General features: G+C 39.6%; 1 protein-coding gene across 5 annotated transcripts; it reads left to right on the top strand.

The window, feature by feature from the left end:
- The first annotated feature begins 32,350 nt into the window (after positions 1-32,350).
- Positions 32,351-79,266, top strand: esrrga (estrogen-related receptor gamma a). Of its 5 annotated transcripts, none has more exons than XM_026293802.1 (7): positions 32,351-32,775; positions 38,018-38,146; positions 49,163-49,273; positions 52,324-52,506; positions 73,928-74,034; positions 74,111-74,273; positions 79,022-79,266. In XM_026293802.1, exons 1-7 carry the CDS (start codon positions 32,364-32,366, stop codon positions 79,264-79,266), a joined length of 1,350 nt encoding a protein of 449 aa, XP_026149587.1. In that variant the 5' UTR covers positions 32,351-32,363. The 5 variants fall into 5 exon arrangements, with proteins under 5 accessions (XP_026149587.1, XP_026149591.1, XP_026149590.1 ...); XM_026293806.1 differs by having other exon boundaries at positions 32,358-32,775; positions 38,018-38,134; positions 52,345-52,506; XM_026293805.1 differs by having other exon boundaries at positions 32,358-32,775; positions 38,018-38,134.
- Positions 79,267-144,179: the final 64,913 nt, after the last annotated feature.

The following is a 144,179-nucleotide window of genomic DNA, read 5'->3' as shown; positions in this document are numbered from 1 at the left end:
AGACTTGGCAGGGAGTTTTCAATTATAAACATTATTAGTTTTTTTTTTTTTTTTTTTTGTACAGCACAGGTTTGTATCATTCGAAAATGTTACTTTTATGGCAGAATTTATAATCTCTCCTACAAAAATCAATAAGAATCACAATAAATGGTCATTTCTGTAGGTGGGGGCTATTTTCTTCTATAAATTGAAAAATGTCAGGAATAACACTAATTAATTCAATTGCCCAAAGTATTAATTAAAAGTCACTGAGGGACAGCAGCCAGAAAAACCTTAATATTTTCTGTTTTGCTGTCTGTTATTATAAAGCTGGGCTTTTGGTTTGTATTGTGAATAAACAGAGAACTCCCATAAAATGTACTTTGTATACATCTTGTAATTTGCTACAATAATCGTTGCCCCAGTCATTGAAGTGGTGTTCAGTGTCATAGCACTGTAGCGATTACTCATATATTAATTATAAGAAGAAATTTTTCTTTCTCGCTCGTGTGTGCTCACTTGATCATTTGCGCTTACATGCTTGCTTTCTCTGTGTGATTGGTGAGTGACTAATACATGCTGCTGCTCTATCTTCTAATTTGGGCTATGATTATAAGTTCAGCTTTTTTAAAATGTATTTATTTTGTATGTGTGCGCGCAGCGGCCACACTTCTTGGTTGTCCATTCTGTAGTCATAGCTCTTCATAAGTTGTTGATGAGAAGAAGGTCATAAAAGACTAATCTCTTTTTCACATATGTAGCACCCCCACACACTCATCCAAGCATCCATCTATTTTCTGCCACTCATCCAGCTCCAGGTCTGAGTGATGACAGGCTAAGCTAACTCTTCTGAGAAAACATCCATTTTATCCATTTTTTTATGACACAACACTGTACTCATGAAAGTAAGGGCTAAAGATCTGGGAGCACAGTAACATCACTGTTAAATTGTTTGCCACCTCTCTGATCACCCAGTCACTCATATTTATTGCAGGGTCCTCAGAGACCTCAGCTACTCACCATTGTTTTGAATGATTATGACAAATTTTAATAAGCCATAGTTTTCATTTAAGGATTGGCATCTATGATTATATCATTTAAGTGTTTTTAATGAAGTCCCAATATGTCACTGTTTCTCTAAAATCAACATAATAATTACATTATATTAGAAGTACCTGAACTTTTTAGACAAACTAAAATAGAAAGGTCTTTTGTTAAAAGTACTGTAGGTGTCTATCTACAGATACTGTATGTGTTTTTCTGTGTGCGTGTGTGTGTGTTTGTGTCCCAGTGTGTCCTCTATGTCCCTGCATTGTTCCCCTCATTGTTTTTCTTCACAAAAAGTCATGGCCTGACAAGGTGCTGTGCGCTGTAAAAATTATGCCTTGTTTATACGTATTTATTTCCCCTTGACAGTTTAATTATTTCTGGCCCCATTGGAGGAAACCACATAAAAAACTCCCCATGTTCATACAGATTCTAATTAGGAATGCTAGGAAATTAAAACAGAGTTGTTTCGAAATGCTGTCATTTTTCCAGGACCTCGTCTTGAAATTATGTCTCAATCAGCACAAGCGGAAATAATTACTTGTATACCTTCTAACTGCCAGCATTTACCAAATGGCAAAGCAATTTACAGCCATCATGGTCTGAGAAGCAATCATTGCACCAACTATAAATTCACAGGTCTACAGTTCGGAGAGCAACAGTGGAAGGAAGGGTTATCGTGGAGAATTACACAGAGCGATAACGAGTAGAGATCTGTGTTTCTGCCTGTGTGATCCCTTGTTTTTCTCTTCACTCCCACTTTAGTCCCTCTCGTTCCCTTCTCTCACCAGTCATTCGCATTATTTTAACTCTCTTTCTGCTTTCGGACCTTCCCACTTATGCTTGCCTCTTTCAGCTAATTTTACAGTATCACCAAAACACATACACACACTGGATGCAAATGAATGCATGATGACGATTAAGTGATTATTTATGCACACACCATTAAACACACTTATTGCAGGCCCAGAAATAGACAAAAGCCGAGATAAAAACATACATGAGCACACTTAACCACCCGCACACATTGGCTTCAAAGTAATTACTCACACACGTCATTAGACACAGACACAGATTAAGTGGAGTGTGTTTATGTTCTGTGTATCTTGCAGTGTGCGCTGTTGTAGCCCTCTTTACTCTCTGGATCCAATAACATTATCCATCTAGTATAACAAATTAACTAAATACAGACAGTGGGACCTGAAACAATGTTGCTTCCACTTCAGAAAAAATACTATAGAGCACATAATTCTACAAAAGCAGCATATAAATTATGAATATATATACATCAGTACAAAAGCTCTTTAATCTTTTCAACTTCCTCTTCAATAATAATGACAATAACTGTTTCTTCACTTTAACTTGTGTTACTTTATGAACTGATTCAAAAAATCACAATTTTATTTTAATTAGTTGAAAGTTGAATATTTGTTATATGCTTTTGTCATACCGTATGTTTCTTCCACTGACCACAGTTTCACATCTCAAAACTGACTAATCCGCCCCTCCATTCCCATTCCTGATCTAAGAAACTAAGGAACAAGTATTTTTAGAAAGATCCTTTTAATTTAAACTGTTAACAGAAATATGTCAATACTAACACCCGAAGTTCTGTGACAACACAAGAACAGTGACTACCGCACTTTGTGTTGAGATTGTACTGAAATCCTGTTGTCAGTTGACATACAGTATAAATTAGTGCAGGGTTTGTTGAAACTTTGACCTACCCTTAAAGTTTAATTTTTTTAACATACAAAGAGAAGAGGTACAAATAAAATATCCATGCTCACAAATTAGAAACTGGCAACTGATGCTAGGGTTAGATTTCGTATTTTATTACCATGAAAATCTTTAATTTTTCTGTAGACTTAACTTTCACCTCAACTTTTTACTCTCTCCTCTTTTATCATTGCTATTTTATCCTTTTTCCTTCTTCATTTCCTCTCTCTTTAGAATCTGTTACCATCTTTATTAGTAGTGGAATTATTCATTTGGCTTGTTTCTTACTTTGAATAAATTGAGTGTTGAACTATTGAAGAAAGGGGCTTTTCTGGCAGGCATACATTTGTGTCTGAGTATGCGTGTGTGTTATGCATATGTTGCGATAACAAAGAGACAGCATTGAGAGACAACTAATCCCAGTGGAATGGCCCACTCATGTTCTGTTTGAGAGCAGTGTAATTAAAGATGCACACCTCTCCGAAGTCACCTATTTCAATACAAAACACTGATTTATACAGACACATACAGACACTCAATGCTTTCTTACCCAAACTCACTCTGTATATAATTACATCCCACTTCTAATTTATCCCTGGGAATATATCAAAACCTGAAGATGAGAGGTAGGGAGGGAGAAAAAGAAAGCGTGGTGCTAGCAGCGAGCAGTTAAAGTTCATAAGGTTGAGAAAATGAGGCTGTGATTGTAAAATGACTGATATTTGTGTTTTATTGTTACCAAGACAAACAAGCTATATTGCCTTTACTTACATTTTTGTTCCATCAAAGTTTATCCTGTATTTCTGTCTGTCCATCTGACCTGTAATTCATGCCCCTCTTTATCAGTACAGCAGTTTCCCACTTTCTGTAATGGTCACAGACTGGTGACCTGTTCATGGTGTATCCCTGCCTTTCACCCGAAGAGAGCTGGGATAGGCTCCAACAGATCAATCCATCCATTATCTGTACCTTCTTCTTTCTATTTTAGGGTCACAGGGATCTGCTGGAGCCTATCCCAGCTCTCTTCAGGTGAAAGGCAGGGGTACACCCTGGATAGGTCACCAGTCCATCACAGGGCCACATAGAGATGAAAAACTCCACACATTTACACACTTATGGGCAATTAAGAATCACCAGTCAACCTGACATATATGCTTTTGGACTGTGGGAGGAAAGGGACTTGCATGGGTTATCTAGAGAAAACCCATGCAAGCACAGGAAGAACAGGCAAACTCTACACAGAAAGGCTCCTGCCAGGTTTTGAACCAGAAACTTTCTTGCTGTGAGCCAAAAGTGCTGCCTTCCAGCAGATTCCCATGACCCTAAATAGGAATAAGTGGATATGGATAATGGATTGATGGATGTATGCTCACACAGTATTTGGAAAAAACATTGACTGAATGGAAATTATGTGCACACACACACACACACACACACACACACACACACACACACACACACACACACACACACACACTAATACACACCTTCAATGTTGACATCTAGCATGTCTGCCCTGTCTGTCCCAGTTTGATGAGGTTACACCTCAGTCCAGCCCAAAGCCTGTTCCTTTTTCCTAGCCCTGTGTGATGAGGTCACTCCTTTCACTTTCCAATGAAGTGTGGTCCAGCCAACCTTCAATCTGACCACTGACAGGATGATGACCACAACTGACCTAGTGTGTGTGAGGAGTGAGAGCTGTGTATATTTTGTGAAAAAAAAGAATCCTTTTAATTCTTTCTTATCCACTGGACCTGATGTAAACATCTTATTATTAACATATATACAACAGAAAACACATTTATCTGTGTGAGGAAGGTGTAATCCTATATACTATCACAAAGACAAATTAAAGTTCTTTCCTCTGTGCTTTTGTGCATGTCTAAATGCATTTATGTGTACTACAGAAATAGTGAAAGTTTGGGGGAGGTTAATGATCTCTTTTTATAAACGCTAAGGTCACCTTCTCCATCTGACTTTCTGTTTCCTTCACCTTGTCACCTAATTATATACCTATTTTCTCTCTCTCTCCACCCACCCTGTATCTGTATATACAGTATATACCTCTTTGTCATTTACACACACACACACACACACACACACACACACACACACACCTGCCTTTCTTTCTATGGCTCCTGCCTGACCTTTGCATGGAATAGCAGGGCTGACACATCTGTTCTAAAGAAAACACATCATATATCCACTGAGATTAAAAGCATTTGTATATGAGTGTCATTTCTTTTTTAGGTCTATTTTTATATTTTTAGATATATTTTTATACACACATTATTACAGCGATTGTATAAAGTCTGCATATGCAGCATGTTTTTGGAATGCTCTGTATTATTGTACATCTGTGATTGTACAAGCTTAATTGTGTTCTGCATGTATAACTCTGCTTGTGTGTATAACTCCCATGTACCCTCCTCCAAAGGTTACCCAGGCAAAGTTTTGGTGACATGCTCCAGAAAGCCCTCTAAACCCAGTAGATTTTCCCAGCAGCTGGTGTTCTCTCCTTGGCCTTGATGACCATAGCTACCTCTTCCCTCACTGGAAGTGACTGTGTGGACACGCAAACATGCATGTGTCCACACACATGTGAAAATAAAGTGTAGTAACCAAAGCCATGACATCACAAAACTTTATCCAAATTGTCTCTGATTCTTCTATCAATGATTTAAGATCTGGGTGATGATGTAAGACTAAAAATTGTTGTTGAAAACTTTAATTCAGCTACAAAAGCTGCCAAGTGTGTGTGTGTGACCCTGCTTAGCTTGCTTTGTGTGTGTGTGCATTATGCAGCATACAGTACCTTTGCATACGGAGTGTGTACCTTCTTTTGATGTGTCTGTGTGCTTGTGTAGGTATGTGTACACTAATGCTTGCTGGGACTGAATGTTCTCAGAGTGAATGTAGGGCAAGGGACAATCTTCAGTTAGTATTTCTGTGGTTATTTCTGAACTGGTTTACAGTCACAATTAATGCTCTCACTAAGTCGAGGTGAAGTATTAAGACAAAGCAGGAGAGTTAAGTCAAAATTCATGATTGCTTAAACCTAAATAATATATTCTAATAATAACTGACAGTATTAGTTCATGAGATCACTTGTGTTTTTACTGCATATACTGTATGATTTCTTTATTGTGAAATCATGCCACTGTGAAATCATGTTGAGTTCTGCTGATGCAACAACTTGATTTTTCTGTTCTGATCTATAAATCTTGGGAACATAGTCCTAACAAAGCAACATATGTGGAAACATGGATAAACATACTCACTTACTCACAAACAGCTCGAAATCAACTGGAGCTAAAGTGCAGTATCTATCATCTTTTGACTGCAAAACCCCTTACTGCAATTACAGAAATTGGACACTCTGGAGACAATAATGTGTTTTCCAGTCTCACTTTTTCCTTCATTTTGATATTCCTGCTATGTCTTGGTCTGTATTTATTTTTATTTTTCCTCTCTGGCTTGAATGGATATAGCTGGGTAGAAGGCCAGGCAGGAGGTCTATGGTCAAATTAGCCATTTCCACACTGTTTTCTGCAGTACCTGCTGACAGCACTATCAAATAACTTTTATATATCCATTTCTGCTGTGTGTGTATGTGTATGCTTGTGTCTGAGGATTTTAGGGTTATTTATGTACAGTGTAGCTGGATGTTATATATGGACTTTTATTGTTGGTATGATTTTTGAATTCATGATTGAATCTTGTATGCTTTATACACACACAGAGACTCATACATCCACACACACACACACACACACATAACTGTTAAGTGTTTCTGCTGTAGTTGGCTGTAAATTGACCAGAGTCCATAGCCCCCTCTGTTGGCTTGCAGTGAACTACAATCTGAGTGTCTCCCTCTCTCTATCTACCTCTGCTACCTAGTAACAGCTCTCTTTTTGCAAAGCTCAGCATTGTATGTTTTAAACTTTTCAAATTGTTTTTTTTTTTAAAATCCAGATTAGAACAGTAAAACATTACATGTTACATGACACTAGTAGTAAAGGAATTTAGTCTATCAGTTAAAAAAACAGTTTTATTTGTTCATCAGTACAACAGCCTTATTTGCACTTGTAGGCTGCTCTATGTGTGGGGCACATGTGTCAATGGGTGGACTGAGGTCAGCTGCTTAAGCTTAACTGTTTTGACCAGCACACACACACAATTATATATATATATATATATATATATATATATATACAGAGAGAGAGAGAGAGAGAGGGTCCTGAATGGACTGGCTGTGGCCTGTTGAGTGGTGTGATTGATGCCAGTGAGAGTTGCTAAAGATAATTCTTCTACAGATGTCAACAGGCTGCCACTACAGGGTCCCTCTCTCTCTCTGTATCTCTCTCTCTCTAACACACACACACACACACACACACACACACACACACACACACACACACACACATACACACTGGCGAGACCAGCAGAGTACAGTAGCCTTCTCATACTGTAAACTGAACCACAGGGACAGATTGGGCTAGTTCGATCACATGTACATATAATGATGGCATTCTACATTTCCAGTGATTTATTTATTTTATTATTTATTTTTTCATTTTTTTAGCACATGGTTTAGATTACAAATAATGGAAATGTGAGTTCAGGCATCTAACAAACTTATCTACACATAAGTGCACAAGGTACTTCTCTAGTTTTTACTGTAATACGTTTGTGTTTTAGAGGTGTGCAAATCAGCCAGCAAAATTGAAAAGTGGCCTAAAGGGGTCACTGTCAACATACACACTGACCAAGAAGCAATCAATATTCTGTGGGGTGGGCTGGGTGAGTGTGGATTGGGGTCAAGCAGTAAAGCAGAAAGACAGAAGCAGTTTTAGGATTCATGTGAAATCACAAAAATTCAGCTATAGTATTTCAAATAGAACACAGAGAAACTTCCAAGCTGTGTTTATGGGTTTGTGTGTATTGTTTTAGTGTTTCCCATAACAGCTCTTCCCTATTTACATAATAGACAAAGTTTTTAATAGCAAATACATACAGTGAAAACTTTCATTCTTATACTTTATTTATCCAACACGTTTGTAGTAACTATCCTAAACACCCCTTCAAAACACAAACCGCATAAATCATAATTCAGAAAAATGTTTTCAAAAGCACACTGCCACAAAGTACTGTGCCTCTGTAAACATAACCACAAACGGGCTGTTTTTTTTTTCACATTTTTATAAGGTGAATCACAAATTCTCAAATGATTGTCTGTCTCAATCGGCCCTCAAAAACGTTTTTATCTTTTCCAAAAAGTAAACATATTTTTCACTTGTTTTCTTTATGCTATTACTGTTTGTATACATTAAAGTATACATTAAAAAAATGTAGAATAGAGGGTATGTAGACAAAGAAGAAAATGGTTATATTTTATAGAAACCAATTTCATATTTTTCAATACATATTATGTTGCACAAAACATTCAATCTGTGTTACTACATCTTAATCTCTCCACCCAGATAAAGTGATAACAGATGTGTGTGTGCATATGTTTGTGTATGTGTGTGTGTGTGTGTGTGTGTGTTTATGTATGTGTGCGCGCGCATGTGTGTGTTTGTGTGTGTGTGTGTGTGTGTGTGTGTGTGTGTGTGGTTTTGGTAAAGGATTTGTTTGCCCAGTAGTGATGGCAGCATTGATTCACACTCATCTTTGTCGATGCTTATAACCCCCTGGATACATCATAACTGTGTGTGTGTGTGTGTGTGTGTGTGTATGAACCTCATGGCATCTGTGTATGCTGTACATGAATACATGCCCCTCTGTGTGGTGTTGACTCATTTTTACTGTCTTCCACATTTCTCCTTAAAACGATACTTTATCATTTTAAACGACACATTGCTCTTAAAAACATCCTGGTTCTGCACATATATAGACAGCTAAAGCAGCCTTCAGTGGGATTATCCTCATATCCCTATCTGTAATGTTTATCCTATTTTTATTAGAATCAGAGATTTATTAGAATCACTTGCCTTGATTATATTGTTGTGGATACATATTGATCTCTGTAAATTCTTTGGGTTGTATGATATTAATAATCACCATGTTCTCGTATTGGCTAAATCTCACCATGGGTCACAGGGGTTATTCTGAGGTCTTGATGTAGCTGTGTACAGACGCTCTATCAGCATCCACAGTCAATACGCACAGTTTACGGTAAGAAGCATGTTGTGCAGTGACTTCAAGAGGGGAACAAGGAATTTTACTGACATGATAAACATATGAACAATATTCTGTAAACCTGCGAAACTGAGCTGTTTAACATTTGACTCTGCGTCTAACCACGTCTGTGAAAGAAAGAAAGAGAAAAAGCGCTTGTAGTTAGTGTTTCACACACACCCATACATGCCTCTGTAGCCTACATCAAAGCAAAGATTGGTTTCAGGAAATGTTTTATTATCTGTTCTCTTCCAAAGCTGCTAATCGCAACCACTCTCTTTCATCTTTGCACTCCTCCAATGTTTTTCTCCCTGTCTCCCTCTCTCCTCCACACTTCTTTCTTCCTCCTCCATCCTGTGTGCAGGGGTTTTAGATTGTTAGAAAAGTCAGATGAAAAATGTGTCAGAGGAAAAATGTGAAAAGAAAGGAAAAGAGACTGTGTGCATCACTGCAGAAGAGCAACTCACAGTCTTCCGGCAGGTTTCCCATTTTCTATAGCCTCTCTCCTCACTTTTTCTATTCTCATTCCTCTGTCCCCTCCTCTGTCTGAGACCAAGTGGTGGAGTGGTGAGCTAGTACTTAAGGATTCCCACATCCCAAAGTGTTTGAATTATTAGCAATACTGTGAATGCGCAGCCTGCTGCTGCCGAGATGGCAGGGAGACTGACAAAACAGCAAGCAGCAGGGAAAACCTTTTCCCAGTCATTCCACAACAAAGGACAAGGGCCCTGGAATTGCCATAATCCCGTATTTTACTGCTGAGTTGTGATGGGCTCTGCTGTGCTGTGCCTCTATATATGTGTGTGTGTGTGTGTGCAATGTGACACATTATTTAGGGTTAGGGTTTAGGGTCAACCTTATACTTTCTCCTTTGATCTCGCAAATCTCTGGATTTAATTAGGTCAATTTTGTGTTTTGCACCTGATCTGACACAAATCCAATGTGTAACTCAAAATTTGAGTTTTTTGTTTTTTTTACTTACTTGTTATTGAGTATATATATATATACTATATATATATAGATTTTCTTTATTTATTTATTACTGGAGTGCAATGTCCAGCGCACATAGTCTATAGTCTACATGATGAAAGAAATAGAGTAGACCAATGGACAGAGATTTGGTCTGAGAGACAGAAATGGAAAGACTGTCTAATAAGGACACAAATGAGAGAAAGAAAGAAAAATGAGAGCGGGTAGTCTTACTCTAAAGCTTTCCCTCACCTGTCTCTTTCTCCTCTCTGCTCCCTCCCTCTAACTTCCCCTCTGTCGCTCTTTGTGTGATCCCTCCTTTTCCACCTGCTCTTCTCCCTCTCTCTTGCTCCCCCTTCCCTATCCCCACCCCTTACTCCGCCCCGTCTCCGCAGCTATTGGTCAGGTATCTACCAATCACAGCAGAAACTGGGCCTAAGGGACTGCATATGCAAAATAATGCTTAATATTCATGAGCTGCTATCGGGGCTTTAAGTCGTTGATTAGGGCAGCAGCACAGCTTTTCGTCCCAACTGCCTGGCTGGCTGGCTGTGTATGTCTGTGTCCTTCCTGTCCCTGCCGCTCACTCACACACACCGCGCGCACACGCTCACGCTCCCTCACACGCAGAGCCGATCAGTGCAGGCAGCGCAGAGCCCAGTAATTGTATTGCTCCCTCCAAGCGGAAGGCAGGACCGAGAGAGAGAGAGAGGAGGGCCAGAGAAAGAAGAGGAGGAGAGGAAGAAGAGATATAAAAACTTTATTTGATTTTCTTCTTTTTAATTTTCTTGTTTTTTTTTTCCTCTGGAGGAGGCTGACACATGACAATGACCCGATATCGCGGATGGATTCGGTAGGACACCCGTTATCCGAGTGTTTTTTAATACACTCTGAACAAGAGTAGGTAAATTTTACCTTTTAATCTTACCCTTTTATTCATCACACAACTTGTCTTTGCCTTTTATTGTGAGTATGTGTGTGTAGCGTATGTGCTGGTATGCAGCTGAGGTGGCCGGAAACACCGGCACCGTGTCAAGGTTGTTTTCTGCTGTCAGGTAGGCTACCATGCGTCCAGTGTTTGTTTGTTTGTGTGTGCGCGCGCGTGCGTCTCTGTGTGTGTGTGTGTGTGTGTGTGTGTGTGTGTGTGTGTGCGTGGCTCCAAATCTGGACAGAAGCTTTCACTCAGTAGGCAGAGGAGTGGAATTTCTGGTCCCTCTACCTGTGAACAACAAACACACCTGCGCGCGCGCGCACACACACACACACACACACATACACACTCAATTACGCAGTAAGACTTTCTTATTCACTTTCTGTGTTTGTAAGTCTTTGTTTTACTTTGAGTCAAGTTATACTCAGGACAAAACACCAACTCAGTCAGGGTGCAACTACATGTGCCCGTCCGTGTTTTTAAGCTCGTGCACGCGTGCTTTAAGTGCGTGTTAGCTGAAGCAGACAATCGGCGAGGTGGCAGGGCACAGAGGTTACAGGAATAACACGGAGGAAACGGGCCATAAGAGAAGGGGGAGGAGGACAAGGGCATTGCTGCGCTTTTAAATGCCAGAGGAGGTAAAATTTCAGACGGGGAACTCAGCGTGTGGCCCCGCACAGGAATTAGAGACAGTTACACACACGCAGACACACACATACAAGTGAGTATCGTTGAGCTGCTCCTTTCGCCAGCGTTTTGCTCTTTCGAAGTCGCTGTTCAAAATGCAGATTAAGAAATTGGCGAACCGTAGTGTGTGTGTGTGCAAACAAACAAACAGTCTTTATTGATGAGTAAATATACTCATATAGCCCAAACATAGTTTTCTTAAACATTACAAAGTATAACAGTCTAGGCCTATCTGGAGTGATGACTTCAGTTCAGTAAGTGTAAGTATGCATCAATGAATGAATGGGGGGATTTTACAGTAAATATGCATAAAAACAAAAATAAATGTGCAGGTCAATTTTGTTCTAAGTGGTCACGGCGTTACAGTAAATAGATCACAGCCATAGTGATCAAGGTGTCAAGGTGTCTGCAGCTACAGAGAAAACCGGAGGTAGAGAAGTGAAAGGACCAAGTCAAAGCAGAAACTGGTGCAGAAAAACTGATTTTTTTATATATATATATTTTTTTGCGCTTTGAAGCTGCTCACCTTTGCATACCTGCGTGTCTTTTACATGCAGAGACCCTCTCGCCTTCACAGCATGTGCAGTAGAGAGGCATTGATTTCGGGGAAAAAAGGCAGATAAAGTAATAACACCAATTATTTACCTCTTCTCTTTCGTCATATTTACAAACTCGATTTTACTAGTCTGTTTTACATATTATCAGACTTGCAAAAAATATCTTAAGAGTCATATTGCATGATTTAATGTTTATTCAAACATTAATGATTAAATGAAATATGTAAAGGGATTTTGATGATTATGAGCACCAGCAGTGCCATGTAGCAAATCACGTTTTTACTGAATTTTATCTGGATGGGTTTTTATCTGAATGAAACTCTTTAGAACAACATTTGTAGCCTACTAAATCTGCAGATTTTTTGTTAATCTAATAACTATATTTAGAGACGTATTTAGATAAAAGTGTTAATTCATTATGTTTTCAGTTGTAAGGACTCAACCATTTACACTGTCTGATCAGTCTGTCTGTGCGTTGGTCTTTCAGCAGTGAACAACGTGGTGTATTTTCACAACTACCAACAGTTCAGGTTTAAAACTCCAAGGTATGGTTTCTTATAGTGAAGCAGGCAAAAAGAAGTATTTTGAGAAGGGTTTGGTGTACAGAGTGACATCTGTGTTTGGAAATTGAGCACAGATATAGTTAGTGAAAAACGCACTTGCATGTCAGACACTTAGCAGCAGAATGCTCCTGTTTTACCTTGTGTGTGCTTCTGAGTCTATGTGAACTCGGACTCCTCTAACATTTTTTAGAAAACCTTCAAGCCCATTCTTTCATCGGTTCACCTGTCTGTTTCTTCCTTTATCCATCCAGCCATCATTTCTCTTTTCCCTTTTCAAGCTTCCTCTCCTTTGCTCACAGGCACTGCTTTCCTACACTAATTAAAATATTAGGGATAATGATGATCATACGATAATAATAATAACAACAACAAGTACTGCTTAAGCTGTTAACATAATTGCATTCCCCTCATGCCAACATATACATACCATTTGCATATGATTAAGATGTATTTTCTCCAGTGACTTTAGTGAATTTGGGGGTTTTTGTCAGTGGGTGTGGAGGGGATGTGTGGTGAAAATAGCGGCTGTGCACATCATACAGGAAAACATTTGCAGTGTGAGAGGCGAACAGAAACAAAAGGCAGCTGAAGTGATCTGTGATATGTGATGCAAACAAACTTGTGATTTTTAAGGAAAAAGTCAAATTTCTGTTCAGTCAATAGTCTTAATGGCAGAGATTGGTGCAAGTTGTGCCCTGTGTCAAATTGTGCCCTTTAAGAAAATTTCAAATTCATCATACAAAATCTAAAAAGAAAAATACATATAGAATCATTGACATATAGTGATATTTATGTGCTGTTTAAACAGATGTGATGATTAATCTGGTGCATTAAAGTGATCAGTTTCCACCCTACAAGTCTTCGAGTGTTGCATCCTATTGTGTTAAGTCAAATTCTGTTGTATCAGTAACATTTCACAATTTGATCACCTGTTTGTTTTTGATATTTCTAGTAACATAATTTGATTTAGGGGAATTAACTGAAGAAAATTGTATTCTTAAAATGTGAAGGCCGATCATCCTGTTACACTCTGCTAGGTCAAACTGTCAGCAAGTGCTGAGCCTGTTTTTTTTTTACATAATGCAGAAATAAACTAGAAGCATTGTAATAAGATAGTCATGTTAAAAAGAAAATATTGTCTATACTGTTCTTTAAAACTATGGGGAAGGAATAAATAAACATCTGGAATTAATGGCAATGGAAAGAAAATATTGCTTATCTTGCTCCTTTTAAGAAAATGAAGATAAACATATTTCATATTTCTTTTCTTTTCTTTGCTTTCTTTTCTTTTTTTGTCAGTCTCCTTTACAGTTATATTTTTTTCTCAGGCCATGAGAAAGAAATCAGTAGAGAGGGAGAGGTAAAGCTGACTGCAGGGAGGGACGGGGTGGGGGAACCAGAGTGAGATTGCGTAAATTAAAATCCTTTTAATCTCCTTATAAAATCGTTTACTTAATTCATCTGTCAAAGCATGTCAATATGTCCTGCGCTGATTTGTTGGCTGTGTGCATGTGTCTGTGAGTGTGTGCATTTACATCTGTTCAATGTTCTTCAGTTTTTGCATTGTTTAAGCTTACACACAAACACAGAAACACACACACACTCATGCATGCGCTGGCCTCTCTCATGCGAAAGGTCCGGGCATTCCAGTGGTAGTTGAAGCCCGTAAAAAGAGTACGATGCAATGAGAGAGACAAGGCAGAGAGTGAGGTGGGAAGGAGGAGGGGGTTTGCTTTTGTCTGACACCAGCACTTAGGGGTCCGCTGGACACACATGTACGCATGAATGCACACATACTTGCACACACACTTGCACAGAAACACACCCTCTCACACATTTATCAAACATTCACAGTTAAAAAGTAGCCAAATTGTGTCAAAAATGCATTGACACATTCACGCATGGACTTGCATTTACACACATATCCAGATACTGACTCATCATCGCACACACAAATATATATTTGGACACAAAGTGACAGAGACATTATAGAACAAAATGAGATGAGTCTTGATGATTTGAATTTCTCTGATTTATGCTCAGTCCATGAGTGCCAGGCGCATGTGTGTGTGTGACTGTGTCATGGGTCAGTGACAGCCTTTATGTGTTGAAAGAGCAGTAAGAGAGACTGTACCAGCTGTGACACACACACACACACTCACTGTCATCAGCCATTACACCATTACTCCACAATGGCAGTGAAGCTAAATGTATGTGTGTGTGTGTGATTGAATGCTAAAGAGCTGATTGAAAGAAGAGAGTGATATATAGTGTAGGGCAAAGCCGCTCTTCTCTTCTCATCTCTTACACCCTCCTTCCTCATATTTGTCTTCCATCTCCATCAACCAGAAATATGCCTTCATTTATTATTACTGTTATCCAAATCTATCAGGTCATTAAATTGCTCTTCTTGTTGTTGCACACTGTCTCACGCAGGCCTGTTTTATGGTGTTTCTTCTGTTTTTTTTTTAGCTGTATGGCCTAGAGAGCTGCAGAGAAGAAGAGTTTCTTTGGCACAGTACAAACGTGAGCTTTCCAAGTTGAAAGCATGTGGTAGTATCCCACTTGTGTGAACATTTAACAATTGTTGTAATGGATGTGTCTTGTTGGGACTATTGACTTTTCCTAATTTTTGTCTTATGTAGAACTGCAATTGTGACTGTTGTGGTTCCGACTGTTTATAGCAAAGGACTCATTAAAACGTGATTTCAGGCATTCACTGCATACCGTGCATTAGATCTGTGTGTGTGTGCGTGTGTGTGTGTGTGTGTGTGTGTGAGGGTGTGTGTGTGTGTGTGTGTGTGGGTGTGTGCCCACTGAGTCGTGTTCAGGGCTTCTAATGCTGCTTCTCACTTCTAATGGGAGGAGACAGCAGAGACTGGACCACAATAGAACAGATTTAGATGGAGATGTACCATGTGTGTCAGTGTGGAAGAGTGCATGTGCATGAGTTAAAGAGGATCGAGAGAATGATGCAGGTTCAAACGTCTTGTCTGTCTTTTGCACTTTTCCTGTTCCGTCTCCTCCTGTGTCCATGGGGAGAGTCCAGATTGGCTTGGTTTTCTCCATTGACCCACCCAATCCTATAGCATGATCATATTGTCATTGTTTCAACAGTGTGTAAGGGGGGAAATCAAAAAACAAAAAAGGAAAGGTGCAGTAGAAGGGAAAAGGGAACAGAGAGAGAAATGACCATGCTGCTTTCCGACTGACAGTGAAATATTCCTCTTCTCATCCTCCCATCATGCTTCATGTGTGTGCCTGATGGGGAGAGAATGACAGGCCAGCCCACCACCCCCCCCTCTCGCTTTAGTTTTTTTTTTAGCCTACCTTTCTCTGCTTTTACTTTTTCTGTCTCTACACTGGGTATTTGAAATGTCCATTAATACATTCTAACAACTTTACCAAAGCACCAAGCAAATAAACCAAATAACAGAAGTTATACATCCTAAATTTGATGGACATACAGCAACATAGATGCTAATACTAAACAAAAGCACATTCTCTTTGCGTGATTAAAAAACACCTGAAAAGGATTTTTATTGTTACAGCCTTTATACACCAATGAGTGAAGAACCCCTCTGCATGTTTCCTATGAAACAGGAAAGGAAGAAAATTCTCAGAAAGGTTTTAAAATTTTCCTTTCTTTATCTTACTATTGCTCCAAAATTTTAATGTTTTGAGGTATTTTTGTTATGCACTGCATATTTTATAGAAAACATCTGATTGAATACAACTTTGGTTTATATCATTTCATCTCTTTAGTTCCTTTTGTTTGCATGCTCTGTCATTTTCACTGGTAATAAATGCTGACAAATTGCAAAACTTGGTGCACAATATGTGTCTGCATAAAATGATTACAAACTGTATATGCATACATGTATTGTGTACTTTCTGTACTTTTTTGTGGAAAGTAAAATGTTTGACATTTCTACAGAGGATACAGAACAGGAGGTTTTTGTCCTTTGGTCTCATGTTCATGTTAACACATATTCTTGTGCACATGTGCAACACTGTGACCATATAAGAGAAAAGTATCTGCAGATAGCCCCTTGTATCTGTGTGTTTATTGTACTTACTGACTCCATGTCTACGCAGGTGTGCACTCAAATGACTTGAGCTGTACTTGTGTCATTGTAAGAACAAGCAGCACTTCACATTTTCATAAAGGTGATGAATTTTAAATGTAAACATTATTGTTAGCATTCCACAGAAGCTTTAGATAGAAAATATTAGTCTGATGTCACAATTGTCCTTTATCATTATGAAAGAACATAGTGAAATAATGCTGTATCATTCAGAGAAATATTTAAAAATAATAACACTCAGCTTTATGTGGAAAGGACCAGATAAAAACAGGTTGTTTGTCAAAAAGTATATATATACATATATATATATATATATATATATATGCATACACATGTATATATTGCATAAATTAAAGACTACAAACATGTTATGCCTTCAGGGGTCATTTCTCTACCCAGCTGATACATACTTTTTTTACCTCTGCAAATAATTCATTCCTTTATCCCCATCTTCCTTCATCACCACCCTCCCCCCCCCCCCACCGCCACCCGCCCGCGCACCCCGCGCCCTCCAAACCCTCACTCTTCCTCTTGCTTCCCACATGCCCGTCCCTCATGGAGCTGTCACCTTTCTGCACCCGCTCAGTCCCTATTAAGGCCGACAGCCCATCTGCCGCCTGCCCCGCTAACAGCTCCCGTCGCTAGCGCTAACGCGCACACACATCCACATCCGCTCAGACACACACAGGGCTGGGTCAAACCCCACCTGCGCTAAAGTGCACAGAGAAAACATGGGCACACACATGTGCACGTAAGACGGGTATGATAACGTTAACATATCTGTGCCAGGCTCTATTTTGTGAGTTTTACATATATTATTGCAATTTCACAAATTCAGAAATTACATTCACTTTTCATACATTTAGTGACATTGTTATCAGTAATAGCAAATAATGTGTATCTTCTGTCCATATATGTAAACAACAGATTCAGTCAGCAGTCATGTCTCATCAGGGTGTGTGTGATGACAAAATGAGCAAAATTTTCTCCTAAAAGCAAAAAAGAAAGTAGAATAAAAGGAATGTAGAATTGGTTCTATTTCACTTGACTACTTTTGCTGATGTTCACATAAAGAACTGGATCTGCTCCTTCCTTTTTACCATAATTGTGTAAATACATTTGCCTTTGTAGTTCTCTTTGAGCCTTTATCAGCACGCATATGTGGACATGTGTATAAACTATGTGTATCCATATTTATGGGTGTTTATCGCATATGTGACTGGAAGCCTTCACCCTGCCCTGACTAGTGGGGTAATTAGGTAGGGCAGTTGCAGCCCTGTGTGTGTTTGTGTGTGTGTGTTGTGGCATTTGCTCCCTTCAGGGATAGGTGCATTTTGCATTAGCAAGAATGGCAATTGTCTCATCAATCACTGCATCACCATGTCACACACACACACACACACACACACACACACACACAGAATCACACACATTCGGTCTTATGGTCATTCTGTTCACAGATGGGCCAGCAACACATGAGCGAGTCACTGAGCATCAGAAAGACACATACAATCCCCCTCTTTTTACACACACACTGCCACACATCCACAGTGTTTGTATGGTGCTTTCTTATACTGTCTCCTTCCACTTCGTGCACATATAAATGTTGCAGAGCTGAACTATTTGTTTTTAATAGCTAAAAAAAGGTTCCTTAAACTAACTTACATTTATTCATGCAGTAAATCTTTAATTTGTTCAATTTTAATTTCCATTTTTGGGGAATTTAGAACTATACCAATACCATGTTTGTATTGTAATTTTTCACTTGTATGATTTTCATGTATAGAATAACAAACAGTTGTTAATACCTGTTTCCAGTGATTGTCTATTAATTTTAAGATGTCTTTTAGCCTAAATGTACTCTCTTGAAATGAATAAAGAAGATTACCAATTATTTCACCATAAGGTAAAATATAATAAAACAGAATCTCTTTAGTGTCTGGGTTACAGCAAGTGGCAGACAAAAGGCTTTCGCTATAATATTGTAATTGTGATTTTGAATTTTCTCAGAACCTGGTAAGGCATAAGATGATTCAAACTTTTCTTTCCAATACTGCATCTATTCATTCTTTTTCACTATGTTAATTTCTACTTTATCTTTGTTTTTAATGTTTTTTGGCCTGTGGAAGAAAATGCAATTCATTTAACAGGCTGTGTACAAACAGAAGGGCAGGGAAGTAGATTGAATCTAGCAACATCACATGCACATGGTACTGGATATACCTTAGCCTAGTGTTACACCAGGAGTCTCCTCAATAAAAAAGCAGTATTAAGTGTTACCTGTCTTTATAGCATTGTGACACTGCAACCAAAGCCAATAAGTGTCTGAAGCAGAAGCAGCAGTAAGATATCGATTCCTCCTATTCACCAGAGTGGAACTAAAACCTACATATAACACAGCCTGGCCCTCCACCTCTCACTGAGCCAGCCCATCTCTGTGGATGGATGGAGGGATGACTGTCAGACAAGTGATTGGTCTTTCTACCTGTCAGTCTACCTGGCCCCCACCTAAACAGGAACCCACAGAGGGACAACACACACACACACTTACATTTATGTGGTGGTTGTTTGTGTGTTAAACATGTGTCTATCATCATCCTGCTCTGTTTACTGATACACTGTCAGAGAAAACACACAGCAAATTGATAATGAGAGGAAACGTATAACGACAATAATGGAAAAAAAATATTTTATTTATTAGCTCCTCAGATGCATTGCCTGGCCCGTTGTTAATCAGCATAAAACTAGTTTCATTTATTTTCTCGTTTTAATACACAGACTTCTCAGCAGTTTCAACATCAAATATGAATAAAAAATGACTTTTCCTTTGTGACACCCATTTCAGAATAGTCAAGTATCATGATTTTGACGGTCAAACTGATAACACAAAGCACAGGATGCCTCAAGTATCTTCAGCATTTTACATTATTTTAGAGGGATCACTTTATTGCCATTTGTGTTCTGACATCTGTTTCCCCAGTTTGAATTGGTTTCTGTATTTTCTGTATTTTGTCTTTCAACCAACCTTGCTCCATTCTCCTGATAGTTTTGTTTAAATGTAGGCCACAGAGACAGTTTTTTTTTCTCCAACCCATTGTCAATATCATTTTCTCTCACTCCGTGTCTTTTACAAATGTATTTATTTGAAGTAAATTATCTTGATTCTGTTGCCCACTGTGACCTTACCCCAGTGACAGTTCTTCTCCTGACGAAAGCTGGGTTTGATTGATTCATAGCAGTTCCTGGTGCTTTTGCTTTTATACTTCCTCTGTTTGAAAGCTTTTCTAAAGGTAAAACTGCAAAAACTGGCAGCCACAGCCACAGTGTGCTTGAATTAGCTGCTTGACAAGTCCATCTGTGCATGTACACACTGCTAGATGCATTTACCAGAAATTTGTTAGCAGATTCCAGGACAAAAGTCTCAGGACTAAAGTCATAACCTGTCCTATGTGTATCTGTCTGTCTAACAGACAGCTGTCTGTTTTCCTGCTGCCAGTATTCTCAGTATGTTGACCTTCATGTTGGTCTGTCTTTCTTCTCAGTATTTGACTATTCTAAACAGTTGCATATAAGTTTCTGTGGAACTGTCTTGATATTCTGTATTTGTTATGTGGTGTGAGCCTACAGATAAGCCAAATGGCTATGTATGAATGTCAGTGTATGTGTGTGTGTGTGTGTGTGTATTCATTGACTACATTTATAAAATTTTTTTCTTAACATTTGTCTCGTACTCCATTTACAGTACAATATTTTTTTATATATTGAGCTTTTGCTTGTATTTGTCATGTTCTACACATTTCTTTTTTATAAGTGTCTTTACATTAACATGTTAATTTTTTAAAAATTCAATATTAAAGAAAATGTAATTCTGCATATTTTAGACGTGTATAAAAGAATTATATTTTTTCAAGTTTTATTCTATAATTTTGTGTTATTTTAATTTCACAATGAAGTGCATTTCATTTTCAATTTAAATGCATTTCATTTTCATTTGATGAAAAAGGTGTCTCACCTACTGTTTCTCTACTGTTTTCTGTTTCAGTGACTACATATTCACAGCTCTCCTTCCTTCTTTCACTTTGAACTTGCCTGCAGAATGAACTTATCGAAGGGGCCATTGGTGAACAGCAGCAGTGAAGATAACTCCAAGTCAACCTATGGTAAATGCAGTGCTGGCGCCTGGAGGATGCACCAGAGCTACGATCCACTGGAGGCCAACCACATGAGAGACGCACATGCCCTCTACAACCCCCGGTAGGGCAAAATTATGATGATGATGATAGGATCAAAGACATACGGCAATAGAGGAAGATTTTAATTGTAGATTTTACACAAAAGTCACACTTGACTTCTACAAACCTTAGACAAAAGAGAAAGAAAAGGCATTCACTTTATGACATCAAAAGATGGTGTTTTCATGGTTAGTATGTGTGTGTGTTTAAGACAAAGTGCTGAGAAATCTCTGTGATCGAGTCAAATGTCAGAGGAGGGGATTTGTGTGTGTGCGTGTGTGTGTATCTTTACATTTCTTTCTTTTATTATTTATCCATTAATTAAAATTATAACATTCTATTTCCTCAGCTATATTTTCACACCTGCTGGAGTAATTTTAAGGCATGCATGTCTGATCTCCTCACCTTGTAAAATATAAACTATAAATGTAATGTAAAATGTATTTTAAAAGTCAGCCACTGCAGGCTTTTACAGTGACTGCTGAGATCCCCCATTATTATACATTATTATTACGCTCATCAGTTATGGCTGATCATCCATGATACCTGGCATGTAGTGGGAGATGTCTATGGAGTAGACCAGTTTAAACTTTATGTTCCAGTATTCGTTTTGCTTTGAGAAACACTTGCTAAGAAATTATTTAATATTTGTTAAATGGTTTTGTATATGTTTGTGTGTATGTGAGCTTCCTAATTTTTACTTATTGTCTAAAGGCAAAAACTTCACCTTTTTAAAAAATGCATATACAGCCTACTAATACACAACTCTTGTGGCCACCGCTACATGTTTTTCACCTTAGCACTATTTTTGTTTTGTTATATTTTTACAGTGTGTGCAGAGTATCACAGGAAAGCAGGATTCAACTTCCTGCTCAAGGACACTTCAGTAGTGCAAATGCGCTGCAGCACTGAAGCTTTAGGTTCTATCATTTGGTTGAAGGACAGTCACTTTTACCATTAGGTACCATGCTATTTGCATGTGTAATAAAACTCAAAACATGAAAAGCTTCAACCAAAATGAAATGTCACTGTAAAGCTTACCAGTGGAATTCAGGTTTAGGTTTATGTAGCTGGAGGCAAGGAAGACATACACTGCTTGTGTCATGTTAAAACACTGCCAATGTGTGATGCATGAAACACTTTTCATAGTCCTTCCTGTCTCCTTTTCTGGCATTTTCTCCCTCTCTCATTTTTTTTAATCATTCAGTGTTTTTCTTGCTAAGAAATGAGACACACGCCCACATAGAAAAAATGAACTTGTGTGTGTTTTGTTTATAATTAGCATAATGCAGTGTTATTGCACTATTATATGTAAATGAGTGTGAGGAACTGATGGGTGTGCCTATTTCTCTGTTTTCATCTCACCTGATCCTATTGTGGCCAAGTACTGCTAATGACAATGAGGTGACAGCATAACAAAGAGTATTCAGACCAACTTTATCCATTCATATTGATAAACTTTTATTCCAAATATTAGTTTTTATGACAAAACAACATTATGCTGCATGATCCCAGTGGCTAATGTGATCATTTTATTATTTCTATATTTCATTTATTATGTTATTGTAATAAAAATCAAGAACAGTGCCTATTAGAAAACTAGTGATTAGTGTATTCAACGCATTACTTTAGCAAAGTCCTTTAATTCCCTATAGTTTATGTATGTGTGTGTGTGTGTGTGCACTGTAGACTGGGAAGTCCAATAGGATTTCAGGGTCAGTCTGGGTCAAGCCAATTAGAGGTCTGGCAAGCCATTCTCAGAGACTCACAGCCAATCACCAACAGGAGTGTTACCAGCACAATGAGAGACTGTGTGTATATATGTTGGCAAATAGTAAAGTCTAGTGATGAGAGACGTAAAGGTTTGCCAGGGGCTAGGGAGTCACGCCATGGCTTGAAGTCGCACACAGATAAATGCACATACTACAATCAGCCTTACATCCCCAGCGGGAGTTCATGTTTTTGTTCAACAATTTAAAACAACAAATTCAGCTTCCAAAATTTTGCTAAATGTCTAGTGTAACAATGTTCCACAATAATAACTATCTGTTATTATGTCACAATTTATCTCAAGACTTCTACTTAAATATTGCAATACATTTATACATATATATATATATATATATATATATATATATATATGTATGTGTGTGTGTGTGTGTGTGTGTGTGTGGAGCTTTTTCTCAAGTGAAAACTTGAAATTCTTTTTTTTTTTTTTGTTTGGAGATCCACAGCTTTCAATGGACAACGAGAATATTAGTCCCTTTTTTATTTAGGCCATCAAACCATGGGAATGTGATTAATGTAAGGCAGCCTGGGTGTGCTTGAACACACACACACACACACACACACACACACACACACACACATACAGTTTGCTGTATACTGAGCCCAATGTAATCATAATGATAAAGCAGATTGCCTTAACACACAGATGGGCCCTGTAACAGTTCTGTGTGTGCATGTGTGTGTGTGTGTGTGGACAACGCTGATTGGATTGCAGATTTATAGAAGAGGATTACTGCGGGAGCAGAGAGAGAGTAACTGAGCGAGAGAGAGAGAGGATTTCAGACACTCACCTCTCATTAACTTCCACCGCCTTTACCTCAGCTTGCCTTATTCTCCATCATGGACAAACATACACATACACACAAAAATAATCACACAGCTATGATGATTCTGTGTGTTGTGTCCTAGCACCAAATTCTGTACATGTTTCATGTTTCTTAGAATTAGAAATGTTGAAGCAGTATTTAAATAGATGTAACTTTAATTTATGGTAAAGGTGAAGGTGAGGTATATATATATATATATATACATATATTTATTTTTATTATTATAATATTTACAACCCACAATCTCACACAATTATAAGAGCAGATGGATTGGATATTATTTAATTGGAGTAAGCTGACAGAGGGAATAAAGTTGGGACATAAAGAGGTATATGCAGATTTCATCATCATAGTGGCATCATAGTTCAAATACACAAAACTGACCTCAGACAGGCTGACACAGGTTTTACAATAAGAAAACAATCAAAAAATAAATAAATAAAAGATGAAGCAATGCTAGACAAAGACAGAATGTGAAGTAGAAGATGCAGGCAGGCCAGAAAGATACAGAAACAGGCAGAGACAGTGGGCACTCACGCAAACCTGATTATGACTGGATGTCAATTAGATTCCTTAACAGATGGTCCAGGGAGGAGGCTGTAGGGTGCATCAGCCAGCAGTGAAGGGAGGGAGAGGAGGAGCAATGAGGACAGGGGGAATGAAATGAAGATCAGGTGAGGAGGCAAAAGGGACACATGTCAACAGCAGCTGGTGACAGTACAGATCAATTCAGTTCAAAGCCAGCAGTGGTAAAATGTTGATGTGGGGAGTGGTCATAGTTTCAAATGATTATTTAAAGTGTTTGGGAGGAAATGTTAGATTTTAAAAGATAATCTGTGACATTCAGTTTCTTCTTTCAACCTGCAACACCTATCACCTAATGTAATCATGTAGTGAATGCACTGGTTTAATCTCTACTAATCATTCTCTTTCACTATTTGCCTCAGTAATAGTCACAGAAGGTTAAATACATTTTTTTTTTCTAAATGTGTTGTTTATACAATACTGCAGGTTGAATTCAAAAGTAAGCTGCGAACTGAGCCCGTTTAGGACAGATTTTCTCTATTTGTTGCAGATGCTGTGCATTATTACTTCTCTCACTCTCCCAGTGATGGATAGGTGTAAATCATCGCAATCCTGTAGTGACAGCCCAATTTCCCCAAATCTGATCTGCTTAAAGAATGCAGTTTTGACATGCTACTCACATGTGTCTCCTCTCCCTGCTTCTCCTCATCTTCTCTTCCCTCCCACATTTTTTTCTTTATTCTTTTTTTCCTCTCATTCTCTCAGATCCAGAGTACCAGTTTCTGTCTTTATTTCTAACTCTCATCTCCTTTGCAATGTTGCCCTTTCTTTTTCTATTCCCTTTTCGCCTGTTTCCCTCTTCATCCCCTCTCATCTCCTGGTCACCCCTTCCATGTCACATTTGAAAGCCCTGTCATATTTACCAGAGTGGAAATCCTCTTTCACCATCTGCTTAATAAAATGTGTTTTTAATCTGATGGGGGATATTTAGTTTTTTTTTAAAACACTTTTTTTTTTTTCATTATTTGTCTGTGCAATTCATTTGATACAGCACCATGTCCAGGTCTCTGTTTGAGAATGAGAGAGGGAGTAGGAGAACTGCATATATCAGAGTAAAAGCCCGAACGTGCATGTGCGTGTGTGTGTGTGTGTGTGTGTGTTTCAAAGTGTATGGAAGGGCTATTGCAAACATAATGTTTAGCGATAACGCTGCTAATCCACACACACACACACACACACACACACATACAGAGAGAGAGAGAGAGAGAGAGAAAGATAAACAAACATTAACCTTGATCAATGACCTTTCTTATAAAGCACCCAGCCTCCAAATTATATACCTTATACCCCTGCAAACAGTTCACACCAATATCATGTGAATAAGCACATAATGTGATCAGTCATATCATATTTTCTGTGCACATCATTTAAACAGATTTAGTGTTCACATATATGTTCATTATATATTCAATGCATATTTTTATAACCAGAGTAGTAATTGTGTTGTTTGCCACATTCAGTAACCTCTACAAAAGGTTTGCAAAGGATGATGCATTCAGTAATTTTATTGATTTCCACTCTTCAACCTTCCCAGTAAATTTCTGGAGGTCACTACAAGTACATGGTATGCAATTTAGTCTACCAAATCACAAAATAAAGCTGAATTAGGCATCCAGCGATGCAGTAATTTATACTGTACATTTGTCTATCTTGCAACTAAATACTTTAATCTAGTTAACAGACAGTCTGTGTTACCTGTGCTCTGTGTGCGCAGTGCAGTGGATAGGGTTGAGCTGTTTCAGAGGTTTGAAGCACTATTCTTACAGTAAACAACCACCCTTACAAATACAATGGCACACGGCAGATAAAGGAGACAGAAGGAGAGAGAGTGGTGGTAAAGAGAGAGAGAGCCATAGACAGAGGTAAAGAGAGAGAGAGACATGGTGACAAAGATAGTGCCTGGCAGCAACACACTTATCAGCTACTGCTCTGCAAGAAAATGACCTAAATCATCAAGATTCCCATCTGACACACACACACACACACACACACACACACACACACAACACACACACATACATGTCTCAATAGATGTGAGGACACTCATGGACATAATGCATTCCCTAGACCCTAACCTTAACCCTGATTTGACTCCAATACACACACACCAGCTTTAAACATACCATATAGGAGTTTGAGAGCAAGAGGGATTCCCTTAAAATTTTGGAATTAAAGAAAGCACAAAAAACTAAGAGGAAAAAAAAGCATGTGAAATAATAACATGAAATTAGCCTGATATTACCAGACTTAACATTCCTGAGTAGTTTAAGGGCACATAATACTTAATCAGCTTGTTTGGCCAAGGCTGGTCTGTGTGTGCTGTCTCCCACTGTTTATCCATTTCACATCTAGGCAGAAAGTGAGAGAGTTTGTGTGTGTAAACTTTATAAACCCTGGGATGCATCATAACAGCTTTAGCCCCACTAGTGTGCCTCTGAAAGTTTCACCCAGTTCATTTCACACCTGTGTGTGTTTGTGAATTATTGTATGTGGATATCTGTACACAGCAAAGTGTGTCTAGGCCTGTTTGTCACATTAAGAGTCATGCCTACTTCAGAATAAGTCACTGTCTATAATCACACACACGTGAACACAGACACATACACTTAAGAATATAGACACACATACTTACATTTCGTCTCCTCTTTACAGCCCGACAGCCCATTGGGCAGAATGTGTTTTAGCCATTATCACATTGATTGTACGTAATCAGGGGTTTATTCTGCAGCCAATGAAGTGAATTACAGGTTTCCTGCCCCACTAACACTGTAACAATTGATCTGCTCCCTGGTGTGTGTGTATTTGAGTCGAGTGTAAGGTGCTGAGTGTGTTTGCGTGTGGATATACAAGAAAGACAAACAATGACTGTGTTTGTGAGTGAGAAATAAAAATAGCGGAGAGTGAGACCCAAAGAGAGCAGAATATAGAGGGCAAGGGAGGGAACTTGGTAGGAGGGAAAGTGCTTTAGATTGACTGTCGCTGCATGAGCTTTTTTTTATTTTTTTATTTTATTCATTTTTGTCCCTGAAAACAACTATAATCATCTACACACTGAGAGTCTATGGAGCTATAATCACACTCAGACAAACATGCAACAACACTACACAGCAGCACACAGATAATCTTTTTCAATACTGTATTTGTCAGCCTTTAAACCTTATACACAGACACCTTACTCAATGCACATTAAAATAAGAGTTGCCATAGCACAAAGAATGTCATACAGAAAATAATTCAGCCAGAGTGTTCTCCCTGTAATCCTTTAGCAGTGGTAACCTGCTCCATTTGACTGGATGTGTGCAGATAACAAGTCAAGTTTCTGTGGGGGGGGGGTTGTGCATATGTGCGCACACTCACCAGTTCATGTGCTGGACTAACGAGCTGACAAGCAGTTCAACAACTTAGATAGGAAAATGTTAGAAAAGGGGTAAAACAGAGCAAAAAAAATAAACAGAGGGCGCTGAAAAAGCAATTCAGTCTGTTGATGAAATCATGCTATTCATTTAACTATGGAAATGTAAATCTTTTTTTTTTGCTCCTATTACCCTCCATCCTTCATTCTTTATTTCAATTTTCCTTTCTGTCTGCCATCCTTCCTTCACTTCCCTTCCTTCTAAAGCATTGCTGGTGTCATCTAGATAGAATTCTGTAAGGTTTTCTCTCTCTCCCTCTCTCTTTTTTCTTTTTGCTTATTGGACTGTGTTCTTATCAGCATTGAGAGCACAATGCTTGGTGTGATGGAAAGGTATTAGCCAACCAGTGGTAGCTACATTGTCAGCATTTCTCTCTCTTCTGTCTCTATTGCCTCCACTTCTCTTTCCTCTCTGTTTTTTTCTCTCTCTCCTCTTATTCTTCTATGCTCTTTTTTTACGAGGATCTGATTTTTAAAATATAATCAGGGCAGTGAGCTGTTTCATTCCTTTATACCTACATGTATTGACGTTTGTCATGGTGCTTTCTGTTCTTAACAATTATAACATATAAAAAGGAAATTTTCCTGCTAGAATTAATAACATTAGTTACTTATCCCAAATTTCAGCACTTTTTGGTTGCCTGGCCATCATTTATATTTGGTGTGTTAACATTTTGACTCACTGGTGTGGTTGCTCAGATGTGTGACATGGCAAAAAGGACAGAAGAGTCCAGTAGGCAACATGAGCGGTCCAACAGTCACACAGGCTATAAATACACCAAGTGTCATTTAAACCTCTGATTTGGTAGCAAAAGGTGAATGCTAAAGTGAGACCTCGACTGTTTATTTTACACCTCTATTCAGCTCCATGTTACTTACAGTCCTGTTCTTTTCTAACCTAGAGGAGGGACAAAAACTGGTAGGAGTTGTTTGAGGATCAGTTTGTGATTAGGACTGCTATCTAGCAAGATAGTTGCACAAAGATTGCAAGCTTGTGTGCAAAGTACACACAGACACAGAGTGAAGCAGCAAAGAGCATAGAGACACAGAGTGAGGCAGAGAGTAGTTGCTCTAATACGATGATTGTATGTTGTCAGCCCCTGGCAGTTGTCAGCCCATGGCATCAACCTGCCGCTCTAATGACAGCTTGTCATACTAAAGTGGCCCACCTTCCTTCAAAACACACCTAAAACATCTATTTTTCTTTCTTTCTGACTCTTTCTTCATTCTTTCTTACACATCATTGTAGTTACTCTGCTGCCCTCTCTTCCTCCATATATTTATTTATTTTTCCTGCGTCACTGTGATTTCCTTCAAAATCTGAGAAATGAAAAAGGAAATAGGAATGAAAAGAAAGAGAAAATGACTGGAATTGAGCTGGAAATGGAGACAAGAGAAAGTGGTAATCTCTGGTGTGCATGTGTGTGTGTGTGTGTGTGTGTGTGTCCTCCCACAGTAAGAGACAGGTAAATCAGCCTGCTGAATATTTGATGTCTGCAGAAAGGCACAACTGGCACTTCTGCCTCCTTGCTTTTGTTGTTTGTGAAACAGTGTCATCTGTAGTTGGTGCCATCAAGACTATATGGCCAACTTTGTAACTAGTAAAACAAAATTAACTGTCTTTCCTCACTGTAAGAAAAATTAACGTGTTTATCACTCCAGAAAAATTATATTGTGGATGAAGGTGGCCACCTGCTGTCTTTTTTGTATTTGTTGAAATGTGTATCAAACCAAAACTATATCCACTTTTTATCTACTATGGTAAGTAAATAAGTTTCTGTCTGAGTTTATTATACAAAACATCTGAGAATTAAGCAAAAAAGGTTCCCTGTAATGAAATCTAGACAAAGTTTGGCTGGTGTAGTGTTAAGATTAAACACAATCTGAGGACAAAGAAGTTCTTTTCTTATACTTAATTCATGCAATATATAAAAAGCAAAAATCTTATTTACTATTTGTTTGAGTTTTTATGACAATGTCATAAATTGGTTCTCTTTATCTGAATGCATGAAAATGCAGAAAATGTCAGGAAGAAAATGAAATTCAAATCCCCTTTGCTGTAACAAATTCTAGCAAAACTGCTAATACTAAAATCTGATTACTGCTCTTTGTGTTTTACTGTAATCATGTCATGAAACACTCTTCATGTCTTTGAGCCTCGTGTGAAAATACAAGAGGAAACAAATTCCTTTTCCTCTTTATAAAAATTTATATAAACACCTAAAAACATAAAGAATTGATCAGAAAAATGAGACTCACCCCCATCCCTTTCTTTCCGTACTCATTTGAAAAGCAGACAGGCACAATAAGACTGCTCTTTCAGCACTGAGCGGTCGCTACATAGCACCATAATTATACTGATAACATACATACATAAATGCATTCAACCTCTCGCTCAGCACAGCGCACTGGCTGTGATTTCTTAATCTTCTTTCCTCTACTCCTCTCTCTCCACGCATGTCTTCTTTTTATTCTTTTTATTCCTCCCCCTTTGACTGCTATTATTTTTCATTTATAAGCAGAGTGAGAGAGAGAGAACACAGAAAAAAGAATGTGAGTGAGAGAGAAAATGAGACGATAGAAGAAAAGAGAGAGAGGTGGAGCAAAGAGGCGGAATGGAAAGGAGGAGGGAAAGAGAGATAGATGAGAATTTGAGAGAGAGAAGAAAAAAAGCGCCTGAGATCTTTTGGCACTTAAACTCTTTCACTTAATGGCACTCAGAGGGATTGACGGTCAAAGGGAGGGGGCACAAAAGAGCATAAAGAATGAAAAAGGAGAGATTAAATCATCACCATCACATCATCTACTTAAATGGGTCTACTCTTTTTTTTCTGTCACCACTGTTTTCTCTCTTTACCAGAACACAGACATCCATGTGAAATCTCTCCCCATCCTCTCCCCACATTTACATTTATGACCTCTCTTTTTCTAACACCTTTTATGTTTTTCTGTCTGTCCTGTATTCCACCACACACTCTCTTTATCCTTTTTCCTCTCTCTTGATTTGTGTTCACAGTTTTCTCACAGTGTCTCTCTTGCTCCAAACTAAAGGCCCACCTTAGCATCAGATAAATGGATTTATAGACATTGGTGGATACCACAAAGTTGATTAATGGAGTCACTGAATTAGAGGAGGTTGCAGGGAGGAGAGAGGAGCAGAGGTGGAGGGAATAAAATAAAGAATGAAAAGGAAGGGAAAGGCCAAAGTATTGTGCATCATAAAAATCACAATTGATGAAAAAGAAGGCACTGTATTTTTGGAAAAATGTAGCACTGTTTCCATGTAGTATGCGTGTAGGTTTGGCAAAAGCGAACAGCTTGCTCTTATCTTTCTGCATGCGATTAAAGTTCTGCTGTACATTAAAAATTAAACAGCCAGATCTGGAACTGATGTCTGTTATTTGACTACCATCAGTCATTGCAGCCTCATAGCCCCACAATCTCTCGTTCTTCCCCCTTTCTGTTTCTCACATAAGCTTTCTGTCTACCTACCTGTTTTCAAGTCTACAGCCATTCCCTGTATCCCCACCCTTTCTTCACCCATTCTCAGTCAAGGCACCGTCTGTGCTTTATGGGTCCCTGCAGGACAGGGATCTTTTATAGGCTGACTGGACTTTAGAAGGCCCTTGTTTAGCAGCATCCTGCCTTAATTAAAAAGCCCTTTTGTGCATTCTGCCTTAACAATGGACAGAGAGAGACAGGAGGGAGGGCATAGTGAGAGGGATAGACAGAGGTAAAGTTGAGCGGGAGAGAAAGAGAGTGGGCAGAGATAGAGGGTAGAGAGATGGAAATGAATATGAAGTGATAGGGACACAGACAGATAAAGAGATCGGTAGACAAAGGGAGGGATGGAGAGATGTGGACAGAGAAAAGATAGCTGTTAATTACAACTGCCATTAAGAAGACCAGTCAGCCTCCTGAGGGAGAAGAAGAAGGGAAAGCAGGAGAAGAGAGAGGGAGAAAGCAGGAGAAGCAGGATAGAGGAAGAGAAAAACAGATGATAAGGAAGAGGGTACAGTAATAGTTGAGTAGAGTAGTAGTAGAGAATAGTAATAGTAATAGTAGAGATGTTTTTTCTTAGCACACTTTTGTTTTGTATGGCTGCTGCTAACTTGTCTGTTTCAATAGAAGCTTGAGTATGACCATGTATGAATACAGTATGTGTGTTTATGTGTGTGTGTGTGTGTGTGTGTGTGTGTGTGTGTGTTGTGGGGCGTATGTGTGAGCATCATGCATGTGTGGGGCTGCCTTTGGGATGATTGAGCAGCAGTCAGGCTGCTTACTGATTACCTTCATGTAGAACAAGCTGCTATTGACTGGAGACTGACAGATGATCATTGGCCATGTGTTTGTGAGGCTCTGTGATACTGTAGATGCCTCACTTCAACTCATTTACACGTGATTTCCCTAATGAAACATACTTTCTATGTATTTAAGTTTCCTACCCTCCTTTATTACTGCTTCCCTCCTTTCTCTTCATTTCTCTTAAAAGAACAATTAAAGTGATGGATTGCATGTAGAGTATATAGAACTTGCTGAGAAAGACAGAAATCCATCATAAAATGTGATAGCGAGGAAATATGACAGCATTAAAACAAATGATTGCCTTAATTTGAGTTTCAAAAAATGAATTTATTCTGTTGAAAACTGTATTACTGTGTTCTGTTTTCTCTAACTTTGCCTTTCATCTTCTCCCTGTCTTCATTTATAAATATTCATAATTTTTACATTTTCTTATAATGCTTTTCTTCCTCTCCTTCTGTTTGTTCCTGTCTCACTCCCTCAGGCTTCTCTGCAGAATGTCCAGTAAGGAGCGCCACCTTGAGTCTAACTGTCCGTCCTCTTATATAAAGACTGAGCCGTCTAGTCCTGCCTCCCTGACTGACAGTCTAAACCATCACTCCCCTGGTGGCTCCAGTGACGCCTCAGGTTCATATTCATCCACAATGAATGGCCATCCCAATGGGCTAGACTCCCCAAGTCTCTATGGCTCCAATGCAGGGCCTCTGGGTCCTGCCAATGGCCCTGGATCAAAGCGCTATGAGGACTGTTCATCAACTATTGGGGAAGACTCACAGATTAAGTGCGAGTACATGCTGAATTCGATGCCCAAGAGGTTGTGTCTGGTCTGTGGAGACATTGCGTCAGGGTACCACTATGGAGTGGCATCCTGTGAGGCCTGTAAAGCCTTTTTTAAACGCACCATCCAAGGTTGGCTTCCATTTTAACTTTTTGTCTGTCTACATGCTTGTCCCTTGCTGAATCTACTGTAGTATCAAATTTTTGTCGTTTTCTCTGTTTGTTTGTTTATCTTTTGCTTCTGTTTACTGTTTTCATCTATCTCACATATTTGTGAAATACTGTAGACATTACAGTGAGATTTGAACTATTTGGTGTTACACTGACTAGATGTGAAGCCTTGAAATGTCAACAACATTTTGAGTTGTTATTTTTTTAAATTGACTTTATCCAGATGCACAAAAGCTTATAAACACATCACAACAAAGTACACATAACATATTTGGCTTTGGGAACAAGCAAAATCAGCTTAAAGGTGAAGATAAAGTGTTCTTTATATTGAACTAAACAGGCTCTTCAAAAAGCCATTTGTTTTGAATGAAATGCACAAACACACAAAATTCACTCACACATCTACATGCACATAAATGTGAGCCACGTTTTGGTCCAGGACATATATAAAAGCCCCAGGGTAGATGTAAACCCAAATTGTTATATGGTACTACAGTCTATTTCTCCTCATCATTGATGCACATACATCATTGATGCCTTGAGATGGTTTTAATGTGATTTGGTGCTATACAAATAAATTGAATTGATAATTCAGTGGTTCCTGTATGCACTTCCAGGCATGTGCCATTTTCACCCTCAAACGTTACCCTTTCTTCTTCAACAGCAATGAGTAATTTTGTTTGCATTCCTGGATTTAACCGCTTAAGCTTCACAGAAAGAGAGTTAGTTATAAGCCTATTGTCTGAAAGATAATGTAGTAGTGTCAGAGGAAATTCAGAGGCCATGTCTGTGGGTCAGTGGTTCAGCTTAAGGCTAGAGGAGAAAAGGGATAAAACAGTGGTCCACATGGTGAAGAGAATACTAGGAATTAAGTACAGTAATCTTGTGCTGGGCTCTTGTTAGGGTTAGGAGCAATCTAGGAGGTTCCTCCAGGAGGTTCACAGGTGTTTTGACTATGCAGATATTGTACATATTCAATTAATGCTTGACCTGCAGTTTGATCAGCAATGTAGCCTATCATTCATTTACCCTTGTAGACACTGTATAGATCAGTCTAACAGCAAACCAATTAGCTATAAAGTAGGCCACGTATTGAGCCATTAGTTCACCAATCCACCCTATCCAACACGAAATCTACCACCCATGTTTTAGATAACGTGGAATATCTTTTACATTTAACGTGTGTTATTTACAAATGTAGCACTTTCACAAAATGTACAACATAATTGATGAATACTTGTGTGTTTTAGTGTTTTAACTGGTTTCCTTCTGCAACAAAAGCAGCTAAAGCACTTTCTAGGCTGTTTGCTCTCAATAAAAAAACAAAGGGTTAGACCTTTGCTAATACCATTTCTATTAGAGAAACAAAACCAACAGTATTTAAATAGTTACTGCAGTGAGGGTTTGAACAAACATTACCACAATGGGTCTACAGTTTAAAAAAAGACTGTCTCTTTTGTGTGTAATTAGTAATATTTATAATTCACATTTACATTTTTAACATGGCCAATAGGCACCATCAGGTCGCAGGACAACCCTTGTGTCAATCTGTCTGCCACTGCAATAACCAAGCTACCAGTCAGCCAGCCATCATTGATCCAGAGTCAGGCTGTCAGTCAGACAGACAGGATTCATCTCTCTGCCATTCCATCCGACCACCTATCTGTCGCTGCTTTCCTTTGCTTTTGATAAGCAGCTTTCCTAGGAAAGCCCCAGAGAAGAGCGGGAGAGGGAGATATGGGGGTGGAATTCTTACATCTACTAGATGATCACCACTACCAGCAGATGACCTGTATGTGTTTATTGTGGGATGAGATCAGGACATGGCGAAATCCTGACAAAGAGATTGGAGAGCACACATACACAGATAAAGGCAGAGAAATGTACACACACAAACACAAATTCACAGAATCGGAATCATGCCAACACACACTCTTGGCCTTGTAATCATTCTGTGTATAAATGCCAATTTTTAATAGTTGACTGATTTCTCATGTCACATTTTGTTTAAATGGCTTCGTAAAGGTTACATGAGTTAAAACATGGTTACAGATAGAACACAATAGCTCAGAAAAAAGTTTATTTGTACTATGACCTTGAATAGATTTAAAGCAATATATTGTCCCACTCTCTCTCTCACTCTCTCATTTTCACTCATTTTGTAATCTTCCCTTCTGCTGTAGTGGACATGTTGATGGAAGGCCTAGGTTAGAGGTTTATAGGTCAAAGCTGGTCACAGGGCTAGTCATAGGACTGTTGTTATTAACGGTTATGATGAAATACTGCAGTTTGGTGAGGCACGACACTGAAAATCACATTATAATTGGATATAGAATGAGCTGAAATGTAAAGAATACCAAAACTCAGACATCCTCCTTTATGTTGTAGTAGTTTAGTTGAGTAAATCCCTCTCATTACATTACAGTTTTGGTCAAAATTAGATTTAAAAATCAAATTTTGCTAAATGTTACTAGCCAAATTACTATTAATTTACACTTGCAATTTTCCATAGTCAAGTGAACACAATTTTATGCGCTAAGATGAATATAATAATATGAGTTTTGTTCAAAAATCTACTGCAAATAAAAAATCCATCTTTTTGGGGTGGGTTGGGGCAGCGACAATATACTACTGTTAATTTTTGTTTGGAAGTAGATTGGTTCCACTGGAACAAATGGGTCATGACATTGTCTTTGGCCACCACACCAGCTAAACTAATCCACCATGTGGGTGTGTGTGGGCTTGAGCTCATCCAAATGTAAATGAGTGCAGGTTCATGTGGAAGTCCATGCGCATACACACGCTTATGCCCAGTTGTGTGTTAGTGTGTGTATCTTGGCTGGAAAGCAGGGCCAGCCTCAGATGGGCAGTGGCAGACATATTGGTATGTTTCAACCCATTAGCCAATAAAACTGCAGGTAATCACCAAAAAACACCTCCAGCTGGACAGGGAGGAGAGCATGGGGTGGGAGGGGAGAGGAAAGGAGGAATGGTTACACTCGTGGATAAACAATAAGTTGAGACAAGAAATGGGTGATAGGAGAAAGAGAAGGGTGGACTGGACACATGGATGTAGGAAGGAATTAGTGATATATGTGGGTGTTGGCATGTGTGTGCATATGTGTGTCATAGCATGGAGGAAGTGGCTCTGGCAGCTGCTGTTTCTGTGGCGTCAGTCCAGCAACACCTGACAACCTGCATCTATCACTCCCTTATTGAGAGAGGGATAAAGGGGAGTGTGGAGGAGGGCAAAGTGTGGGAGAGGGAGGGACAGGGAGGAACAGGACAATGAAAGCAGCAAAAGTGGAGGAGAGCAGGAAAGGAGATGGGAGTAGTGATAGTGAGGTGATAGTGTGGTGCAGTGAAAAAGCAAATTCCTCAATAGTTAAACCATTCTAAGTATACACCTACATATTTGTAAGGTTACATACAAATATGTATAGTTACTGCAATGTGCTAGATTCAGATTCAGAAACCTTGTCACCGTCTGACCTATTTCACTGTCTACAGAGGTCTGCGGTTTCTCTCCTTATAAAAAAGCCCAGCTACCAAGAAAGAAAAGCAAATAGGAGGGAGAGGCTGAAACTGTTGAACTATAACTTCAGGAGAGGCAAAAATGTGCTATGGCACAAAATGGAGAAACAGGGCACAACACACACTAAGATTCATATTACATAGCCTGTACAATGGTGGTCAATTGTCATGCAGCAGGTGGACATACACACATCTCAAAGGAGATTGCTGGGGATTTGGGGCCCTCATATATCCCCCTCACTTATACCAGCACACACATACAAACTCACACATTACACATAACACCCCTCTAGTCTAAGCCTACCCCAGTGCACAAGACAGATATAGAGACGTAAGCGCAGTGCTATTGTATTCTGACATAGACACTTTTTATCTTTCCTTGTGTCATTAGCAGATATATCAGTGTTGCTAGATAACTGTCTGTCTTAACTGCTGAATTAATCTGCTCTTCCATATCATCAACATGTTAAGGTTGGATGTAAGCTAACTAGTCCAATTAGTTGTGTCAATTAGACTCTAAGGGCTCCCCCAGCATTTACATGTTTAGCTCTTCGTTTAACTAACAAGCCCGATTAATGAGAGTCTTGTTACCCATTAAGAAGTGTTTGTGCATTTAGCCTTTTCCCAAGCTAACTCGCCCCTTAATCAGCCCAGTAATGAGAAAACATCCTCTCTACAGCAGCAGTCAATAGTAATCACTGTTTGCTCTGTTTCGGTGGGAAATGCTGAAGTACTGTAGTTTTCAGGTGTGCACACATCTCAACAGTTCATGCTATACCAATGATAATAAACCCTTTTTTGAGCCATTCTTCTGTCATAACTAAATCAAACTGGGTAAAAATAAGCATCAAATTATTTTCAGAGGGTCAACATACAGCAAAGACAAAGGATATGACAATAAAACCCTAAAAAGAGATGGTTAATGGTATCAGAAACAAAATAAAAGAACGATGTTAGTAAATCTTTAATATATAAATAGGAAGTAAGTTACCCATGAGGAAAAATTAAAAGTGGCATTAGCCATGACTACACTTGTTTTTTGTTTTCACTGGCTAGGTCTTATCTTAGCCTCAGCTCTGCAGCAGAGAGTTACCATGACATACTGCTGCTAGCCATACTGCTCAAACTCACATGTACACGAAAGCAGATGTCTGCATCTACTGAGTTTTATTGGTTGCTCTATAACAGGGGTCTCCATCTCCAGTCCTCAAGGTCCACTGTCCTGCTTGTTTACCAACTATCCCTGCCCTTGCAGTTTCTGATTGGCTAAACACACATGATCCAGGTAATCAGCAGTGGGTAGGGCAGGGATAGTTGGAAAACAAGCAGGACAGTGGACCTCGAGGACTGGAATAGGAAATCCCTGCTCTATACTGTACAGAGTCACTATTCGAACAAAGAGCCAACTTCAGTCAATGGTCAAGCTGAAGCTAACTTAGTGTTTATGAATGTATTTGTTTGTCTGTGTATATCTGCAATTATATTTTTTCTCTGTTCTCTCATTTATCTAAATTAAGACATATATCTTAATGTTTTTCTCAATACATCTTCATAAAACAGAATGTATATATTGCTGTCTAACAGGTTGTCTGCCGACCTGTTTGTTGCTGTATATATCTGAAATGAAACCTCTCTTCCTGTCTTCCTCCAACATGTCTACATGCCACAGGCAACATTGAATACAGCTGTCCAGCCACCAATGAATGTGAGATCACCAAGAGAAGACGCAAGTCGTGCCAGGCCTGCCGTTTTATGAAGTGTCTAACTGTGGGCATGCTGAGGGAGGGTAAGGGAAAAGGTCTCTTACTTATGTTTCTCTGTTAGCTGTGGTACATGTAGCATTTAAAACCTTATGTAATATGTTTATTTATCTAATAATATCTAATAACAGTGCATAGTCTTATTCACTTCTAATAATAGACGTGCATAAGACTTTGCAAGTGATCTGCTAGATTGATTAATAGAGCAAAGCAATATTGTTTTAGAGTAATTGCTGCAGATTCTCTTCTTTACAGCACATGGTGATGTAAATGTAAAAGTTGTGGGAACCATGTTAAACCTGTCCATTCTATCTAAATTTACACAGAGGGATGCTATTCGATTTGGGACAGGATATGGGGTTTATGGGAAATGTGGTTAATGTCATAACAATAACATAGATATAGGCCATGTTCACACAAGATATCATACTGAACCATTCATTTAAACAATGCTACATGTATGATTTATAAGAAATTGTTATTGCACCTACATAGAGTTCTGTATAGATACAGTATATTATATTATTATTATATAATAATCTCTACGAGTGCTTTTTTCACTTTCTTTTTTGTCCTAATACAGTATGTGTTCACAGCTTTGTGTTTTCTTTTAACATCACTGTCACTTTCCCCTCCTTTACATTCCTTTAGATTCCTCTCTTCCTTTGCACACTCACTTTTCACCTCCACATACACAGGTTGCATACGGTTTCTGAGGGCATGTGCAAATTCATAAACCCACTTCCACACATTATGTCCCTGGTGTGCTTTACCTAAATAAGATAAAACAAAAATGACTAGATAACTATGAGACAGATCAGCTGTTCAGTGGTGAAGAACAGAGAAAAAAAGAAAAAAAAAACAAACGAGATATTATCTGCCTCTGCGCCACTTTGATTAAATACACTCTCTCATTTTCCCACTAACTCATTGCCTTTGCCTCTTTCTCTCCCTCTTGTCTGCACACCTCTGACCTTTCTACTCCTATAGTACTTGCAGGTATGAAGGAGGGAGAGGAATGGTGCGGGATGGAGAGGAAGCAGAGAAGTGAGAGAAGAAGTGAGAGAGGCAAAGTCAGAGGGGCAGGTGGGAGGAAGCTAGGGGGAGGGAAGGAGAAGAGATTGATTTATAGGAGCAGAGGAGAGGGAGCAGGGGAGGTTGAGAGGCATGGGGAGGATGGTTGAATGGACCAGAAAGTGTGTGAAAGAGAAAAGAGAAGAGGGTCAAGGTTGTAATTGATGGGAGACCTGGCCTACGCCCTTTTTCTTACAGTGGTCAGGGAGCGTGCCTCTGCCGCTGCCTGCCAGCCCTCCCTCCATCCATTCCTCTCCAGTTCTCCCACTCCCACAGTATTATTTTACTGTTTCTGTTGCATCTCTTACACACTTCATCCATCCATTCTCACTGCTCTGCCCATCTGTCAGCACCATGACACTCATTCATACCCTCAGCTTTTCACTACATCTCACATCATTATGGAACAACTTAGCAGTTTGTAGATAACACACCCTGTGAAAACACTTTTAAAGGAAATAAAACAAAAAAATATATATATATCATGACCCATTTGTTCCAATGGAACCAATCTACTCCCATCTTCTGTGCCAGAAATTTATACCTGCCAAACTTTTAGCTTATCTGGAGCTTATCCCTCTCTCAAAAATACTCTTTTTATCATATTTTCAAGCAACAAAATGATGCAAAATGGAATATAATGCTAAAAATCGTTGCACTATGAGCCTCAGACACATACACACTGACACAACATACATAAGTGAATATCTAGGAGCCCAATCACTGCCTCAAACAACTTCACTGCAAAAGCATGCTCTGTTTTTCTCCCTCTATCTGACATGCTCACACATGTACTAACACATTCCCAACAAGCTGCTGTCGTAGCAGTTGTGCTCCCTGTTGGTCTGACGTAGGCAAAACCTGTCTCATCTCCTGTTTTGTCTCATGGATAAGTGTGTAGCCACAAACACACACTTGTATTATTGGCAGCTCCAGCAGTCTCACAGTTCACACAGCTCACACTGTATCCTCCTACTCGACACAGAAACCACAACACCCCTGTCCATGAACTCCAAAGCTACTTTTTCAAGATAATCGTTTTTTTATTGGTTATTTTGTTTTGCGGTGACTGATGAGAAGTCTTGGAAAGGCTGGTGTAGAAGGATGTAGCTGAGGGTTATGTGTTTGCATGTTTTTGCTACTGCTTCCCTGCTCCACACATCTACTGCATATACACATACACACTATGTACAATTTATATATATATATATATATATCAACCTGACAAACCACAGCCACCATGGGGTCCCTCTCTACATGTACATATGAATAATGGTCATTTGGAAAATTGATGTGTCTAATTTCTTATATTTTCTATTCTCACTCTTTGTGAACCTATGTGGAATTTGAAAAAGATCAACAACTATATAAAAGAGCTAAACATATTTCTTCATCTTTGCTGTATTCCACTAAATCTATTAGTCTATAATATATAATAAATTGTAATAAAAAACTGAATGCATGCATCCCATGGACATATTAAATATGTAACACAACTCATACTGATAATATTTCCTCAGTGTTACTGAAGAGGACTAGAAGATCTATTATTTACTAGTTTTTAACTCATCATATATTTGTTTCTTTCAAAATATTCTCAACCTTGCATGGATTGCTTTAATTTGATCAATTTCTTCTTTAAAGAAAATTATGTCTTATCAGCAAAGAAAGTATGTTTCTTAAGAGGTGTATTTTTCAACAATCTTTGGGTACCAAGTGCATGTGTAATTGTTTCACTGGACTAACAATCCTTGCCACACAAAATATTTAGGAACATTGCTTATTGCGTTTCATGCTACCCTTCTGAGTGTAAGCATCACTGCAAGAGAAATGCATAGATTATAATGGTAAGTGGTCAGATCAGTTAGCGTCAGAACTAACTGTGGTTGTCAGGGGCTAGCTCACAGGAGAAAGGTGAAGATAAAGTGGCAAGAGTGAAAAGGGAGTGGGGTGGAGGACACAGAGTACAGAGTGAGTGAGTGTGTGTGTGTGTGTGTGTGTGTGTTTGGATGCTGTAGTTTACCCCTTAGGGCAAGATCTGCCTCAAATTAGCTTTGTCGCTCTGGGAGACAGAGAGGGTGAGATGAAGAGCAAGTGAGGCAGCAAGAAGTGAGTGTGTGTGTGTGTGTATGTGAGCGTGATGGTGAGAGAGAGAAGATCAAGAGACCAGAGGGTCAGTAAACCAACTCAAAGTGGAGCTGTTTCTTTACATGTTGTTTTAAATGCCTGATTTAGGGAATACACACATGCATCTTGTCTAAAATTGTGTGGAATAATAGATTTTCTCACACACTACTGAGAGGAGGAGAAAAAGAGAGGAAACAAACAGAGGGTAAACTGCAAAAACGAACGAACACGAGGCACCCACCCACCAATATGTGGCAACTAATTTCTGGAGCAATGCAATTAAAAGGCCTGACTATATTATGAGAACTTCCCCTCTGGCAATGGCTGTCTGTCCATTTTTAATGAGGTCATAATGATGCGTCAGCTGAAGACTGAAAGGTTACAGGGGCGGAGCTTAAATCTTCCTAGAGAGAGTGGAGGGGGGAGTGAGAACAAGTATAATTGCAGGTAAGAAATGTATAAAAGTAAAACAAGCCAAGGCTTGGTGTGATTTTTATTAGATTTTCTATTTACCAAGTTAAAACAAAAACTGTAAACAAGCAAAGTGTAATAACAATGTAGCTGTCACTGTTATTTTCATTTATACACAATTGGCCAGGCAAGATATATTAACATCAGCAGTAAAGACTGGAATTGTCATGAACAGAATACAAAACACAGATCAGACATTTGAACATGAAAGGCTTTGGCAGAGGCACACCACCCAGCAGCCAGAAATATTCAGCATACATGCATACTGTGCATATGGTCATATTGACAGATTTGCTCTCCTACAACATAGCAGCTTTGATGACGGTGTGTCTGATGAATTATGGTTAAACAGACTGTGTTTGGATACAAAACCAGAGCTTTCATAAACAGCCAGTTGATTTCAGATGGTCGTCTAGTAGAGTAAGAAGTCCAAGGACAGCAAATATAAACCTTGGCTCACTGCCCCACACATGCACGCACACACAAACTGCTTGTGCCAGCTTTAGCTGTGCTCTCCATGGCATCTAAGACCTAATGGGTGAGATCGGGTGGAAGGCCCCAGCCTGTGTATGTGTGTCAGTGCTTATGTGTATGTAAATGTGTTTGGCATGCTGGTGGTGTGTGTCACAACTCTCCTCATAGCAATCCTGAATGCTGCTATATAACCTCATATACAGTGACACACTCTTGAATAAAAAGATTTTTAAAAAGATTAAATAACATGGAATACAGTTTTGAGGGACAACAAATAATAGTTAAATGATTAATAAAGGAGGAAACACAAGAAGAATGGAAGGATGACTGTAGAAGAAAAGTGAGAAATGGGGATAGGGGATGTGAAGCGAGGAGAGGATGGGGAAACAGAGGAGGGGAGCGCCAGACAACTGGTGGCGTCTGGTGTTCCTCCATGGGATTCTTGTAGCTAAATCTGGCCCTGTAGCATCTGTCCTGAGTTAGTGTGTGAGAGTGCTTGTGTGCATCTAGTTGCAGCCCAGCTAGAAAGGAGTGATAATGGAAATACTGCGATGAGAGATCTGCCTAAGTGGTCTGCTGTTTTTCACATACGCTTTCTATCTGTCTAGAGAAGGGATAAGAGGATTGGAGTGGAAGAAACTGGATGCAGACAAATTTAAGTGCCATAGATGAGAAGGGAAAATGGCTAAAGTGATCAGATGGATTGAGGTTGTATGCTTCTATGTCTGCTCTAATTAAGCTGTCAAGGAACTGTCATTTATTTGACAGAGGACTTGTAAATATAGTTGTTGTTTTCAGCTGTATTTATCTGCTCACAATGGCAATGCTGTCATCAAACTCTCAAATTCTGCAGAAAACATGCCAGAAATGTGATAAGAGCTCTGTATTGCTGTTTAGTTAATAACATCTCTGCACAAATACATTTTTAACTACATTGTTGAAATACCTTCATCTCAGAAATGTTGGGTGTATGGTAGTTAGTTAAATGTATCAATATATTGCATGAGGATGACTATAAAAGAAAAAAGGCCATTAATGTAGAAAAGGAAACATTTTTAGAGACCTCACACATTCTCCCACACATGCTCACATTCAGAAAAACACACACACCAATTCACACACCAGTGACAGCCACCTGCCCGCTGCCTCAGGCAGTGCTGTTCTGATCTGTTCTGGTCTAAACAAACATCACCACATGACACTACACACTCTGAACCTCCCTCATGCTCTCTTCATATTTCTTTCTCACTACAGTATACATTTTTTTGTGTATTTCTTTTATTTAAGCATAAATGTTTACCAATATAAAGCATCAAGAATCTTTTTTTTCACAATCTTCCAACCACTTTTTCAGTTTTTTTTCTTTAGCTTTATTGGCAATAAATACTTTATAACCTATGTTTCTTTTTCTCTCTCACTTGTTTCTTAGTCTTTTTTACATGCAGTACAGTAGATACACACACATTCACACATTTGATGTAAATGTGTCTGCTTTCTTACCCAATTTATACACCCATCAGTTCTTAAACCCACATAGGAAATCCTTTCATGTTATTACATTGACACTTAAGTTAAACACACACACTGATCCACACAGAGAAACATAAGGTGATAACCTGGGGGAAGAGAGACTTCAACCCTGTTACAACTTCAATTATCATAAAACCACCCCTTTTGCTTCTTTTTCCTCCCTCTCAGCCCCAAATGTTTCCTTCTGCTGCTTTTTTTCCTCTTTGCTGTGATCAGATTTTGTCTTCTTCTTTCCACTCTAACCCACAAACCTCACCTGCTTTCATTCTCTCATTCTCTTATCATGTCATTGACCATCTGAAATCAATCCATTCCTCTTTTCCTCTCTCTGTTCCCATGCTTGCTGGGTCTCTCTTCAAAACCACTTAGGTGTCACAGGCATTTCACTCGCAATCTTTCAACTGTTCAAGAAGTCACACACACACATACACATGCGCGCATGCACACACACAAATATATACGCTGACACAGTAACACCAGTGCAGTGTAAAATCTATGCTGATGTGATCAGTGTAGATCATGTTATTGACATACAGCAATATTCCCACAATAGAAATGATTCGCGTTCATCACTGTCATATCGTGTGTGTGTGTGTGTGTGTGTGTGTGTGTTTTTGAGAGAGAGAGAGAGAGACAGAGAGAGGAGTCAGAATTTCATACTTTGTTGTTTTTTTTACAAAAATATTCAGGCCCTTTACATAGTTGGTAGAAGCTACTTTGAAAGCAGTTATGGTTTTGAGTCTTTTTGAGGAAGTCTCTTCAAGTTTCACTATAGTTTTGGAGTTCTGCCCTAAGAGTTCAATTCCTGTCTCATCAGAGCAGAGAATCTTTTCCTCGTACTCTCGTAGTCACTTCAATGGATGAATTGTGGGACCTTATTTACACAGACATGTCTTTCTAAACTTTGTCCCATTAGTTCAATTTGCCACAGTTGCACTCATTAAGTCCTATACACTTGTCAGTGATAATTAAACAGGATGCACCTGACCACAGTTTGGAATGCCACTGCAAACAGTCTTAATATTTAAAAAAGAGATATTCATTTCTTTGAAATATCTCAAAAGCATATGTTTGCTTTGTCATGTTTTGCTGAACATGGATTGATGGTCATTTAGTTAGGTCACTGAATACAGTTTATAAAACAATCTATGTAGTAGGAGAAATAAGTTTGTTCTGTTTCTGTGTGCATTTGTAGAAGTAGTAGAATGAGTGAGTGCATGCTGTTAGTTGATATAATGACTGAAGCATTTAATTAAGATATGTAGTTTCTTTGGAGTTCAACTTCTCTTCTTTCATAGATTTTGCTGTTTCTCTCATTATTCTATCCATACCTCATTATCTTTTGTTGGCCCTCACTTCATCCCTCCTTTATCTGTCATTTCATGTTTTTCTCATTCTCCTTTGTTCTTTTGTTTATTAGCCAATTCATTATTTTCTCACATTCTTCTCCATATCAGAACCTATGCACATAGATGTTCTATATTTCACCTTTCTTTTACCATAATCTTCCAATAAACATCTTTTTTTATGTAAGATTTCTTTCTTTTCTGTTGCTTTATTATTTTGTTTCATACACCTTAAGTTCTGTTCAGCTGTTGCCTATTCTTTTCTTTTTTACCTTAATTTTTGTCTGACTTTTACATCTTTTCTCTTTTCTGTCCTCTCCTTTTCCCTTTTCTCCTATCCTAATTCCTTCTCTCCTCTCCCCTCTTGCTCATTCTTTATGATTTGAAGGCTCATTTGTTAAGCAGAGGTAGAGCACCCTCACTCTCCCCTTAGCCTCTCCCTGTCTCTTTTTTGTGGGCTTTGGAAATATAATTTTCAATTTTTAATTTGATTCATTTATATTTGATCATTAATCAGTACTGAGTGAGAGTTAATTTGGTGGAAAATAGATGAGGTAGTTAGAAAGGGCTCTTTATGAAGTGAGCTTAGCACAGCACTTGGTCTTTTAGGTAGCCTATAGGAAAAAGAGACAAAGAAAAATTGAGTCTCTATGTAAGAGTTGGTGTGTCATAGAGAAAAGGCCACCATTTAAGAGATTGTGTATGGTGTGTTCGTGCATGCGTGCATGTGTATGTGTGTGTGCATGTGTGTGTGTGTTTGAAAGGAGTTCTGTGTATATTTGTTTTGTGCACGACAGAGACACAAAATAAAATAATTATTGTTATATACAGCCTGCTTCTTTATGTGTTAAATGGTTTAACATCCATCAACCATTCAACATACCCATTTAAACAAGCAAACAACAACTGTAAGAAACTGTTTCTGAGAAGACTGACATCTTCTCCCAGACCCTAATGTTTTTTTCCATTGAAAATCAGTTTATTTACTTCATGGCATATACGTAGGCACAAATCAGGAAGGGTATCAGGTAGCTGCCACAGGAAATGTAGAATGAATCATGTCTACATGTGGAGTATTTGCTGAGAAAAATAAGACTGATTACAGCATCAAGAATTCAAAGAACTTTAATTGACATTGTTTAGGTTCAAATAGTTGAAGGAAACAAATTGATACAAAGTAACATGGAAAACTTTAATCACTGTACAAAAAGTCAGATTAATATTTGAAGATAAAAGGACTAACAGAGACACTTCATGGCTGGTGGCAAGGCTGGTGGTACTTCTGATAAAATTAATGGTACCATAAGAGGACTTATTACAAAGTATATAGACATAAGAAACAGAAAAGGTTCTCCAAAATTGCTTTTTGACTCAAACTGTTTGTTTCATTGTCTTTTTTTATCATGCTTCCCAATCAACCTCTACTTTACCCTTGCATCTTCAGTCCTTTTCTAACTCTGTTTCTACTTTTTTGTGGTCTCCATCTCCTCTCTTGACCAATCATGACCCGGGTAGCAACTGAAGTAAGCTGCTTGTTGGAGCTTAACCAACCACAACATGGGTGTGTGTGTTAAAGAAACATCAACAGTGTGTGAATGTGACAGAGAAAGAGGAGTGTGGATGTGTAAGTGGGTTTTTACCCCCTGGTGTTAAGAGTTTTTTGGCCGTTTGCTGACACTTGCCCCCCCACTGTACCTGGACCGTCAGCCCTTCTGTCTACCTGTCTTCATCTCAGGCACACACACACACACACACACATACACAGATTCATGTCATGTTCAGTTCACTGCTTTGACTGCAGCCTAAGCTAGTTAGAGGTAATAGTAAATGTCCATAGAAAACATTTATACTCACATCGCTGCAAGATTTGTTGAATAAAAGCATTCACTAAAATCTACACATGTACAAATAAAACAAGGAAATTACACATGGCAACAACTGCACAAACACTCTCTGTGACATTGTTTTTTCCTGCCAATAAAAAGTCTTGGACATGGTCAGCATATTTTTCAGAGGGTTTAAATCTGTGTGCACAAATCTTTCTCTTTCTCTCTCACTCTCTTTGCACTCCTCTCAGTCTTTTTGTCTCTTTACTGTTTTAAATGGATTTTTTTGTCAGAAAACATTTCAGATTAGTGCTGCAGTTGGAGTATAAGACTATATAGTCACATTATTATACTGTTTTGGTGTCATATGTAGTTCATATCTGACTTATTTTCAGTAACTGAGCTAAGTGTCAAAAATTATTAAAAAATAACACCTTGCTTTGCTCTAATATTGACTTATACTGAGTTATTGGTATACCAGCCAAATTGTATCCTTTTTCAATTACATTAGCTTTAAATCTTAAATATTAGAAAACATACAATCCAGGAATCAGAATAACCCTCCTCTTACTCAAAATAATGTGATCAATATTAGTATTTTTTTTCCATTGGCTGCCTCTTGACAACAATGTAGGTGTGGTTCCGATGTTTGTTGAGTCCTAGTGACTTTTACTGTTCGTGTTAATGTCCCATTTTTTCTGGTATTTATGTCAATGAAACTACTGAAGCTGCTTCCAGAAATGTAGAATGAATCCTGTTCTGCATATGAATAAGACTGATCCCAGTATCAGCAATTCAAAGAACTTTAATTAACATCATTTAGGTTCAAATAGTTGACAAATTAACACCAAGTAACATGGAAAATTTTACTCATTGTACAAAAAGCCAGATTAATAATTTCAATTTATTTTATTTGTATAGTATAAATCACAATACAATCACCTCAAGGCACTGTACAAAAAAAAAAAAAAAACAAAACAAAATCAAAACCCCACAAATCCCTTATGTGCAAGCACTTGGCAACAGTGGAGAGGAAAAACTCCCTTTAACAGAAGAAACCTCCAGCAGAACCAGGCTCAGTTTGGGTGGCCACCCGCCTCAAAGGGTTGGGGTGAGTGGATAGAGGAGAGAGAAAAGAACAGCAACAATAAACAACTAATAAACACTGTGCAGGTTGGTGGGGCCAGTAACTGCACATCAGCAATATACAGCTCCAGGGCCAGGGACACCTGCAGAAGGTACAGAGAGAGAGAGGGAGAGAAGCAAACTATGGGAGAGAGAAGGCACAAAGTTAGTGACATTCAATAGTGGAATATACATGTGAGGGAGAGGAGAAGAGAAGAGAATAGAACAGCAAGGAATGGTTCAGGGTCACCCGAACCAGCCCTAACTATAAGCTTTGTCAAAAAGGAAAGTTTGAAGTCTAACCTTAAAAGTAGAGAGGGTGTCTGCCTCCTGAACCCAGACAGGGAGCTGGTTCCACAGGAGAGGAGCTTGATAGCTAAAGGCTCTGCCTCCCATGCTACTTTTGGAAATAATACCTTAAGATAAAAGGAGGAAGCGAGACACTTCACCTTGCTGCCACACTGCAAAAGCCATTTTACATCTCTTCCACAAATGAGTCAGCTTACTTCTAAATACTATACACAAAAATAGCTTATGGTTCATTTTCAAACATTTGACAGTCCTCTCCTCTCCTCGTCCAGGGCACATGACACCTCTGTCTTCCTTATCCATCTTTAAGTGGTAACCACGGTAACATCCAGGCCCCTGAGAGATAGGCCTAATTAAATTAGGACTCCTTTGTGTCAATTAATTAACGAGACAGAGAGAGAGGGAGCAATAAAGTGACAGAGATTGGGCAAGAGACAGGAAAGTAAGAGAAACCTTTTTTCTCAGATGGTGTCTCCATAAATTTGTCTTGTAGAATAAAAGAGGCAAGTAAGTTTAGCAAGCATGAGAATAACATAAAGTGACTGCATGTAAAGCAGATGCAGACATACATGCATGTATGAACTGCTATTCACACTAATATATCATCCACCATGTTTCATCTCTTTCCACTCATTTCTGGTCTCTGTTTTCATCATTGAAATGTATTTATTTTGTCTTGTTAAGTAGCCAAAAAGGTCAAAGTCTTTCTGTGTACTCATGTGTCATGTACAGTGTGTTGACACCTAATTCTTTTCCCTGTTATTTATCTTAGGTGTTCGTCTAGACAGGGTTCGCGGTGGGAGACAGAAGTATAAACGCCGGATAGATGCGGACAACAGTCCATACCTGAATCCACAGCTGGCCCTGCCCCCCAAGAAGCCATGTAAGAGCACACACACAAACAAAATGACTGTTAACAGCATGTGTTATAGTCTTTCTCTGTTTGAGTGACTCTCAAGGACAGGCATAGTGTCCTCATTGCACTGTAAGAAACGGTCAAAAGTGCTACATTTGTGTGAACAGGGTCTGACTTTTGCAGAGGAAATGACAAAGAACATACAATGGACAGCACAGAGAAAACAGGATTCCTCTCTAGAAATAAAGAGACAATTTTCAAATTCACACATACTGAATTACTGTGTGTAGGCAGGGGTTTAGAAACCAGAAGTACAAAGAGCTACATTACCCTCCGTTTCTGCCCTAATGGACACAGTTGGACAGTAAAAACATTTAAACACACTTAGAGATACACACACACACACACACATACACATAAATAGACACAGGGTAGTGAGAAGCCCATCTGTTTGGGACCAAGTTTATCTCTGCGCCTCTACTGCTAACAGTTTGGGGTCATAACATTTTATATGTGTAATATTTCACTATAAAGGTATTCATTCACTTCTGGCTGGATTGGCTGTCTTTCTTTAAAGAATAAAACAATTGCCAAAACCTGATGATTGAAAAATTAACAAGGGTGAGTGACTGAGAGGGACACAGACAGGTGGAGAGAGAGAGGGGGAGACTGGACCTAAATTAGAAGGTTTCTAAGAGAGAGAGAGAGAGAGAGAGAAAGAAGAGAGGAGCAGGGGGGATCAACCAGAACCCTAATCCGGATTAAATCCAATCTGGCAACCATATCAAAACGAGAGTTAGCTCTCTAGCTAACTGTCTGCTTACACACATATATCACACACACACATGTGCGGCAGATTGAGCAGTGTTTAGCAGCTTGGTCCCTAAAGTCCATTTTGTTTAAAGCTGGACCATATTCTGCTTTAGTCCAATATGCTCAATGGCTACTCAACATCTTACCAGGACTTCTAATCACTAAAATTATAGGATAATGTGACTCACTGTATGTGAGTCTGTTGCCTACCCAGAGCCTATATGTGCACTCCTGCTAACTGAATATGTTTACAAATGGGGATATTATTAGTTTTATTAAGCATTTGTCACATCTGAAGGAGAGTTTGACCATGAGTCATTTACTAGACCACTCCAAAGAGTTATTCAGGCTTTAATGCCTGCTTTAAATGTTGTCCTTGTCTCTAACAAAAAATACACTTTAAAACAAAAATATAGGGCTGATATAGACTTCCTACATCTCTTTTTTTCCTTCTCTCTCTCTAACGCAGTCAATACACACACAAAATCTTTCTGTTCCTCTGTCTCTCTCAGATACACGCAACATTGCCTATCTATCTGCAGCCCAATCCTGAGCCTCAGTGTCCTCATTGATTCTGTGAGAACAGAACAATAGCCCAGGGTTTGGAAATGGGTTTCCATTGATTCTAATTAGGGAAACATTAAATAAGATTTACCCACAGATACTGCAGTGTGACTAGGATTGGTTGGGCTCAAACAACCCTGGAGCTGGAGCTGCAGGGAAGGGGATGGAAACAATATATATATAGGTACAAATGTGGTGTGTGTGTGTGTGTGTGTGTGTGTGTGCGTGTGTCCAATAGAATTGGGGTTGCTGAGTGTTAGATCAATACACAACTCATCCCCCCAACTCTCTTTCACTCTCTCTTGCTGTTTATCTCTATCTAGCTGTCGCTCTTTCTACTCTCCCTGTCTGTCTTTTACAATCTGTCCATGGCTCTATTTCTACCTGTCTGTCTTCTCCAATTTTTTCCTTGCTTATCTCTCTCTCTCTCTCTCCCTCTCTCTCTCTCATTCACTCACTCTCTTTTTCTCTATCCCCTGCTCCTCTTTGCTCCTCTATCCTCTGTTATTATTCCCATGCTTGATTAGTCAGTGGATTAATTTGGAAGCAGGGTATCAGTCTGTTACTAATGGGCCATAGAGATCTCATCACCACATGTCACTGTTAACAGCTGAGCTGTTTGGAGTTCAGTATTATCTTTCCCTTCTGAATGTATCAGCGAAGCTTCTTAAGGTTCTGATACAAAAGACAGCATTTTGGGCAATCTGAATCACCAGCACTAATCACTCTTAATCACACCTTGGAGCATCTCCAAATCTGGAATTTTTTTCAATCATTTTTTGGATCTTTTGTCAAGTGCATCCTCATGTTTAGCCCTGCCAAGCAACTTAAATCAAATCAAATTATCTCATGCTTGATTACTGAAAAATCCAAAGGACATTAAAAGACCCTGCACTAAAGAATCTTAGATCCTGTCCCTATTGCATATTTCTATTAAATGGCATTAAAATTGTACATCAACAATGCACTCCAAAAAACTCTATTACTATCTATAAAATTGACTTTCCAGGTAATATCATTTTGAATAATGATGAATAACCCATGGGACCATTTGTCCTTAGTAGTCTTTAGGTGTGCTTTACACAGTACTGGACTGTAAGTCTCCTGATTCTATTCATTCTAAATGGTAGAAAGCTTGTTTTCAGTGCAGTCAAAAATAATTTGTGTTTTCAAACAAAAGCTACTACTGTGTTTTTTTTTATTATGCCAAAAAACAACAGATGAAGCAAAACCACTATGGTAACCTTATCTCTTTAACTCATACATTTTTTTTTTACTTTTTTTGTAAAGATTAAAAGGTACCTTTTGGTTGTACACAAAATCAGGTGGCATATGGGCAGGGGTTTACACTAGTTAGTTGTTTCTTCAAGTTTGTGTTTATTGAGTATTGTCATTTACTGATATTATATATAACATCTAACAGTATGACTGGTGTGCTAAATAACTCAGTGAGATGGAGGGTGTGCTTTTTTATGCAATGTATCTGTTTCTTTCCTTTAGCCTATGTCAGCTGCTCTTTGCTGAGACAAAAAAGCCTCTAGAGATTTGTATTAGTTTCCAGGCCATATTGTCAGGGATTTTGCATATGACTTTTCACATTTTCTCACCGGATTGGTATGGACCAGCTTGTAGCCAAATATGGCAAAAATTCACCATCTCTCTGTCTCTGTGTCTTTCTCCTTGTCTGGTGGTCATGTCAGTTGCCTTTGGCTGCCTTGCAGATAACAAAATCGTCTCTCACCTGCTGGTGGCCGAGCCAGAGAAGATTTATGCCATGCCTGATCCAACAGTACCAGACAGCGACATCAAGGCCCTGACTACACTTTGTGACCTGGCAGACAGAGAGCTGGTGGTGAACATTGGCTGGGCCAAACATATCCCAGGTAGTAAAAAGCACTGAACTATGACCACACATATGTACAGTTTCTACATACCTGATTCCTTTTTTCTCAATTCCAGAGTAAAAAAGATTTTTGTTCATACACACAACCACACACACATACAATACAGATACAAAGGTATACTGTTCATGTTGTGTGTGGCAGAGTGTATAAGGTTAAAATCGGACTCTCCAGATACAGTTCAGGTGCACACAAATGCACTTGATGCTAAGGTGTGACCTTTCACCCGAATCCTTGCACTCAGACAGATTGAACTATTGACTCCAACTAACCAATCAAATACCTTCACTGGCAATACACACACAGAAATTCTGACCTTTTGACCCAAACAATCTGATCCCCTTATGTTTGTCATGTGGGTGTTTGGGTTTGTGTGTGTGTGTGTGGCTTGTCAAATGCAGTAAGCACTCACAGCCCTGTACCAGTAGCTTTGAAATGTAATGTAATGTAAATCACATAGAAAAAGTTGTAAACGAGGATAAACCAGTTTAAATAAAGTGAAATGTCTGTTTTAGTCTGCAGCGCGTCTGTGTCCCTTTACAAGTCTTCACTAAAAAGAATCCGATCTAATCTTCTTAAACTAACTACTTTCTCTTACTTTGTTCAAAATTGAATCTGGAAACAATCTAAGAATAATACATTATTGTATTAAAACAGAAAATATAACAAATTATTTTGAGTGCATGCAGCTGTGGAAGAATAAAGAAGAAGATAGGAACAAGCCATAAGGGAGGAGGAGCTGAAAGGTATATTCTATAAGGTTTTGGTCTTAGTGATGGGCCCGCTGTGACAGCAGAGAGGAGGGAAGAGCGGTTTCTTAGATTAACACAGATTAGCACAAAGATTAGTCCCATTGTCAACTGGCAAATATGGTTATAGAATAGAATAGAATAGAATAGAATTACTGCTCGGGTTGTAAACTTAGAGGTTGAAAACCCAGATTAAAGAGAGACTCAGTTTTGCTCTATAAATCTATATATCTATTGGAAATGCTGTTTCTATTATTTGTAATATAGCAATAAATGTGAAAATAACAGAAAGACATAGAGGGATGAAGAGAGCAAGGGACAGAGAGATGACAATGTGCGTTGCTTCTTGTTAGTGTATTGATCTGCAGTACATGCTGCTGTATGGACAATAATCAGACATATATTGATCCATAGACCAAATATAGCTCTTTGAATATGTTTTTTTTCCTCCTTCAAAACAATATATACCATCATTCCAATACCTAATATCTAATTTCTTCTAATCATTCTACTTTCTTTTTTAATCCCTTACCATTCTCCCCTGCTCGAACTCGTTATCTCTGAGATGCACCTACCATATAAAATATACATACACAATCTCACAGACGTGTGCAAATATACACATACAACAATATTTAATGTATTGTTTTGCATTCATCCACCTTTTTTTTTGACCACTACTTTTACAAGCGAGTAGACTGAGTTATCCATGTTATTTTCTGGGCTGAGTGGTTGCGTTTTGTGTGTGTGTTTGTGAGTGTGTTCGTGCACGTGTGTGCATTTTTTGTGTGGAGGGAGTGAAGCACAACAATTGCTTGGCGGAGGAGAGAAGATGGCGTGATTAGATGAACGAGAAAGGCAATCCACTGTTCACAGAGAAAGATAGAACTCTTCATCTTCCAAGTATGTGTGTGTGTGTATGATGTGAACACCTTATGAAATCCTCACTGTTTACAGCACTGAACGCTGATCTAATACTTACACATAAACACACACATACACACCTAGACATACACGCACAAAGTGATCTACTGTTCACTCAGGGTGGAAAGGATTGTCAGAAAGAAAAACGCCTCCTCAACATCCTTTATCAGCCTCTTACACAAACACACACTCACACACACACTTACATGCACACACACAAACTCACAAAAAGCAAACAATAAAGAGTCTACAATGACTTTAGTCTTGAATAGAATTGAGTAGAATAGACCTGTTTAACCTTTTTGCAGCCGTGTTGTTTCACATCTTGACAAATGTGTCTGTTACTATGTGCAGGCTGCACATGTGAACACACATGCATGTCTTTGCTCACCATGGTACAGTAATTTTTTTAATCAAATTGATAGAGAGAGACAGAGAAAAAAGACAGAGGCAGAGAGAGGAGAGGTGAAGCCAATTTATGCTTCATGATATGGCTGCGCAGAGCTGCATACATGCACGCCCATACACGCACACTCAGGCTGCTAACAGTGGTAACAACGTGTCAAGGCAAGCACCAGGCAGCTAATTTGAAGTCATTAGATGTCTGCCGTACTGGCAACAATTTGTTACGCTCACACACGCACAAACACCCACACAGAGAAACACATCACATACACACACTGAGTTAAGAGCCGTCTGCGGATAGCGAGGAGGCTAAATTGTAAACTAATTTAAACATCACTCAGCGTTAGAGAGGCTGCCTGCAAGACAGGCCCCCGGATAACAAGGCTACGGTACGTGTGTGTGTCTGTGTGTGTATGTCTGTGCATGTCTGTGTGTATGTGTTGCTAGTCATGTTTGACACACGGTCAGCCAACCTTAGAGACTTCTGACAACACACACACACATATCTCTTTGATTGGTTCTTTTATTCTAAACCTCGGTGTTTGTATGTCTGTGTGCGCGCTCATTTCCATACTGATATGGCCTATATGCAAACATTTGATATGTCATTAGGAGGGGAAAATGAGGTTTCAGACACAGTGTGTGTCTTTTGTTATCCCAGAAGAAATGGGACATGCACATGCACCTCATATATACATGTGTGTTTGAAAGAGATGAAGTAGATTGAAACACTTAATAATATAATATAATATATATAATAACATACATAATATACGTAAAAATTAGCAGCCTTTTTGCTGGTGTAAACTGTGGGTAGCAAAAATGAGTGAACATAAGTGTACATATCCATATGATCAATAAACCATAATGTTCAGGAAACTTTAAGTATGTGGAAATATCATAGGAGTTATTATGCAGAGGATGTGAAAGGCGTTAGCATCCAATAATACAGATTAGTGAGAAAAAGATCTCATTTTAATAGCTCTCAAAGAGACAACTCGTTGCATATTAGGGATGTCATAGTCAAGTGTGTGTGTGTGTTTGAAGGAGGAGCAGACAGGTGAGAGGAAGAGGAGAACGGCAAATATTTTTAAACAGAAGCAAATGAGAGTGAATTAAAAGTAAGAAAGGCTATTCATATGAGCCATTTATCTGTGTATAGAATTAGTCTTTTCATCCTCTTTCCTCTTCTCTTACTTGCTCATCCTCTCTTTGTCTTTCCATCTCTCAATCCCTCTCTCTCTCCTCCATAATAACTAAAAGACCACTGGGTAGTCATGCTAGCAGCGCTTATCTAGACTTACAGTTACAAAAATGAAAGACAGGCGAGCATTTGACGAAAGAGCAGGGAATGAACAAATGAATGAATCAACAAACGAGAGCCAGAACCTATAAAAGTCTATTTTACTAGAACCAGGGCATTGCCATTAGTGCTTTTTCTTGCTCCCTCCACCCAGTCTTTCTTTATTCAAGAAAGAAATTGCTCTTGGGCCACCCCCACTTCCTCTCCACTATTCTCTTGCTTCCCTATCTCCTCTTAGTTGCTGTTTCTTTTCTTATAGTCTTTCTTCCAATCTTTCTTTCATTCCCCTTTCAATTTTGACACTCAGGATAAGCGGTTTATGTGTCTGCAGCAACACAGTGTGATTGAGCTGTTAAAAAGGGGGGAAGCAGGGGGTTGCTGTTGGTCCATTCATTTAATTGGCCTTTATGGAGATGCGGGAGAAGGGGTTTGAGTAATGGTGGTGGTGATGTGATAATAGGAGAATAGGGAAGTCCTCTTGCTTTATGTTCAGTATGCTTCTCATGATTGTCTGTCTCATTCACTTATAATTATTAGTTTGTCTTGTCATAATTTCTTCCTTGTCTTTTCTAAAGTTTCTGTCTTGCCAGTAATAAACCCTTGAAAACTATCATGGGAAACTCATGATTTCACTACTGTACCACATATAAGCTGTGGAGTTCCTCAAGGCTCAGTCTGAAGTCTCATTATCATTTTTATACTGATAATAAGGGGCATCCAAAGTTATACAAGTACACAGTAGTAATTTTGCATCCCATGCTGTATTAGTATCGTTCAAAGTGATCATAATGAACTTGGTCCTTTTCAGTGGTCAACAAAAGAAAGGCTATTGCCCAGAATTGTGACTGTTTTATCAAATTTCTTACAAATTCTTTTGATTCATATGCATATTGAAGGGTGTGATTTAAATTAACCATCATTTTATATCCCTTATTCTGTGTGCAATTGAAAGGAAGAGGAGATGAAAGAGTGCTCAAAGATGAGGTTTAGAAAAGCATGTAGCCTACTACAGTGAAAGTAGAGGAAAGAAAATGAAAATGAAAATGGAAAGCAAAGATGTCACATACTTTACCTGAGTACAACCTTCTCCCAAAGAGCCTTTAATGCAATGCCATTCTGACCCAAATGCTAAATATCCCCTGCCACTTCAGCCTCTCTTGTGACCTCAGTTTCTCCTTCTCTACTGCTCTAGCTTTCTCGTTTTCTCCCTCTGTCTGACCTGACCTCCCACTCTCTCTCTCCATGGTATCCTTAACCTCTTCATTATCAAGTCAGCCTCATCTCTCAACCCCTACCACCTCCCACGCCCCCCATGTCCCCTCTTCTCTTGTTCCCTCTAGCTAGCCATCATCACTGCCTTTCTCGTTACCTCTCTCTACCGCCTACAGATATCATAGTCAAGGTTTATTTAGTTCAAATTTAGCTCTGATATATATATTTATATGATTCAATACGCTCATCAATGAAATTGCTCATTCAAATATTCTTTAACATTGGTATTTCACAGCATACTCAGTGAGGCAGTTGGTCATGTTAGAAATGTTTTTCACATAGAACTTTGGACAACAATTGCAGTTAGCAATTCAGACTGCAAGATAATCAGTTAGTAAGTCAGTCAGTCAGTCAGTCACTCAAAGTCACTACAGAGCCAATCAGCCAGAAAGACAGCCAGTCAGTCTGAAAATATTGATTAACAGATATGTCCCGCTCCTTTTAGTAAATCAAATGTTGAGTTGCAGTAACCAAGGGGAACCTCTACACATACACACACACACACACACGCACACACACACACACACACACACACACACATATATATATATATATATATATATACTCTGAAAGTGCAGCACACTAAATTAACACTGACACACATTATAACACTTCACAATGGGCTCCAAGAGATGCAAAGCAGCACTGTGTGTGTGTGTGTGCATGTGTGTGTTTACAGAGTAACAGAGGAATGTAAAAGCTCAGACTGGTGATGATGTCACTCTACAGTCTTCCACATTAAGTCTGGTGATGTCATCAATCAGCAAAAAGGTTGCTGGGCTTGGCAGCAGACAGTAATAAATCAGAAGAGAAACATCTCTCTACCACCTGTCACACAAACACACATGCACTTATTCCCTTTCCAATTGTTGCATCAATTAACTTTAATGGCATGAAACTTCTGAAACAATATTCCCTCTTTCATGTCCTAGTTTTTTTTTTCCATCTGTGGTCACTCTCCTACACCAACTTCATATTTTAGTGTGTCTCCCTCTCAAACTTATTCTCTGCAATAAAAATGCCTGGTCTAGATACAGGTAAACACATGAAAAAGCACATGAGGAAATACATATGCACAAACAGATTTGTTCACATTATGTCTGCTACAACTAGTTCACCTTGACAGCCACACCATGCTCTGTGTCTTTTTAACACATAAATAAACACAACATGCAGTTATGATGCAATGCAATGCAGTCTCACACATTTACTGACAAGAGTATAGGTATTAAAACATACTGTGTGCATAATGGTGTCCAAGCAAACACTTAAACACAGATAAGCTGGCATTGCCATTACTCAAACAGTAAAACTGAATGAATTAGATTGTTTTTAATTTGTAAAGGTTAAAACAAGGTTACCACTTGTCTTGAACATCATGGAAATAATTTTTAGAACCAGTTCTCCAGTGTTTATAAACATATTAAAAATGAGAAAAAATGTACAATGTCCTGAAAACATTGTTTTGTCCTGGAAAATAATAAACACAAAACCATGGGCTCTTGAATGTACCATGAATCACAAAAGGTGGGTGGAGACAGAACACTTATGTAGTTAATGTTCCAAATTATTCTTTATAATAATAACTATTACTATTGTTATTATTATAGTATATTATAGTATATTATACTATAATTATTATATTACTATTATTGTTATTCCAATTATGAGGAATGGTGACTCAGATTTTCTAGTAGTCTGGTTGGTCAACAGTGGGGTGTTGCCAGGTTCTGATGCGCTCCTCTGAAGTTAACCTGCATGTTAGCATAGGATAGATACCATGGGAAACTCCTAAGAAATTAGCTTCATGCTATCAGAAAACATGAGTTAAGCCTGAGAATAGTTGACAACCAGTAATCTTATGTATGGTCACTGTAATTAAAATGAGCTTTTATATTCAAAGGTTGTATAACAGTTGTTGTTTCCCTCAGATTACACAGAGAAAGACTAACAGATATATCCTGACAGAGCCTTTTACAGAGAGGAATTTATTAGTCTAGGTCATAATCCCATATGATGTACCAGATTTATATCATTTGCAATGTCCTGCAAGATATTCACAACTATATTTGCTACTTGATGACATGATAAAATTAAATTTGCTTTGAGTTGCCTTGTGCTAACCATTAAATCTTAATCATTCTTGGTCAGGAACATACAAATCTTATGCTTTTTTATTTTGTTGTTTGTTTCTTTGATCTTTTGTTCTGTTTTTATTCATCTGATGATGTTTAAAAGACAAAATTCAGAACACTGACTCTTTTAATCATTTCAGGGACAAATAAAGAAAGTAAGAAGTATCTGACAGCATATAGTCTTCTTTGATGTAATATTACTGATGCCACATATAATAAGAATGAAATAAATGAATAACTTCATTCAGATCCAATTTTGATTTAGAATCAGATTTTATTTAGTCCGTTTTGTTTTTTTTTTTTCTAAAAATTTAATGCATTTCCACATGTATGTTTTCAGCCACTGTTGACTTTCTCTGCGCTCTATTGGCTGTGTTTGATTTCCATTTCTTCTCATTCCTGAGACATATAACACATTTAGAGGTTGATGTCTCCATTTCAAGTATGTGTGTTTGCCTGTGTGTGTGTGTTTGCCTGTGTCACTGCCCACTTTTGTGTATTAGAGTATTTTATTTTGCGGTGCACCACCAAGGTTTCGTCTTGCAGCCCACACAAACAAACACACAACTGTTTGCAGATGAAAACAAATATTTATGAAATCAGATTAGGAAAAGAATATTTGATATCTGAGCTTAATGTCTGGATTAGGTTTGGGCATTCTTTATTGGATTAAGCCTGTGGGTATTGGTAGTATGTCATCAATACAAGAAAATAGAGGAGGGAAACCATTTTCCTTTCACTCTGCATTGCTTTTCATTTTCTCAAGTTTAATGTTTTTCCTTTGTAATACTGTAATATAGTACCACCTGTTTACTGGTTTTAATCGGTGTGGGGATCTGTTTTGCTCATTTAGCAAACAAGCAGCAATGTTTTCAGCATAAAAACCATTAAAAAAAACAAAAAACTGCAATATGTGTTAATTTAATGTAACAGAACTTGTGTTACCATTACTAGTGCTATGTTTGATGTTTTCCTGAATAGACACACACACACCTACATATTCAGCCTCTGAAGACAGGTTCAGTCTGCGTTTATTCCCCTCTGTCCAATGCCATGTTTATTTTGTCATCACTATGTTTCCATGATGATGTACCTGTGATGACACTTCTAAAACACACATTGTCTTGCATGCACATACATACACATGAGTTACCTTTATCAGGTCACACCTTAGTGGTGACACACACCTTATGTTTTGAGAATACAGTAACCTAACCTAACCATAATAGAGATACATATATGCACACACAACTTGCTTTACACATTGTACCAGCTGAGGTCACTATATCCATGTGTGTCAAACTATATCAGACCTAAATCCAAAATTTTGTGCAGTGCACAAAGCAACAGTATCACCAACACTAATATTACTGTACAGATTTTAAAAATGATGTCAGATGTAAATCCACTTTTTGAACAACCTCAGATTACAGCCTCTCATTAAGAGTTATTTTAATAATTTTTATTTTAATTTCAAAAAATTGCCATGAAAGGCATGTAGTGGATAGTTGTGTTTCAGGTCAAGTAAAAGTGAGAAAAAAAACACAAATATTGAAGTCGTGAGATTTGTGCACAGCAGCCCATTGCTGTTTCCTTATTAGTTTGATTACATTAGCAAATCAAATTCATTTGTCTATCAGCCTCTGAGACACAACCTGCAATCTGAGTACACTGACTAATCTGCATCAAATAATGACTGTCAGACAAACACAACACTCACCAGAGAGAAGCCGCATACATAGGCAAGCACACACAAGCCTGCATACACAAATACAGAATATGCCACAAACACATCTGTCAATACACATATGTATACTTCTAAACTCATGCTACTAAACATATACTAACACACAGTGTATCTGCACAAAGGCACACATACGTGGACATGTAGTTTTATAATATGTGACATCAGATGAACAGTAACACATAAATCAGCACACCATCTGAGCCCATCATCATCTAAGTCATCACTGGGAAACAGTCAGCTTTTACTACTTTCAATTTGCTTTTGTGTTTATGTGTGTGTGAGTGTGTGTGTGCGTAAATGTGTCTGAAAAAGAGAGAGAGAGAGATGATGTGAAGTGATATGTAATGCTGGCGGGGCATAAAGATAGATGATGATAATTACGCACAGGCCAAACTCCATTTCAAATCATCATCATCCTATTCTATCTGTTGGACCACACATATCCGCACAGAGACACACAGCACACACCTATGCATACAGCAAATCTAGTGGAAGAGAGACAGGCTTGTCATGGCATCACATTATTTCTGTCGGTTCATGCAAAGTTCACAGACAGGCATGAAATAGTTATTCTCTCTACATTATCTTTCCCTTTTTCCATATATCTCTTCACATGTCCTCATTGTTTCTGAGTCTTCTTTTTCTCCATTTATCTATTTTCTCATTTTCCTATTCAGTTCCCTTCCTACCCTTCCCTTCTTTCCTCTCCTTCTCTCACCCATCAAAGTTCTTTACCCCGTCTCTCTCCCTCTCTCTCTCTCTTCTCTTCCTTGCTTTTTTTATTCTTCGCACCTTTTTGCTTTATTCTTCTGATTTCCCCATGCTCCTGGACATCTCCTCCAGCTTTCCTGTTTCCTCTATGTCTCCCATCCTCCATCCATCGTTCTTAAATAACAGTCCGAAGGATTCATCCCATCCATCAGGAAATAAGCAGGTGGGAAAATAGGATTGGGGTGTGCTTGTCACCAGATGGGGACAACTTATGACCTGTGTACGCAACAAGCACACACCATCTTACAATAACTGCATTATTTCATTATTTTTAAGTTGAAGTGAGATGTATTTAATCATATGTGTAATTTAAAACAAAAAGGTTAAACTACATTGAAAATCCAAATGCCTAATTTTAGTGCAACAAAAGTGAATCCACCATTGATTTGAAATAAAGGGTTATCGCATGAACAAGGATCACATCTCTCAGGCAAAATAAAGCAGACCTAAAATATAGATATAAAAAAGAAGTAAATCTTATTAATGATTATTGACTTCTTACAGATGGAACTTTCTTTGTAGTTTTATTCATCAAACATATGTGTTTTTTCAATTTAATTAGCTTTGTTCTTCCTGGGCTTTGACTAAAAACAAATAAAATAAAATAATGTTAAAATTTTTAACTGCTGTTATTTCATTTCACTTGCCCGTCTCCAAATTTTAATTTAGTTTTTTTTTTTTTAATATATCCAGTCCAAGGTGGTTTCCCCCCCCCCCCACACACACACATCCCTTAAAAAAGCACACACTAATGTGTGTATTTTGTGTCTATTTAATCTTGCTGGGATGTTTCATCTGCTGGCTGCTATCACAGCCGGCTGCCTTATTGTCTGGGTCAGACTGATGGTTATGTGTGCGAGTGTGTGGTCTTGCCTGTATACACTTTCTTCACTTTGCGTCCCCCTAGAGTCTGAATGCACACAGGGTGCAGACAACTGCATCTTTGTTTGCCGAAAACAAGAGCAGATACATTTCTTTCATATATTGGAAACACTATATACCTTCATTAAAATATGCACATATGTGAGTGTGTGTATTGCATGCGCGCGCGCGTGTGTGTGTGTGTGTGTGTGCGAGTGCGCTGTCCATCAAGCCACACACACAGCCGTACCAAACCATTGGCTTGGTTGCTGATGATGACATATGAGTTCCTGGCCTTGGTAATGGCTGTTAAATCTCATAATTACACGCTTCTTTATTGCAATGCATAATGACCCCGCAGCACTATTGGACAATTAATTAAGATTTTCAGCCCAGGCTTTTTCAGACACAGATGAAGAGGTGGAATGAGGTCTAATGTTCTTGTCTTCAAGCTAGGACATTAAGTCATGGTGCTATATGAGAGAAGACTGTCTCTGTGTGTCTGTGTGTTTGTCTCTTTTATTTCCCATGTTCTGTCTTTCCTCATTGCTTAAATCCTTGAGCCCTACCTCTTGATGCTTGTCCTGGATGATGATATTGGAGACCACATGTCTAATCTGTGAATGGTAAATTAATCCCTGTGGAGTTTCTGCAGTTCTCTCTCCATGGAAAGCTGTGGAGGATTAGGAAGATAGAATGAACACAGCTTTATAATCTCATATACAGACACCAGGCCTGGAAAGGGCCCATTGGGTTTTGTTTAAAGCCACAATCAGCTAATTTCTATTCATACATGAGTAGAGCTTTACAAAAGAAAAGAAGCTGTTTTATGTCTGTTCCACAGTTTACCACTTTTTAACTTGAGCACTGACAAAAAAAAAAAACAGTTTCCTGTCCAGTGGTTTAGATAGCAGCACAGCCCATTTGCAGATGCCTGGACTATGGATTTTGTTTTTTTCAGGATGGCAGGATATTGTTCTGAAAAGATAATCCACCAAGAGATCAATATACTGTCAGAAACCAGTTAATTGAACCACTGACAGAAAGAGCTTAGAGCTCTCTGTCCTGTCCTTCTTCCATGTGGAGAACTGTCAAATGGCTCAGATGATTTTTTTTTATTGGGATGTGGTGCACGGTGTTGCATGTCACTAAGTGGATGCTGGTGATAATAGGCCTGAGAGGGATTCATTCTGTGCGTCACTGAGTCTGTAAAGACATGGGGTGACTTTCCCTGGGGTATGAATTTTGATGCAAAGTCCAATCAGTATCTTAGTGTGTTTTCTCAACAGTGAAGCTGCCTTTTATCTAGTCCAATACATGTTTGCCTGAAAGACTGTGAAACTTTAGGGATATAGTATTTACATTTGTTCTGCTTTGTTCTATGACATCTGTCTTTTCTTCTTCAAAAGAGTCTCTCTGTATATAACTGTGTCAGAGAAAGTAGGTGTGTGTAAGATTTACAGTTGTATGTACACATGGTTAATTCTCTTCAGATGAATTTATGCATATGCTTACACATGGTGATCATTTCTGCCTGCATCAATGTTGTAATGTAGGATGGAGCCCAGGATGAGGGCTTGAGGATAAGGCAGATGGACTGATTAAAAGACCGAAAACAAAAGTAAAGGACATAATTCTGGGAAACAGCAGCGATATTTATACTACACCGTTTCTTTCACCAAGACATTTTCAAGCAGAGCAGATCATTATCACTTGAGCAGTACTCTTGACTCTATAGAGTCAGGAAACCATGGCCACAGTGGAGCTGACAGTAGAACATGCACATCACACACTCGCTCACCCTCACCCACATATTCCTTGACATGGCCCTGGTGGAGCTAGAAGTGGGTAATTAAAATGTAAATATTGATATTTTATTATTTGAAATGGCTCCACTGCAATGCTCTTAATGTCACTCCATCTGTCGTCTCCACAGAGATTTGGGGTTGCCCTCAACGACCGGCTGCCCCCACCCAAGCAACCCCACCAAAGCAACAGCTATAACACTCAACAGCCATTTCTGCTTTTCCGCATCTCCATTTCGGGTCTAATTAAGTGTTAAGCATTAGCACCCGCAAACACAGAGGCAGCACACAAGCCTCCTCGCCACCTCTGTTTCTTCCGCTCACACACACACTCACAAAGCACTCATTGCCACTACTGCAATGGGAAGATTTTAAGTGTTAATCTTGCAGTGCAGCTGATGGTGTTTAATGTATGCAATTAACAGTCAGCCAGGGCTGAGGGTTTGGTAATTAGCTGGCTGTTCACACTGATTAGAGGCTACCGCAACCCTATGACTGCTCTATTCTCCCCGAGGCCGCACCGAGAAAAGGGGGGAAGTGGTGGAATAAGAGGGGGAGGAGGGAAGGGAAAGACAGAAAAAAGATAAAATAGTTTAGCCCACAATATGAAAGGAAATGAAAGTGAAGGTGCTAAATAGTGTCTGTGTGCAGCATGAGTATTAGAAAAGTGACTTATGTATGAAATTCATTTTACTTATGCACAAAAATATGTCATTGTCCATCATCCATTTAAAATAATTTAAACACATGTAGTCAACTAGGCAGTTTTTTGTCCAGTAAATTAAGATCAACCATAACCCAAATCTAACCAGTACTCAACAAGAGTGTTATTGATTTAAAAATAAAACAACAATAAGAGATGGTAATTACACAGTTGTTTACAGCAAAGTGGTGTGCTTTTTTATTGTCACTTATTTTATCTTAAGGAAAATATTTCAACTTTCAAAATTACAAAACAGTTTAAAGTAACCTTGACTTGCACATACAAACAACAGAACACAGAGTGATGAAAACATGGTGCCGTTGTCATGGTTTATTATTCGTTACATGCAAAGGCATTATTGGGAGGATACTTCAGTTTACTCACTCTCTTCAGTCATTACCTGTAAAGAAAAAAATACAGCAATACAAACTTACAGCAAATACACATATTTTAATGCAGACACAATGTGAACACACATATAGTAATTTTATCTCTCTCTCTCACACTGTGCATACACTAACAGAAGTGAGTTGCTCTATCAAAATCCTGTCAGTGAAAGATAAAAAAATTACGATTTGTGCTTTCATATGTAAATATCCACTTTGTTTTTATAACTGACTACAAACATGCATGTATATGTGGGTGTAAGTGGGTATGTGTCCTTTGTGTGAGTGTGTCTTTAAGCCCTTCTAAATTAGCTGGTTCTCTGGGTAGATTTGTTTCCATCTCATTGCACATCTTTGTGTAATTGGGTCAGCTGGTGGATGTGTGTGTGAGACAGCATTTGCCGGTGTGCTTGTCGCATTAGTGTATCTTGTGTGTGTTGTTTCAGCTAGGCCAAAGCCATCACAGGGGGTCTGGGTTCATTTGGGCCGTTGTCTGGCCGTATGGTACTAAACACTTTGAGAAGTGCACACAAACACATACTCAGAAAGCATCACAAGGGAGCACTTGCATCACACAGCATGCAACAATGTGCATAGTAACACAAATTTTAGCCCAAGCAAGTACAGACAGTGGCATGAGAGAGACCACTGAAGCTATGAAACACTGTGTATACAGACCAAATGTGCACACACACAGTGCAGCAGTGTGCTAATAACTGTTGGAAACCTCACATGTCCTAATGCAATCTCTATCTCAGTGGGCCAGTGGACTTAAATCTGTCCCCTGCAGAATACACTGCATGTACTATATATGTGGCACATAGACAATCCACTCTACAATGAGCACTCTGCGATGAGTTTGTGTGACCTCTTTTAACTGCCTTCTAACAAAATGTTTTACTACAACAAAACTGTTAAGTAGATGGTGACTAATAGTAGATTTTGCAAGTGGACACAAAACACCAGTGTTACCATCTATCAGCATTGACCAAAGTGATTTCCATAAGTGGGTTTCTGGCTGTTTGCAACCCAATTCTTCCTTTGACAAATAATTTCAATATGTTAGTATGAGGGTCTCTTACTTATGTTCATTAGCCCGTTGAAGCTACAGCACATTATCTTCAGCAGCATTACACCATGTGCTTTTTACTCATTTGTTGACATGTAGCACTACAGGCCACAATGCCCTTCTCAGAGTATACATCCAGTTTTCCTGTACTTAGTGTACACTCGGTTTTTCTGTAATGTGTTACATTTCTGTGAGCATGCATGCAGTTTATTTTTTTACAAATTCAAGGCTAATAACTATTAATAAGTGTGTCACTGTTATATTGTTGAGACAGGCAGAGAAATTTCTTGTTAAATGTGCCCAGAGGCCAAGATCAAGTAGGATGGAGCACAGTGTTTTAAAACAGCAAGTAGGTGCTCAAACACAGCAAGACCGAGTGCTAATGTACAGATGAATGATCATATACATCTTGCAATATTTGCAACTGACTTGTAGTCAGAATAAATGAACCGAAACAGTCTGACAGCATATCTTTAAAAGAAAGTTACAGTTACCAAAATACACAATAAAATGTGTAAGCCTGCATATGGAAGGTCCCTATCTAGATTGCCCCATCATGTGCACCCATGTGCACCCACACAACAAGTCCTCAACAGTAGGCCCTGAACCTACCTTATGTTATGAAAAGATGGCATGACGGTGGTGAAGGAGGAGAGGTAGGACCCAGAACACAAAAATATATTTATTATTTCCAGAACTCAGGCACAAGAAAAAAAGGGTTCCAGTCTGGGAACGAAATGCCACTATGGCGAGGACAGGCAGGCAAGTAAGCAGATAACGAGAACACAGGGAGACACTGCTCTTCTTCATCCACGTTAATCAACTAATGATACGACAAGGAACAAAGGAACACAAGAGGTATACATAGACTCAGGACAGAACTAATTAACACAGTTGAAGCAAATTTAAACTGATGAACTAACGAGAAATAAAGCTACCTATAACTGATCAAAGGAACACAGGAAACCCGAACACCAAAATAAAAGTCCAACAGCAAACAGAAACCTAGGCTCATAACTGGACTCTGGCTCTGGTTCTGGCTCCGCAGCGCTGGACTCTTGCTCTGGTTCTGGTTCTAGCTTTTCAGTGTTAGACTCTGGTTCTGGTTCCGCAGCGCTGGATTCAGGCTCTGACTCTGGAACTGGCTGGAGCTCGACGTGGGCACCTTCGCCGCAACTCCGAGAGACTGTAACAGGCTGGAGCTTGGTGTGAGCGCCTTTGCTGCAACTCTGAGAGTCTGGAACAGGTGGGTCCTCGGTGTGGGCGCCTTTGCTGAAATGGTGAGGGATTGGGACAGGCTGGACAGGAGCAGGCTGGGCCGCAGCATGGGTACCTTTGCCTATACGCCGAGGGACTGGGACTGGCTGGACAGGAACAGGATGGATGTCGGCACGGAGGACCTCACTCCGCCACTAGGGGGCAGGAACAGGAGGCTGGACCTCGATGTGGGTGCCTTCGCCAGGACGCCAAGGGACTGGAACAGTTTGCTGGGCATCGACGCGGAGGACCCCACTCCACCGCCGTGGGGCAGGAGCGGGAAGCTGGGACACCGGGCACAGGGACACTGGGGTTCGGGGCACACTGGCCGGGGGTCCAGGCACACTCGCTGGGGGCTCTGGCGTTCTCACCGTGGGTTCGGGCTAAGGTGAATGGCTGGTCTTACACTGAGGCGAGGAACTGGCGGGAAGGATGAGTGAAGGGCTGGCCGGGAACTCAGGAGAAGAGCTGGCCATAGACTGGAGGGAAACATCAGAAAACAGAAACCTAGACTCATAACACCGTAGAACATCTAAAGAAAAGGAAAGAGAAGGCTTGTATTAAATACATTGCTGCTGGCTTGGACCATAAACCCTAATTTGAAGTCCACGTAGGCTTGAAGGGTGTCTTGTTTTGAGATGTGTTCCATCCCATTTATTGTCTTGTAAATACAAAGTGTACTCATGAGTCCTGAGGTGAGGATAACACTTGAACAAAACATTTATTTTGGATAAGCATACAATTTCAACATGCAACACCACTTGGTCCACTATCGGCTTAATCTTTGAAGGTTGAACATTGTCTCTTGGAATCAGATATACAACAATGATTGCTGTCCTGAACTCAATGGCAAAAAAGATCATTTTGTTTTGAAGAAAAGGGTTAACTAATCATCTTTGGTTATGGGATTACTAAATGTAAGACATTTCTTAATTTGCAGCACACAGGTGAGCCCTCACAATATGTGAGATGAGTGTGAGAAAATATTGTTGAGAGCCTTTCCAATGTTACAAACATTTACTTTTGCTCAGTTTCAAACTAGAAGGTCTAACATGATACAAAACTATATGCAAAACTTTGACAGAACGTGTCACATGTTAATAACTGGGACCAGCTTTACAGCCAGTTTTCAAACCGGTCCCATTAATTACACAGAGAAGGACAAAGAATTGCATTTAATGTTTTTTTGAAGATATGCCTAGGCACTATCATACAAACGCACACACTTACATGTACATAAAAATTGCTTCACAAATGCCATAAACTATACACACCCAAGTGCACAGGCAATCATAAGCATCACAATCATTTCTCACTGGTTCCCATTTGCCCTGTAACCACAAGAAAACAAATGTAGGCCTCCTGGATATGCATGTTTGTGTGTGTCTGTGTGTCAACTGGGGCATGAGAGAGGGTTATCCTCTGTGTGTGTGTGTGTGTGTGTGTGTGTGTGTGTGTGTGTGTGTGTGTGTGTCCGTGCCAGACTGTTCTGCGGTCTCGGGTGTAAACGTGCAGTCAGGACTCATTTGGCAGACAAACAGGCTGCAGGGTGGCTGGGGAATTGACGTGTGTTTGTGTGTGTGTTTATCTTTATGTGTGTATCTCATACAGAAAAGCGAAGAGAAAAAAGAAAGAGCATGAGAACAAATAGTAGAGGTTAAGTCTGCATGACTGCACTGTAGCCTCCTTCTGTCAGACCACTGTTTGGCACATGAACACACATCTACACACACTCTCTCAATCTATATCTTATAGATACAATACAGGATCATAATGTTAAGACACTCGTGGACATACACGCACAAACACACACACACACACACACACATATGTGACAAAAAAGTTTTTTTTGGGTGAACTCTTCCACCCCCCTACTTCATCCCAAATGTACAAACCTGTATTTGTTAAAATAAAACCACACCTGACATCACTTTTGTGTGTAGATAGTCTGCATGCCTATATTTACTGACAGGACATGTATGCATTTCATTCATCACTGTCAAATTGTCTTAACACATATTACATACTGTGATTGTTTCATGTATCAGGAATGGACAGGAAGAGCAGTACAGGGCCTGATAAAATCCTTCAGTGACTGGACTCACAAAAACTTACCTCCTACTGAACACCTCTAAAACCAAGGAGATGGTAGGATGGAGTTTAGACCTTTGAAAATCCACTATCTTATCTTTATTAGAATTCAGATATATAATTATTAGATTTTCATGTGTAAGACCCAAGATCTTGCTGCAGAGAGACTAATTATTTAGTGATCTCTACATTGTCTGATAAATTAAACCAAAATACAGGTAATGACAACAGCTGTGCTATACTGACATTTAAAATGAGTAATGCGAGTAAGAAGTTACCACCCCTCTATCCATCTTAGTGCAATCAGAAAGAGAAAGAGACACACATTCACACCTGTAGCCTCTTTTGTCTTGCAAATATTAACTGCAGCCTTTAAGGGGCTTTGAAGTTAATTCTTAAACCATCTGTGGGATGGTTTGAGAACTGACTTCAACTCTTTTTATGCTCACAGTGAAAATCTGACTGAACTGAAAACTGAAAATAGCTACAACTTCACTGTTATATCTATGGGTTCATCAGTGCAATCTCCACAGGCAGCAGGACACAACAGAACACATCAAGCACATTGTCATTCTTATATAAGCAGTGAATACTATTTTAAATAAAACTGTATATCCTACACTAGAGAGTAAGTAAAAACTCCATGTTTTAACTGCTACCTATACAGTAGCACACAGGAGGTTAGTGTCATAGGGGTTTGTAAGATCAGTGTTTCAAAGATCATGCATCTGACATAAAAACATCTTAGTACCCTGAACAGCAGATACACTTTACCTATTACTGCCTCTAGAATGAAATAATATAGTGAAAGATAAAAAAGCTCACCAGTCCAGTGCTCCAGGATCACCAGAGCCACACACAATTATGCATAAACATACAAAACAAAAGAAAAAAGCAACTTGTGAATAATGGTGCATAAAACACTCTGCACATACAGCACAAAACACTGAAAACAGGTGCAGCATCCGGTTGCTTTGTAGTGTCTTGCTGACTCACATAATAGCCATAATTGAATTAAGTTAGTATTTGGGTTTGGGTGTTTCATGTAGATAGCAGAAGACGACTTAAATGCACTTTAGAAAAACAAATGCTTAGAATATTAGAATGCTTAGAATATACCTGGTGTTCAGTTAACACGGAGAAAACGGTATAGCTCAACTATGACCTGTTTAGCTTTGACAGGTCTAAACACCAGAAATTATATTTGGGAGCATGTGGCTTTACTTGCAGGTCACTTGTATCTCTCTTTTTTTTTTTACAGTTTCACATTTTTAAGCAGTGCTTTGAGCTTCAGTTTCTTTATTCAAAATTGTACATTCAGCAAATGGCACACAGGCTGTATCAACTCCACACAAGCACATACATGCAGCATGTGATGCCTTATCGACAATGGCTATAAAGGAAATGTAATTAGAGCCAAATAAGGAACCATTTTTTCTAACGTGAAATCGCAGGTATAAAAGAAAGGTCTCCACCCATCCCACCATCATCTCTTCGTCTAACACCTCTCCCCCTTTTACTTTCTTCTCTCCTCCATCTCACTCTCTTGTGCTCTCTCTCTCTCCATCAATACCTCTCTCTCTCCATCATCAGCACTAAATTCCCATTGATGTTTCTTTTCTTCTGCTGTATCGATCGCTTTGTGAGAAGGAGGGGAGGAAGGGAAGAAGGGAGAGATGGTGTTATCTGTTAATTAATTTGTCCTGAAGCCGGCCGCCTATTAATCAGACAGATAAGAAGCATTGGATGGCTGAATGGTGCAGACAGGCTAGTGGTGAAGGGAGGGGGTCAGGGACACACACACACAGACACATTCGCAAACACACACAGATAGAGACGCACATGCAGAGGCTTGCAGAAGCATAATTTATGTATGGGAATGTATGCAAACACATAGAATACAAATATGCTGATGAAACAGCAAGCTGGCACACTCATAGTACATTTACGTGTGTTATGTTTAAAACAAAACATAAGCATATCCCTGTTCACAGGAGCACACAGAATGCACTCACACATCACCTAAACACTCAAAACATGGCTGATAAAAATCATTGATGTACCTCAATAAGAAAAGCTGCACTTTCAGCTCAATCCATTAATCATAGGGCTTTAATTATCGGTGTTGCCTGCGTATGTGTGTGTCTTGGTACACATATGTATGTATTTAATGTGACACTGGGAGGGAAATGTCTGTTGCTGGCTGGTATCAAAACCCTATTAATGAGCAACTAGTAATGTGTGGGCATCCAGTCCTTGAGCATTGTGTGCCACCACTGACCACCAGTGTGATATATGTGAATGAATGAATGTGAAGTCCTAAGGACGTGTGTGTCTGTGTGCATGAAGACCCCCTTAAGAGATGCATGCCTAATCCCTTCTGATGATTTCATTAAGTAGAAGTTGACAATGCCAGTTGGCAATGATACTGTTTGCTTCACTGTACTGCGTGTGTGTGTTTCAATCATATACATGTGGGTAAATTTCACTGTGTTTCTATGCTTTTGCATCTCTGTGTATGTGACACTGTATGTGTGTCTGGATGCAGCAGTGTCTTTGTGTTTATTTACAACCTCTCTGTGTTTCTCTTTAGTTGGCTGGAGATGTTAACACTTGTAGATAGAATGAATTAGAGCACATTACAAACAGCAATAGCCTACAACCTGAACATAATGAGACGCCTGCCATTACCTATCAAGACACTGTGAGATAAGAGCCTCTAACACATGCACACACATATACACATCAACACACACAGTATCACACACCTACAGTCTCAAGAGGAGGCACATTGCAACAGATGTCGTTGAAGAAATATCTTACTTCTCATCTGCCTGCTTCTCCTGGCAGGATGTTTCTCTCCAACACACACACAACACACTGGATGGTTGTGGAGAGATCTGACAGGTGCGCTCACATCAGCCATTGTGTTGCCTTTCCTATGAAGACTTGCACTGACACAATAGCACGCACACAAGCAGGTGTGAATGGACAGGTGTGTGAGGAGAGGACAGCTGTGAGGAAAGGTGTGAGTGGGCAGGTGTTCCATTAAAGAGATAGAGGGAGAATGACAGAGAAGGATAGACAACATGTGAGAGAACTGGTGCACTTAAGCAAGAATGTAATTGAAAGATATGAAATTAGCAGGTGAAAATATTGCAAATGAAATGTAGCACAAAAAAGAGACAGCAGAGAAATTGCAAGGACAGAAAAAAATAGAACAAACAAGCTGAGACCCAAGCACAATATACAGACAGATGTATCACAATGGATCGGAAAAGGCAAAACGAGACTCAGACCCAGAGATGATCAGTCATACACCGACAGAAAAAAAAATGGATTGCGATTAGAGAGACAGACAGATATAGACGTAGGCAAATAGAAAGACATGGATTGACACCAGTGAAAGCAGCAGTTTTGAGGCCATAGCAGCAATTAGTCTGTGTGTTTGAGCAGTGCAGCAGCAATGGCCAGCATTGATCCATGGAGGTTGTGTCAGAGGGAGATAAGGCCTGCCTTTCCCTAGAGAACAGCTTTGGGCACAGGGGAAGGAGGAAGAGGAGGAGAAGGATGTGAACGGGATGGATGGAGGGTGGGTAGATAGAGAATCTTGATCTTGACCCTCTCCATAGCTTCAAAATAAGCTTAATTCCCCTTACTTCCTTTCTTCATTGATAGTTACATGTTTAAATGGCAATTTGCTTATGTCGACACCATGCCTCTGTATTTGAAACAGTATGACTAAAAGAAGTTTTGACATTGTAAATGTTGCCTTTCAAGAATATGCCAGCATACACTTTTTTCACATACAATACTGCAGTTGATTTTTACAGTAGTCAAAAGAGGATTGCTAACGCTTTACAAACAGTTTTTGAGCTAAAAGATAGCAGTCCTCTCTTTCCTTTCTTTTCTGTCTTTTCCCCAGGTTTTTCCACACTGTCTTTGGCAGACCAAATGAGTCTACTGCAAAGTGCATGGATGGAGATCCTGATCCTGCGTGTTGTGTACCGCTCACTGTCATTTGAAGACAAGGTTAGTATCTTTGGCTTCATGTTTTTTTTTTCTTGCTCTTATGAAATTTATGTTTATTTACAACTTTTCTCTTTAGTTGGTGTATGCTGAGGACTACATTATGGATGAGGACCAGTCAAAGCTGGCTGGACTTCTGGACCTGAACAACGCCATTCTTCAGCTGGTCAAGAAATACAAATCTATGAAACTAGAAAAGGAGGAATTTGTCACTCTCAAGGCCATTGCTTTGGCTAATTCAGGTTTGAAATTTTTCATGCTCAGTGTTTCTTTTGTGTGTGTTCATTTGCATCTGCATGTATGTGTGTGAGCACATGACTGGTGGAGAAAGAGTTAATCCTAGGAATCTTCAATCTCATGAGACTCATTTAAACTGAACCATCCAATGACTGATTTAAATGCTCTAAACACAAACACACACAAAGACACCAACTGCAACAGACATACTTCCACACACACACATTTTTTTTGGTTTACCACACCTACAGTTGTTAAACCCCTCACTTTCACTGTTAGAGCCACACACTGATGTCCTGCCATACTCAAACGACAAACACACACACACACACACACGTGCATGCATGCATACACACACAAACCTACCACATAAACACAAACACACACATCTTTAACCTGAAGCCCACTTCCTACCCACCAAAGAAAGTGGTGATCCCTTTTACAATTAGCATAGTCGTCCTTTCAGATGCCTGTTAAATAAGGTGAAATCATTAAAACCCAAAGTCTGTCGATAAAGCCTCGTCTCTGATGTGTCCAGCTGCATCGACAGCTGACTGACACACGCACACACACACACACACACGCCTTCTTCCTCTCATGACCCATCTTTTGAACTTTGTCTTGGAAGCCAGCCAGCTCTTCAGTACTCTTTAATTACAAGAGGGGAGCTGTCAATACAATGTGTTTAAATGGAAGGATGCAATGGGAGAACTTTGAATAGGTAAGGAGGGGGCTTTTGTTCAGATTCTGTCACCATCAACACACACACAAATGCACAGCCAACATTCACATACACACTTTCTCTCAAATGTGCCAGTTTCATCTCTCCAACACATGCTGTATACTTAATACACACTCAAAAATATATTTATGTGTACTTAAGTGTAAACCAGTGGAAAAATTTTGCTGACATACATACAGAAAATCTTGATAGGCCTATATTGCTTTCCTGTGATCTATGTGTGACATTCAATCTTTTGGCACTGTGTGCATGCAAGTCTGTAGATGTATCTGTTGGTGTAAAAATGGTGCTAGCTAACAGCTGAGAAAACTGGCTGTGTGTGCTGGGTCGACAGCAGTGGTGATGAGCAGCACAGTGATGAAACTGGTGGATTATTTGGTACTCACATGCTTCTTGTTACTTTAAGCTCACAGATGACCAATCTGGTAGACATAGAGAGAGAGAGAGAAAGATCCTCCATCCATCTATTCATTATCTATACCTGCTTATTCCTGTTTAGGGTCATGGGGATCTGCTGAAGCCTATCCCAGCTCTCTTTGGGTGAAAGGCAGAGGTACACCCTAGAGAGGTCACCAGTCCATCACAGGAGAGAAAGATTAAATAAATAATAATATCATGTTCACCATTTCAAAATAAACAAATAGAATGGTAACAATGTTTCATCACCTCTTTCATGCTATGCCACAAATGCTATGAATGGCCCAGTAAGAAACAGCAGAAAAACATAAGCAAATGTGTACTAAATACACATTTACAATCTATTGCTATCCAAAATATAATCCCTACAGAATATCTTGCCAGTGTAAGGATTATGATCAGTCACTTTTGTCACTTTTGTCAATTTGTGAGTGAGATGTTGAGCCATCCTCAAACATGTTTTTTTTTTCAATCAACAATCAAAAACCACATTTATTGATAAATATGTAATATAAAAAAATAATTTAATAAAAGATACAAAGCAGAAAAAAATAGCTAATCCTCACATTAGAGAAGCTGGAAATTGGCTTAAATGTTACAATTTTAAAAATGCATGCCAATTAATTTTTAATTTTTTTATTTTTATTTATCATTTGAGCTGCAGATGTTTTTTTAGTACTGTAAGTGCGGAATGGGTTTGTATTTTGTTTCTAATGATTTGTCCACCCACAGTTACATGAGGTTTACAGTTATACCTAAAAATATTCTGTATATAGTCCTAATCTTATCTAGTCTAGTCATATAGTGTGATGTTTTTGTTTTGTTAATGTTAATAAATCAGGAATATCACAATATCAGACTATTTAATTAAGTAATATGTATTATTTAATACCATAATCGATACTGTTTTTGCCAGGCTGAAGGTGGATGATTTTCTGGAGAGGCAGCTAACTAACTGTCTATTTATATGTCTATTTAAATGTCCAGGTAAAATATTTGTGGAAATGCCATGCTGCTAAACTCTATCAGAAGCTGATACCACTTTATCAGTTAATCACACCCAATCAATAAACTTTAAAATATCCCTTGGCCAAATGTACACCCAATCTGAGTGCTGAGAAAAGTAACATTAGAAAGGGAAATTCTTTTAACTGATTGATATCAAAACAGCTGACACCCAAATAAGAACTTTCCATCATTGGCCAAGCTCTTTGAGACAACAGAATGCTAGCATTAGCATTTTGAAGGGCACTGACACTAATTAATTCACAGGATGTTAATCGTCTGCATTAATGAAGCCAAGACTTAAGAAATGTTAGCAAACGTGCCCCACATGTAAAAACAGCTAAACTAGCCATGGGAAACGGAAGGCATGTGTGTGTGTGTGTGTGTGTGTGTGTGTGTGTGTGTGTGTATGTGTGTATTAACAGCCTTATGTGCTCATGCTTATTAACGTCTGCTGTTTTACTTGTGAGTGTACTGCAGGTCACAGCACAGGCAGCAGCAGTGTATAGCAGCTTAAATACTAAACACTATGTTTATCTGAAAGTCATTAAACCACAGTTCAGCTTATGGTTACTATAGCCTGTGCTTCAGAAAACAACCATTTGGAAATCCAAGAATATAGAGGGGAATGGAATTGTTTCTATTTTCCATTGTTACTGGCATAATACTCAATTAAGAGACTTTGTGCACACTACCTTCTTGTCAATTTATAAAATAAACTGTACAAAGTCTGAATTATGTCCATTTAACAAGCAACACTGTTGATGTTAAACAGCACAGTTTAATATCTGATATGAAATTGCTAATGGAAAACTGGTTAGACTGATCAATTTACAAAACAATAGTTTTAACTGTTTGTTGAGTATATTGTATGTTCTGTACATACAAACAAAAGCCTTTCCTTCTTCCATCCTTCCCTAAGCCAAATATTATCAGCAAATATATAGCAAAACCCACACAAATAGATTAATTAACCAAAATTTGTTAACCATTGAAAATATTCTATTGATTCTTACAGAGTACAACCCACAAACTGGTCTGGCCTTGCATGCTGATAGGTGCATTACATGCTATAGATCCAACCCTTATTGTGTTTGTATATGTTGAAGTGTGCACATCTCCTGGTATTTACTGCTATATTACACATTTTATGTTTCCATAGTATATTTTTATGTTCCATTTACCATTAAATATATTTTGTGTATGTTCATAATTAATTAATTTGGACTCATGTCCATACAGTGTTCAACTCCTGTGTATGTATAAAAAGTATGATGTGTTTAATGGATCAGAAGTCTGAAACTGCTCTAGCACACAGTAATAAATCACAAAATGGGATCAAACATAAACTGCATTTATTGAATTCATCAGTTACATTAGACTACACACAGACACATGCATACACAATACTGCTTTCCCATTGAAACCTCCAAAAAGCTCAGTAATTTAATATGTATACCCCCATTATTAGGGTTAGGGTTATCAAATTTATAGCAAACACAAAGAGAAAAGGTCATGATAAAAGCTGCAATCAGGGACATACAACACTGACACACACGCACACACACATACACAAAAGTTCAGCAAAACCCATGCAGTTCTCATATGGTTTGTGTGTGTGTGTGGGGGGGCTGGTTGCCTAGTTTCCTTGTGATTATTATTTAACATGCATGTAGTCATTGATCAGAAACATTGATCGGAGACACAGAGCTAAAGGCCAACTCACATTAAGACTTTGCATCCCTAAGGGGCAATATGGAGCATTATTATTGAAGGACATTCTCAGCCATTACTGCCACATATGCTGAAACACACAGAGAGATTACAGATGTGTGCAGCCAAATCCACACACACACACACACACACACACACACACACACACACACACACACACACACACAGGCTCTCAGGTGTTCTTGAATCTCTTCATCATTCCACAAGTCTATTTATTTTTTCTCCACCCACTAGCCTCTTTGTCCATTCATCACACCCACAGATCCATGCTTGAAAGAAAGAACAGGTAGCAGTCCCTGAGCTTAAACCTCAATTCCTGGATTAACCTAGGATATGGATTTAAATCTACATCATCCACATTAACAGTATTAAAATTATGTAGGCATTTTGAAGGGAACATTATTAACAAAATTCACTCTACTTAGAGAGCTTATAAAACTTCTGTTTTTGTTTCTTTGTTTTACAGATTTATATTCAAATCCAAACTATTTTGCACATATCTAAGACATCTAAATTACATTTCATGTAGTTTTATTACTCCTGAAATAAGGAGCATAGAATTTCCAACACTGAGGTATGGCTCACTGTAGCACCCCTGTCTTGAGTTGAGTCTTTAGCACATCTCCCCTTGACCTCACTTATCAATAACAAAGAGGGGCGCAGGTACTGACAAAGACACATCCGATTGTAAACATCATATCTATTATAAACAGAGTTGTGGATGTTTTCTACACTAAAAAACATATGAACATTTTAATCATTCAGATAGTACCTTGACCCCCGTCCCGATGCCTGGTCAAATATCACTTTTTAAATTTATGTCATATATTTACTTCTTTTTCATTGTTTTTCCAGACTCCATGCACATTGAAGATGTGGATGCAGTGCAGAAGCTCCAGGATGTTCTCCATGAGGCCCTGCAGGACTATGAGGCTTCACAGCATCAGGAGGATCCCCGTCGGGCAGGCAAGCTGCTCATGACCCTCCCCCTGCTTCGCCAGACCTCCACGAAGGCTGTGCAGCACTTCTACAGTATCAAACAGGATGGCAAAGTCCCAATGCACAAACTCTTCCTGGAGCTGCTGGAAGCCAAGGTCTGAGGACGGGAGAACAGATGCAGGACAGCTAGACACCAGTCTAGTCCACCCAAGCTTCAACTAAAACTCTAAACCACAACTTAGAATGACCTCTTGCTCTTTTTCATGCACATACTCTTACACACATGTGCACACTCACAGAAATATGTCCCTGAAATATGTCTGCTGACACATCTCCCTATGAATAAACAAGTATCCTCTTATCTGAATCCCTAAACCTCTACCGTCTTTGACAAAAGGGAACTCACATGACCTTTCATTTTGGGAAAAATGCAGACAGACTGACATGACCCCACTATTACCAAGGAAAAAGAAGATTTCCTTTTAAACTACTAATAATCATCACAGTGACTTTGAACACTGATAACACCAAAACAGTCACTTATGCATTTAATAACGAGCAACATGTTATTAAGGATGACGACACATTTAAAAGAAACTTAAATCTCTTCATTTTAGTTCTGAAAGAATCTAAGACTGCACTTATGTCTCCTTTTCCCCTCCCCAACAGATTTTTCTAAGTGTTCAAGAAGACAAGTGGGAAAATGAACACTAAAGAAGTATGAAAAACATTTGTTGTCAGGTTACCTGTATATTGCATTTTGGATGGATGAACAGAAGGAAAAGAAGAGATTTGCCCTGCCAAAGAATGGAGCTCATCTATTCGGAGGATTCCAGTAAATGTTACTGTCATAACCCAAAACTGTTTCTGGTTCGATCTACCATTGGCTTTCAGTTCTGGACCTCAAGAGCACTGCTGGCTTTTTGTTCCACCACTTATTTCAAATAGCTTCGGTTATAGTAAGAAACAGCAGGGCTCAGGCTTTCAAGGATCAGGATTGTAAACCATGGCTGTAAACACTCTGGTTCTCTCAAAATACAGCTCCTGCATTCCCATCACTCCCCTACTTCAATTACAGTTTTACAAATTGTTGTATTTCTTGAGGACCAGTCTCCTTTGCTTCCCAAACCTGTCAGTGTTACTCCAGGATCAGTGTTTGTATGCATAAAGTGGCTTGAAATGGTTACAAATATCTGAACCACTTGAGGAATAATTGATTGACAGAGTTTATACTGTAAATAGAAGTATTACTAACAATTAAAAAAACAATACTTTATCTACAATGTCAGCACTGGCTAAATGGCAGATATACAGTAGGTTTCACAGTTTCTCTGTGATAGTATATATTCTGTCAAACACTTCTCTTGTGATTCCATGTCTGTTTGAAACATTTTCAGCTGCTAAGTGGCCCAGGTATGCGTCTCTTCACATATCAGTCAGCAGTGAGTCTTTCAATGCACCATTAAGAATAATCCAGCCACAAGCATTACTCAAACTCCAGAAAGTGTTGCTTTAGTACTTCCTCTCCTTGCTCCCTCACATTCACAACTTCCAGCTCATCTCTTGTGTCAGTGCAGAGATATCGTTGTGGTTCATTCAGGGAGTGATGTGGGCGCTTCAGTCACTCAGCAAATGAGAAGGAAAGGTGTGCTGACTAAACTGGCTGAAGATCAACTACTGTTACTTTCAAACACACAGTTTCTTTTTTTCTTAATTTCTATCTTGAAAATAATCTTAGCGATGATACCAATATTAGGGTTGTAAATAACTGTCATCCTGTATATGGCATATACCAAGGCTTTGTTTTGTTATTGTCATCTTTAAACTGAATCAATCAATATGTCTTTCCTTTTTCTATCAGCTTGACCAATTTCAGCAATTATTATACATATATAAATATAACAAGTAATAATGTATTAACAAATCAGTGTTTATCTTAGAAAACTCTGATTAATAGTGGTTTTTAAAGGTGGGGTTTGTGCATATGGGCTAAGTCTACAATATTAACATTACAGCCAGTCTTAAATTTGGGAGAGAGAGAATGAGGATTTGAGGAGAGTTTGTAGCTTGTCTTGCTCTGTGTAACTTGCCATGGACTATTAGATAACTGTCAATATTTCCTTTGTTAGTGACAGGAACAAATACAGACCAGAAATCTCAAGATGAAATGTTAATGCTGCTTTCACATAAAAGCTGTGTGGTTATGGTTATTGAGAGGGCTAAACTGTAATACATGTGGTAAATAACTAAAATATCCAACATCTAGTTTGCAATTATCAATTTAAAACATCAATTCTGATGTTTGCACTTTTTTGTGGCCAGGCACTTTTTAAATCTGAAACAAGACAGCTATTCATTTCACAACCAGTTTTATACATTTTCAATTTAAAGTGTATATTTCTTTAACTGTGTCACTGAGTGTGGGGACCATCAGACTAAGTCTAGATTTGTGTTGAGGGAAATGGTGCTAGCAAAAATAAAACATCCAAATAAAAAAAAAAAAACAACCCTGACAGTTTTGAGTTAGCTTCTCTTTCCACTTCCTGTTATCTGACTTAATTTTAAAATCATACCAATAGTGAGCATCATTAATTCTATATTCTATACACCATTAGTGTGCAGTAATAAATTGTGTAAAAAAGTCAGCAGACTAAAATGCACGGGAGGATTCATTTCATGCATTGGTATTCATATTCATAAATGTGCCCTATCTAGCTGTCTAAATTTCTAGCTTGTCTTGTAATTTAAATCAGCTATATTAGCCTCTGTTTCAGTGAAAAAATTAGCTATTGCAACTAGTAAATTTAAAAATTTTGACAGTAAGCTCAAGTTACTTTTTAACAGTCAACATCAAAACTGCTTCTTAAAATACTAATGTGGGGTCTAGAAACAGGAACTGGAAAGCCGAGCTCACTGGAGGCTGTCCTACATTTTACAGTTAAGTAAAGAGACACATCAAGAATGCGTATGACCACAGCTTTAGCATGTGAAGACAGTGAAGTTATTTAATTTCTTAAGCTGAATAAGGACGCCAACATGTCATCTAGATGACGGTGTAATCTAACATAAAATGGTAACTTGTCACAGCTGAGGAGTGCTGTAGGTTAAGTGTAGTTGATCTCTAACATCACACACAGTTTCAAATATCACAGTATTATTAGTAAGAGGTATTTTCTAAGCCTTCTTCAACATTGTATATTGTAAATCATACAGATTATAATTCTAACATAAGACATTTTATTGGAAACAAAATCAAGAAAAAAAAGAAAAAAATGTAGTTTTGCCTTGACGTGTGTTTCATGTTCGCTGTTTTTCAAAGATTTTTTTTTTTTTTTTTTTTAGTTTTATCTGTCTTCTGTTTTGAAATCCTGTTTCTGTTTAACCCGTTCCTCCTGTCTTAAGTCCTCTGAGGCATTGCTGTGTACTTTTTCTTGTGGTGACTCCCGTTCTTGTGCCGTGTGCTTCTTTTTTAGACAACACAGAGTAGAGTAGAGGCCATGTTGTCTGTCTGTCAGATCAGTCCACAGGGGATCTGTGTACCAGATTCTCTCACAATAAATCAAACTGGATATAAGGCTCTTCTTCTAGAAACTTAACTAAACCATCAGGATCAAATTACAGTATACCATCTTTACCAAACTATACATAAATAATTAAATATTTAGTATCTAAACAAAGAAACAACTTGCAAGTATTTAAAAAGGGATCATTTGTGTAACTTTCCTGTAAACAATAAATTGTATATCTTTAGGTTTAAATAAAGATGAACTGACATAGACATTTGAGTAATTCAGAATTGTAGGTGACTCTTTTTTGATAAAGTCGCTGTATATAACTGCCTTCCATACAGCTCGTTTCAGTCGTTACATTTACTGTCTCAACAGGCAAAAACAGAAAATATGAACTTTTTCACTTTTTTCTTAACATACTTCCCTTGTTTGCAGTTTTCTCAGTTTATTTACAGGAAAATATTTTGTTTTCCAACAAGTGAAAGTGGTTTAAGATGAAAAGGAATAGATTTGCTGTGAATTGATGGGAAATTTTCTAAAACAAATAATTCAACATGTTTAATTTAACTTAAGTTGTATATTCACAATATTACAGTCATTACACCTATTGATATATATTTGTAGCTTCAAATTCTGCTCTACAAATAACATAAACTCAAAAAAAAAATCTAATGAAAAAATCAAGAGGTTGATCAAAAGTCTTAAACATGAACATATAATGTTTTTAGAGAGAAAAAATATTTCACATGCACTTACAAGATATTTGCAACTGAAGTCCAAGATGACAAGATGTTGCATTTCCTACTTTTGACTGTTACATAAAACATTGTCGTCTCGTTGTCTGAAAGATGGTATTTCCATCAAGTGTTCTATAACCTATACACAGTTTATGCAAGAAGGGTGCTGTTTTCTTATTTTCTTCTGTTGCTGCTTTTATTTCTCAATTGTCAAACCAATCCTATACACTCTTTTCATTGAACAATTAAAGATAGTACATGTCTCCATAAGGTTATTAAAGCTATGTTGGACTTGGTCATGTTTTTAAATCAAACAAAATGCTGCCATGCTTGAACACTGAATGGAGTAGATAAAAGGAGGAGTGCCATTATTTGTCTACAAATATTATTTAGAAATACAGGATGGAGTATTTTGTTTGTGTGTCTGATTTTTTTTTTTTTGTTAAAAAGCAATATGTTGATGACCATACAATGATAAGGCAAGAGTTGCACTTCTTTGTGTTAGGTTATTGATCCAAATGCTGATGTAATGTATTCATTGGTGTTATTCTGCATTCAATGTTAAACCCATATAATAACATACCAAACTGGTATTTTTTATGAGGAGTGGTTGGATTGTGCAGAGCCACTGATAGAAAGACTTTGTTGCACTTTGGACACCATGTTATAACCCTCATATGGAACTTCCATTAGCTGCAAATACTCTATGTATCAATAGCTGCAAAAGAAGAATGAGTTATTTAGCCATACTGACAAAGCAGGATCTCCCACCTTCCATGGTTGTCCCTGGAAATTGGTAAGGCCAAATTCTGTCTATCGACAGCTCTATGGTGTTTAGTCATTTAATTGTATTTAATCCCCAGTGTAACTGCCACTTGAACTGCAGTTAGCCCTGCAGTTTGAATTTGCAAATATGAACAAAATATTTAAGGGAGACACAAAGTTCACATATCTGTATAAAAAATTAATTTAAGGATAAAGACCTGCATGGTGGAGAGCTGTGGAAGAGAAAACCCTGTAGTGTTCTTAAAACATGTCTGTAGATTTTAGATGTGCTTCACATCAGTAAATGAAAAAAACAATTACCTGTATATTTTTGTGATGTGTATCATACAAGTGTGCTCCAACAATAATGTCCATTTGTGTAAATGTATTTATTTCACATTGTATATATTGTTCAATGCAAAAAGAGAGACCTATGATTCTGTAACTTAAACAACTATGGGTTGAAACATTAGATGTGTTACTCCAGACTATGCCTTTCAGGATTATTACAGTAGAGCAATATCAATTAAAACCAGGCTTCCAGTTTTGAAATCCGGCTTGTGACTCTGATTCATTTAGAGTGGCACCAAATGAAGTGTCCCATACACTCCATGTACAGAGGCACAATTTGTGATGTCAGTGTTTCATGTCCAACTGCCAACCATTGATGCACCTTCTCTCTGCCTGTGTCTCCCACCTCTATGCAATCCACTGTGAAATAGAGCCAAAAAAATAAATGCACTATAATGTATAATATATGAGCAATTCGATAATGATAATAATAATTTCTGTGCAATTCTGTCTATTTTTTCTCATTTTATTTGCATCAGAAACAAATGTGAAACATATGGCTTGATTACAAAATGTCATAGTTCACAAAAATCTTCAAATCTATTTATTTTATTCAAAATCTTCTGCTTTGTTAGCGAATGACACAGTGAGGATTGGTCACTAGTACTCTTTATTCCTAAATTTAAACAGGCAGCTTTTGTTCCTGTCCATGCAGTTTTTACCATAAATTCAACCATAAATTCAACTTAATTTAATGCTTTACCACATCACCTGGCATTTCAAAAGAAAGCCAAATGTACCCTTTAGTGTCCACATGAGATATCACAGAGTACCTGTAACATATTTTCTACCGTTTTTTTTTAAACCTGCCCTAAACAATAGCAATGCTTATAGTATGTCAGCAATAAAATGTAAGACATTACTACTGTCTGTGATAACAGTGCAGTACAATATTGTTGATAACAATATTAATAATAACAATAATAATTATATGTTAATAATATAATTTACAGTGACAGCAATGAGACACAGCAACCCCCCAGGCCCTAAGCACACCAATAGGCAGCCAGCACCCCCCCCAATGGCACCAGCCAGGGAGCCCCATGAACTACCATGTACAGGACACACAGGAAGCAGAAGAGGAAGCCCCCGCAGAGAGGGCTGCAGGGAGCATGACCAACAGGCCACAGCCCCAGCAAGAGGTGATTGAGGGCGGCAGCGGACAGAGTAGGGGTGAGCTGTACCCCCCCACACCCATTTGTAAGCACACACATTCACTGATCCCCAAAGATTGAGCCCAGATCCACAGTAGGCCCCTGGCCCAGTCCCTGGGGATCACCTCAGTCAGGGAGGACCGGCCACCAAACCAGGGCCGGCAGCACCACAGATTTTTCAATTGTTGACATTCAAGGGATTTATTGCTATTAATTCCATGCTGTGTACTAGTTCATGGAATGGGATAAAGGTTCCTGATTGCATAATATCGTCAAGATATCTTATACCTTTTTCATACCACACTAGAAAATTTTGCATTTTGTTATTTAGCAGGATGTCCAGATTGGTTGGCTTGGTTTTTATTGTTGTGACTCTTCCCATGAGTGAGCAAAGTGTTCCTTTGCACAAGTGTCGCCTGACTGAAGAGCTGATGTAGACGAAGATGGAAAATTACAGTTAATCGGTAATACTGTGGATTTTGTCCAATTAATAGAACAGTCTGAGAAAAATGAGAATTTGTAATTGTGACTGTTTGAGTTTGAGAGAAAAAGTAATACATCATCAGGATAAAGGCTTATCTTATGATGTACATTTTCTGTTTGAACAATGATATTTTTATTTTGTCGTATAACAGTAGCTATATGCTCGATGAAAATGGGGAATAGCGAAGAAGAGAGTGGGCAACCCTGCCAGGTGCCCATTTCATGACTGAACCCTGGGAAATGTTTGCTCATTTGTCCTGACAGATGCACCTGGAGAACTATCCAGTGCTTTGATCGAATCTTTGAAGGTGTTTCCGAATCTATATTTTTGTAATGTGCAATAAGGAATTTCCAGTTAAACCTGTGAAATGCTTTCTCCACATCTAAAGAGATAGTAGTAGGTTTCGATTTATTAATTGTAGTCTGTTATATTAATCAGTCTCCTTGTATTGTTAGCCACCTGTCTACCCTTAATAAATAATGTTTGATCAAGGTGTATTATGTGAGTAATTTTTTCTAGCCTTCTGGCTAGAGCTTTGCAAATGATTTTCAGATACATTAATGAGTGATATGGGACAATAACTGGATGGAAATACAGGATCTTTACCTGAGATAAAGAGCAGGATAATGTTTAGTGAATTCACGTTTGAGGGTATTGCATGAGTTTCTTTAACTTCTGTTACCATTCTATAAAATACTGGCCCCAGCATTGTCCTTAGTTCATTACAGAATTCAGTTGGGAAACCATCTGGCCTTGGTGCGTTTTTGTGTGGCATAAGTTGGAGGGCATCTTGGAGTTCTGCCACTGTGATGGCCTTACCAATTTCCAGTCTGTTCATCATTTAGTCCTGGCAAATCTACACTGTTCAGGAAAACTCAAAATTTCTAAAGGTCTTATATATTTGTGAGTTCACGGCTGAATTCTTAACAATAATAGTTCTTTCTTTATTTTGTTTTAAATGATTAGCTAAGAATCTGCCAGACTTGTTGCCATGTTTTCCAGGCGTCAGGCCGAACATTTTAAGAAAACATACTGTTATACATAACAGACTGTCAATGGTGGCACGTGCAACACAGAACAGTGTTGCACAATTTTTGTTTGTTTTGTTTGTTTGTCTTATGAGTCGCAGTGTTTCTGTATGTGTTTATCGCCTCTATCTGTCCTTAAGTGCACATATAGTTGTGAGTTTCTGCTCAATGTAGGTAGAACCACATTCATAGAGTTACACTCCATGCTTACCGAAGAGCTACGGGACTGCAGTCTTCCCGGAGGCCTACACCATCACCAATGCCCACTCCTGCACCTCGCACACAAGTGGCATGAGTGGAAGCAGAAGAGAGGCTAAGAGGTAGCACTCCAGAAGAATAGGCCATCGTTTCAGTGACAGCAGAGACCCTCAGAGCCTGTGGCAGGGGATACAGACCATTACAGACTACAAGCCTCCACCACAGACTTGTGACAGCATCACCTCCCAGCTGAATGAGCTGAATGACTTCTTTTCTTGCTTTGAGTCACACAACAGCACTGCTGCACAGACGACCCCACACCTTCCTGGTGACCAAGTGTTGATGCTGTCCCTGGACAGCATGAGGAGATCCCTCAGCAGGATCAACGCACACAAAGCTCTGGGTCCTGACAACATACCTAGTTGTGTACTGAGAGACTGCACAGAGGAACTCACAGGTGTCTTCACAGACATATTCAACATCTCACTAAGTCAGTCTGAGGTCCCCACATGCTTCAAAGCCACAGCCATCCCTCCAGTCCCGAAGAAGTCGTCTCCCTCTTGCTTCAATGACTACTGTACAGTTGCACTTAATCCGATCCTCATGAAGTGCTTCAAATGCCTTGTTATGCAAACTGCAAGACGTTCAGGAACGGCGGGAGGATAGACTTGATGTGATGCATATCAGTCCAACCGTTTGACCAATGACCGTTTGATCTCCACTGCCCTCCACACAGCCCTCACTTAACACAGGGGGCACCCAAGGATGTGTGCTGAGCCCCCTCCTCTTCGCTTTGCTGACACACGACTGCACTCCAACGCACAGCTCCAACCTCTTCATTAAGTTTGCAGACGACAACTGTGGTGGGTCTCATTAGCAACAGAGATGAGACAAACTACGAGAGCGAGGTGAGCCGCCTGGCTGTGTGGTGTAGAGACAACAATCTCTCTCTGAACATGGAGAAGACCAAAGAGAGTGCACACCCAGCATGCTCCTCTGACCAGCAACAGTGCTGCTGTAGTGCGGGCAAGAAAGCACAGCATCGTCTCTACTCTCTCCACAAACTGAGAACAGCCAGAGCTCCAGCCCCCATCATGTGCACCTTCTTCAGAGGCACCATCAAGAACATCCTGACCAGCTGCATCACTGTGTGGTATGGCACCTGTAACGCATCCTGCCACAAGGCCCTCCATCGCATAATGAAAGCAGCTGAGAAGATCATCGGTGTCACTCTCCCCTCCCTCCAGGACATCTACAGCACCTGTCTCACTTGCAAAGCCCTCAGCACTGTGGGTGATCACATCCATCTGTCACACAGATTCTTCAGTGCCTACAGACTGGGAGCATCAGCTACTTGACAATAAAGCTTTTCACCATGATCTCTGGGTTTTCCTCCGCCTGTTCTGGGATGCCCAGTATGACCAGATTATCCCTCATACTTTGGGCCTGGAGCTCAATGATTGATTCTTTAATCTTTTTATTTTCTTCTGAGATCCCTGTCATGTTTTCACTGAGCCTCGAAGTGCTTTGTTCTCAACCGTCAGGTTAACCACCTGTTTCTTACTAAACTCTGGTGTGTGGACCTAGGACAGACCTAGGGCAGAAATATATTCACATTCCAAAAAATGACCTTAGGTAATTTATTGCTCTAAAACCTTTAGTGATCTACTATGTTAAACAACAGGAAGTGGCACAGCCTTCTCCACCAAATAATGACTAACTAGATGGATTCCCCAACCAGCACAGGGCAATAAAACAACAACACACAAAAAGACAGTATACGTAAAGACACACCCAAATTTACAGATTTGCAGAGATACAGAGATCTCCAGATCTATAGACTCCTCAAGACCCTCTCGCTCTGAAGAGAAAGACCCTCAGAGAGAAAGAGCACCTACACAACAATGAGGTAGAGACTGTTTTTATTGCCCATGTGGAGGAGAGACCCAAAATCAACATCCTTCCTGCATGTGGCTGTCCTGTAGCAAACAGCTCACCTCCAGCTGACCATCTCACATCAACCAAATTCCATTCAAAACATATATGTATATATATATATATTTAATTTCGCTACACCGGAGACTGTCGCAAGGCCTTAAATTTTTTGTGGAGTGTTTTTACTAAGGATAGCCTGGCGTCTAGGCTGGATGACGTTTTATTAACGGGCTCTAATATGTCGTTCATATCCCTGGCCTGCAATGAAACGGCTCCCGGTAAATCTTCTTTTTGTAGAGGGGCTGGTGTTTTTCATTACAATTTGGAAGCACTCCTTGATGTAGTCTTCAAGCTCCTCCAGAGTGGTAATGTTTGTGATGATAACGGATATAATACGGCTACATATCCCCTACCCCTGCAGCAACATCTCCAGTCCTACAGCACCATCACTAGCCCTACAACACCATCACCACCCTACAGCACCACCACCAGATGGTGATGAGACACAAAGAAAGATTTTGTACTTTACAAATTTTCATCAAAACATTTCTGCCTCAACTGCTATTTTTCCAATAAGAAAAGTCGTTGAAAATGAGAAGAAGCAAGTCCTGTTATCGTACAAAGGACATGGAATAAAATGTGTATTGTTTGAAAGCCTACAAATTAACATACCTTTCTGAAATTAGAGCTAAGACCCTCATAAATAATAAACTATATTATTATAAAGAACAAGTACATACTGTCTTGTAACTTTCAAAGTTTACCTCTCTTACTACCAGGGAAGGTACTTGCACCTATTTTTATAGGTGCAAGTACACTTCTGTGTACTTGCTGTTGTCAGCACCACCATACAGCACCACTTTATAAAAACAAAACACACACCTCAACTTGAGTGACATCACTAGAAAGCCCAGGATGTCTTCTTTGCTGAAGCTCAGGATAGAAACATGCACCCCTGTCTCAACAACTGTTGGGGTTCATGCTCCCTAGAGGGTAAAATGTAACTGTGTATCCCTTCCCTCTTCATATATAGTGCCCTGTTTTGGTTTATTACCCAATACCTTCTAAAAATAATAAAATTCTCACTTGTGCTATTTAGTAATAGCTATTCAGTGACACACTAGTGTTGGCACTGTTGTTGTATTAGCATGCTAATATTATAGCAATTAGCTCGGAGCACCACTGCACAGCTTCACAGGATGATTAGCATTGCAGTAGACTCAGTGTTGTAGCAATTATGGTGCTGTGCTTCAAAATACATATTTGTGCTTTCCTAAAGACAGCAGCAGTTGTCAAGGCAGGGGTTTTATTATTAATTAACCATTAATTTTCCAAACACTAATCTATCCATACAATATGCTTTCAAATAAGAAAAAATATCCACTTTTGTGAATCAAAGATCCAATACCACCCATATCCATGTTTCAGCTACTATCGCTTTATACGTAAGTTGAAGTCAGTAATGAAGAATGAATGGAAAACAAAAAGGGGAGGATGGGAGGAGGGAAGAAGAAGTGGTAACAGCTTGCTCCAGTGGGTGGTTAACAACTGTCCATTCTGAATAGCCAGACCTACTGCTTTTGCCATGGGCACTAAACTCACTGTGATGTAAGCCATGCAAGGTACACCACTAAAAAGGGGAGATTCTAAAAAAAATCACTAAAACATATCTGTAAAAACTATAAAAAATAAAGCAAGAGCCGATTTCTGTCATCATATTGTTTTTTTTTTCTTGTTTGTTAACTGTTTTTATTATTGCTTTACAAATAAATATTACTTCATAATTCACAATTATTTCATGTTTCAAACAACCAGGTTGTCCTGGTTTTCATATCCCTACCTTCATTTACGTTTACTCCCTTTTTCTCACTTTGCCTTATTTCTCTCTGTCTCTCGCTTTCTCTCCCCTCTAATAGCCAGCAGCAGTAAATGGGAGATAGAGGCCAGATATTTAATGTAGCACAGAGCTGTGAAGCATTTTAAGAAGCCTTCCTCTAACAGGGGGAGCCCTGACCTGCAGGCAAATATTTTTCTACCAGATGACATAAGAAGATATTAGTAGAAAGATGGCAGTATTTTTATTCCCTTTTCCTTTCTTTCTTTTTCTTTCTTTCTTTCTTTCTTTCTTTCTTTCTTTCTTTCTTTCTTTCTACAATTTCCCTTTCTTTTTTTATTTGGGTTGCTGCCTGGTCACCCGCCTCTAATACTTACCTTTTATTTTACTTACTTGCCTTTTGAAGTTCATTTATTTTATCTTTGATTCATTATTATGATACGATAAAAGCTACTTGAGCATTTCAGCTGCTGAGGGGCTCTTATCGTTAACCTTGTGGAACGCATGTAAGAGTGGGCTCCACACGCCGTATCACTAATGGCCAACCTAACTCCTCTCTTCTCCTCCTACAGCTTCTGGCTTCATCTACATCTCTTTTTACATCTTTGTCTTTTTCTGAGCATCTTTCTTCCTTTTATCTTGATCCTCTGTTATCTCATCCTTTCTCTCATAATCTCCTACTATATTTCTGTTTTATATTTATTTATGTCAAATATTCAATTTCTTTCTCAGAAAATAAAAGAAAAATGCATATAATTTCAATTCACCAATACCAACTAATGCATGATGGTTTAATTTAAGAACTACAGAGGATAAACCTTGTTTTTAAGTGCACTGGACACAGTTGTCTGTAATCTCATCTCATTAAAATCCAGTGTTTTGCAAAGATTTTTTTTATGGTAGTACAATTAAAATTGTCTTGGTGAATAAACTATGAAACATGAACATGAAATATTATGACTTAAACATCCCATTCAAGAGATGAAAAATGGCAACAGATAAAAATAAACTTAATACATAGTACATGAAACAAACATAAATGCCAGATTTCCATCATATTTTCCATTGTTTTAATTTTTGAAACTGTGTTGTTCTGTCTTTATTTTGATTTAAATCACTTTTTGTGCACAGTTGTCTTAGTGGCCCCCACTGGAGATTTATTCCCACCAGCTGTTTAACTTGATGTGCCCAACTCCTATTTTCTCATGGCATGTTTTAGAAAATGTATGGTTTAGACTGTATGGTTACAATTTGCATTAAACTTGGCTAGAAACCCGAATGTATTATTCAGTTATGGTATGTTCAGTTTTATGTAGTTGCATGTATAATTGTAGTGATTCAAAGTATCACAGTTTTTTACTGCAGTATATTTGCGATGCACTGGAAACGGCTTTGCGTCAGGAATGCAGTGGTTTTAATTAAGATTAAAAAAAAAAAACTCCAATGTGCAGTCCCTCTTTCTGCCACCAGGTGTTACGAAACCTATTAGCCCATTTGTGGATACAGGCACTAAAAAATTATAATCTGCTACACCAGATTTCATGTATGCAGTCTAAGATCTATTAAACATGGAGCACAACACCATAAGGTACTAAAACAGTAAATATCATGTATTATTTGCTAGAATGAAAACGTTTTTGTGAACACTCATTTCAAATCTGATATATCACACAGCTGCTGTCACAACTATATGCTGTCTTCAATTTTATCAGAAAAAGTATTGTATTATATATAGTTCTGCTTTGGCAGTAAGGCTGGGGACTACTTTTAAGTCTCTTTGTTAATTAGTTTTACGCAGAACAGAAAAGAAACAGTCCTGTGCATTGACAACTTGCAGCAGTGCGCCTATCACACATGTATAACTTCATAATTATTGTAATTATTATAATTATTGTAATTATTATAATTGTTATTATGGCATAACTTCATTATTATTATTAAATATCTGAATCTATATGTTAATGCAGTGGGGTTTTTTTCAAGTTAAACAGTAATCTCATTACAGACAGGAGGCTGACGCATAACAGGTAAAAAGAAAAAGTAACAGCCACGGTAATCAGAATGTACACATTTCAAATAAGATAAAAAAAATTAGTGTATAAACACTGAAGGATTAATAGAACCACATCCAAATTGCGTATTTGAAACATAATGAAACTATATTGGTCATTTACATTCGGTAAGCTGAACATTTTCACAGTTTTACAGTCAGTGTGTGTGTGTGTGTGTGTGTGTTTGCATGGACCTTTCTACTTTTTTAAAGTCTGGTCTGATCTGGTGCATTAAGACGCAAGTTTTTCCATGGTAGCAGATGTAGATACACAGGCAGGAAAAAAAACAATAGTATTTTTACTGACAGACATGCTAGATGATTGAGACTGTTCTGGCCCATATGTTAGCCTTTAGAAGTTCTATTGTCAGTCAGAGAAGCAGCCGGTAAACAGGAACAAAACAAAAACAAGTGTTACCATGCCAAGTGTTTTCCATCTAGAAAGGTGTGAAGATCTTTTGAGCACTGCATTTAAATTTCAGTGTAAAGCTCCAGCCTTGTTGGGGACAACACGGACTTACACTTAGAAATGACAACCCTACCAAGCAAAATAGCCAGTGTTTAATAAACATTTATAGTATTAATTTAAAACTAAAAAGTAGCAGTATGTGTACGAGTTCACACATTGGCCATACAATAATCATTGCTAGACAGGCTAAACTGTTGCCAATTATCTTAATATAAGAAAATACTGTTCTTTTACGAAATATGTTCATGTCAAAATGTGTTTTTCTCATGATTACAACTTTTTCTCCTTATAACGACATTTTCTCATAATAATGTGAGCCCTGCAGAGCTGGGAGGGACAGCAGCACATAAACTCAGCAGTTCACTGAGTTCAGCAGCCTCTGTCCCAACATCTCCTATAACATCTTTACACATAATGACCAGTGTGCTCTAGTTGGTCTGTGACAATCACTGATCTGACACTTAAATCCACTCACAACAATTAGTTCACAAAGTAACACATGAAAGCAGCTCATGAGCAAATACCCTGGGTATGTTCCGATGATGTTTCAGACACTACTGATCACAGGTGAAGTTAATGTGGCTCCTGTTACTCAGACCAAACTGTGCTCATGTTAGGGAGTAGAGAGGATATGATCCACTCTGAGGATATGTGATATCATATTAGATAGATTTTCAGGCCATACATTTGAAACTTTATGTCTAGTTATACTCTTTCAGTCTGCTTTTAGTCTTAGTCGGGTTTCCCAATCTGTCTGTACTTTAAAGTAACATTGTGTAACTTCATTCGTAAATATAAAGTAATTTCGGTTTACTGCCTGACGAAGCATCAAACAGCTACAATATCACACACCCCTGCGTTTCAATGATTCTCAGTGACTGTGCACCTCAGTTCTGCAGTACTGCAGTCAAGAAAGAAAAATATTCATCTTCCACCTGCAATAAGACAGACAACAAGCTACAAGTTAAACTTTATCATCCTCGGTGCTGGACAAACTGATCTCTTCAGCCCTTGTGAGATGAGTGATGAAATCTGGCTGTAGCTCGTCTGTCTTACGATGGTTGTAAAGGTCATTGTATGTGTTTTAACAATGTTTTGCTATTGAGTTCTGCTGTTGCAGCCTGGGCAGTAATGTTCTCACGCTTCAAAAATACTCATTTATGGTAATTAGTAAATGTTCCCACTGTTTGGGGAGCATTTACACATAAACATATACTGTATATGTTTATATGTTTCCACTGTCCACAGAAACACATTTTAGTGTTGATGAAACACTGGATTTTTCTGTATAGACATGTACAAACTTCCAAAATATCTGATCCTCCAGCAGTCAGTTTTTTTGACTATAGTTTAAATTTTATTTACTTAAAGATTGTGTGCAGAGTCTCACACCGAAGGTTAAAAGTAAATCCCATCTTAATCTTCGACTGCAGCTTCATAAAGTATTGAACTCTGGGGTCCTGTATGAAAGCGCAGTGTTACCCACCTCAGCCAAAACTTCCCTAGACACTGTGACCTGTAAAGTGCTAATGTGTGGCAGCTTCACACTGATGATATTTTAGGAATTAGGAAGGCCTCTTTTTGGGAGATTTAACCCCTGTGTACATGTCTATGTATATATTATTTTTGTGTGTGTGGATGACTGTATAAATTATATTTTTACAGTCTAGTGATGTCCACACATTGCCATATGCAAGCACTATTTTTGTATCTGAATTTCTCCATGCTTTTGTGCATATGTGTGCATTTCTGTGTGTGCATCTGTGTGTGATATCCCTGTATCAGTGGTAGGGTTCCCTTGGGTTCCACAGGCCTAGTGGCATGGACTCATGGTGGTAATGGCCTTTCACAGCCTCTAGCTCCCCAGACACTCACACTCAGAAACGATAGATAAGGAGAGTAACACAATGCACAGTGACAAACGTGAAAAAATAATGAAAAAATACAGTATATGCATTAGGGCATAAATAATAATCATTACAGGTTAACCAAAAATGTATAGAAAATATTAAGATTAAAAATTTTTAGAAACAATAAATAAATCTATATCTTCATTTTTGCTTTGACTTTTTTTCTCAGTAGCAAATAACATAACAAGAGGAAGAAAGTAAAAAGATGGAGTAAAGATGAATTAAAATAATTAAGAGTTACTTTCCTTTCCCCTACATCACTTTCTCCTTATTTTTGTCTCATTTTTAAATTTCATTCTTCTCTCCTTGTCTTGTGCTCTCTATTAATTCTTTCACCATCAAATTGCATATGGCCTACTTAGCTTACATGCTAACCCTCTCGTTGTAATTTATGGTTCTCTCTGTCTCTATATTCTTGCTCTATGTCCTTTGTGTCACTCTGTCTTCTGTTTCTCAGTCGTTTTTGAGCTTTCCTTTTTTCTAGTCCACTGCTATTCACAACGGCCATAAATCACCTTTGTTCACTTGCCTGACTTCTGTCTTTTGCCTTCCATTTCACAAATGTTCCATCGTCCTGTGTCATCCTATTCTCCATTTTTCCTTTTCTCTTTTCCCATTCTGTTCCCCATCCCTCTATCTCACAGGGCATAAAGTGGCTTAGGTGAGGCTGGGCGCATCTGAGCTGCATGTGCGAGCTATAAGAGGTTCAGCTGTCTATTTGCACATTTATCGTCTTAACTCTATATGATGGGCCATTTATTCACACTCTCTCCTCTTTTCCCCCTCTTTGTCTCCCCTCCCTCCCATCGTCTTTCTGAGTCTATTTCTCTCTTAGGACAGTAAACGTTTTAACTCTCCATTCTATGGGCCATTCATTAAGTCAGTGTACTTTAATAAATAATCTGATGTGTCACTGACCAGTGAATTAGTGGCACTTTAAATCCCCCACTAGTGGCCAATAGATAGCTGGGTGGTTTGATATGCCACTGTGACTCTTTTTTAGAAAACCATTTAGAGCATAGCACGGTGGGTTTGTACATTAAAAACATGTGCCAGTATTTAAAGCACAAACAGCTTCACTAATTTATCTGATTACACAGTATCCAAATTTTAAAAAAAGTTCAATAGTATTTTTTCTAAATATGTCATTGACGTTCAATTCTGAACACTGAATCCATTTTATTTAGGCATGTGTATTACATTTTCTTTGTATTACAAAAAATACAACTGAATATAACACATTAACATCACACATAAATACATATGCAAACAAATGTAATGGCACTGTTTGCAATTTCCTGGTTTTCTGCATAAATTGGTCAGAAAATGTGATCTGATCTTTACCAAAGTCACAGTGATGAACAAACACAATATTTCTAACCTGATAAAACACAAACAGTCAAACGGTGTGTGTTTATTCAACACATCCATTGAACATACAAAGTGAGAATGAAAAAGTAATGCAACAGTTGTTTTAATTACTGACTGAACCACCTTTGGCAGCAGTAACCTGGAAGCACTTGCGGTTGTGGATAAGACAACATTCAGGAGGAATTTTGGATGATTCTTTCTTGCAGAACTGCATCAGCTCAACCACATTCTTAGGACGTCTGTATGAATAGCTCTCTGAGGACATTCCGCAGCATCTCTAGGGTTTAGGTGTGGGCTGGCGAATATGTAGGCTGTAAACATTTGTATGAATGTATCTACAGTACATGCATAGGCCATAGGGATGTAATTTTTTAAGAGTCGGTAGTATAGTGTAGTGTCTGACAAACAAAATAAGGCTGGACGTTTTTGTTCACATTTAAATGCAGTCATCAAAAGGTATTCACACCTTTCAGGTGGAATGATGTGGAGGGGGGAGTGATGGGATAAGTGATACCAAGGCAATAACTTTGCACCAATCAGACAGTTGTTCAACACTTGCAGAGACAACTACACACTTTCACCAGATGTAACTATTGATGAAATTTTGAGAGCATGCTTGCCAAACCAGGTAAATATGGTTTGGGTGCACGATAACAATATGTGGCCCATATGCTGCTGTACTGTGATAAGGCTAATGATGCCACTGAGTGACAAATACTCCACAGAGCTTTTCCTGCACCTGAACCTGCTGCCGAGTGGCTGTCCCGAGGTGTGCCCTCACCTCGCCTCATCTAGTTTTTGCATGGAGTTAATTTTCAGTTCATTACAATAAACCTGTTTTTTGGTCTTGCAAATCCTGCACTTGGGTTCTTTTCTATTACATAACACATACAGAACTTTTTAGTTAGCTTAATAATTTTCAGTTAGCTAAAAAAATTTGGCTGCGATACACAAAAAGCTTAAAATTTTGATCGGTCATAATGCTTAATGGCTAATAACTCGAATAGTGTAAATGCAACAACAACATATACGTAGCAATATGCAGCTTTGAATGCTGAATTCAGTGGCGTATTACACAACCTGATATTTTGAGTACTGAACTAAAACACAGCCCCCTATGTGGTTTCTACCCTCCTCTTAGTACTTAATATTTATTAATGTGATGTTAACGTGTAAGATTGTTGCACTGAGTGTAACATTCCAAAGGAATTGCTTAGTTAAAAAAAAAACTATGTGATGCATTATGCTCTGTTCTGAGTTAAATTCTTCCATTTTCACCTGCTTAAGCCCTTAAAAATCTTTTACACACACACACACACACACACACACACACACACACATACTGACAGTAAAAACAAAAATATTCAAATGAATTGATAGATCCTGGGCAGTCAGAGATATTTATTAATAATAATTAAAGTTACAGCATTATGTGTGAACAATGCAATGTTTGTATAATAATGAGTAATGAAATTAAGAGTAAAATTTAAAAATTAACCCCAGACTTACTGCCAGAGCAGACCTCAGGTTGGAATCAAATGTGAGTCTTTGTTGTAACAGCACTGTGCTTTGTGCCTTCACTAAGAATCAACTGTACGCTGATGTTTTTTAGGAATGACACAGGGTGACTGAAAAAGTGGGTTATAAACTAGTAATATGGGAGAGTTGATTTAAAATAGATTGTAGTAGTATACTGTTAAACCTCCAGTCTCCCCTCTTTGTGGTCAGCTATATTGTGTTTTAATGAAGCCAAGCTGACAATATTGTTGTTGATAAAACTAAAGACAACATATAGCTGTGACAGCAGCTGTGTGATATATCATATTTGAAATGAGTGTTCACAAAGATGTTTTAATTCTAACAAAGTGTACATGGTGTTTACTGTTTTAGTAACTTATGGTGTTGTGCTGCATGTTTAATAGATCTTTGACTAGACAAATGAAACCTGGTGTAACAGATTGTAATTATTTATCTGGCGCTGTCCCTGAATATTTGAGCATCCACAAACAGGCTAATAGGCTTTGCAACACCACCATCAGAGCACCACAAATGTAATGCATTGAAAAAGTATGACACTTTGAATCGCTACCACTGCATGACTATGTATTCTAAAATGCTAAAATCTAGTTTATTTCTTTCATAATACATGCAGTGGTGGTCATGCTCAATGCAGAGGTCTCTGTGTTTCACTTGACTATTATGTTCTTGTCCTTTTCTCTGATTAACTGACTGCACACAGGTCGCTTACTGGCCATAACAAAACCTGTAGCTACACCAATGTGGCAAATTAATTCACATACATATAGAAAATTTATACCAAATTAATTTAATGAACAGAACATCCATCCATTATCTATACCTGTTTGTTCCTACTTAATGTCACTGGGATCTGCTGGAACTTATCCGACCTCTTTTCAGGTGAAAGACTGGGGTACACCCTGGACAGGTCACCAGTCCATCACAGGGCCACATAGAGACAAACAACCACACACGCTCACACTCACTGCTATGGGCAATTTAGAGTCACCAATCAACCTGACATACATGTTTTTGTAATTTGCAAGGAAACTGGAGTATCCAGAGAAAACCACACAAGCACAGAAATAGGCATGCAATAAATAAATGTAGGAATGTATGCTAACTTTTTTCGTTAATGGGCTGGAAAATCATGTCCAAATAATTTTACTAGTTCCAATGAATTAAACTAGTCTAAGTCGCATCTCTGGTTGAAGATCACTGCCTCCATACATCAGGAAGCCAGCACCACGTACCTGCCTTCCCACTTGTCAAAGCTCCACTCCTTGGCGTCCAGCACAGCCACCATCATAGTAAGAAAGAACCTCAACAACTGAGTTTTCTTTGTGAGTAATCACAGTTTAAAGTCTGCTTTTTTAGGTCCTGCTCTTTATTTTTTCATTTCCATGACAGAGGCAGTTGTACTATGTGCTGTGTTTCAGTGTGGTACTCTGTAAGTGTTGAACAACAAGACCAGCTGGAGGACACATCACATGCAAATCATTGCCACATGGCAGCATTCGCTCTCTCAGAGTGGGAGAGATGGCTATCATTTATGAAGGCAAGCATGATGTTATCTTTTGAAACCTGTGGCCCTGGCTCATCTATATTCTTCAGTGCACTCACCAGAGAGACATACTCCACCTCTCCAGGTTGAGATGGTATAGCTACAGTGGGTACAGAAAGTATTCAGACCCCTTTAAATTTTTCACTCTTTGTGTCATTGCAGCCATTTGCCAAAATCAAAAAAGTTCATTTTATTTCTCATGAATATGCACTCATCTTGACAGAAAAAACCAGAAATGTAGAAATTTTTGCAAATTTATTACAAAAGAAAAACTGAAATATCATGGTCATAAGTATTTAGACCCTGTGCTCAGTATTGAGTAGAAGCACCCTTTTGAACTAGTACAGCCATGAGTCTTCTTGGGAATGATGCAATAAGTTTTTCACGCCTGGATTTGGGGATCCTCTGCCATTCTTCCTTGCAGATCCTCTCCAGTTCTGTCAGGTTGGATGGTGAATGTTGGTGGACGGCCATTTTCAGGTCTCTCCAGAGATGCTCAATTGGGTTTAGGTCAGGGCTCTGGCTGGGCCAGTCAAGAACGGTCACAGAGTTGTTCCGAAGCCACTCCTTTGTTATTTTAGCTGTGTGCTTAGGGTCATTGTCCTGTTGAAAGGTGAACCTTCGGCCCAGTCTGAGGTCCTGAGAACTCTGGAAGAGGTTTTCTTCCAGGATATCTCTGTACTTGGCCGCATTCATCTTTCCTTCAATTGCAACCAGTCGTCCTGTCCCTGCTGCTGAAAAACACCCCCACAACATGATCCTCCCACCACGTTTCACTGTAGGGATTGTATTGGGCAGGTGATGAGCAGTGCCTGGTTTACTCCACACATACCGCTTAGAATTAACGCCAAAAAGTTCAATCTTGGTCTCATCAGACCAGAGAATCTTGTTTCTCATAGTCTGGGAGTCCTTCATGTGTTTTTTGGCAAAGTCTATGAGGGCTTTCATGTGTCTTGCACTGAGGAGAGGCTTCCGTCGGGCCCCTCTGCCATAAAGCCCCGACTGGTGGAGGGCTGCAGTGATAGTTGACTTTGTGGAACTTTCTCCCATCTCGCTACTGCATCTCTGGAGCTCAGCCTATATCAACTATAATATAATATCAACTGATATTTCAGTTTTTCTTTTTTAATAAATTTGCAAAAATTTCTACATTTCTGTTTTTTTCTTAAAAATTTAAATTATTTAAATTTAAATTAAATTTAAAGGGGTCTGAATACTTTCCGTACCCACTGTACATGGTTCCACCGTGGTATGAACGCACATCCACATCCACCACTTGCCATGTGACCATGGAGGGTTCTTGCTAATTTGCAAGCAATTTGGACTGGAAGATGGCAGTAACACCAACATCTCCTGTTATGACCCTAGGGGTCATTGTGTGTGTGGTTGTGTGTTGTTGGCTCTCCCCTCCCCATTTCGAGTGTGTATGTTTGTGTGTGTGTGTGACGGATGCTGGAGTGGGCGTGGACTCGAGGACCGTGGATTGGACTTCCGGGATTGGTCCAACACTTCCGGAAGGACTATAAGAAGCCAACGGTCTGCTGCTCAGGAGAGCTATTCTCCCACCTTTGCCATTCCCAGCTATTTTGATAGAGATTTCGACTTCGAGTTAGTTAGTTAGTTAGAGATTAGGTTTTTGTTTCGATTAAAGGATTTAGTATTGCTAGGATTTTCGTTATTTAGTTTAGAAATACTTAGAGATTTAGGCTACGTTTGTGTTTTGTTTTCTCCTGTTTGTTTTAGGAGTTTCCAGGCTAGTGACCTGTGATTTTGTGTTATTTCTTTTGATTAGCTATTATAGGGCTGTTTAGCGTTTTTGTTATTTGATCTTTTGTTTGTTTGAGATCGTAGGGCTATTGTAGCGTTTCTGTTATTGATTTTCGTTTGTTTGATATCGTAGGGCTCAAGGAGCGTTTTGTTTTGAGTAGGGCTAAATTAGCGTTTTGTTTGTGTTGTACATTCTGTATTGTATTCTGTGTTTAAACAGAATAAATATTCGTGTTAATTGTAATTCGATTATTCGTTCGTGTTTGTTGAGAGTGGAAGAGGTTTGGAGGAAAACTCCACAATCGTGTTACGCTCCGGCAACCCCTAGGCTGGGGCGTAACATAGATTTGGGGGCTCATCCGTCGCGTTTTGCATACCGTTCCCAAATCATAGATTTGGGGGCTCGTCCGTCGAGTTTTTGCGTACTGTCCTCAAATCTTAACATAGATTTGGGGGCTCGTCCGTCGCGTTTTGCATACCGTTCCCAAATCATAGATTTGGGGGCTCATCCGTCGCGTTTTGCGTACCGTCGTCTTTTTTTTGTAGTGCTTTTCCTAGCGTGTTCGGTAAGTGTAAACTCTTTTGTCTTTTTCGCAGTTTTTTCTTTTGTGGTGGTGGCAGCATGAGTAAGGAGTTCAAATTGGAGGATTTCACTTTGAGTCCAACTATAGATAAGTTGGATAGGTGCCGCAAGGCTGATTTGGTGTTAATCGCCAATTTTTTTGACGTGCATGTGCCGACAAATGCAAAGAAGGAGGAGATAAAACAACTCCTCATAGCAAAGCTGACGGAAAGAGGGTTGTTTGGTGGGCCAACTCCTACAAATGGAGTCGGGCCGGGTGATCTGGCTGGTATTCCTACCCCACCTAAAGACCTCCCAGTCCAAGCTGGACGTACAACAGAGGAGCTAGAACTCACTCTGAGGATTCGGGAGGTCGAACTGCAGAACAAAAGGTTGGAGGTGGAAGCCATGCACCTTAAGGTAAGGGTTCTGGAGTTGGAGCAGGGAGCTGCTTTAGCTGCCAGTCCCTCCTTTCAGTCACCTATTTCCAGACCCCACGAAGGCTTTGATGTTAGTAGGCACATTGCATTAGTACCACCTTTTAGAGAGTCTGAAGTAGACTCGTATTTCAGTGCATTCGAACGTATAGCTGCCACCTTAAATTGGCCACGGAATGTGTGGTCTGTATTGCTTCAGTGCAAATTTGTTGGGAAAGCCCAAGAAGTGTGTGCGTCACTGTCTATTGAAGACAGTTTAGATTATGCCAAGGTAAAAACCACAGTCCTCCGTGCGTATGAGTTAGTGCCAGAGGCTTACAGACAGAAATTTAGGAATTGTGAAAAAACTGCTACACAGACATATGTAGAGTTTGCACGAGAGAAAGGCATTCTTTCTGACAAATGGTGTCAGGCTAGTAAAATTACAACCTTAGACAATTTGCGTGAGTTAATTCTATTGGAAGAATTCAAAAATCGGTTGCCAGAGAAAATAGTACTTTATTTGAACGAACAGAAAGTTACATCTCTGGACAATGCTGCTGTTATGGCTGACGAGTTTGCGCTAACGCATAAAACCGTCTTCGTTCCACCCGTCAGGCATGACTTGAGTTTCGTTGAGAGGAAAAATCCCTCTCCAAAAAGCTTCCGACGTACAATCCCAGTCACCGCTGAAAAACGCGAGTGCTTCTACTGCCATGAGCAGGGTCACCTCATTGCTGTGTGTCCCATTCTGAAGAAAAAAGAGCAGAACAGAAATGTTAAATCTGCTAAGTCATCATCTCCAGTGGCTCTTATACAAACCCCGCCACCTACCCTGCCACCTGTGGGCATGGTTGGAAATAACAAAGTGGACAAGGCATTTAAGCCATTTGTTACAAAAGGGTTTGTTTCCTTAGAAAATGAGTCAATCCAAATTCCAATTACGATCCTGAGAGATACTGGTGCAAAGCAGTCTGTGTTACGTAAAGACGTACTACCTCTCTCGGCCCAGTCTTACTGCGGGTCCGACATTTTGATGTGGGGAGTTGAAATGAATGTTGTACGTGCCCCATTACACTTTGTGCAACTATCATCCCAATTTCTGTCAGGCAAATGTAAAGTTGCCATTCGAGAAAAACTGCCAATAGAAGGGATAGATCTTATTCTTGGGAATGAGTTAGCTGGCGGACAAGTGTTCCCGTCACCGGAAGTGATCGAATGTCCGATCGCTTCCGCATGTGTGTCAGATGACTCTGTGTTAAACTCACCTGTAATATTTCCCATGTGTGCTGTAACCCGTGCTCAAGCACGAAAGTTTGGAAACTTGGTGGATCTCAGTGATTCTTTTATGAGCACTTCTGATCCGCCACGTCTACCTACAAAATGTGAAGAAGAAAAATCTGTGTGTGTTGAACTACGACCTGATGACAAAACACTGTCTCTGTCGGTGGACAGAGAACAGCTAATTAAGGCACAACAAGCTGATGTTACTTTGTCTTCCTGTATGTCATTGTTACAAAGTCAACAATGTAATCGAGGTGTGTCGTACCTTGTGAATGATGGTGTGTTGATGCGACGTTGGACTCCGAGCTCTGGTAATGTACATGACTCTGTTTGTCAGGTAGTAATACCCCAACACCTTCGTTTCCAAATTTTGACCCTAGCACATGATCACAGTATGGCAGGACATTTGGGAATACGAAAGACATACAATCGTATTCTTCGTTACTTCTTCTGGCCAGGACTCAAGTCCGATGTGGTAAAATTCTGTCGTTCCTGTCATACGTGTCAAGTCTCCGGTAAGCCCAACCAGGTAATTCCTGTTGCCCCATTGAAACCAATTCCTGTAACTGGGGAACCGTTTGAACACGTCATTATTGACTGTGTTGGTCCGTTGCCAAAAACTAAATCCGGAAATCAATACATCCTCACGATAATGTGTGCTGCCACTCGTTACCCCGAGGCAGTGCCACTTCGATCCTTAAAAGCTCGTGCCATAGTCAAGGCACTTGTGAAATTTTTTTCCACATTTGGCTTGCCCAAGAATATTCAGAGTGATCAAGGATCAAATTTCATGTCGAAAGTTTTCGCTCAGGTCATGGCAGAGCTCAAAGTCACACACCGCACGTCTAGTGCATATCACCCCGAGAGTCAGGGTGCACTGGAAAGGTTTCATCAAACTCTGAAAAGCATGTTACGAAAGTTTTGCTCCGAGTCAAGTCGAGATTGGGACGAAGGCTTACCATTGTTATTGTTCGCCGTGAGAGAAACTTGCCAGGAGTCGCTAGGATTTAGTCCAGCTGACTTCGTTTTTGGCCACACTGTGCGTGGACCGTTACGTTTGCTCCGTGAAACATGGCTCTCAGAGAAGCCAAGCCCTGAACAGAATATTTTGGACTATGTTAGTTCATTTAAAGAAAGACTACATCACGCATGTGATGTAGCGCGTGAGTCCTTAGTCAAGGCACAGTCCAAAATGAAGGACCGTTATGACAAAAAGTCGGTTACACAGACTTTTCAGCCAGGTGACCGTGTGTTAGTTCTGTTACCCGTTGTTGGTTCCGGCCTACAAACCAAATTTTCTGGCCCTTACGTAGTTGACCGAAAGCTTAGCGAGACTGACTACGTAATTCAGACTCCAGACCGAAAGAAAACCTCTCGTGTCTGTCACATCAACATGCTCAAACAGTATGTTGGTCGAAAGGAAGAACTTTCGTCTCCTAAACCAGTTCCTGTTACCCCCGTGTCTGTCACCCGCCCATCATACAAACCCAGTGATGACGGGTTAAGCGACAAACATGATTCTGTCCCCTGTGTACGTTTTCAGAACTCGGAAATTTTGAACCATTTAGACAGTCACATAGCGTATTTGCCAGAACCCGCCCGAGCTGACATTCATAACCTCATTAACAATAACCTAGCACTTTTCAATGACATTCCCACCCAAACTAATGTGTTAAGTCACGATATTGATGTTGAAACCCATAAGCCTATTAAGCAACATGCTTACCGTACTCACCCAGAAAAGCGTGCAATAATGCGTCAAGAAGTAAACTATCTTCTAGACCATGGTTTCGCTATTCCAAGCATTAGCCCTTGGAGTTCGCCATCTCTGTTAGTTCCCAAACCTGATCAGACTTTCAGGTTTTGTAACGACTACCGAAAGGTAAACGCCGTTACAAAACCAGACTCGTTCCCGTTGCCACGTATGGATGATTGTATCGACCGTGTGGGTGCCGCTAAATATGTCACAAAATTGGACCTGCTAAAAGGTTATTGGCAAGTTCCTTTGACACCTCGTGCTTCAGAGATTTCAGCGTTTGTGACTTCGGACCACTTTCTGCAATACACAGTCATGCCGTTTGGATTAAGAAATGCACCAGCCACTTTTCAGCGGCTAATGAGCATCGTACTGTCAGGTGTGGACAATTGTGAGGTATATTTAGATGACATTGTAGCATATTCTGACACCTGGTCCACACATTTAGACACGCTGACAAAGATTTTTGACAGGTTAAAACAGGCTTCCCTTACACTCAACTTAGCTAAATGTGAGTTCGGCAAAGCAACAGTTTCCTACCTTGGAAAACAGGTTGGCCAAGGTCACGTTTCTCCTATTGCTACTAAAGTGCAAGCAATCCTTGATTTCCCAGCCCCTCTGACACGCCGTGAGCTCCGCCGATTCTTAGGAATGGCCAGATATTATCGAGCATTTTGCAAAAACTTTTCTGAAGTAGTAGCTCCTCTCACGAGCTTAGTAAGTCCGAAAACTCCGTTCCAGTGGTCAGAGAAATGTCAGTCTGCTTTTGAGGCCGCCAAGGCTTTACTTTGTAGTGCTCCTGTTCTTGCTGCCCGAAACTTCACCCGTCCATTTAAACTGGAGGTGGACGCTAGTGCTCTCGGAGCAGGTGCAGTACTCCTACAGGAGGATGATGCGGGCATAGACCATCCAATCAGTTATTTTTCGAGGAAATTCAAGAAACATCAGCTGCATTATAGCACCATTGAGAAGGAAGCGTTAGCCTTATTGTTAGCATTACAACATTTTGAGGTGTATGTTGGTTCAAATACACAGCAGACCCTCGTCTTCTCTGACCACAACCCTCTCATCTTTTTGACTCGAATGCAAAACAACAATCATCGTCTTATGCGCTGGTCCTTATTGTTGCAGGACTACAATATGGAGATCCACTATAAAAAAGGATTAGAAAATGTGATGGCTGATGCTCTATCCCGATGTTAAAAAAAAAAAAAAAAAAAAAAAAAAGAGAGACAAACATTTTCTTGGGAAAATGTTTGGTCTTAGGGGGGGAGGTGTTATGACCCTAGGGGTCATTGTGTGTGTGGTTGTGTGTTGTTGGCTCTCCCCTCCCCATTTCGAGTGTGTATGTTTGTGTGTGTGTGTGACGGATGCTGGAGTGGGCGTGGACTCGAGGACCGTGGATTGGACTTCCGGGATTGGTCCAACACTTCCGGAAGGACTATAAGAAGCCCACGGTCTGCTGCTCAGGAGAGCTATTCTCCCACCTTTGCCATTCCCAGCTATTTTGATAGAGATTTCGACTTCGAGTTAGTTAGTTAGTTAGAGATTAGGTTTTTGTTTCGATTAAAGGATTTAGTATTGCTAGGATTTTCGTTATTTAGTTTAGAAATACTTAGAGATTTAGGCTACGTTTGTGTTTTGTTTTCTCCTGTTTGTTTTAGGAGTTTCTAGGCTAGTGACCTGTGATTTTGTGTTATTTCTTTTGATTAGCTATTATAGGGCTGTTTAGCGTTTTTGTTATTTGATCTTTTGTTTGTTTGAGATCGTAGGGCTATTGTAGCGTTTCTGTTATTGATTTTCGTTTGTTTGATATCGTAGGGCTCAAGGAGCGTTTTGTTTTGAGTAGGGCTAAATTAGCGTTTTGTTTGTGTTGTACATTCTGTATTGTATTCTGTGTTTAAACAGAATAAATATTCGTGTTAATTGTAATTCGATTATTCGTTCGTGTTTGTTGAGAGTGGAAGAGGTTTGGAGGAAAACTCCACAATCGTGTTACGCTCCGGCAACCCCTAGGCTGGGGCGTAACACTCCCAGTGCAAAGTTTCAGTTTCAGTGGTCAGTTGTAGCTGAAATTGACAATGTTACATCTGGAGCCTCCCAGTTTTCTTTGAAGTCCCTGAACCCATCATGGTAAATGAGGACTGGCTATCTGTAGAATCTGGAGTATCACAGAATGGCTTGTAGTCCTGTGTGGTTGATGGCTGTGGATGAGAAATGCCGATCTGAACAGAACCCTTAAAAAGTGAGACATGAACACAGTGCCCTGTTGAGTCAGAATCTCTTTTGGGTTTCCAACTCGGGAGATGAGTTAAAAAGTGCCTGTGCAATGCTCTTAGCTGAAATGTTGCATAGTGCCACTACTTTCAGATATCGCTCAGCATAATTCACCAGAACTACTACAAAGCTTTTGGTATGGCTGGCTGATTAACAAACTGACACTCCTGGCAGGAAGTGCACCAATTGCGTACATCCTCCCAGAGGAGCATTTTTTTCATACTCTATGTGACCTGCCACTGAGTGACTTCCTCATTAGTTTCGATGTCATGACATATCTGATACAACACACAACATTCCACAGATACAATGCAGTATGTGATAATATCACTGTGTAGACATTTAATTTGCAGCCTTGAAACATCCACCAAAGCCTCTGCTCAAACCAGGTTCTGGTGGATCATAGATTGTGTATGACTGGAATCCACCATTGCCGGGTGTTTAATACCTTGCATCCTTACCAGAACAATATGTCCCTCCTGAACCGGGGAATGCTGCTGGAGAGCTAGCCACCCTATCTCCAGCATGTGTGTGGAACAACCAGTGGCAGTTTCCAGGTAAGTGAATCACTTCCTATTGCAAGCATGTTGTGCTGTGTGTGCTGTATAGTTCGTCTACGCATTAGCAACAGACTAGCTATAGTCTAACACACCTAAAAACTAACTAAACTCTCTCAACAATTCATTAACCGCTACATTCCGGTACTTGTCAAGTACCTTTCTATTTTTACCGGTATTTATTGCTATTTCCTGACTTAGCGCTCGTTAGCCTACCAGTTAGCTTAGCTAGCTAGTAACATGGCTTCTCCCTCTCTCTCTCTTTCCTGCTCGGTGTGCCACATGTTTAGTTATTCCTCTGCCTACATACATGTAATAAGTGCAAGGTTCTGGTAGCTTTGAAGGCGAGGATCACTGATTTGGAAGCGTGGCTACGCACCTTTGAACAAAAGCCAGGTAGCCTAGCCACATTAGCAGGTGTGGAGCCACCGAGCTCAGGCTCAGGGTCTGTTGAGCAGTCCAGAGAATTAACCTGGGTGACGGTCTGACGGAAACATACTCGTAAGCAGAAGCCCACGGCTCATTACCTGCCTGTTCACGTTTCTAATAGATTAGCTCAGCTCAGCGACACACCCGCTGAGAAACCAACTCTGATAATTGGCGATCAGCGACCATAGTCAAATGTATTCCTGGGGCCAGAGCGGGCGACATTGAGTCAAATCTGAAGCTGCTGGCTAAGGCTAATCATAAATATGAAAAAATTGTTATTCACGTCGGCAGCAATGACACCCGATTACGACAATCGGAGGTCACTAAAATTAATGTTGAGTCGTTGTGTAACTTTGCCATATTAATGTCGGACTCTGTAATTTTCTTTGGACCACTCCCCAATCTGACCAGCGATGACATGGTTAACCGCATGTCATCGTTCTGTCGCTGGCTGTCTAGGTGGTGTCCAGCAAACGATGTCAGCTTCATAGACAATTGGGCCACTTTCTGGGGAAAACCTGGTCTGGTAGCGAGGGATGGCATCCATCCCACTTTGAATGGTGCAGCTCTCATCTCTAGAAATTTGGCCGAGTTTATTAGTCAACCTAAAGCCTGACAATCCTGAGTGGGGTCCGGGACGCAGAGACTCTCTGCAGTTTCCTTAGAGCCGTCACCCCCCTCAAACCACATAGAGATTGAGTCTGCCCCTCAAACATACAAATCAAATAAATCAGAAGTTAACAGAAGAGGAGTTATTCATAAAAACCTAATAAAAATTAAGACCACTCCTCTTATCGAACAGAAAAACAGAACAGTCAGATGTGGATTATTAAATATTAGGTCTCTTTCATCTAAATCTATGTTAGTAAATGATTTGATAACTGATCACCAAATTGACTCACTCTGTCTTACCTGGCTGCAGCACAATGTCAGTATAAATGAATCAACTCCCCTCAGTCATAAAGTTGTCATGTTCCTTGAAGCACAGGTCGAGGTGGAGGAGTAGCTGCAATCTTCCACGCAAACTTATTATTAAACTTTCATCCTCAGAAAAGTTATAACTCATTTGAGAGCCTCACTCTTAGTCTCTCACATCCAAACTGGAAAACACAAAAACCAGTTCTACTTGTCATTGTGTACCGTCCACCTGTCCCTTACTCAGAGTTTTTAACTGAATTTCTAGACTTCCTGTCTGATTTAGTGCTTAGTTCAGATAAAGTCATTATAGTGGGAGATTTTTTTCTAGCCTGGAAAAACAGTTTATTAACATATAAAAAAAAGCTCTCTGTAAAGGCAGAACTGCATACTATTCATCACTAATAGAGGAAAATAAAAACAATCCAAGGTTCTTTTCAGGACTGTAGCCAGGCTGACAAAAAGTCACAGCTCTGTTGAGCCCAGTGTTCCCTTAGCTCTCAGCAGTCATGACTTTATGAGTTTCTTTACAAATGAAATCACAACTATTAGAGATAAAATTCAGCAGATGCTTCCTATACCTGCAATAAATGAATCTTCTACTACAGTAGTTCTTGAATCATCTTCAAGACCTCAGTTATGTTTAGATTGCTTCTTCCCATAGATCTCTCTGAATTACATCAGTAGTTGCTTCATCTAAATCGTGTCTCTTAGACCCCATTCCAACTAGACTGCTTAAAGACACCCAGCCATTAATGAACTCACCTTTATTAGACTTGTTAAATTTATCTCTAGTATCAGGCTACGTACCACAGGCTTTTAAGACTGCAGTAATCAAACCTTTACTCAAAAAGCCTAGACTTGATCCAGGAGTCTTGGCTAATTATAGACCAATATTCAACCTGCCATTTCTTTCTAAAATCCTAGAAAAAGCTGTTGCTAAGCAGCTATCAGACCACTTACACAGGAATGAACTATTTGAAGATTTTCAGTCAGGATTTAGAGCACATCATAGTACAGAAACAGCACTGTTAAAAGTTACCAACGATCTTCTCTTAGCCTCAGATAATGGACTTGTTTCTATACTTGTCCTCCTAGACCTTAGTGCTGCATTCGACACCATTGACCACAACATCTTATTACAGAGACTGGAGCATGTGACTGGTATCAGAGGAACAGCGTTAAAGTGGTTCCAATCCTATTTATCGGACAGATTCCAGTTTGTTCATGTCCATGATGAACCTTCCACTCGAACAAAAGTTAGTTATGGAGTTCCACAAGGCTCTGTGCTAGGACCGATTCTGTTCACCCTGTACATGCTTCCTCTAGGCTATGTCATTAGGAAGCACTCTATTAATTACCACTGCTATGCAGATGACACTCAGTTGTATCTATCTATTAAACCTGTTAACACAAACCAGTTAACCAGACTTCAAGCATGTCTAACTGACATAAAGGCCTGGATGACCTGTAATTGTCCCCTTTTTTAATTCAGAGAAAACAGAAGTTATTGTATTTGGGCCTAAAAACCTCAGAAATAACTGTTCTAAAATTATAGCTATTTTAGATGGCATAGCCCTGGCCTCCAGCACTACTGTGAAAAACCTTGGAGTTATTTTTGTCCAGGACATGTCCTTTAACTCACACATAAAACAAATCTCTAGAACTGCCTTCTTTCACCTGCGCAACATTGCCAAAATTAGGAACATCCTGTCTCAAAATGATGCAGACAAACTAGTCCATGCATTTGTTACCTCAAGGCTAGATTACTGTAACTCATTACTATCTGAATGTCCCAGTATCTCCATAAAAAGCCTCCAGTTAATCCAGAATGCTGCACCAGAGTCCTGACAGGAACTAGCAAGAGAGATCATATTTCACCTATATTAGCTTCACTTCATTGGCTCCCTGTAAAATCCAGAATAGAATTTAAAATCCTTCTTCTCACATACAAATCCCTTCATGATCAAGCTCCTTCATACCATAAAGACCTCATAGTACCATATTATCCCAATAGAGCACTTCGCTCTCAGAGTGCAGGTCTACTTGTGGTTCCCAGAGTTTCCAAAAGCAGAATGGGAGGCAGAGCCTTGATAGCCAGAGCTATCAAGCTCCTCTCCTGTGGAACCAGCTCCCAGTCTGGGTTCAGGAGGCAGACACTCTGTATTTTTAAGGCTAGACTTAAGATCTTCCTCTTTAACAAAGCATATAGTTAGGGCTGGCTTCAGGCAGCCCTGAACCATCCCTTAGTTATGCTGCTATAGGCCTAGACTGCCCAGGACCATCGGTGCACCGAGCTCCCATACCCCTTCCCTTCCCCTCCCCTCACTTCCTCTACTCCCTCCTCACATGTATATTCCACCACTGAATGTCACTAACCTTGTGCTCTTTCTCTCCCCTAGTTTGTGCTCTCTCCCTCTCTCTCTGTTCTCTCTCTGTACCTTCCGCAGGTGTCCCTGGTCCTGGAGCTGACAACTTGCAGTGTCTATTTGTTGTTGCTGTTCTTTTCTCTCTCCTCCACTCACCCCAACGGTCAAGGCAGATGGCCGCCCAAACTGAGCCTGGTTCTGCTGGAGGTTTTTTCTTCCGTTAAAAGGAGTTTTTCCTCCCCACTGTCACCAAGTGCTGATAAGGGATTTGTTGGGTTTTTTGTTTTTGCAAAGTGCCTTGAGGTGATTTGTATTGTGATTTAGCACTGTACAAATAAAATTGAATTGAATTGAATTGAATCAGGCGGCACAGGTCACCTGCACCTCCAGCACTGGTTCCCTCTAAGGGTCAGATTGGAAAGATCTGCTACACAACTGTGTTGGAGGGCATAGGTGGCTACTGTCAGCGACTGGTGATGAGGGTGGGCCTGGGTACAAATACAACATTTCTGACCACACCCATTAGTGCTTCTGGGTTTTAACTGCTTAATGTAAACTTTTCTCAGTCTCTGTGGGATTATCTGCCCAGCCTGACACACACACCATGTTTCCAAGTTCTTTATTAATGTCTTTTAATAAAAATCTCTCAGTCCAGCGGCTTCCAGCTGACTGGTCTCTTCTGCCCCTTGTTGTGCCACAGCCAGGTCTCCCATTGTTAGCTGCCAGACTCATCAAAAGCCATAATGCTGAATACACAGCTGCCGCGACAGATGCAGATCCCAAGGGTCCTGCAGCTTCCCTGCTTCCTTCCACTTAAATGTAGTGACAGACTATTTGACTGATTAGTTTCAATGAGACACTCACTCTGTCTGAGGAATACACACACGCACCTGAACTAGCCACAACATACCATAACCATACTGTACTTAGCATGAAGTAATAAAACATTTAAAACACAGGCTGGACTGCTACTTCTCAACATACACCAAGCTCCACTCCTCTCCTCTCCTTTTACCATTGAATGTCACTTACTTTGTGCCTTTTCTCTCCCGTAGTTTGTGCTTCCTCTCTGTCCTCTCTCTCTGCACCTTCTGAAGGCATCCCTGGTCCTGGAGCTGTATATTACTAATGTGCAGTTACTGGCCCCACAGCCTGCACAGTGTTTATTTGTTGTTTATTGTTGTTATTTTCTCGCTCCTCTAGCCACTCACCCCAACCAGTCAAGGTAGATGACCGCCCAAACTGAGACTAGTTCTGCTGGAGGTTTGTTCTGTTAAACAATAGTTTTTCCTCGTCACTGTCACAATGTGCTGCTCATAAGAGATTTGTTTGGGTTTCTATGTACAGCACTGTCAGATGATTTTATTGTGATTTGGCGCTACATCAATAAAACTGAACTGAACTGAATTGAGAGGCCACATAGACAACAGACAACAGAGAAAACATATTTGACTTCATAAGTGTGAACTGTGACTTAAAGGGACATTTTAATACATTTTCCAAACAAAAGTTGTAAATGACAACATTTGACAAGCAAGAGCACTCTCCTTGCTGCAAGTTTATTGTCAAATTTGCTTTGCAGTGGGCTTAATTAGAAATCACTCAGTTCATCAGTAAATTTTATTTTATTCCAAAAGACACCCACTGTTGTCCCAGTCAATGCTTGAAACTTTTTCTTTTACTCTTTTTAAGAAAATGAATTCAGTGCATTTGGTAGGTTGATTCCCATGACTGAATCTAACTGATGATAGCTGCTGAAGTGCAAGCTAATAATCCAGCATTGACAGGGGAAAGGTGATAGGCATAGACAAAGCATGTGTGTGTGTGTGTGCACATGTATCTGTATGTGTGAGACTGGATGAGTATGTGTATGCACACTGTCACATTGTCAAGAGAGGCAGGAGGTTAATTCAATCCTATAGAAACACAGCATGGAAGGGATTGGACAGCACAGCCCTAAGGGAGCCACTGGCCTCAAACCCAATAGGGAGCAAAAAGCGTGCACACACACACAATATGAAATCTGTGACTTCAGGGCATGAAACCTGAAAAGGCAAATTGTTTTTATATCTAGTTTCTGGTGCATTTAATTTAGCACAAAAGAGGGTAAATGGTGAATTAAAATATATGTCTATTTATAGAAAATGCTGCATAAAACAAGGGCAAGAAGGAAGAGGACATTTAGGAGGGGCAGTTGAGAAGGGAGTAAGAGGGGTTGAGGACATGGGGAGAGGAGAGGGGAATGGAGTGAATGAAGAAAGAAAGAATGAGTTGTGCCTGTGGAGAGTAGGATGGGTGTGAGAGGTGTATGGATGGAGGATAGAAGTGACCAAAATAGAAAGTATAGACAGCAGGATTATGCAAGAGGCTGAAGAAACTTGATGTGTGGTTTAAACATATTAAACATATTTAATGCAAACTACTATGAATGAAATTTGCTAGATGGACTACAAAAACACAAGGCACTGGCGCAAAGTTTTTACTGAGATGGTTTGTTTTTTCAGTGTGAGGATCTAGCCCCCCCCCCCAAAAAAAAGTCTGAACAAGAGAAATGTCACAGTTCGGCCAGGCTCCCTCCTCAGACAATCAGCACAATCCATTTCACCTGAGTCTTCACCGCGATCACCTGCACCTCATCACCACAGTCATCCAGCCACGCATAAAAGCACTACCCACACTCCTCTCCTTGTCCGATCTCGTTAACACGACATGGACCTTACTCCCATGATCTAAAGACAATTAACTATGATCTCCTGTTCCTGTTTCCTTGGTTTTCCGTTTGTCCAGTTTATGTATCCCTGAGTTTTCTGTTCGTACCAGGTTTTCCATTTCCTTGACCAGCGTGCTCCCTGTGGTAATAAAACTTCAAAATAACTTCACTTACCTCATTGTCCGCCTGTATATGTAACAGAAGATCAGACCACTACTGAACCATAGGATGGATACTCCTGACCCCGTTCCCGGGTGGGTGGACACCACGGAGGAGGATCGACTGATGTCCCGGACATTTCAGGTCCTTTCACGCACAATCCAGAACGCCTTATGCTATAAGGATATCTTCAATGTGTGTACCGCGATGACCCGGATTTTTTCAAACCCGTCCTGCTACATGACCAAGGATGGGACCGACCTTATTCTCTACCGCCTGGCCTCTATCAGGTCGGTGCTGGAGCAGTGTCTGGACTTATTCACTCCCATCGACGAAGCCTGGGAAATATGCAATTCCTTCGCTCTGTTTCAGCAGCCAGCCTTCCAGCCATCTACTTCCCAGTCCGACTCGCAGTTCCCCCAGCCACAGCCGTCTTCTCCAGCGCTGTCTTCTCCTCTGCCGTCTTCTCCACTGCCGTCTTCTCCACCGCCATCTTCTCCAGTGCCGTCTTCTCCTCCGCCGTCTTCTCCACCGCCGTCTTCTCCACAGTGACAGAGTCGCCGCTGTCGGAGGAGACAAACGAATCAGTCTCCAGTCCCTCAGTCTCCAGTCCCTCAGTCTCTAATCCCTCAAGCGCCAGAGCCTCTTCAGCCGCCAGCGCCAGAGCCAGAGCCTCTTCAGCCGCCAGAGCCAGAGCCTCTTCAGCCGCCAGAGCTAGAGCCTCTTCAGCCCCCAGAGCCAGAGCCTCTTCAGCCACCAGAGCCAGAGCCAAAGCCTCTTCAGCCGCCAGAGCCACAGCCACAGCCATCCAAGCCACTGCCTTCGGAGTCCTCGGGGTTGTCCAGATCACAGCCGCAGCTGCTACCTGAGTGTCCTGAGCCACAGCGGCTGCCGCCAGAGTTCCCTGAGTCGCCGCCTCCGTTTCCCGAGTTTCCCGAACAGACCCAGCAGCTGCAGCAGCAGACGCCGCCGCTGGAGCTTCCCGAGCCGCAGCAGCAGACGCTGTCGCCGGAGCTTCGCGAGCCGCAGCAGCAGACGCCGCCGCCGGAGCTTCCCAAGCTTCCCGTGCGGACCCAGCCTCCCGGGCTACCACGGTCCCCAGAGCCGCCGCAGCAGCCGCTACCCCGTCCCCAAAGCCGCAGCTGCTTCCACAGTGTCCACAGTCTCCACTTCGACGGGTCCGTGGAGATGGGGTTCGGCCCTCAGGAGCGGGCCGTGGAGAGGGAGGTATTGTCATGGTTCGGCCAGGCTCCCTCCTCAGACAAATCAGCACAATCCATTTCACCTGAGTCCTCACCGCGATCACCTGCACCTCATCACCACAGTCATCCAGCCACGCATAAAAGCACTACCCACACTCCTCTCCTTGTCCGATCTCGTTAACACGACATGGACCTTACTCCCACGATCTAAAGATGATTAACTATGATCCTCCTGTTCCTGTTTCCTTGGTTTTCCGTTTGTCCAGTTTATGTATCCCTGTGTTTTCCGTTCATACCAGGTTTTCCATTTCCTTGACCAGCGTGCTCCCTGTGGTAATAAAACTTCTAAATAACTTCACTTACCTCATTGTCCACCTGTATATGTAACAGAGAAATCCTCAAAGCACATTTAACTTTTAACTCATGTGAGTAAATATACATGTGCTAATATATATATATACAGACATTTGCACACACACTTTGACAAAAATCTCAAATCAGTGCTAGCCAAATGATTACATTGTACTCACCACCTAGCATGCAATTATTCAGGAGTTAAAAGCTAAAAGTGTGTGTGTGTGTGCGCGTTTGTGCAACATTTCCATATGGACAGCTTAATATTGCATTTTGCTAATAAAATAAAAACACGCACACAGCCTAACCATCAATTTATTCCACTTTTCCCAATCAGCAGCAGTGCCAAGGATGTCTCCATACATATTCATGCTGCTCTGGAGAGTCAGAGAGACGATACATTTACCATATTACTCTTAATGTTATTAGACCAGCAAACACAATTTAGCCAAATATAAGTCATACATAAGTAATTTAGAAAATGGGACAATATTAATTGTGTGATCGTCATCTGGTTTTAATCCCGTTTGTGTGATAGCACTTCAATCTCTGGAATTGAATGCGTCTGGCTGAATAAATTAGTACGATCAATGTATGACTAGATTCTTTGTCATGTGGACACACTGTACAAATCTATGCAAATGTCTTGTGAGGAGGGGATAAAAGACATTCTTAGTTAACACAGCTCATGGTGATCATAGCTTATCTGGCACAGTGGTGTCTTTTTCACTGTCTCATATGAGAAGAACATAGAAAGAAGAAAAGTATTACAATGGGTACAAAAAGAGACAACTATTTTCTGGATTAATACTCATACCATGTGTGTGTATTTTTTTTGTACTGAGATGCACAGACAACCTCTTGCTGTCTGTAGACAGTTTTTCTTGTTTCCAGTAATCATTAAAATTTATAATCCTTTTGTTTACTAAAGAAAGACAGGTAATTCATAAATATGCTATGATTTACAGTCATTTCTCTGGCTAGAACAGTGGCCTCTAGGAAAGACAAGCAAAAGTGTGGTAACAACAGACAGCATGACCAGCCAACTCAGTCAGAGAGGGTCAGCAACCCTAGCTGTGTCTTTTAAGAAGGATCCATATTCTTTCAAATGGAACAGACCCCAAGAAGAGACAGATGGGGAATGGGAACCCCATTCTGAATATGTCATGATCTATGCAAATAGATGTTGTAACACTATGGTAAAGTTTACATGTGGTAGTGTTTAGGAATCTGCATGACATGATGATCAACCAGGCCAAAATGAAATGTATGACTGGGCAGCAGCATGCACAGCACACAGAACCAAGTACCCCTGTTGAGATGCAGACAAACCCATCCCAGGAGTCATCCTAAAGAGTCAAAATGTACAACTTCAGCATGCTCAGTCAACACTTGTAAATAAGGACACAAGCAGTGTGGAAGACAGGACCTGGAAAAGAGCTACCATTATTGCCAACTCCTTTGACTTCATCTAGACGCTCCTGGAGCAGAAGCTGACTGGATCTTACTGACAAGATCAAGGACCTCATTCTAGGCGATTACAAGGACTTCGGTCTGAAAGTTACAGCTAAAACAGTCACATTAGAATGGTATCACCAGCACGAGGGGATGATCACAGGAAATAATGTGACAGCAATCTTTTTTTCTGTCACCCAGACAGAGGTGAAATGCAGGTCTGTTGCCTAAGTCTGGTGTGTGTCTTCCTCACATTGCAGCTTTCATGGGCCTGACTATGTCAACAACAGAGTGCAGATTGGACTTCCAGGGTCTGAAAAGGCTCACTGCTTTGGTCTGAATGGTATTCAACCCAGAGAAATCTAGTCCAGAAAGTATTTTCAGTGAGCACACATAGACCACACATTCTCCTGTCAGAGTCAGTCAGGACAATGGTTATGTTCAAGGTAATGCGCACAGCACTGGCCCACAGAGATTGTCTGCCAAAGGTTTGCTGGACAGTCCATCTATAAGGCTCTCAGTTGACTGGGAATGAATGGTGATGAGTGGAAGAAAGCCATAAGAAACACTAAACAGGCTGCAGAGTAAGCATAGGGACTTGTGGAAAAATGCTGCTCAGATATATAAGTCAATCCTGACTGGGTAACCCTGCCTTGGTAAGGGTGTCTGGTTAAGGGACCTGAAACATCCAATCTCGGTCTGAGTGCATCACAAGTTATATGTAGAGTCAAAACTACATATGTATGTACTACTACTGTCATTAATTAACTGCACAAATACTCATATACATTTTTGAAAATTATATACAGATATGATGTGAGTATGATGTATTTATGACATAGCTATCTCCTTTTCACAAATATTTTTGATTCAGTCTGTAGTTTAGTTAAACCAGGACTTTTTCTCCCCTCTTCTCACGATCCCTCTTTGATTTCTCTTTGTGTTTCCCTCTTCCACCCCTTTCCTCCCTACCTCTATCCTAGCACATAACCAGCTTTCCCCTCCTCTGCTACCCTCCCTGTGCTCCTCTCTGCCTGGTATTGATTAGAAGGCAAACCTCTAATCTCCTTAAGGTCATTAGGAACACTTAATTAAAACCTAGTTAGAATGTCTTTGTTCAACCAAAGCAAATTGCAGCTGTTCAAATGTGATTAGTATGATAACGTAAAAACTTGTCAGCAGGGAAAGATATAAGGGTGGTTTTTTTGGTAGAAATATTTACACTATTTAAACACAAATAGTGTTTTTCTTTCAGGAAAGAAAAAATAGTCTACACCTAAGCTATAGTGTTTTGGCACTTAGACAGCCAATAGAAAATAACAACTGCAGTGATGCATGTACAATATAAACAATAGCAATGCTTATACTATGTCAGCAACAAAAAGTGAGACAAAGTCACTGATAACAAGAATGCCCTACTATTGTCAGTGACAACATGGACAATAGTATATAATATTGTTAATAATAGTAATAACAATCAAGCAAACAATAATGACTATAACAATGGCTATATGTTAATAATACAATTTACAGTGTCATCAAAGATACGCAGAGATGACAACTACCATGAAATATGTGTATGTGAATATGTGCATGAGTATATGTGAGTGTGAGTTTGTTACCCAATGTTATACACAGCAAGAGAAGGAGGCCACCACACTGCCACCCAAGCCCCAGCTGCAGACAGGTGGATGCCTCAAGGCCCACAGAGGTCAAACGCCCAAGGCTGCACGCCCCTGAAGCAACCATGCATACACCTCCAGGCTAAGGGGTAGATGGAGCCCCCACAGTTGGGGACCAAGACCCCCAGAAGACAAGCAGACCCCAGCCCAGCCAGAGACCCACCACCCAGCCTTTGGGCTGGGCCACAGCAGGTCCCAGCCCAATCTCTGGGATCCACTCAGTCCAGGCAGGACTGGCCATGGAACCAGGGCTGACAGTACCCCAGAGAAAGACTGCTGACTTCCTGTGGCCGTTGACCTCCTGAGGCCACCAACCCACTGTCAGAGCAAGGGCAGAACAAGGGAGAGCTGAGCTCAGGACCCGTACCCAGCCCCCCATCCCTGGCAGGAGCAAACCCAGTTTACCGAGCCTAGGGTCCACAACAGGCACATCCCAGAGTATTGCCATTGCCCCAGAACCATTGGCCAGCCAGCCCAGCGTGGATTCAGTTCATTCACACCCTCAAAAACTCTCTGTCTCGCTGTCTATTGCAGACACACATACACAATCCCATATACAAAGTCACAAGAACCCACAAGCCCACCCTGAGCCTCCCATTCTCCTGGAGGAAACTGAGTGCCTATAGCCATTAGGACCCCAATACCACCCTTTGATCTGTTCTTCACATACCCTGTGCCAAAACACTTATACAGGTATATATACATAGCTACATAGTGTGTATGTAGGTGTCAGAATTTTCACCTGTGCAGTACATACATACATTTGAATTGCTAGGACCCATAACGTAATTGGATAGTAGTTTAAGGGGTGACCTGTTGAAGAAATTGCTTACCACTGAAGGTACAGATCAGTTGAGTTGGCTATATTTAAATTCAGCGGTGGGAAGAAATGAAGTACAAATACTTCATTACTGCACTTAAGTAGATTTTTCAGGTATCTGTCCTTTACTTGAGTATTTACTTTTCTGACGTCTTTTTACTTTTATTCCCTACATTTAAACACAAATATCTGTACTTTCTACTCCTTACATTATCAAAATAGATTTGTTACTTTTTCAACCTCCACGAATGATGACACGACGTAAAAGACGTAACTAGAGAGGGAAATCGAGTGAGTGCACAGGTTATGATAGAAAGACACCAATTGCAACATGGAGGAAGAAAGGGATCCAGGGAGTATTGCAGAGCCCGACGACAATGCAGCCCAACATTCCCCATCCGTGGCCGTATTTAAAAGAACTGTTCGATGTTGTCAGCTCCAACAATGATTCATGGCAAACACGTTGTGTTTTGTTCCCTGTACCAGCACTGTACAGGTTGTTAATATAATTTCCTTTTTTTTGTGTTGAACTTTTTTTTACTTTTGTGGAGTTATCAAAAGATGTGTTGTGTATCATTGAGGGCAAAAAAACTATTTTACTTTTTTACATAAGTACGTTTCAGACTTTATTACTTTTACTTGAGTAAAGGAGTTGAATCGAACTTCTCACACAAGCATCTCTACTTTTACTTAAGTATAGAATGTGAGTACTTATGCCACATCTGTTTAACCCTCAGGGGTTGACGAATGTTTTGTGGCATCTTCTCCTGATAACACTGAAACAGACTTAAATTACTCCATCAGTATTGATGGTACAGATAAAAGCAATGTATCATTTGAATCTGTAAAGGGTCTACTTTTGTTTATATACACTCATAATAACAACAAAATGCTGTGCTTTTGTAAAATAAAGGAAGCAGACAGGGTGTGCTCTCTGTCTTCTCTGTCTCTGTCATCTCTGTATCTTCACAGATACATAAATAAAACAACCTGAACCTCAGCGAATACTTGCCTCATAAAAATGAGAAATATATGGCTAGAAAGCTTGAAATGTCTTCTTTTAAATAAAACAATTCTAGTTGAAAACAAATCATCTCGTTTTATGTAATTCCTGCATATGTCTTTTCTAAACAAAAAGGGCCTGAGAAAAGTCTAATTAGTGTATTGTTTTCTGTGAATGAATGAACAAGATGATTTTCACATCATTTTGAAGCAAACACTCTAGGTGCAGTTCTCAAAAGTTTTGTGAACCAATGTTCTGTATGTGTTTTATGGCCTTATTTCAGTGACTTCAAAATTTTGGTTTTTCACTAACCATGCATAAACGGTGTTTTCTCAAAAACACAAACAATAAACATGCTGCTCACATATTATTGGAGCCCAGTTTGTGCTGCAATAATAATAGTTTGCACTAATAAATAATATGCTTTGGTCCAGTGATTTGAACCAAAGAGGTGAGGTTTGAGGAGGACTCACTGATAACAGATAATTGATTTTAGGGAGAATCATCATATCTATGGTTGCGACTTTTCCCATAAGTGATATAGGCAGAGTGTTCCATCCCACAAAGTCATCCTCTATCCATTTAAACAGAGATGTGTAATTTAGCTGTTTCAGGTCTGGGCTAGATATTGACACCCAGCTATCTAATGTTGCCTGAATGGAGAGCAGATGTAGATGAAGATGGGAAATTGCAGTTTAAATTTAGTCAAATTGATTGAATTCTTCTATAATTGGGATTGTTTCAGAGAGAGCTTTGCAAGTTTGAGAGGAAAAGTAATACGTCATCAGCATGAAGGCTTATTTTATGATGTACATGTTCTGTTTGAACTTCAATTATATTTTTATTTTATCAAATAGCAGCAGCTAGACGCTCGATAAAAATGAGAAATAGCAAAGAATAGAGTCGGCAACCCTGCCTGGTGCCCCTTTGAAGACTGAACTTAGGGGAGGTTAGACCATTTGTCCTGACAGGTGTCCTTGGAGAACCAATCTATGAAGGTGTTTCCGAATTTAAATTTTTTTAATGTAATGTAAAAAGAATTTCAAATTAGCCTTGTCAAATGCTTTCTCCTCTTGTAAAGAGATAATAGTAGTTTCTGATTTATTAATCATAGAATAGTCTATTATATTGATTAGTCTTTTTGTGTTGTTAGCTACCTGTGTTGTTAGCTACCTGTCTACTCCTAATAAATCCTGTTTGATCAGGATGTATTATGTGAGTAATTTTTCTAACCACCTGGCTAGAGCTTTTCAAATGATTTTGAGATCTACATTAATGAGTGATACGGGACAATAACTGGATGGAAGTACCTAGTTTAAGGAGCAGGATAATCTGTGTTGAATGTTTGAGGGTATTGTGTGAGTTTCTTTAATTTCTTTTACCATTCTATAAAATGTTGGGATCAACATTGTCCACAGTTCCTTACAGAATTCAGCTGGGAAACAGTCTGGCTCTGGATCCTTTTTGTTTGGCATTAGTTGGAGGGCTTCTTGGAGTTTGGCCACTGTGATAGCTGAATCTGTAGCCATGATCTGTTCATCATTTAGTCTAGGCAAATCTACACTATTCCGGAACGAAACACTGGCTGTCTCAGTTGGATTAATCTGTGATAAATGCAGGTTACTATAAAAGTTTCTAAAGTTGTCATATTTTGTTGCAGGGCCATGTAAGATATTTCCAGCGCAATCCTAAATAGAAGGAAATAGATGTTCTTTGTTTAATTTTAGTTGATTAGCTAACAATCTGCCAGATCTGTTGCCATCTTCAAAGTTATTTAGGCATAATCTTTACATTTGGAACTGGGTCTTTTTTTCAATATTTTCATTTAATTCAAAATGTAATTTTCTCAGATTGGTCAGGACTGGCATCTTTTTTTCTGGTCATACAAATAGAGACTGATATGATCAGTGATAGGGTGAATGCGATATCCACCATGATTTAATTACTAAGTAAGAAATAATCTAGACGGAAATATGAGTGATGAACTGGTGAAAAGAATGTTTATTCTGTAACATCAGGGTGATGAGAATGACAATGCATCACAGAGACTAAAATCACTCATTTTAGAATCGCTACAGACTGCTAGATAAGGTGATTTCCTGCTGTACTGAACCTGTCAACCTGTGGGTTACATCACTATTTACTCTAAGTGACTTATTAGCTATTGGGACCATCAGAAAATACTGAACTGGGAACTGCTGAATACAACCAGTACTCATTTTGAAATGTAATTGTTTGGTGACTTGTTCTAATTCCACTGAACCTTTGGGCATAGTTGTAATTGTAAATGCTGTGTTGATCATTAATTTGTTTATTTGATTTACATATCCTTGTACTTGGGTTTTAATGCACTAGGTCTGTGCTCTATCTTTTTAAAATTTTGTTATGTTTAATGTAATTTCTTTCCTCTTTCACAAAGGCAGAGGCAGCTGTGGTTTGTCTAACACACATTTATTTTTGTAGAAAACTAAGTTGGCTAACAAAAAAAGGACGTCCCCTGTCCAAAACTGCCCATCTGGAGTTTTGAACTTCTTTGCTATTCAATCAATATATTTTTATTATTTATTTCTGTCATTATTTAAAAACAGCATCCTGCCACCTGGAGCACTGCTGAACCGATATCATTGTGCACCGGTAGCGAGAGGTAAGACAGAGGGGAAGAAAAAGAGGAGCTTCATCAAATTCAACTGTACTTCCATTCAGCTTTGTCTGTCATAGTGGGGGCTGAAAAAAAACAGACCAAATAATTGAAGTCATGTTTGGAAAGGGCTATTTTCTTTTACTCGAATGGTGTTTGCTGTTGCTGACAGACAGGTGTGTGGAGAAATACAGGTGGCTTGTTTTGTCCGATCCATGCCAAGTTGAGTGTTTGTTGATACTGCTTTTGTAATAGGACCAGAGCTTTGTGAACTGAATCCTCAATGACAAGTAAACCACAAGCAGCTACCATATATTTTAGCATGTTACAATATCTGCATAGATTTATACATTATTAGATACATGGGAGCTTTTCTATCTGATAATGCAAGAGGCAAAAGGGTCCAAGTAATCCAACACTAGAGCTGTCTGCACTGCTCTGTTGGCCTCTTTTTGTGTGTCAGAATGTGAAATTGAGGCTGATAAGTATTGTAATGAAGAGAGCTTTGGCCTAAGCCTCAATTTTCAAACAAAACTTCAGTGAAATCCTGTTCAGTTGGATAAAAACCTGGAGGCCAGATAACTAGGGGAAAAGGGGCATGTTTAATTCAATGGAAAATGAAGAAAAGAGGAAAGCAATGTAGCAGTATCAGTTGAACCATGCCTCCATCAGCCTGTACATGACAGTGTAGGCTTTGGCTAGGGAATAGCCTGCCTGGCATTTTACTCTCCTCAGATTTGTTTCCTGTAAGATTTTGGTCAGACCAAGTCTCTCTCTCCTTCTGTCCTTCTGTCTTTTCCCTCTCTAGATTGTGAAATCCTATCTATCATATGAAGGCTTTGGTTGTGGTTTGTGTGTGTGAGAGAGAGAGAGAGAGCAGCACAAAAACAGTGTAAGAGAGCTAAGCTTCATAGCCTCACCCTAGGGGTACTGGCCTGTGACAAATGTCAGTGTAACCCTGGAACCATGAAACGATGACAGCTGCAGGAATGTTTCCGTAAGAAATACAGGTTCTTGAAGATCCTCCTTCTGGAACCTATATGATGCTAGAACCTTGGGCCATGCTTCTCAGGAAATACAATTCTTGTGGGTATGAAGGCTAGAGGTTGGCTGAAGAGAATAAAGACGGGGAAAAACTGGGCCAAAAGAAAGGAAGAGAGTAAAGCCATTATATCTGGGATTCTATCAGCGACAGCGATGCAGTGGTGTGCTGGAGAAGGAGAGGCGTAGGACCCAAGTGCAGGACAAGAAAAAAAGCTTTTATTTCCCTGGAATTACCAGGGCTCAAGAAACATACAAATAAATATAATCTTAACATCCACTGACAACTGCTAACAGTTAGTAATGCTCCCATAAACACAAAAGAAAGAAGAACACATATAAAGTGAGCAAGAACAAAAGGCAGAGTGTGACCCGGTGAAAGTGCTTAAAGTTAATCCACGCAAAGCTGCCGGGGACCAGTGCTGGGGAAAGAGGAAGTTACTACAAAATAAAGGTCCGCAGCAGGAAGTCCCAAAAGGGAATCATGACAGACAGAAACCAAAGGTGAAATCAAGCAATATGAGAAAAGGATGAGGAAAAGGAAGAGCTGCCTGCCTTTTGGTTGAACAACATCTCTGTAGGGATGAGGTGGGATCATACAATTCCTCTGGTTACCTTTCTTCTTCCTCAGCTTGTGTCCAAACCTTGCTTCATCACAGGGACGTAAAGCCACATTCTTTTGGCGAGAAATTAGGTTATTTTGTGTAATGGATATATGGTGAATTCTTCAGCAATTTGCTGCTGACTTTTAAATAGGGTTGATTACTTGCATACAGTAAATTTAATGCATACTTTTGCTTGCATTGGATTTTCTTCTTTGTAGATGCAGCTTATCATTGATGTTTGTGTCCGGTTTGGAGTTCCACTTTTCTGTTTCTGTTTTTTTTTTTTTTTTTTAATTGTAAAGGTGAAAATTATATCAGCTGACAGATATTTTTGTTTACAAAGAGCTCTTAACATAGGTAATACAGAGAAGTTTCATATTGTTCATTGATATAAAAATCTCACATTTGAAATAGGGGAAACTGATTCAAAATATTCAAAGTCTCCCTTTAAAGGATATTCAACAGCATTAACAGCTTTGGGTCTGTAGGTAAAGAACTGAGGTCACTCACTGCCTAATTAGAAACATGCTGTGTCACAGTCAGTTGAGGTCTTTTAACATCTCAGGTCCCCAAAATAGAGGGTACAATAAAATGGTCATGTATGACTGGCAGGTAAAAGGGCATTAACCTTAAATTTATTACAAAGCTAAAAATCTTGTTTTTGTTATCCAGTCTTCTGGCATTGACAATGATAGTCAGTTTGATTCCTAATTTGGTTTGCTATTTTAAGGTTTTCTTCCTTTCTCTATAATGTTCATTTGAGGTACTTCATATTTGATGGTTCACTGGTGTTGTAAAGTTGTAAATTTCTTAAGTTACGATTGTTGAAGAGAATTTAACTTGAGAAGAAAATCATTCCTTCATTCATTCATTATCTATACTGGCTTATTCCTATTTAGGGTCACAGGGATCTGCTGGAGCCTATCTCAGTTCTCTTTAGGGGGAAAGGCAGAGGTACACCCTGGACAGGTCACCAGTCCTTCACAGGTCCACACAGAGACAACCACACATGCTAGAATCACCAATCAACCTAATGTATTGTTAAAACTGATAATGTAATTTTGTTAAAAATGTACAGTGTTGTGAAAAAGTATTTGCCCCCTTTCTGATTTGTTGTTTTTATTATTTTTATTTTTTGGATATTTGTCACAGTTAAATTTTTCAGATCATCAAACAAATTTTAATAATACAAAAAGATGGTTATCTTTGTGTAAATATAAATATAAGTGCATTTTTTAAATTATGGTTTTATTTATTAAGGTAAAAAAATCTCCATACCCTTTTAGTAAGTAAAATTTAAGCTATAGTCAGAAAAACTGTGTTCTGAACAGTCAGATACTTTGGCAGAAAAAAAATATGCTGGCTGGAAACATTTTACTGACATCTATCACCATACTGGCAGTTGCACTTTGTACACATATACACTTCAAAATTGTCTGTGTTAAATTAACATTGTTTGCTATGTAGGGATGTAATTCTGGACATTGTCCTGAGAACTGACTAGTAACTAACTGAAACATAACAAGGCTGGACGTTTTCATTGAGATTTAAATGGAACACCTTTTAAGGAACACGTCATCAAAACACCTCAATTTTGACGTAACCCCTCTGGATTCTGCATTTCTCTGCAGTATCCTTATTTTGGTGCATTACCTGTTGTGACTCTGGCTGTTCTGAAATCAAATGTCCTTTTTTGGCAAAAGACACTGTCACAACTGTCAAAAGAAAAGTCTTTTGCCTGGTTGCTTCCTCACCCATTGATATGACACTACAACTTAAACAACACATCTACTACTTTTAAGTACAGTGTCAGCTTCATGTCACTAAGTCACAATTCTGTGACTGTTTGTGTAACATTAATAATAAATATTAACATGTACAATTTATTCTATTATCTATTATTGATCAAATTTAAGCACAATTTCACAACTTAAGCCACGAGACATCAAGACATCACTTATTTGTATAATACTTCAACATGTATTAGATTAATTAGAAGGCACTATGACTTCACATAAATTCTACAGAGATTGTAGTATTTTACCACAATCTTGTCTGTAAGACTATCTTCCACTTTACCATTTTGTTCCACTCTAATAAGGCTTACAGGGAGAGTTGGGCCCAGAATTGTATACTTCTGCCTCAACATTCCAATCAATCTTTCAACATGAATTCTCACTTGAGAAATTCCTGGAGCAGATTCAATCTCTTTGCGGCTAAGCTGTTTTTTCCCTTGAGTGAATAGAGGTGTTACCAGTTCTGCACAAAATACAGTGAAGCCCCGGTCTGCCAGTACCGAGTCTCTTGGCAGGAGCTTGTCAAGGAACCCACAGTGCTTGTCTGTGATATGTCCACCCCAGGCCTTTGACACAAAGGAGATACTTCCTTGCAGGGTGACTGACATAAGAAACTTAGTGTTGTGTTGTTTGTAGTTGCCCCATGTTTGAGCCCAAGCCTTTAAATATGAAAGACAATCTTAACACCTTAACTATGGTCGCTGGAGTCTCTAGCTTCACGTTTCTGACTATGGAATCGCCAATTATCAGAGTTGGTTTCACAGTGGGTGTGTCGCTGAGTGGGTAAAATCTGTTTGAAACGTGACTAGGCAGGTGATGAGCTGTGGGCTTCTGCTTAGGAGTATGTTTCCATCGGACCATCACCCAGACTAATTTTTCGGGATGCTCCAGTTAACAAACTGAACAGTCAACAAACCTGAGCTCGGTGGCTCCACACCTGCTAAAGGGGCTAGGCTAGCTGACTTTTGTTCAAAGGTGTAGAGCTGCGCTTCCAAATCAGTGAGCCTCACCTCCTAAGTTAACAGAAACCTGCACTTATTACATGTATCATTATAACTAAAGGAGGCAGAGGAATAACTAAACATGTGGCACACCGAGCAGGAGAGAGAAGGAGAGGGAGAAGCCATGTTGCTAGCTAGCTAAGCTAACTGGTAGCTTAACGAGCGCTAAGTCTGGAAATAGCAATAAATACCAGTCAAAACAGAAAGGTACTTGACTAGTACAGGAATTTGTAGCGGTTAATGAATTGTTCCGAGAGTTTTGGTAGTTTTTAGGTATGTTAGATGTTGGGACATGCATTACACCTGTGTCCCCCTGAGTTGGTTTATTTGAAGAGATCAGTCAGTAGCCTATTGAAGATTCTATACTTTTATTGTTTCCACAGCAAAACAGATTACATGAGCAAATACAGTCAGATATATCTGGAGTTCTGTGACACTATTTCTAATGCATGCAGCCACAGAACTGAAAACAAGGAAAACACAGTGGTTATATAGTCTGATTACGCCCTTCTCAACTGTAACTCTTGCTGCTCAGCTCGTTCCCATATATGGCCTTTACATCAGTGTATGCCCAATAATATTTCACCTCCTATATATGGTCTCTACACCAGTATATGCTCAGTAATATTTCACTTCCTATATATGGTCTTTACACCAGTGATTACAATAATTCAATCTTTTATCTTTGACCCCTCACATAGACTAAAGGTAGTCTGTTGCTAATGCGTAGACGAGCTATACAGCACACACAGCACAACGTGCTTGCAACATGAAAGTGAATTCACTTACCCGGAAACAGTACTTCCACCAAGGTTCACCAATCTAGTGTCCCTGCACTTGTTTTAAGGGATACAAAGCTCATTGACATAGCTGTCAATATATTTAATAGAAAAGATTTAATAGACAGGGATTAAATACAGTGATTTACCCAAAATTCCAACATACCTAACATGAAGTGGCAACTACAAATCCACGTTTCACCTGCAGGGTTCCATGTGTTTCTTTGAGTTGCCAGTATTCATTTGCTTCTCTCTTATCTATAATACAGTGTCAGTGAATTTTTGTTGAATCTGAATATCAAAATGTGTGGTTTGTGATTTGTGGTTTCATATACCCACATACACAGTAAAGCAATGTGCTGAAAAGATGTGACTGATAAATTTGCAGGGATGACAGGTCTGAAGAAAAATGTAGTGCAACACTTGACAGGTTGCAGATGTATTCTAGTAACTTACTGGATGTTCACTTTAAATGTCACTGTCAAGTTTAACAGAAGCAGGCAGAGATCAAATCAAATTTCATGCTGTGATTTTGTTTGTGATGTTGTCTGCCTAGGGATTCAGATGACAGACTAGTCTTGTTTTCTTGGTCGGCCAAACCTAACACCTGTACAGTTGAATACATCCTAATGTAAATAATATCTCTCCCTCCAGCTCACTACTTATACCTCTCTCTCTCTCACTCTTTTGCTGTCCTTGGCACTCACTCTTTTGTTGCAAAGAAGATCATGACTGCTATCAAAGATGCTAGATGAAAGGTGGTCTCTGCCCATCTCTTCTCCTCACCCCTCTCTCTTTCTCTCGCCCTCGCTCTGTGATTACACATCCCTCCTTGTATCTGAACAATGAACAGAGCCAGGCACCTGTTCTTACAATGGACAGATTTTACTACATCATGGCTTCACTTCCACAAACGGATTAAAAAGTTATTTTTAAATTGCTTTAAGATTATTTTGTTACTGGTACATTTATTTAAGGTTGGTTATAAGTACTGAACTTTTCTTACATGAACAACATATGATCAAAGTGAATGTCCATATGTTGTTTGCTTTGTTTCAAAAAGTTTTTACATTTTTAAGAGCTTGTTGTTTTCCCCAACCATCACTATAATTCCCCCCACAAATTATAGCTTAAGCAGTTAATTGCTTAATAGATAAGCCACAGAAGATTATTCAACAACAGATTTTACAACTGATTAATAATTGATTTAATGAATCTGATTAATCATTAAAATAAGTATAGGATTTTCATACAATGATGCAAAAGGTTCACAGCTTCTCCAATGTGTGTATTAGCTGCTTTTCTTCAATATCTATGGTAGAAAACTGATTATTGTGAGGCTTTGAAATGTTGATTGGACAAATACTGCCATGGAAATCAGTCATTGTAGATGAAATAATTAATTGAAAAAAATTATTTTTAGATCACTTTCAAATCGGTAATAACAACAATAGTTTGTTGTTACTCTTGATGTATTTTTTTCTCAGTGAAATTTCAAAAGCTGTTTCGAAATGAGAAGCATTTTCAATTCAGTATATCACAAATTTTTAGTTGTAACTTCCCAGCGTGTTTTTCCATCTGTCTTTTCCTGCAGGCCCATTTATACTCACATGTAGAGATACATACATTTGTCTTCATGCATACGTCTGTTGGTGATCTGTAGGTTATATTGCTTTGGGTTAATAAAAGCCATGATTTCCCATAAAATGTCAGCTGTGGTGGTTAATATGACATGTGGAAGCTGCCTGTAACACCTAGCAGTCATGTAATATATTGGTATCCTTAGTATAAATGTCAGAATGAGAAACTGTGTTGAATGGTACTTTACTCTTTGGATTTTAAAGTCCACTCTTCTGATTTTTGAGTTACAAAACTCCTCTGCAAGTTAGGTGGGTTACCTGGACTTTCTAGTATGGCTGAGGTACAGTCCCTGACAACGCCTCTGCAACACCTGTGGACTTGCAGACTGGGATCATGGTTCCTCTACTCATTCTCAGTACTTACTGAGGAAGCTCAACACTTTTGGCATGAACAGGAACATTCTTAGTCATTTATAGAGCGTGTCATGATATTCTCTAAAATTTGCTGGGTCCACTCTATCAGTCTGCAAAACAGAAACCATCTACAGAAGGTCTGTAAAATCATTGGACTCCCACTCAGAACACTTGGCAACATTTGAGAGCAGCAGACATTGAGGACAGCATGCACTAACTTACCTACAGGACCCCTCACATGCTCTATTCTCTGCATTTGAGTGGCTTTCCTCAGGATGGTGGGTCCGTTATCCGAGATGCAGGACACAGAGGAGAGCAACCTTTGTTCCCAGGGGGGCTCAGCTCCTCAACTCTCAGCTACCCTGGCTCCTTTTTGGAGTTGGCTTGAAGTTGAGAGTTTTCTCTTCTTCACATTGTGATTAAGGGTCACAACTAGGGCTGGGCAATAAACCGATTTCATCGATTAACTCGAATGTGTAGTTTACATCAACTTTTTTGAATGAAAATCGATTTTGTTATTCCCAAGAAAGGCATAGTGTCATCCGTAATTTGTAATTGGTTCGGTTTTGCAGCGTCAGGTGCAGAACAAATAATACCCCACTGCAAAGTGTGTTTGAAGTCTGTTGCTAGCAAAGGTAACAGTACGACCAATTTACTGCAGCACCTCAAACTCGGCATGCTGCCAAGTGGGAGAGATGCTGCGCCCTACGAAATGAATAAGATGGTGGCAGCACAAGCACACCCGATTTATCAATCGATCAATTATTTAACAATCGATTTAAATCGTAAATCAGACTTTTTGTGAAAAAAAAAGGGATTTTATTTTTAGGCCATATCGCCCAGCCCTAGTCACAACCATCCTGTTTGTGACCCTTAATCTTAACTTAAATCTTACCTTATTTTTCTAGACGTCTATCCCTTATTTTTTATTTTTCATTATTATTATTGCTTTTTTTTTTTTCTGTAGTTAATTATTATTCTATTATTGTACATTCATATCTGCTGCTATTCTGTGTACATTACATGACTTGCTGCTATTCTGTGTAAATTGCTCTATGTACCTTGAATTGTCTCTTGTGGACAAATGAAGTTTTTTTAATTGAATTGAATTTATTTATAATATTTTTAAATATCGATTACAAAATGGTTGTATGTAGTTTCGCGTCTTTATTAATTCCTGGAAGACACCAGGCTTGAGACACCACCTTGAGAGCACTCTCAGTCCATTAGCCTTCCACCACTCAGCGTAGACAGGCAGACAAACTTACTCCGCCACTCAGTGCGGAAGACACAAAGTCTGAATAACTCCGCCATTCAGCGTACAATTAAAAATGCTCTCCCTCAGAAATGTGCAAGGATGATAATGTAATGCTGCGACAAAGAACAAAGGAATGGGAGGAGGTATAAATACACTAAGAACAAAAGCTAACAGGACACAGGTGAAACTAATTCCAATAATTGAACGTAAAGCTACCTATGATCAGCATAGGAGACACAGGAAACTCAAACCAAAATAAAAGTCCATACAGGAAATATAAAACCAACACCATGACAGTTGATTGACATGCTTCTTTGAACACTGGAGAAAGTAAACATGTAAGAATGTTTCCCAAACTAAAACATTAAAATATTAATAAAGATAATACTAAAAGCAATATTAAATGTAAAAATAAAATATACAGAAGCAATCTCCTTCCAAAAAATCTAATTTACAATTTGATACTTTTTTCTTCACATTATAAAGTTGTTTTAGTATTGTATTATTTGTATTTTATTTATATTCAAATTATAACCCCATTTTCCTTTAATAATTGTAGTATTCTATGTCATATTTCAGATTCTGCATTTTTAAACAATTAATTTATATATGGTTGTAAAAATAAGTGTCAGGACTATAGGACTATATATATATATATATATAGGTATAGGACTATACTGTATATCAGCTGTGGTTTGATTGAAAGCATAACTTAAAGCTTGAGGAATAAGCCTGGAATGAGGACATTATACATGTTGACTGCTACTTAAAAGGAAAATAATTGTGCCTATCCAGTAAAATCAAACTTGACAGTTTAGTTTACAGGCTGGCTGACTGGTGTTGATGCCTTCTACAGTAATTTGGCAGTCTAAAGTATTGGCTAAATGTAGTTTTGCTGATGGCTGAATTGCTAGCTACATTTGTGGACTGTAGGGATCAGGTTTTTATTCATGCATAATACATATTGTATATATTCATGTAGGCCTCGAAAAGTGTAAGGCTTGAAAGGTTTTTGCTAAAAGTCTTTTGTGTTGGTTTGACTTGGAGATATTTTGGAATTTTATGTGTGTTCTTTTATGTGTGCTTTTAATGGTATGGTGATGTGATCTGTTTTGACCATTCTTACACAAAACATAATCATCCTTGACATTCAGATACCATTCACATAGTCCATTTTCATGCATGGACACACACTTACCTACTTGCTCTCTCACACATACACACAGACACCCAGGCCAGCTGTAATTTGTAGTAGTCTGTCAGTAAGGGTAATGTCTGTATTATGAAGGAGCTGGGTAATTTGGAAACCTTTCCTACACACATTCCTACACAATATGTATAGACACACATGCCTTGCATACACACAAATGCCAGTCATCTGAAGGCTTGAAAAGATCAAAACACCAAAAAAGACAATCAAAAGGAATGCGGGTTTCCAAGCGCCAGGAGCAATTCTCTCTCTCTCACACACACACACACACACACATATTGCCATGAGCAAGGTGCTGTAGGAATACTGGTGCTCCCTAGGTAGTTGTCTTATCTGATTATGGTAACGATGTAGAGAATAGTGGAGGAAAAGCTAGCCCAGGGGAAGGAGGGACTGAGAAGCGGAAAGACGGGAAAAGTGAGGGACTCAGTGTAGTTAAGTGATAGCTACAAAGTCAGTCTTCTATGGGACTCACATTTCAATATATATCCACAAATTTCTTTTAATCAGTACAGCTTTTTGCACATAGACAAGCATCTGCACTACTGCTGCAGAAGAGGTGAACAGAAGGGGGTACCAACTGGTGTTACAGTGGAGGACAATCTGTGTGTAATTACTAGAATTTGCTGGTACCGTATTTTCTGGACTATAAGTCGCAGGTTTTTGACTCCTCTGGCTTGTTCTGCGACTTATATATGTGTATTTACAGAAATTTAGTTGAGTAGTCACTAGCGTTAGATGGCACTCTTGACTGAATTGTAGATAATATTGTAAAAGTATATACGCCTTTGTTCACGGTAAACTATAACTTCTAGTGTAACACAAGTGAAATGCCACTGAAAAGAAAGAGCTATACCTTCAAAATTCAGGTAATCAGCTATGGGGGAGAAACAAAGTTTGGAGTGAGTGTCAGCATTCAGGCATCCCAAGATGCAAATTTATTGTGATATATAAAATCGTTTATTGATTATACTGAACTGCATCCCAAGATGCAAATTTATTGTGATATATAAAATCGTTTATTGATTATACTGAACTGCATCCCAAGATGCAAATTTATTGTGATATATAAAATTGTTTATTGATTATACTGAACTGCTCAAAAAAATTACTACTACTATAGGATAGCTAAGATAAACTTCCCTTAGTTTGTGTAATTTAAATGCTATGCTTTCTGATTACAACTTTTATTCATTCTGTATTCACTGCTTTCACAAAATGAATTTTAAATAGATCCGTCCATCCATCATCTATGCCCGCTTATTTGTCATTTTATATGTCATTTCCTTATTCCTTAAGACATACAAACCATTAAGTATTTTATAATATTAAAGACAAAAGAACCTATTACAACTATTGATTGGTATTGAATGAGTGCATTCTGATCAAAACTAAAAAACCTACATTACTTTGTACTGACCATCAGTCATCAGATTAAATCCACACAGAAATTTCCAAAGAAGACATCACTCCTTGGGTTCTGAGTATTTGATATTACACAGTAAAACTCCATTTAAAGTTTTCAATAGAATTAATGCACCAACACTGAGCATTCAACTTTCACAGTCAAAAGGTGGTGCTATTGCCACCGTTCTAAGACCATTCCATAATATAGACTTGAACATGAACTGAAGATTGTGGCAATAGTGATAACAGCAGATAAGTGAGTGTAGTTTATCAAAAGCATAAGCCATAATTACAGTACATAACAATACTTTTGCTAAAGTGGCCTACTTTTCTGTTGTAACATTTAACACAACCATTTCACAGAAGTTCAGAACTTTTCAAACACCTAACTGTGCAACAATGATTGCAATAGTTACCAAGTGCTGTATGATACTCCTCACTGGTCTAACCCACTAAATTGTTTTTGGTAGAACAGTATTTTTTCCCCAATCCAATCATTAGTGTTTGGTTGAATTTGAGGGTGTTTGCCATGAATTTTGGGTATTCCAAATGCAAAGCCTATGTATATATACATATAACGCAAACTGAAGCAAGTTTTTAATATTGTCCATGACAATAACTTTCTCAAAGCATGATGGCAGTGGAGATTTGCTGGACGTGCAGTGACTCTGGACCCTGATTAAGACAATCTTCACTGAAAATATTCAACTGACTGAGGCTACAGTTTCATCTCTTGCCATATCCTGCAAAGAAATATGCATGTTCTTTAGAATAGCAAGTTATATTATACCATTATATGGTATAAATTAGTACCCTCTTCACATGCAAACAGATTTTTGGTGTTTAAGTATTTGCTAGAGAAAATAGAAACAGAAAAAAATCACTTCACATGACTTAAAATTACTCAGTAATGAACTTTCCTGAATTTCCCTTCGGGGATGAATAAAGTTTATTTTATTTTACAACTGAATAATCCACCCACTAGTTCTAGTTCTGGTTCTAGTGCGGATCCCAAACTAGATAAATAGAGAGGGTTGTGTCAGGAAGGGCATCCAACATAAAACCTCTGCCAAATTAAAAATGCAAATCACAAACAGCATCAAGGATCAGGTCTGAGCCCCTTCTTTTTTGCCAAGGTGATGGATAGACTGACAGATGTGGTTAAGCAGGAATCTCCATGGACAATGTTTGCAGATGACACTGTGATCTGTGGTGAGAGCAGGGAGCAGGTGGAGGTATGCGCTGGAAAGAAGAGGAATGAAAGTCAGCCGCAGCAAGACAGAATACATGTATGTGAATGAAAGGGAGGCAGGTGAAACAGTGAGGCTGCAAGGAGTAGAGATGAAGAAGGTGCAGGATTTTAAGTATTTAGGGTCAACTGTCAGGGGGATGGGGGTAGAAAAGAGGTGATCAGGCAGAGTGGAGAAAAGTGTCAGGAGTGATATGTGACAAAAGATGATCAGCAAGAATTAAAGGAAAGGTGTACACAATGATAGTGAGACCAGCTATGTTGTATGATTTAGAGACGCTTGCACTGACAAAAAGACAGGAAACAGAGCTGGAGGTGGCAGAGTTGAAGATGTTGCAGATGTTCTCTTTGGGAGTGACAAGGATAGACAGGATTAGGAATGAGCACATCAGAGGGACAGCTCTGGTTGGGCGTTTCAGGGACAAAGTCAGACAGGCCATATTGAGATGATTCGGACATGTGCAGAAGAGGCATAGTGAATATATTGGTAGAAGGATGCTGAAGATGGAGCTGTCAGGCAGAAGGCACAGAGGAAGAGCAAAGTGGAGATTTATGGATGTGGTGAAAGAGTACATGCAGGTCGTTGGCGTGAAAGAAAATGCCAGGGACAAGGACAGATGGAAGTAGATGATTTGCTGTGGTGACCCCTGAAGGGAACAGCTGAAAGTAGTAGTTGTAGTGCTTAGTAAAACTGGATAACTGCTAAGTAAAATTTCTTACCACCCAGTTGATACTCAGTCAGCACTTACTCAGTCAGTTCCTTTTTTTGACTTAAAGAATTTGATGAAGCATGGGGTGTACTTGTCCAGAGATTCAAACAAGTGTCCCTCAAGATTCTTACTGGCAATTCTACTAGATTTGGCAAATATCTGAAAAAGAAGAGAGGTCAGACACTGATTTGATTCTTAATAGGTGAGTAAAACAAGCAAACAACATATTTTGAATGATGCAAAGGTGGCGTACACATTTAGAACATTTAGCTTGGAAAAATATACAATACCACTGCATATATATATATATATTTTTTGTTACCAACATAACTGACTCGTATAAGTTAATATTAAGTTTAAGAACAAGGTTTCTTCAACTATAAAAGACTGTGCATAAAATAAGATTAACATTATTAATCCGCAAGAGAAAATTCAGGTAATCTTGTAATTAATTAGTCACTCAGTAGTGAGAGTAGTAAAAGTAGTCAGTTGTCATCTTCCATTGGCTAAAGTGTTGAAGAACCTGATGGGAATGAAGTGGGAGTGAGTCACCCACTGCAGCTGCTTCTCTGGTCCATCAGGATGTTGTGAAGGGGATGGTCAGTATATTCCAGGATTGTCTTTACCTTTTGTGTGTGCATCTGTCCATCACAGCCTCCAGTGAGTCCAGCCTCATTCCAGACCATTGCTGCAGCTAATAACATTGCCTCCCTGGCTCACTCCCTGTCCGAGCTCGCGGCGGACCCTGAGGCCCTACCGCCTCATCGCTCAGAGAAGGTTAGCAAGATGGCGGGTGCTATTCTTGCTCTCTGCGGCCCCATTGCTCTGCCCACATCGCCACATGGCAGACAATGGCACATCTCTCCACCAGAATGTTTGGCTGCACATCTCTCCCATCCCAGACGGTGAGGAAGGATTTGTTGGAGGGTCCCATTAGCCGTGACAGCTTATTTGGACCACACTTCCAGGAGCTGGTTAAGGAGCTCCAATACGCCACAGACGAGGCGGACAGGTTTCGACGCCATGTGACAGCCCCTCCTTGTGCCTCTTGGGCAGGGCGTGGGTACCAAGATTACCGCCTGAGGGCGAAACGTCCCACCAGGTCTCAAGCCCCCGCTCCTGGTTACTGCCCAGCGGTCGCTCCGGCTCCGACCCCTTCCTCCTCAGACCAGATGCCTCCTGCTCCTCGGCGGCCTCCAAAGGCTGCTAGGCTAGCCTGCTCCTGCTCTACCCTGGCACCCGAAACCCAGAGTGGCGCAGGCGTTGTGAGATGGACCGCTGGATGGGCAAGCTCATTCCACACTCTTCAGTTTGCACGGCCCTCTCCGCCATTCAGCGGGGTTATAGACACTTGGCCTGCCTCATCAACGCATGCAAGGGCGTTGCTAACAGAGATGCAAGAGTTGTTTCTGTTGTTCCACCGGTGGATGTGGCCTGTGGATTTTATTCCCGTTATTTCCTGGTTCCCAAGAAATGAGAAATGAGAGATGAGGCCTGTCCTAGATCTGACACGTCTCAACAAATCAATGCAGGTCAGGAGATTTCACATGTTGACGACCCAGCTCCTGCGGTGCACTCACCGAGGCGGCTGGTTCACATCGATAGATCTGAAAGACGCGTATTTCCACGTCTCCTTCATTCCCCAACACAGGGAATTCTTGTGCTTCCGTTTCCAGGGGACCGGCTACCAGTACAACCGCCTGCCGTTCGTGTACTCGCTGGCTCCCTGCACTTTCTCAAAGTGCATCAAGACGGCACGGAGACCTGGAATGAGAGACCTGTTCTATCTCAACGACCTGCTTCTGCTGGCCCATTCCCCAGGGGAGTTGTGGCAGCAGACAGCGGAACTAGTGGATCATTTGAGCTCTTTAGGTTTCACCATAAATTGGAAAAAGAGCGCACCCAGCCCACTCAGACCATAGTGTATCTGGGGGTAGAACTGAACTCATTACAAATGAGGGCTCGACTCTCGGAGGAGAGATCGGCATCCCTCTACTCCCTACTGCATCACTTCGCTCCACGTAGATGCGTCACGGCTTGATCGGTGATGCGCCTTCTGGGGATAATGGCAGTGGCTCATCTGGTGGTGCCGCTCGGCCTATTGCATACAAGGCTTTTTCAGCGCTGGTTTATCCGACTGAGGCTCGACCCAGTATGTGACCAGCGGCGCATACTATCCCTCTCCCCCGTCAGTGGGCCTGGATCTGCTTTACTGGAAAAACCCCCATGCTCTTATTCAAGGGGTTCCCCTGGACATTCCATCAAATCAGGTGTCACATGCTTCCCTGTCCAGTTGGGGAGGGACGTGCCTCTCCCAAACAGTAAAGGAAAATCACAGTGTGGACTTTTTCTCCACTGTTGACGGGGTCACCATGTTCTGGTCCCAACGAACAACATGACAGCTGCAGCGTATATCAACAGGCAAGGGGGGTACGCTTGGTGCATCTCCTCTCTATCGCTTGTTGCCTGTTGCTGTGGACTCACACACATCTTCTCTCTGTGAAAGCAGTGCACATTGCAGGACAATGCAATGTGGCCGCCAATATCATGTCACGCGGCGGTCCTCACGCAGGGGATTGGCACCTAGTAGCTCAGATATGGAGCTGGTTCGGACATGCAGCAGTGGATCTTTTCTCTGTGTGCGATGGACAACCCTCCGCTGGGGGTAGACGCCTTTGCTCATCGGCCATGACCTCGTTACCTTCTCAATGCATTTCCCCCGATCTCCCTGATCCCTCAGCTGCTGGCCCGGGTTCGGGAGGAGGATCTGCAAGTGATTCTGATAGCTCCAGACCGCCCATTGTGGTTTCCCCTTCTGCAACGCATGCTGGCATCTTCCCCTTGGAAGATTCCATGGCGGGAGGATGCTCTGTCGCAGGCAGGGGGCGTGATAGTCAGCTCTCCCGTAATAGGGCAGCAACTGTGGGTTTGGCTGCAGAGAGGAAGCGCTTAGAGAGTTTGGGGCTTTCCGCCGACGTCGTCGCCACTTTCCAAGGGGTGCGTGCCCATCCACTACAGCATTGTATGGGGCTAAATGGGCCGCTTTTGAGAGATGGTGCAAGGAGAATGCCGTTTCTTCCGTTGCATGCCCTCTCTCCACGATTCTGTCGAAAACTGCAGCATTTGGCACCATTAAAACATATGCTGCAGCTATTTTGCCATTAGTGGTTTAGCAACAGATCAGTGTTCAGTTACCCGCTCACAAAGCATTTTCTGAGGGGAGTGTGCAGGCAGAGCCACGTTGCAGGTCCCCTGGCTCTGCAATGGGACCTCGCTGTGGCTTTACGCGCGCTCACGGACAGTGAGCCGTTACAGCAGGTCCCGCTCTGTTTTTTATCGGGAAAAACATCTCTTCTGCAAGCATTAGCCTCCGCAAAGAGAGTCAGCAATATGTAGGCTCTATCCCTGGAGTGTCTTCAGATCAGGGAGGATCGCAGTGCGGCAGTACTACGTCCTAACCCTGCATACATGCCTAAATGCATCACTAGTTCTTTCAGATCTAGAGTGATCACACTGGAGGGCTTCTCTGCCCGGTGTGCGCCCTGGCATTGTATGTAGATAGCATGACGGAGTTACGCCTTTCAGAGTACTTGTTTGTTCACTGGGCTCCCCCCTCTCTGTAGAACATTTGTCTTATTGGCTAGGTGACACCATTGCACAGGCTTACTCCGCATTGCGTAGTCACTGGTCCGGTCAGCATCCCTGCACACTCCAGGAGTGTCATCCTCCATGGCTCTCCTGCACGGTTTGTCAGTGGAAGACATTTGCGCGGTGGCCTCATGGGCCTCCCCGTGTTCCTTCGTGTGTTTCTATTTGTGGGATGTTGTGAGCTCGTCCTTCTCTCACGCTGTGCCCCAGTCGTAATTAGGCTGGCAAGCCCGGGAGGTGTGTTTTGTTACACGGATGTGGGACAAGCATCTGTCTGTTTTCAGCTTTATATGAAATCAGTGCTTATGCATCCCACATGGTGCTTGCTTCGCTTTGGGTCAGGCAGTTACTCGCAATTCCTTTATTTTTCGAACTCTTCTGTGTAGCCTGGTCCAGTGAGGCGTAGAGCATTTCTGGCTATCGCTTATAGCGATAATATAGAGGGCTTCACACCAATGAGACAGGACGTTACATATTGTAACCCAAGTTTCTGTGAGTTGGGCACAGCCCTCTGTGCTGTGGGCCCCACTGATCCCTTGAGCCGGCTGAAGAAAAGACCGGTTCTTTTCTTATGGAAGAGCTCGCCTGAACTGCCACCTTATATATTGGAGCTGCGGACGTGTGGACACTCGGTTCGGGCGAGGGGGGCAGTGAAGTGCGCAGGCGTGAAGAGGGGATATGACCCATAGCAATAGACTAGAGGGCTTTGCCCAATTCACAGAATCTTGGGTTACGATACGATAAGACAGGGTGTTCTTAATTTTGGCAATATGGCACAAGCTAAAGAAGACAGTTCTAGAGACTTGTTTTATGTGAGAATTAAAGAACATATCTTGATCAAAAATAATTTGAAGGTTTTTCACAGTAGCACTGGAGGCCAAAGCTATTCCATATACAGTATAGCAGTACAGCTATATTGATAGATAAGCTAATTCTGATTTCAAATTCATGTTCACATTTATTTATAAAGCACATTTAAAAACAAGTGTTGTACCAAAGTGCTGTACAATTTATAAACGTAATTAAATAACATCAAAGCAATAGCAAGTAAAACTCATAGGAGACAAATAAAAGCATACAGAATAAACCATAAACAACTTTATAACCCAATATTTTCAAGCAATATCATAAGCTAAGAAGAATAAATGAGTCTTCAGTCTAGATTTTAGGAGCTGGAATTGCAAAAGCTTGGTCACCCTTAGTCTTTAACCATTGGCTCATTTAGATAATTAACCTTTATAGAGGAAGAATTTCCAATATTTCAGGATTTCTCACTCAGCATACGTACTGCTTAAGTGGGACACATGCCAAACAAACTGTTTGCCACTAACTCTGTAAAGTGACAGGGGGAAAACATCATTCCATTGAGACAACTGGGTGGCTGAGAAGACAAATGCGTGTTACAAAGCTTGTATGTTCTAAGATACTCCTCATACCATGAGGTCATAAACTGGCACAGAAATATGCTGGCATTGATCACCACAATCTTTGCTATTTGCCTGAAATTTGGGAGCCCTGAGCAGGTTTCAATTGAAACAGCCACATCAGGACTGTACTTAATACCATCTATGCTAACTGAATGCTATAAGGACTGTGTTCTGCTGGAGATTCCTGTGACAGAGACAGTGCACATTTTCATTAAATTAAGAAAGCATCACAGATTTGATTTTGGTCATTTCAACCAATGACTTGAAAAAGGACGTGGTAGCCATCATTTTCTGGTGTCTCATAGCTAAAGTAAGAGATACTAAAAAGAGGTACTTAAAATTGTGAACATGTGTTGTGTTTTCCCTCAAAATGCACTGTTCATACACCAGATGATAGACCAAAAATTCAAGTTATGGACGGTATGAGGTTAGTGCTCAATGGGAGACAGTGATTTTCTCAAAAGGAACAGGAGAGAAAAAGAGCGGAGCTTCTAATTAAACTGTTGGCCAGGCACAACTGTCTTTTTCAGTTCAAACAGGAGCTAAAAATAATGCCAAATTATGTAAACTTTCAGTTAATAACTGTAATTCATCAACCACCAACCATAGGGTTAGTTTACTTTATAAAATATATGGAGTGTGTTTTTCAAAAAAAGCTATATCACTAAGAATAGCCACACATTTTTATAGTACTGAAGTACAGCATCGTTTCACATTTGCATGCCCTTTTCTCTGTTTACAGAATGGATGTATTTTACCAGTGTATTTTTTTAGAAAGAAACCAAGCAGATGTTTGAAGATTTACACACCTTTGAGACTAATTTGGTAAAGCTTACGAGGAAGTACTTTATTTTGAACTGTAACTCAAATTATTGAGTACTGTGATCTAATAACTTTCTTCATTTTTCTTTTAACGTTGTGTCCTTTTATATACTGTATATGCCGTAATAAGGGAAAGCCACAAGTAGAAGTGTCTGAGAAGGATAAGATGTGGCAAAAAGCTGCAACACAAAATGGAATGGAAAGAAGGGAGGGGTTCATGATTTAAATAGCTTTGGTGTACTATCTTTTGGCATACCAATGATTGACTTTGTGCCTAAAGGACCCTCAGAGGGCTCCGTCTGTTAGTGCCTGAGCAAATCAACATTATTGGATGAGACAGTGGCAGGGACAATCAGTCACACCAGACCCATCCTGGCCGGACACAGCTGCATGAATGTTTAACACATACACACACTCTTTCTCCTACTGTTTAACACAGGCACACTATTGATGTACGTACCAGCTTGACACACACACAGATACAGCTGGTTGCTCCTTTAAAAGGGTCATACCTATTGGCAGAAGGCAGAAGAGAAAAGAAAGGAGAAAGAGAATTGTTAAGAAAAGATGAACAAATTGGGTAAGTGGGTCAGTGTCATTGTGAGTTAGGGACAAGTGAAGTAGTTGTTCTCATCTAATCTTCAATTTGTTCTATAGACTCTGACAGCTCATCTGCATCACTACCCTGCTCTTAGACAGTTTGGCAGCTAAAACCTCTACTGCATGTCATGAATATAAAAATATCCTATATACAGTTTTTCCATCTCTTTTTTTCTTGCAGAGATGCATGTGGATATACCTCACCAACCCACTTACAATTAATTTTGTTTCTGTTTCTCCTTGCATTCTACCATATTGTTTGTTGTCCTTGGTTTTTCTCTGCTGAAGACTTGGC

The sequence above is a fragment of the Mastacembelus armatus genome, chromosome 3 (genome assembly GCF_900324485.2).
Source record: "Mastacembelus armatus chromosome 3, fMasArm1.2, whole genome shotgun sequence".
Taxonomy (NCBI): domain Eukaryota; kingdom Metazoa; phylum Chordata; class Actinopteri; order Synbranchiformes; family Mastacembelidae; genus Mastacembelus; species Mastacembelus armatus.
This window is presented reverse-complemented; position numbering and strand designations above follow the sequence as displayed.

Excerpts from the sequence above, each read along its gene's own strand:
- esrrga (XM_026293802.1), top strand. The coding sequence starts at position 32,364 with ATGTCCAGTAAGGAGCGCCACCTTGAGTCTAACTGTCCGTCCTCTTAT. Across the intron at positions 49,274-52,323 it reads CCTGCCCCCCAAGAAGCCAT|TTGCCTTTGGCTGCCTTGCA; the intron begins GTAAGAGCACAC and ends TGGTCATGTCAG. Across the intron at positions 74,274-79,021 it reads CATTGCTTTGGCTAATTCAG|ACTCCATGCACATTGAAGAT; the intron begins GTTTGAAATTTT and ends TTGTTTTTCCAG.